Below are 121,896 nucleotides of genomic sequence, written 5' to 3'. Positions count from 1 at the left end.
TGCTCACTGACCGCACTCAGAGCTGGCGAAAGCAAGGACCAAATGGAAAAGTACAGAAAAGGAGATTGAATTTTTAACCAGCAAAATAAGACCTCTGTTCCTGTATCATGTTAGCATTAAATGCAGAACACATGAGTAATGAAATACATTGTTGAAGAAATGTGTGCTATTTGAGATGTGGAAAGACAGTTTGAAAGCTGCTGATTGTTTTATGGAAGACCATGTTCTGCACCTCCTCCTCCTCGCACCGCTTGAGCTGCAGTCATTGTTGTAGCCAGCCTTCCTCTCACTCTTCAGCTGCTCTCCCATTCATAGATTCCTTTTGACTGCAGTCTCATATTTTCATTTAAATGCTGATGGGCTCGAGGATCAGTGTAAATTGCAAATGCAAACTTTTTCCATTTTTTTCTTATCGCTCTTTAAAAAAAACAAAAAAACAAACTTGTGTGTTTATGGAGGAGTGCAATTTGCAGACGCTGTTGTTTGCTGCGAGAATTGTCCTTCACACCCATGGATTTCCATGAATTTAAACAAGGTTTGAATTTGCAATGACCAGCATTAAATTAAACCATATTAATTCAGATGTCATATAAAAGCACTGCCCAGAAAAACCCAGAGTGCCATACATGCAGAAACTGTCAGTTAAACATGCGTGCCGGGCTGGCTGTGGGATGCTGTCAGAAAAGGTGCGTGACCCCCACCGCTGTACAATCAAACCTGTACAGCTGGCAGATTGGACCTGTAATTACACAGACAATTTTCTGAGGCATAGCTGTTCCAGAATCATAAATAATCTTATTGGTTGCTATACTTCAGTGGGCAGCGACAAAAGTGATGTTTGCACAGTGTGAGCTTCTTAAATTGAGGTTAAGAAGGTATCGTCATTAGATAAAACGCAGCACTTGCTGTTTGTTAAAGCTGATTAAAACAACCTGTTTGTCATACTGAAACAAGAAACCTTAAAGGGTGCTCTGTAAACCCAAAGTTACTGTTGCATGAAGTTCACACAGGACCTAAAAACAGCAGCAGCAGCATATATCTATTAAATCCATAATGATCAAACTACAGAGAAATGCACTTACTCCAGTGCAACTCAATAATGTAGACATCACTTATCCACACCACAGACACAGACAGCCTTCAGAACTACAAAAGATATGGTTCTGTAAGTGAATTTAACTATTTCTAACTATTATTTTACAATATAGACGCTAGACCTTTATGTCTAAAAATGCCCTTTTGAGTAAGGTAAGGAAGTTCGAATTATTGTTTTTTTTTAAGGTCAAAGTATAGAGATATCTATGTAATTTTGGTGTGTGTCAACACTGTATATATATATATATATATATATATATATATATATAGTTATATCTCATATAACTAGTGATGTAGTAATATTATCAGTTGATCGCCTAGTGGCCAATCATGTGTAAATGATGCTTTCTGGTTTTAGTTTTCGATCAGAAAGGAATTAGATATGAAAACAAGCTCTACAGGACATCTACAGTTAGTAACTACTACAAAGCAGCCTTACCTTGCCTTGCCAGGCTTGATTTTCACAAGATGAGATTCTGCAAATCATGTGAGATTGAAGCTGTTCGTTTGAATGTGCAAATATTTGTACAGACACATAAAAATATGCATATAAATGCAAACTCTGTTTTTTGACTTTGTTCTTTGAAGAGGTAAGGATAAGCACAACAGGATGGATGGATGCATGTGATAAAAAAAGACGATTGGTCTTTTTAGATCGTTTCCAAGTACACGTAGCAGACACTTGGTTTTTACTGCAATTCACAAGTCAAGTTTTGCAGGTCTACTAGCGACTTGTCTTTGCATTGCACTCTTGATGATTAATCTCCTCAGGCTGACTTTTTTTTGCCTCGAGCAAGGCCTGTAATCCTGAAGAAGCTATGAAGGAAAGAACAGGGTTTCAGAGATGGAGCTTTTCCATCTACCATCCAGCAATCATCATGGGGAATGTGAGGTGTTTGGACAGCGAGCTGAGAAAGACCAAAAGAAACACACTGAGTATAGTTTGATGTGTAGTTTTTGTGAGATATTTCCACACTCACACATCCTAGACCACAATATGAAATTTCAAAGCTTTTTAGGTGCAATAGTATGTTGATGGTATAAAAAAGGCAGATCTGTTACATCTGTTGTCTTGGGTTTGCTTGAGTGTTTTGTGAAACATGCCAGGCCTTAGAATACACTTTCTTTATGAACTTTATAGATTGTGAAATGAGTTCTAAAATCTGGAAATTAGTTACAATTTTGCACTTTTAAGTCACCACCAGAGATGGGCAGTAACGCGTTACGCGTTACTGTAATCCGATTACTTTTTTCAGGTAACGAGTAAAGTAAGGGATTACTATTGCAAAAACGGTAATTAGATTACCGTTACTTTCCCGTAGGAACGCTGCGTTACTGCGTTACTAAAACCGTGATTTTTGGCGAGAATGTCTCATGACAGTGACGTAAGCGAGTGCGACGTTCGTGACAACAGCTGTGTGCAGATCAACAATGGATCATATGAGTGCGGGAGAGAGTATGAGCGTGCAGCGTTTAAAGCGTGGAAGTACTGACCTTACTTTGAGTTAGATTCCATCAAAAGTGACAAAAACATTAGTGTCCGTTGTGCGTGGGAAGAAAACTTCCTTTTACAGCGAAAAAAACCCCTAAACTTCCAACAAGCACTGAGTGCGCTACGACTTAATGGGAAACTCACAGAGAAACTCGCGGATTCTTCAACTGACCGCGGCACACCTGCACCAGGGTAAACCTCCGCCTGCCCAACTCCTGCTTTACAGGTGAAAATAGAGCAACAGGACCGCTAGTCTTTGACTTTATTTATTTTCTGCTGTGTTTTACTTGCATCTATTTGAAAGACTGAGTGTAAACACAAAAAATATTTTATTTTATGTGCTGGAATGTGCAGAAAATAGGTTTAAATATTAAATTAATTTATTCAAGTCAGAGAATGTTGCATATAATAAAATTTTTGCTTGATGCATAAAATTAAAAGATTAAAACTAATAAAACAAGTTAAAAAAAAGAGACTTTTCCATTTGATTACATTTTGTATGATGGATTATGTAGAAAAAGTAGAATTGGGCTGAAAGATCTATCGCTTTATCACCTATTAAGGTTGTAAATCGTGTTTTTAAAAAGTAACTAAGTAACTAAGTAATTAATTACTTTTGAAAATAAGTAATCAGTAAAGTAACGGGATTACTTTTTTAGGGAAGTAATCGGTAATTAGTTACTGATTACTTTTTTCAAGTAACTTGACCAACACTGGTCACCACTAATGAACTTCAAAGCTACTGCGTGTTCCACGTAAAACATTCATTAAATCAGGCTACAGTAGTTGTCACACACATTTAGTGTGATCCTGCTGAAACTTAATGTTGGTGATACTGAGGATATGCAACCCTGGTGTAATTTATTTTTGCCTAACATTAGCATTTTACTTTTTTTTCACTCCAGTGCCACAAATGATAAAAGTGGCTTAACTTTGTGAAGATGTGTAATTACACACACACACACACACACACACACACACACACACACACACACACACACACACACACATATATATATAGTGATACATGGAGAAAGAGAGCGAGAGCAGAAGACACAAACCCGAGCCTGCTGCCGTACAGTACATGGTCGCCTGCTCAACCACTGAGCTAAACCAGTGCACAGATTTGTCAAATTTGTGAAGCACAGACGAAACAGAGGTATCTCTCCAAGAACAATGTTGCATGTTTAGAAAAATATGGATGGTTTATTTGACCCTACTTTGACAAGCATTATATTCCATTTCCATGATGTTCAAGTCTTCTGAAGTCAATGAAACACAGTCTACATCCAAATATGAACAGTGGTATATCATTTGTCAACAACACATTCATTCACTTTTCGTCCTACAAACAGTTTTTGCAAAGACACACACAGTATAGTATTAATTTATCCGGTCAAATACTCGGTTAAGTGGGCTTCTATTCTGAACTCACGAAACAGTAATGGTTTATAGTTGTTTTTTAAGAATCTATTGAAAACAGACAGTCTAATATAAAGTCCATCCAGTACAGACTTGTCCATAATACTGCTTCTAGAATAGCTTATTTACAATCGTCTACTGGAAGCAAAAGAGGAAACAAAAAAGAAAAAGAAGAGAAAAAACGCCATTGCTTTAAGAACAAAACAAGCTAGCCATTAATATTAAAATTCAAAATTAATAATCAAAAACAGAACATAATGTTTTTTTCATTGATTGTGCTTTGTAACCCACAAAACCACTTCATTTTTCGAAATAGAACACCTATCAGAGGCACCAAATAGGAGTGCTGATAACATCCAGTTCAATTTCTCTCATTGAGATTCTCTACAACTATGAGTAGGACAGGGCATACAAATGGTTCCTTTTTTTCATTTATTTATATATTTATAAAGTTATTACAGGTTCATTCTCTCAGTTCATCACCTGTGGTGGTGTTATGTCGCACAACAGAAGTCACGTAGGAATCGGTTCGTGTGTTTAACCATGCAAAGCCCTTTAAGATTTGCCAGAAAAGGTCACAGAATAGATTTGTTGGACAAAAGGGGGCTGATAAAGGCATAAACAAACACAAATGGTGCTTTCCCACTAAAACATACACAGAATGGTGCCAAAGCCTGTGGATGAATAGGATAGGCAAGACAGTGACAATAATAGTAGGCAAGTTAGCAGGATAATACTACACCTTCCCCATCCATAACCTCCTCTGGCTTCAGATCTGGCTGGGCCTGTGTATGCAATGTACAGTGTAGCTCGTTTTCCCGGTCTCTCACAGTAAGTAAGTGGAAGTTCTTGGTCCTGGAATCTCTAATTTGGCAGAAGCCTTGGTCAAAGAAAGCAAAATTGCCACCATCCTACTCTAAAAGGAGGCCAATATACCACCGTTTGTCAATCAGACCCAGCCCCTGGCATTCAGCAGTGAGTATTCCTGAACATTTACACAGTCACCTCAGTCTTGCTGCCTGTGCGGTAGTGCTGTGGCTGTTGTTGCTGCTGCTGGTGGTGCTGTGGGATGTAGTGGAGTTGTTCCACAGTGTGAGTCCGTCTCGAGGCAAATGCCTGCCTCTTATTTGCTGTCTGGTTCATGGCTAAGGTGTTGGAGTGCCCACTCCCGCCTGCTCCCTGTACCCCACTTCCGCTGCCTCCACCACCGCTGTTGTTAGAGGCACTGGGATGGGAGTGCATTTTGGTCATCTTGTAGCGATCCATTAGAGGCGTAGTTGGAATGAACACGTCTGTGTGTGAGATGGCCCGTGATATTGACTTGTCACTGCCATAAAACCCGCCAGAGATACTGCTGACCATGCCGCGCTTCAGCGACCTCATCAGCTTATCTGGCGAGAGCAGAGGATCCTGGGACAGGAGGCGGTCTTGTGAGTATAGACGTTCTTGTGAATAGAGGCGATCTTGGGAGTAGTGGCGGTCTTTTGAATAAAGATGTTCCTGTGACAGGAGTCTGTCCTTGGAGTACATACGGTCCTTGGAGTAGAGGCGATCTTGGGAGGTGTGGCGGTCCTGTGGAAGAAGACGCTCCTGGGATCGAAGACGTTCAGCAGATAGGAGCTGTTCATCGGACAGGATCCTACCTCCGTACAGGGAAACACCGTTAGAAGACATGGTATAATCTTGCTGGGGGGCTCTTTGAGGGGACAGGACACGATCTTGGGACATAGCCCTCTGGACACGACGGGGCCTCTGCCTCTGCTGAGACTGCTGCTGTGAGGACTGTGACTGCGGAGGGGCCTGGGAGATGGAGGACTGTGGGGGCTGGCTCTGCTGTTGTTCCCGGTGCTATCGAGCAAAAGACGGATGAGGTGAGTTTATTCATAAACTCAGGGGTAAGATGCTCTGCTGCCGACTACTTCAGAATAACTTCTAACATTTAAATCTGGAAACTTGTGCTCTTGCATCATAGATACATAAAACTTGATAGTACATGACCTTGTTTTGAAGCGTGCACTATTGAACAGAACACTTCTGTACCCACCTGTTCTTGACTCATTTTGAGAACATGAAGGGGAAGAGTGCTTCTTGCTGCCAGGTCGGGCAGGTGGCGCTTACGAGTGTAGTAGTCTTCGACTTCTTTATCTGCTGCAGAGGACACAGTGGGAAAAAAAAGACACGAAGTGAAGAGGCAATTCAAGGAGCGAAAGAAAGAGAAAACACGGGTAGGTACAGAATGCTAGGGGAGAAATCGTGTAACGTGGAATTGGAGAACACGGCACACAATGCAGAGAATAGTGTTGGGAGACCCATCGTATTTCACCTTTCCAAGCTCATAGAGGGGAATAGAAAATAGAGGCAGAGTATCACAGTCAGACCACATTACATGCTAGGCACATAACATCCACATATCCAGACTTGATCAGGGATGCTGCAGGCAGTTCTGGCTGTGGGGGATAACTTTTCAAAGGTCATTTGAAAGTCTATAAACAAAAAACATCATATACAGACATGGAGGGAACCACGCAGGCACCTCACATATATGCATGCTGGAAATCTAATAGGATTATTACACAATCACATCAACACTGAAGCTGGGAGTGTTTCATATAAACTCGAGTGGGGGTTTTCTTTCGTATACCTGTGTGCAACCAACAAAAACCTCCAAACCAAACAATGAATATAACATGCATTTAAAAGCAGATCAAAAAGACGAGAATACATTTGCAAAGACGAAGTGTAGGAGTGAATGTAGCATTAAATTCATGCCACACGACAAAAACACATGCACAGAGATCTGTATCGACCAAATAAATACATAAAAAACACACACGCACACACAAAGTGATGCACATTTACAAAAACTTGACATCTGGTCATAAAGACAGTAGCATAAACCATTCAAAAATGGAAACATTTATAAGTCTGTGAATGAGCGTTTAACCCGCACAACAAGAGACAGGTGAATGCCACTGCCATTGATGGTGGAAAGGTATAATGAGAACAGATCTCTCCACCTTATTGAGAATTCGTAGATGGCTTTTCGGTGCGAGTCTGTCTTTTTCAATAATGGTACAGCAGTGTTCACACCACCTGTCCAAATTACTCTCATCCAAATCCCCTTCAGCGCCGAGTCACGGGTGCTTGCTGCAAATCGATTCATTATGAGAGATAATAAAACAAGATGTTCCTTTCTCAAGCATAATAGTCTTCAAGATTTGGGCAGCGCATTGCAAACTCATCAACCATATTACCAGAGTGAATGAATAACTCATGATATATAGTGTCCTGCACTGCAATGGGCTAAGTGCTTTTTTTCTCTTCAGTTTGATACCAATTTGCATTAATAAGCAGTACCATTCTTCTTTTATTATCTCAACAATGAAAACTCCGCTCGATGTTCCCTCCAGCGCAATCCGGCATGATCTATCATTGTGCAGACACTAGTTGAGCAACAAAAAGAAACAGCAGAGCCTTTTGGCTATTTGCTGCAGCAAATAATTTGCTTTTGAAGCAAAAAGAAAGTTGGGAAGACTGAAGGAAGGACACCGCCAAGGGATATTTTTCCATTTCAGAACTGTCTCTTTGGTGGGGTCCTATCTCTGACAATTGAATTCATTTGGTTTTGTTTTACGGTCCATCAAAAGCTATTATGTTAATTCTCACAAGCATTCTTCAAATAAATTGTGGTTGTTTTTATTTCTCCAAAACAACTGAGAACCAGTAAATACTACTGCAAACTTGTTTTACCATTTAGTTTCAAATGGTGCCTGGCAGCTCTAAGTGGGAGCCAGTGCAGAGCGACCCCTGACGGGATGAGTTGTAGATGTCCATCTTTCATTTTGACTTGAGCCAGCTGCGAAGCAGGACGCTCATGATGAAACTACACAAGCCGTAACAGATATTTGTATTTCACTTAGAGAATAGCATGAGACGAGAGCTCATTATGCTGTAGAAATTCACCAAAGAAACGCTAAATTAATACCGAGCCAGGCCAGACGCAAGAAGCCGCTGATATATGTGTGATTCAAGAGAAATCATGGCTGCGGCGAGGGAAGCAGGGAATACCAATGAATCAGAGTTTTTTTTGAGGTGATTAGGCTGCTTTTTTGACAGCTCAGAGTTGAGAAGGGGATACTTTCTGGCTTTAATTCATAGTGCCCTCCATCCACTTAGATCTTTAATCAACGGCGAGCTGCAAAAAGTCCAAAACAACATATACGGGTACTTTTTTCTACAGTTTAATGTCCCGAGTTACAGCAGGTGAGCCATTGTTACATCTGAAATACTTCAGAGCCCTTCAGAAAGTCCCAGCCTGGAGTCAGGAAAGCACACTTAATGCAGTGTTTTTATCATGCAGGGCTTTAGGATCAGGGCAGGGCGCCTATTCTTGCATTATTGCAGTGAACTTGGACCTACTGAGTTTCTTCAAGGACGAGAACCGGTTGAGGTCGGCTTTGACGGCCGCCTCGTAGGAGGGTGGCAGGTGTGACAGGCTCTGGAAGGAGCGTGAGAAAGACAGGTCGTAGGGCTCCGTCTGCGAGGTCAGGATGCCACTTATCCGATTGTTTTCTGGAGACACATACATACATATACAGACACAGAAGAGGGAAAAAGGGGGGGAAATGGGCAGGCTGACGTCTCCTACGCCACCCCCCCCAAAAAGGAGACCCCAGGGAACAATCACAGAAAGACCACCTGCTGTGAAGAAAAAAGAGTGAGCTGGCAGACAGGCTGGAGTTTCAGCTGTACAAATATTTGCTGGAGGCAGAGGTCCTTTGAAATAATCTCCAAATTAATCTCGTCAGTATAAAATAATAATTCCAACCAAGGGAGCCACTGAGTATATGGAAGCCCTGCTCCTCTTCTGGGAGTTTGGGGGTTGTAGTGACCTAAGAAAAAAATCTATATTTGTACAAATACACATGAACTCACACATGAGTACATATAAAATATGTTTTGAATAGCTGGTTTTATAAACCAGATAGAGTCAGCAGCTTACATTTCATACTTTGTATCTCTGAGGTGTGAGTCTTTACTAACTCTAACTCTAGACAATCAGAATATGTAGTTTTTGTTTTGATTAAGTTGTTCTCCTGTGTCTTAGCAATCAGGGAGCAAAGAAAATAATCATTCTAAGTGACATGAACTTTCTTTCCTAATAGTCTATTGTGCCTTTCTCCAAACTATAAGGGTAGGGCAGAGTTAGAGTTATCCCTTATGGTGACTAACCTCAGAGGGTTAAAGAAAGAAACTTCTGAAGGAAGGTACATGTGAAAGGGTTGGAGAATGACTGAGATAGATTTTGAGAACAATCACACTTTATGTTGCTGAAATAGAAAACCCAGTCCACTCGTACTAAAGTGGAGTGAGAGAGTTACGTATCCTGTTGATATTTCAGTAAACTAGACTATTAAAGATAGTCATGGCTATAAAACATTTCTTATTTGATAACCCTTAACATTAAAGCCAAACGGGTTGTGTAGGTTCCCCTATGCCAAAGCTACTCTAACCCTTCTAGACACGACACCCTAGGTCCTTTGGTATTAAGCACCAAGATATTAGGACCAGATTCTTTTAGTCATACAAGTTGCAAGGTGGAGCGTCAAATCAATTAGACTTGTTTTTCCAGCACATCCCACACATGCTCAGTTAAATCAGATGGGAATCTGGAGGCTGAAGGACACCTTGATCTCTTTGTTACATTCCTTAAACTATCACTCCAAAATTGTTGTATTCTGGAACCACATATTATCCTGCTAGAAGATACTTTCTGCCTAATAAAGCCTACTACCTTTTGACAGGTGCTGTTATTACAAATGATGGAACTGAACTGACCTGATTTTAATGTTGTAACTTAGTTGAAATACTTCTATCACTTTGGTTGTAGGCTTTCTATGGTTTGTACCATAGCTCTAAAGTTCTAAGTCTTATTGTCTTAATCATCCCTCTGTCCTTTAAAGTTCAGCAATAGTTTGCTGAGGAAAAAAGTTGAATATCTGCCTTTAAGAAACTGTTGCATATTTTAAAACTCCAACTTGTTGGTGCCAGTGATGGGGGAGTATAGGCGGACACATCAGCCACTCAGTGAGTGTTTGGTGTGGGACTGACTTGACAGGCGATGCGGTGGTTTGACGGGAGGAAACAGTGGTCCAAACAAGGAAAGGCAAGGAAAAAATAGACAACACACCAAACAACAGATGTGTGCTGGAGAGTGACCCTGCTTGTGACAGTGCTGTGATGTGAACTGGGACAGGGACGGGAGCAATGCCTGGCTGCCTGTTGTTGGTGTGATGTGAGATGATGCCAGGAAGACGAGGAAGGTGGGGGTGGGGGACTGGACCCAAGCCTTCTTTTCTTCTCACTCTACTCCTTCTCTTTATCTCTCTTTTTCACACATGTACACACACAAACATCCGCAGTCTGTCCCATTCCACTTCCCTCACTCTGTCAATCTTATCTGTCTTACCATGCTGCCACCCACTTTCCTTTGCTCCTTAATTCTTTCTTGTCCATTCAGTATTCCCTTCTCTCTCATTTTCTTTCCCACTCCTGCTCTATCTAGCTTTCCCCTGCAAGCTCCGAGTCTGTCACGCAGTGCAGAGCAGCGGGCATGGGTGTGACTCCACACTAGCCTCCAAACGACAGATAAGAATAGTGTTTTTAGTAACTGCTGCAGGATGGAGAGATGGAAGAGAAAGAGAACAAGAGATGGGGATAAGAGAATCAAAAAGAAACAAGAGACTGAAATGCTCAGTTGTGGTCACAAGCTTACGTGCATTCATTATGGACATGAACGGCAATAATTTGGTTTTTTTTTAAAATAAATTCTTTGAACTGTTCCTTTTAGGGGTGAAATGATTGTGCATGACTGTACATCCATAATGACTTATTTTGGATTGTCTCTAAAGCACACAGAGTCAAAGTTATCCATACAGGCCCAAAAGTGTACATACAGCTCATTTAAATTGACACTAACGTCACTAAAGATGTAGATGGTAAATGGCCTGGTTCTTATATAGCACTGCACACAACTACATTCACCCATTCTATCCAACATTCACACTCTGATGGACGCATCAGAGACCAACTTCGGGTTATCTGGCATGCAGACTGGGCAGATGGGGACTGAACCACCAACCTTCCAATTAGTAGGTGACCTGCTCTACTACCTGATCTACACAATCGTTCCACCCGGGGAAAAAATTGATTAAAGAAATAAAAGCTCATGACATTAATGCCTATGATGAGCGTATGTAAACTCATGACCACGACTGTAAGAAGGAACGAGAGTAAAGTAGCAGGGACGGCAGCATGGCTGAGTGACTGCAGGGGGTCCTGGGAGCTGCGGGGGGGGGAGATCGAAGTGAAAAATTTGTGAGTGGGTTGTCTTCCACAGCTGCATTACTAAGTGGGGAATCAACTCAGACTGTGGCATGCTGTTAGCTATCTCATTAGCAGACATACTTTATGTTTAAACACAGTAAAGCCACACAGATGTGGCTCCAAGACTTAAATAGTTAAAAAAAAATCAGCAGAAGATTTTACTTCATAACTTCATAACTATTGTGATATAGTTTTGAAAAACAATAATTATGAGTTGTATCGGTCAAATCTATAGCTATAACTATCTGTAACTTTGATTGTTGTGTTGTTTTTTTCTGGCAAATTAAACCTAAACCCAAAGGCGCTGACTATGTAACATAACCTTTGGTCATAGTAATGACATGAATGACATGACAGTTGATAAGAGCAGCAGTCTTTCAGAATTAAATAACAGTATGGTGTTATGTTCACACAGATGCAGAATTTTAGATGCAGAATTAGTAGGTATCAGTACGTTTACTGACAGTGGCACTAATACTGCTCTGAAAATCAACTCAGGGGATGCAAATGTCCAAGTAGAACATTCTGAACCCTAAACTTAAAGGATACCCTGAGTCACAACGACAAATGCTCATCATTGATGAGAACCACGGGTGACCACGAGAAACTCGTCTCATGGAAGACAGAACATAATTTTGCAACATAAAATAAGCTTAATTGGATACATCAATGAAATGGAAGAAGATAACAACTGATATAAGAGCCTGTCACACAAAGCATTTACATAATTTCGAACAGAATTACACACAAAGTACCAGTCCTCTTACGTGTAACACACATATGTGAGTGTCCCAGTGAAGCTGGGCTCTCAGTAAATTGGCTGCTTGTCAGTAAAAGCCATTCTTATAAAAACCAGCATTCAAAATTGTTGATTTGGTTTTGGTCTTTCTGATGGATTTTTTTGACAGTACGAAAAATACTGCATAAATATAACATAAATAATTTTCTACTGTAACTCATCAGCTTGTGTCCCTGATTCCTGTTGGCCCACATGACCAACAACAAACTGTGCTGTCAAAGCAAAGATCAAACAGAAACTCTTGCTTGAATCAGGTCTGAAAATACACTGGTTTAAGTTAGAGAAAGGAGGAAACAAAGGTAAGAGTCGTGGTATGTACACAAATGTGTGCTGGAATGCAGTGACTGAATATTCACACTAAATTAAACATATGTATGCATGACTTACCACGTCTCAATGATCGGTGAGCTACCGAAACCCAAATGAAAAACAAATATTTCAGAAACATGTTGATGGTAAGAGAAACAGAACCTATTCCTGAAAGACCTTCTGCATATTCAGCACAGCCAGTACAGAAAATCTCCCCTCAAAATTATTCTAATGAAAACAGCTTTTAAGTCCAGAGGCATGCTATGTACACTTGTGTGTATGATTGTGCATTTTCTGCTCTGATATGGAGCAGTATCTCCTGGTTGTTTCAGTCAAGGGCCGCTGGGGGGGTTGTGGCTGTGGGTTTTTATCTGGAAAATACACTGTGTGCCAAAACTTGAAGGATTTCTGGCAGCTTGTGATCAAAGTGTCTGTGTTAGATGTGTTGAAATGGATTTTTCATGTTTTCCATAGATCTCCAAGGCATTTGTTCCCAGTATGCAGTTTTCTTATCTATGCGTGTGATTCTGTGTGAGTCTGTGGATGTATGTGTGTGGACTACACGGTCAGTTGTGTCCATAAAGAAGGAATGAGTCTGTCTGCAGAATTTAGCTATGGCTCCAAAGTGCCTCAACGATAGCAGGTTTTTAATGTTTGTGGTTGAAACAAACAGTATAAAAATCACACGGTGAGATCAGGGCAATGTAATAAATGTACAAGGCAGGGAATATTCAGCTCAATGCCGCTTTTTCTTTTATCTTTGCTATCTTTCCTCTTTCCTCTCTTACACGACTGCTCAACTGGCAGACTGTGACCACGGGCCGCCTCAGCTCCCTCAAAGGAACAGCTGATTAACTTGAGTAATAAAAGCTGATTCACGGTACTGCTCCTCTCAGGCACCGTGAAGTTATGGTGATAACTTTAGTTTTTTAGGACAACAGTGGAGAACATTGTCGTGGGATGGGATGACCTTGACAGAGCATTACGTTGTTTTCACTTTAAAGAAAGAGAGACAGATGGCCGACAACTACTGTCTCTTGTCTCTCAAAGAAAAAAAGTGCCCCCATTTCAAAAATTAAAAATGAAGAAATTGAAAATTAGATCAGTTCAATGAATTTACCCCATTAAACATGTTAAGAGCTGCATTCTAGACTTCCAAACATTTGAAACATTGAACTGACCAGGGAATTTACTTGCATAAGACCCTTTCCCTCTAGTTTTCCTTACCATTCTTAGGTGTGCGTGTGGGGCTACCTAGAGCCACATGGTTATAGTTGGGCTGATGGGTACCTGCAATGACAAAAGCAATGAAAGATCTGTTCAATGTTCACGAGGAATGCTCTGTATGTTCTAAAACACAGACTTCAAGCAGTGTGAGGGTGATAATTAAAGAGATAATTCACTGAAGAAGCTGGAAATGTTGTCTTCTAGTGGCACTTGGAGATATGCTTTTTATATAATTCACAAAATATAGATCTATGTAGAAAACATTGTGCATTTTTAATGGACTTTTATAGTTTAAATAAGACACGATGCCGCAGTTACTTTCCACACTTGCGTGTAAACCTATTCACTGAGTGAAATATCCCTTTAATTTCCTCAAATTAAGAAAAGACATGAGAGAATGTGTGATGAGTAAATCTAAATGGAGTCCCCTGTAAGCTTGACATTAGCCTGCAAAATATGTTTACACCAGACATATTTTGGAAAGTAGGCTAAAACAGACGAAAGGAAAAAAACAGAAATATGGCATACAACATCCTGTCCTGGAAAAGTCAAGAGCAATTACTGTATTTTTTGTAAAGTGTATTATTTAAGAATAAAGACGCGCATTTATGCATTCATCATTACAAAAGATCCATGAACTGCAGTGCTGCAGGTGCATTTGAACACAGGAAACCACCAGTACAACTACAAATGAACAGAGAAAGACATTCTGGTTTAAAATTATATGACCAGTACACAAAAATACACAGTGAACCTACCAAGAGAGGTTTTGCACCAACATTTTTACATAAGCAATGACCAAGCAACTCATTAGAAATGAAAGTTATATTGAACTCACATAAAACAGATTTTTTAAAACAGATTTCTTTTAACCTCAGACAAAAGTAGTTAGCAAAAAAACCAAAACAAAGCCAAACCTTCAGAGCAAATTTCAAGGTCTGCAGCCTGTTTACACTGAGCAATTTTTACCTGTTCGTGATGAAGTCTGACTATCATGAGAGAAATTAAGTGAAATCGGTCATTGGTCATCACTTACCAAAACAATTTGTTTTACACTGAAGCCAACCAAGAAATCCCAGAAACTTAGGGGCAGTGTTTGTCAGCTGACTTGAAACCATTGTCATACTTTTATTTACAAAAAATAAAACAACAACAACAAAAAACAGTTGTGGAAAAGAAAACAAAATCCAAACTCAGAAAGAAAAACTATGGAAGAAACACAAAAAATGTTATGACTCATACAAAGAAGGAGCTGATAGTGTTCCCCTGCTTTGGTACATAGTTTTTCATATTTAAATCTAAGACGGTGAAGTTATTGTACATTTTTGTGCCACCAGCTAACTTGCTAACATTGAATGGTATCAGCTTACAGGTCGGCTAGCGACACTGTTATGAACAAATAGTGAAGGATTTAGATTCCTCGGTGATGGGAGCTGTGAAGTGCAGTGACCTTCAGAGATACCACATCAGTAGCGTTCTGAACTGTACTGTCAGCAAAACATTACCAGAGCACACAATTACACAAGGTGACAAATATGTTTCATGTTGTTTGCTTAGCTAATTTAGCTAATTAGGCTAGCATAAGCTTTGCCCTGGTTGCTTCCCAAATCGTGTTCTTGTTAATCTGAATTTTTTAGCATGCATATTATACAGTTGTGTGTTATCTGACACGGTCAAAAATCAAGCCCAGTGTTTGTCCAGACAGGTCATGACTTCAAGCTCAGCCAGAATCCCAGCAGACTAGCTTATGGCTCCAGTCCGTTTTTTTCACTGATGTTCTGTGCTGTAGGCCTTACTGCTGCCATCTCTATCTCTGGCTTTCCACATATGTGCATGGAAAGGCAGTAATTTTTCAGGATGAGTATGCATCAGAGTGATTAATACGTTTCTTATGGATAATGTTTGTACAATATATTTGGGATGTGTTTTTGAACTTGTAGTCTTTGGAATGGACTCTGCAAACTTAACATGCACTGGTCCTCATCTCTGGCCATTATCCCTTTTTTTTCTGTCTCTGCAAGGAAGCTCTAATCAGTAGTAACAGTCAAACGTGTTATCATTTGAGTAAGCAGAGCCTTTTTAAATTTCATCTCAGAGGATAAACAACAGTTGGCCCCAATCACCTATCCATCCTGCTGTGCTGGAGTGTTTGTGGGATGACAGGGAATGTGATGCAGTGGTATGGTGCTCGCCTTGGCACCGCACCGTGGAAGTGCTTTAGTTGAAAGATGGGACCTTTACTGAGCCCATTGTACTGAGAAAGTTGATGAATGACAGCTATTCTCAGCAGCGTGGGTTTGTGTGTTTGTATGAGAGGGGAAGGCAGCAATAGATGGAGACCCCAGTGTAGAGTGTTGCCATTGCAACACGTTCATTTGCTGTCTGCTGCTGTGCCTGTTTAAAAATGCATTAGAGCCAACTGCTGAAACATCCATTTACATCTGTCACAGAAGTGAAGAAGGAGAGTGAGGCCCGACGCTCTCACATCATGGGTTTCAATATTTGCTCGAGCTATAGAGATAGATGAGATGTGTCTTCTGTGTGTTCCTCCACTGGCTTTTTCTTTTTTCTTATCAGTGCTTAACAGTGACTCACAGAAAAGATTATTCAAGGGGATAAATTCACAGACTTCAGAAACTGCTTCTTTGGAACATATTAAATGAACAGCTTAGTAATATAAAGCCATGTATAAAAAGCTATGTCTTTTTAGTTACTATATTATCTGTATCTGTCACAACAGATCTTTCGTTTTTACTTGTCCCTGGTAGCACTATCGTTCATTATTAATGATCTATTATATCACAATAATGCTGCTTATTTTACTAATGCATCAAATCAATGTGTTCTTCACTTTTATCTATGGTCTATGACCATGCGATGGGGTGTATTGCTGGTGGACCAAAGAAGATGTTCAGATTACTGTCATCCTCATTTCTAAAGTCTTCTCCTATCTATGTTAGAATTCAGGAGAAGACCCCTAAAATGAAACCCCTCCTGATCAGGAATACGCCTGCCAAAAAGAGAGATTTCTTCATTTGTTGGTGTGATTAAACAGGTGTACTCACACTAGGCTCATTTGAATCCCAAAGTCCAATTCCTTTGACTAGTGTGTTACTTTGACTAATTGCTGAGCACTGTGTCCGGGCATGCTTAAGTGTAGTGTGACTGTGTCACCACTTACAAATGAAACCACAAAACACATAAACTAGGGAAGCTAATTTTACTGTGAAAAAGCACTTATCAAAAGCTTCTCTGTGCATGAAAGTGAAAGAGAGTGAGAGGATATGACTTGCTGAGACAAACTGAAGTGCGTTCAGGTCATTAAATGACAACAACAAGGCAACTATTTTGTGCGCTGCAGGTGGCACACCAAGAGAGCTTGAACTAGTTTAGCTTACAAAATAATTATTATTATGACGTATACTACTGAATTATTTCACCTAAAATCAGTGTTTGAGAAACTTGCATCAGATTTATTGTTGATTGATGCAATTGATGTATTTATTTGCCAATTAGGCAGTGAGACGCTTCTATTATGGTGTCTGGATGAATACCTAGAGAAAATAAAGTATCAATACTACTGATACAAAGGCTTGTTTTGAGTAGTGATGCCAGGAATGACTGGATCACTACAACCAAGACTTTCTGTCTCTGCTAAAGCTCACTGCATCTACTTTAGCTTATTAGTATAAACAATTCATGAAATAAACATTTTTGGTATGTCACTGAATAGTAGAGCGACTTATGAATGAATGTGCATGTGATTATGCTAATCGTATTAAAGGTGACTAGTAAAACAAAATGTGGTTGACAAACTGGTAATTACATAGCCCTTTCACTACTCTACCTGAGCATTCAAAGTAGCGTGCAAGCCACATTCACACACTTTATTCTATGCCTCAAGCACTTCCTCAAAATCACACATGGACACATTGAGGGTTAGACACTTTAGCATGCAGACTGGGGGGAGGCAGGGATTCTGATTAGCAGGCGACCTGCTCTACTTCTAGCCAAGACATCCTGTGTCTGGGAAAACCCTCAGTAATGGTGATAATTTAAGAGAAACAGCCTTTTAATGACACATACAGGGTACATAATAGCAGATTAACTTCTTTTAATTATTAAAAACTGCTAATGACTATGGCCCAGGTATCAGTTGGTTCTGGCGTGGAAAAAACTGCTATGATTTCACTTGATCTTAATTCCTATACTGCAGAGTAGACACAGGATGCCTTATCATAGCGTGCACAGAGTGCATGCATTTAAATCAAACATGGTTAAAACTGGTCCATTTCAATCTAACAAAGAAAGCAACAACCCCGCCCTATCCCCACCCCCAGGAAAAAAACCAAAAACCAACGTGCAGTATTATGTTAATGAGTCACAAAGTGAATGACTCATCTCTGCAAACAAACTTTTTCTGTAATGAGCTACAGCAGGTGACAAGTAAACATCTGTCCTCTGTGCAGAACATACAATAATTTATTTTCTTCATTCAATTCAATTCAGCTCAGTTCTATTTTATTTATAATGTATTTATATAGCGCCAAATCACAACAATAGTTACCTCAAGGCGCTTTATATTGTAAGGTGAACTCTTGCAGTATGTATGAAGGGAAGTAGAGAAAAATTAATTAGAGTGTAGAATACACACTCTAATATTAGTTACTCCAGTAACACATGAACATCATATAGTTTCAGTTAATTCATATTCATGACTGATTTATATGTTCTGGCTTGTCTTCCACCCTGTGTCTTTTGTCCTGTCTCCCCCCCCCCTCAGCCCCAACTGGTCGCGGCAGATGGCTGCTCCCCATGAACCTGGTTCTGCCGGAGGTTTCTTCCTGTTAAAAGGGAGTTCTTCCTTCCCACTGTCATCAAATGCTAAAAGGGGGTTGTGTGATTGTTGGGGTTTTCTCTATATTAGTGTAGGGTCTTTACCTTACAATATAAAGCACCTTAAGGCATTTGTTGTGATTTGATGCTGTATAAAATGAAACTGAATTCAATTAAATTGAATGTTTTTACTTTTAGAACTGAAATAATATTTTCATTCTTTACTGATAAACACAACACTAACAGTAAGTATTTATTGTATATTTAAAAATCCAAATGGTATTTAAGCCAATTCCACAACATAGATTATACTTTTTTAAGTCATTATTTTGGACAGTATGATATCTTTTACCAAGCCTGGTAAAAGATATGTTGCAGTTCAACATGTTTTCAGAATAAGGCTGCCATTTCCACAAAATCCTAGAAGATTAAAAAACATCTGATTTGAAGATAAGAAACATGTTTTCAGTTGAAAAGTAGTTAATTGAGGATAATTGTGGAGAGGTCATCACCAACCATGTAAACTGCATGCAGTTCACGTGTTGTTGCGCATGAAATGTGTAGTTTCAGTACACGCTACCCAGCAAGTTTTTAAAAAGTGACAAACTTCAAGAAAAATGGACCGTGCTGATAGGGGAACTCATCATTGAAGGATATTATGTGTCTCTACTGTAAAAATTTGAAAGCAACAGAACCCAGAAACAGAGCATAACTTTGTGAAGTTTTGTCTCAATCTGGTGATTTCCATTCAAAGTCTGGTTTGAGGGGTCCACAGAGAGAGCCAAAGCTGAATGACGGGCTGAGAAGCAGGAGAAGACTAGCTCATTAAGAGCCTGGAGAGCAACGTTCACTGATCCCAAAGTAATCAGGGGACCAATTAACCACATTGAAGACAGAGTCCCAGCACAGTTAGCACCCCCAAACTCTCAGGGCCATGAGTCTGCTTATCAGCTCGGAACACCCAAATGCACCATCATCCTCCTGGGCTCCCGGAGCTGACATGGCAAAAAAAGAAAAAGAAAAAAACTCTCTTGGTACTACTTTAAAGCACCCCAGGAAACCTATTTTTCAGTGGTTCAGTAAGCTTAGTGTGGAGGGTGAGATCTCCTGAATGTTCCGCCATCCTTTACTTATTGCCTTCATCTGCTTTAATTGGCATATTAAAATAGATTCAAAGCCAGTGCTGCTGTCTAATCATACAGTGGGTTGATTATCTGTGATTGACGTACTCTCCAGATTGTTAGGTTAAACAGGATCCCTATCTAAATTGCTAAATGGCCGATTTGCTGTCAGTATGTTGATGACGGAGCTGTGTGTTTGTCAGATGGTGTCAGTCAGATTTAATGGTTAAATCAAGCATATACACCCATAGCTGTGATCAATGGGCTGCAGAGACTAATCTTAAACACCTTTTTTGGATACAGTCACCCTCAAGTCCGCAAGAACATTACTCACATTAAATTTCCCTTTACTGACACGGTAAGTGATCTCTGGAGAATACCTCCTTGGCAAGTTTGCATAATAGCATCCAGATGGCGTGCAAGTGACTCAGTATTCTGACATTTGGCGTGGCATTTTGTTTCACATCACACTTCCAAGCATTGCATCCACATACAACACATAAGGGAGGTAAGAGAAGGCATGCTGAGAAACTCAGAAAATACCTTGAACCCCTTGGCAAGGTTAAATAAGCATTTGTAGTCACATACTCTGAGGTATCATAGAAACTATCAGAACATTCATTTCTAAGGATTTGCGTTCTGTCCAACTACTGAAAAGCCAGCCACTGAATATCCAGTGAATAGGGATATGTGTATTTGGCCACAATCTCTAGTGAAGCAAATGACAGAGAAGAGAGTGGTGAGTGATGAGAGACTGAAAGGGGAGAAAAATAACAAACATATGACCAAGGTCACCAAGCTCTAGACACCAGCTGCCTAATGTTAGCACCATGCACATACAAAATCATTTTGAGCCACATACAAGCATCATGTACTGTACACAAACATAACAGAGTGACAGTGATATATGAATAAATTAGCAAAGGTTGACTTTTCTATTCCAGATCAGTATTCCCTGGGGATTCACTTTAGAAAGGACAGTTTCACATTTAATAATTAATAAAATACGTTCAGCACAAATACAGTGTGCCCTTCGTGTAGCTAGGGTGAAAGTGAGGCTGAAGACGTACAGTAGCTGAATAGCGGAAGCTCCAAATTTCATGAAAGAGGCTGGATTTCATTTCCAGTCAAAGCTGTAGTTAACCCCAACCCCATATCTGGGTAAGGAAAAACAAATGTTAATAAATGGTGTGAACACAAACATATTTGATGCTTCAGGCATGCCCCGCGTCCAGTTTAAATGAGATGTCGCATTGTTTGTGCTCAAGAGTTGAGAAACACTAAGCTTTTCAAGTCGCTTACAGTTCTTACTGTGTTTATTGAAATGGTTGAGCGCTGCTGCAGGCTAATGAAATCAAATAATGCTTGAGTAGCTTACTGTTCAAGGTGATTTTTTTTCTATGCTAACATAGATGCTATGCTATGCTAACAGCTAATCAAAAGTTGTGTTAGCTTGCCATGTAATTTGCTATGACGAACATACCCAAACATACCCATTTAGCCTGTTTTTGAAGATTCTCACCCGCCCTCTGCTCCAGCTGTGTCCCTGTGTATTTCTAGCCCTCTCTTCCTATTTTTCACATTATCCGTTCACCCTCATGTGTCTACCAGTTTTCCTATCTTACATCATTTTTTCGATTTCCTCGCATCTCTGTTGGATTAGTTTTCTCCTCAGCTAGATTTGTACAGCATGTTTTGATTTATCCTCTTTTTTTTAGTTTGGCAAATAGATTTTTTTGTCATCCTGAGATTTTGTCCAACATTTGGATCCATTTCTCACCATATGTATGTTCAGAAATCAAATCCAGATAAATTACAGTTAATACCCAGTGAAATATTCATTAATCCTACAAGACTTTAACCATAGCTTATGATGCCACGATTCCAAAGTTTTCCAAACCTTAACTCTAATGGAGTTCTGAATTGAGGAATCATTTTGCTCATCCAGTATTCTAGCCTGCCAGTAAGGGCTGTGCATACTGCCTGTCTCATTAGCATGAAACTTGAGCTGTTGCCCTTACAAGAATGCATTATTTAAAATCTGCTGAGGAATGGGAGATTTCATAGTAACACATCAGATGCTCTTCACTACCATTAACCAAATGAGGGAAGAGACTGTATTTTCAAAAAAAAAAAAAAATGCTTGCTATCACTCCACTGGTGAACGTGCATCAATCAGCCACAACATTAACACCTGTCTAAGATTGCACAGGTTCCCCTCACTGCATCAAAACATCTCCTATCCACCAAGTCCTGGACAGGTGGGACTCTTCGGTCCTCTTAGTTAGGGTGGGGACTCAGTGGAATAGGTTTGTTCTGGGGCAAACAGCAAATCCTTAGATGGAATGTAGCGCTGGAACTTTTAAGGCATGGTGAACTTTTTTCAGGTAATTTCTAAAGTAATTTTGCTTTGTGGTTGGTTGGCAGTAATGTTTAGATGTGTAGTCCTTGGGAAAGTAGTACACAATGTACAAAAATACTTTGATCCTAGCAGAATGTTGAATTGTAATAAGATCAGTGTTGGGGAGTAACATAATAAGCATGACAATATATTAGGTAATCCAAAGTATTCAGAATATGTTACTCACATTAAGTAAATTAACAGAATACATTACAAACGACATTTTGGGGCATGTATTCTGTAATCTGTAGTGGAATACATTTTAAAAGTAACCTTTCCAACACTGAATGAGATAATCACTGCTGTTTAATTCACCTGTTCGTAGTTTTAATGCTGCAGGTTTGAGAAACTGAGAACTCATCTGCAGCTTTTTGGTGGTGCAATACCTTACAGAAAGCTGGCTTATACAAACGTGTACCATCAAAAGACAACTTTAGCTTGTATAACACAGAGAAGATATTTACTTTTTTTGTTGTGTTCTTCTTACAAAACAAAACATATCCCTTTAGATTGTTTGTATGATTTTTAAGTGTATTTGCTAGTTTGGTGTCTTTGGAAAAAACAAAGCATGAGCTGATTATCATAGAAATCCTGGTGGTCAAAGACAGACTTCAAGACACTGGTGTTAAAGCTGCTCATGCACAACTTAATGGAACCCCAAAGGCCTAGTATTTCTGAACAACAAGGAGGAGGAGGGAGGAAAGCAAGCACAGTGAGACAGAAATACAGTGAGCAAAGGATAAAGTGAGACACAAAGTAGATAAGAGAAGGAGAAAGTATGAAAAAGGAGGACGTGCTGGGGTGCTGGGATGAAAAGTAAATGGCCCAGTGACCACAAGGCATCCCTCCACCTCTTCCCTCTGACTCCAAAGCACCCACCCTAGTTCTATTAGAAAGCCATCTTCAGCTTTCTGCTCCACTCTCCTCACGACACCCCTCTTTAAAACCAGCAGCCCTGCCATCCCATTAGCCTTAGCTAGAGCAGCTACCAGCATTATAAAAGGCCCAGAGGAGATGGAGGTGGTGACAGTGGGGTTACACTGTGCATGCGTGTATCTATGCACCAGAATCTGTGCAGAATGAGTGTGACAGATATGCAGTATATGTCCCATTGGCTCAGCTGACAGCCCAGTGGCACCAACATGTCCCTTCCCTTCCTCTCGCAGCAAAGGTAGACGAAAGGAAAGCCGCCATGGGCTTGACATTTACCAACTGACAAAGACTGTTCACATTTAATCGCTAAATGTTAACTGCCATAATAGCCCTACTTCACTCAGTAAGTAAGGGACAAAGCTTCAGGCCCCACCTCCTCTCTGATTTCACTGGAAGAGCAGGAGGCTTAACTCTGACCCAATTGCAATCCTAGTGATAATGCTTATAAGTTATATTTATAGCACTTTTACCCCATCTAATTTTAGCCCTCAGTGCTCATTCTTAACTGAGTGGCTCTTATCTGTCAAACACAATTTTAAGCGACAAAAGGCTTAGACTAAATATTTGACTTTAAGGCCATAACAAAAACAATGAGAACAGAAATTTCAGCAGATAGGAAAAAGACTTTGTACAGCATTACTTTGCAGTATCAGCAAAACACATTTCAAATTAAAGAAAGCGCAGGGAACTTGTTTGCTAATAAAACTCTGTAATAAATACTCAACTATAACATCACATTGACATCATGTTAATTAATATGACGGGATTTCCTTTGGAGAAAATTATGACCATCCTAAATGTAGCTGTTTTAATTCTCGTGCCTGACAACAGCGTGGTGTTATGTACTGGCAGAAAGAGCGGCGATGATGAACAGTATATGCAAAGGCAATGGAAACAAGACTGAAAATAATGAGCTAACGGCATACGGGTTGATAATTCAGCACCGAAGTTTGCCATTAACAAATCCAACAGCTCTCACACAACCAAGGTTTTCTGAAACCTTGTTGCTGTCTTTTTCAGCCACTTGAGACTAAACTCTAGAATTCATATCATAGATATATTTGATATGCTATGGCCTTGCAAAGATATGACAAACATATTCACACACAGTTCTGTAATTTCTCAGTCAAACTTCACTATGTTAGATCTTTATATGAATTTTAATCTTAGACTATGAAAACCTGAGTTAATACAAAATACAGTTTTTAAATGATGATTTCATTTATCAAAGGAAACAACCATCCAGACCCACCCGGCCCTGTGTGGATAAGTATTTTCTAATTGTACCATCATGTAATTCAACAGCATTTCATAAGAAGAACATCATGCCAATAGTCAAACATTGTGGTGGTATTGTGAGGGTCTGTTGGTGCTTCATTGCTTCAGGACCTCGACAACTTGCTGTAATTTAGGGAACCATGAATTCTGCTTTCTACCGGAAAATTCTGAAGGAGAAAGTCGGCTGAGCGCACTTGGGTTATGCAGCAGAACAATGATTTGACAAACACCAGTAAATCCACCTCTGAATGGCTCACTCTTTATTTGACTGTTCACTATGCCACTGTGTTCACCAGCTAGCAGGTGTGGAATATATTGTTAACTTTACTTTGTACATATAGCTACTTTCTGATGACTTTAGACTATGAAAGAATCTTATTCCACAAGTAGGAAAGCAGTAGCCATACAGCCTATATTAGTCAGTCATAAACAACACAGGACACCAATTATATATCCTTCTTAGGGTGTGAGACAAATGATTTTTACATTTAAGTGGGAAACTGGATTCCCGGAATCTCTAAAATCTGTTTTGTTTTTTTTCAATGGCCTGAAATACCAAAGAAAGGATTTGCCACACATTAGTGAAAGGAGAACAGAGGGAGAAGCAGGTAATGACTAAAATAAAGTGCAGCTCTACACAGCTAGTAAAAACGATTGAATTACAGGTCAGTTTCACAAAACAAGTTCTAAACAAAACCATGTAGTAACACACTATCTTTTTCTCATCCGTATGCTGTACTTGTCACTGGCTTTAAAAATCAGATGAAAGGTTTGGATCGTATTTTAAATTATTTTATTGATTTTTCACAGCAGCGAGTTCGATTACATACATTAATGAAAATTTTAAAAATTACAGTAACTGGAGCGGTTTCCTGTCTGTATACTTTTAGTATTACAGACACAGTGTATTGCTACATGGCCAAGGTTGCGGACTGATCTCTACCTCATGTCTGTTAATGAGTGTTTTGAATTGTTGGAAGCTAATAGCTGCACAGAAATACTCAGATTTTATTATGCATTCATAGATAAATACATTAACAAAGAGGGTTGCTACTATGTTCTTCCAAGTGCAGTAAAATCCAAATACAACACAGACTGTGTCTATCCACAGCGCCAGTAAGTATCGCTCTTTATCTCATAACTCACAATCACCCCCAAGACACCAAAGGCCAAGCAGTTACTTGACAATTCACTGCCTCTGCTGCTTGACAAATGTGCCATGATAGTCTCAGCAGGGAAGGGGAAGGGCAAGAGGTTGAGATGGACTTCATACCCAGTTCATTTTGAAATGTGATAGACACTGAACCCACTGTGGACTGTGACCCCAAGTGTTAAAAGGCAATAAGGCATCCGTTTTATTGAAGTGGTGTGTCATGATGTTCCTACAAAGCTTGCGTGGTTACACTCGGTTCTCTCGCCACAAAGCCACAGTGGCTCCCTGGGTTTAAAGATAATCTTTCTTGAAAATCAAACAGTGTAACAATATGCCGTTTTCATCGCTTGGCGCACTGTAGGAATAATACCTCAGCAGAAAAGAATCAGTTTCTTCTGCTTCACAGTTGATCGACATACCAACCGACTCCTTTTGCAGGCTGTTGAAAAGCAGACTTCCTTTGGGAGGAGGCGGAGGGCGAAGAAGAGGTAGAGGAGGAAGAGGAGGGTCCGTATATCGTAAGCAAGAATAAGGACAGATTTATCTGATGTCTTCTTAAAATTAAAAAAGTAACATCATCAAAACTGCCTTTATCCATGCCTTCATAGACCAGCCCTCCTCTCCACTGAGACGGACAGAATCGAAGAGCACGTACACCATAGAGGTTAGGACATTCAATTCAGTAAAGAGGACAACACATAGAAAGTGAAACATTTCAAAACATACAGTCCAAAGGGCAGGAATTAGAACACAAGCATGAAACAAGACCAGTTGGGTTTTAATGCACAGCACAATTTAAAAAAAAAAAAGTCATATAATGTGGGCCAGCTTCAACAAACATCAGGAGGTACAGAATATTCTTGTTTACAAAAAGTCTGTCCTAGTTTGGTTAGCTTTTAAAAATATATATTTTTAAATAAGTAGGCTGAAACTTTTTTAGTGCAAATCTCCTCTTAACAGTGTTTTCTTATAGGCAAGCCCACATTACCACACCAGTGACCTAAACAGAACTAGATAGGGGTGTTACGGTACATACATATAGCCTGTTACAGGGCATTGGGTTCAGTTTGCCTTTAAATTAGCGTAAGACTAATTAAGTCTATATTTTAATGCAAAGGAAACTTGTTATCTCAAGTTAGATGGTCCCATCTGCAGAGCTTTAACAGATCGCCACTTTTGTCCAACAACATACTAATGTATGTATTAGCCCCTGGATGTATAAGAGGCACCACCCGGCTATCATTCAAAATGACAAAAACTGGACACAGACTAGTGCACCACATTCACTGAGTCTACCAAATACGTGGAACTAAAGCTTGGATGAAGAAAGGTAGAGCTAGGGTAAAAAAAAAAACCACACCGCCCCTTTTCAGTTCTCAGGTTTTACATATCAGGACAACCTAAAACATTATCTGGTCCTACTCATTAATCTGATTAGGTTTATTAGCTTGTTTCCAAACAATCTGTCCACGAATCCAAAGTTCTGTAATGGAGTGATGATGAAATGGACATCCAGGGAAAATGCATCCCAAAATAAAATTGACCAGTTTGCAGAGGAATTACAAAAACTTACATCCTGGATCTATAAACTTCAGTAAGCACGTTAAAGTTCAGGACAATACAATTAGAAAAAAACTGAACAAGTATGACATGTTTTGGAAAGGTTGCCAGTAATTAGCCACTTCTCTTTAAAAGAAACATCATTGCATGACATACCAACTATCTAACACGGTGGCGGATCTTGGGATACAGACTCAGTACTGTGTACCAACTTATTCTGGAGTTAAATGTCTCACAGGTAACATAAGGTAATGAAACAGGACAATGATCCCAAGCATACTGGCAAATCTATTTAAAAAATGGGAAAAAAATAATAATCAAGGCACTGCAATGGCCCAGTCAGTCCAGATCTCAGCTTATTTGAAATGCTGTGGCATGACCTTGACATGAGAGCTGTGTATAAACAAATCTCTGCAAACCTCAATGAAGAGACTGACAAAGCCTTAAAGGAAATGATTAATTTAAGTTATTCCTAATAAAAATGATTCTACAAGCTACTGAATCATTGGGCGCACTTAGTTTTTCCCTCAGTGCTTCTACATTTTGCTTTTATATTTCTTAAATAATGACTTGATATATTTTTTTGTTCATCTCTCATTTTTTGTGATGTCCTGATATGTAAAACCTTGGAATTGAAAAAAAGAGGTATATTTTTCTTTTAACCATGACTTGACAATTCTAATGTGCAATTAACTATTTTAGGATTTTAGAGTCCAGTTAGCGGCTGCATGACAACCAAAATGTGTTGGAGGCAACCTTACAGACATGACTGGAGGCATGCTTTAAGGAAAAACCACCAGTGATCACAGCTGATTCAAAAGTGCCAGTTATTTGGTTGTTTCGTATTATAGCTTTGGACAAAACCAGGTTGGCTATTTCCTCATAAATCTGTTTTTTCTGCTGCTTCAGGCTTGGAAAAATATTCTTTGCAGAAGGGTGACATAGCATGTTTGTCTTTATTATGCACAACTTCAACTTGTTTTAACATTGCATAGACTTTTAACCATACTAATTATTTTTGTGTACCGTTTCACCCCTAAAAATAGCACACAAATGAACCAGACTACACATGTGCACTTGTCACATAGACAGAAAAGCTAAATGTCAAGTAGGAGGTTATATACTGAGTATACAAATAGAGATCAATGGGAAGGCACTTCACTACAATTAACACTGCAGGTATAAGCTGCCTCCAAACACGCAGGAAGTTGATATTATCTTATATTATCTGTATAAATCTTTAACAGGTTCATAAAGCAAATGTAAAATAAGTGGCTAGAGGCAGCTTTAACCTTTAACAAAGAATAGCCATCCCTACCATGGTGACTCTGGGAGCGGACCGGCCAATGTTTTTCTCCTAGAAAACAGAACCAAGTGATTAGATTCTGCCACTTGGATGGTTATAGAACATGATCACACTGAATAACTGGCAGTTATTGTTTTTGCATGTGGTTAAATTTACAATAGTCTTGTTCAGAGGTGAAAACAACCATTTTGCTGTTATTCTACATGCCAAAATTCAGCCTCACTGAAGCGTAGTAGCTTCACTCATGACAAACATGTCTTTTATAGTGGTTACAGGCAAAATGTTACCAAAAGTGAGGTCATTTTTTGTGCACCGATACTGATTGTTTATTAAAGGTTAATATTTTTCTTCCCATCTGCTAGTGTCTGATTCTACCTGACACCATGACACAAAGCATCAAGTCACCTCTCTCCCCACTCCAAAATTCAGACACACATTGCATTCCTCTTAATATAGGGGAGAGACAGAGAGGGTTTCAAGATGAAGAGAGAATTGGGGTAAAAGGGGAGACAAAGAGGCTAATGAGTAGAAAGGAAGAGATGCAAAAGTCACTGTTGTTCCGCACACCCTAACACCGCAGGGCTCCAGCCATGCAGCACTTTGATCCATCATCATCGATTTAACATCAGCTTCTCATCGTGGTTGCCTCTCACACAACAACACGCAGCTACAAGGATATTTTCCCCAGCTCTGTGTCTACATGGTGTGCATGCCAGTTCTGACCTTAAACCCAACGACTCTATAATACATTCATGACAAAAGGTGGGGGTGTTATTTTACTGCGGATATACTGATGAGCATGAATTGCAGATTTAAGTGTAGTTATACATATACATTAAGTGGTTTATGTGAAATCCCCTGTGAGAGAAATCTGCAAACACTACACCTCAGTAATGAAATGCTAAAGTACACATACCCAACAGAGTGAAGACACATGGACACACTAGTGTGCTCACTGTAGTGTATAGCTTACTGGGTCTTTCCTGTCTCCCTTTTATATTGTAAAGAACCACCCATAGCAGAGAAATCAGATCATTTTATCTGACGCTTTATATAGTAAAACTACATAAAATATGATTTAGAACTAAGCTAGTAATAGGTATTTTAACTGTGGACACACTATTGCTCCAAAAACAAGCTCCTGTAACAACATAGTGAGAGCAACAAAGCTCATGGTTACCAGCGGCTGCCAAAATGCGATCTGGCTACACCATTAAATATGTTATATTCAATTTAATGGTGGGAGTGAAAGAAAAAAAAGCATAATGTATGCCAAAGCTTTCCTTTTTTATTTCAATTTTCAAAGTGAAGAACTGCATGCAGCTGCAGGCGGTGGACCGAAAAACTGTGTGTTTGCTCAGCTACGAATAAACAGACGTACAGACAGCGGTTTAGTGTGTCATTTTAATAGTTAATTAATTATTTGTTACTATCATAGTAGTAGTAAATTCATATATTGATTGTATCATTTTATTGATTTTGAGCTGATTCTATATCTAAACAAAGTGCTTTAACTTTTTTGACTTATTAAGCTGAAATAGAAACAACATACAGCAGCTTGGAATTGCCTGCAGCTGAAAAAATAATGAGCTCATATCTTCCAAAAATACGAGGAAAAAACTAACTAATTAGAGCAAACATCTGTCATAAATATTTGGTGGAGAGGTAGGGCAATACACTAACAAATATTAAGACGGGTTGTATTGAAAGAAAAGCTGAGTCATGTATCTTTTTCATTTGAATCTTTTGACATATATATTTGAATGTGCTCATTATGATATCAGTAGCTGAGCTGCTGTAAAGTGTTATTGATGAGTAGTTCATGATAACCTCTTCATCAGATTAGCTATGGTCACTTTGACCTCACGAGGTTGTGACCTTACAGGAGCAGTAAGACCACTGAAATCAAACCCTTGCTGTACCCTCTCAAGCAGTATGGGTGAAGACTCTTACAAGATGACCTTGAGTTTTATTCACATCAATAAATAATAAATGACTTGATAAATCTATAAGACATGTGATGCAAGGCTGACGTATTGATGGTTGCAGAGTGTTTCCCCCAGAGAACACGCTCAATGCACCTGATTGATGCCCTATGCTTGGTGAGGGGGATAATGAGGAGGATGTGGATGTATTCCTGCAGCATGGGAGCGTTGGGGACCTGCAGTGAAATCTATGCTCAGTTTAAAGCCTAGTAAAATGTGTAGCTTCCATAAACCTTCAGCTTTAGTAGCCACAGAATATATTTTCTTTTCTTTATTGGAGGTAATGCAGGCAATTCATCTCTTTGTGACCCTGCTGTAAGAGCTGCAAAAGACCAGCCCTATTTGTGGTTTCTCATGCCAGCCTGAGGGTTGATGCACATTTTTTAGAAGCAAATTGTGACAAGAAACCTTGATACCTGAGCATTAGTTACTGTTCTCCTGAGTCAGCATTATGCAGTGTATTTTATGATGTGTGCAGTGTTTTAGTCAACAGAAACTCATATTGTTGAAGACTGCTACAGGAAGATTCAGCATTTCCCTTCAGCGTTGCACAAGCAAACAACTGTCTCATTTCACAGTGTTGCCATGTAAAGCAGTCAGTTATTTTGCATTTTCTTAAATACAGAGAAACCAGATAAATTAAAGGTTTCAAACAGTCCGTTAAGAAATTAGATAAATCAAAAGCTGGGTTACAAATATAAAAGCTCAACAGTATACGACATTAGATGTGCTCCTTACATGGAATAAGATGGTTACACATACATACATTTATTGATGCTGGCTGTGGAAGCTGTAGAGAGAAGTGGGTGCACAGGGGAGACCTCCTTTCCTAGGAAAATCTCCTTGCCAGCACACCCACCATCAGAAGTGAACAATGTTTGCTCAAATTTTCAGCCCAAGATTGTTCTACAGGGCCGCAGCTGCATTTCCAGCAACCTATGCCCCTGTAGGCCCTGACATATCAGCAGGACTACCTGAAATCAATGATGTGGAGTCGGCCTGCTCAAATGTCAGCCCCAAACGTGGCATGTGTTCATAACAGAGGTGGGACCAAGTCATTGTTTTGCAAGTCTCAAGTAAGTCTCAAGTCTTTATCCTCAAGTCTCAAGTCAAGTCTCAAGTAATGTCAGGCAAGTCAGAGTCGAGTCTCAAGTCACTGGTGTAAAAGTCCGAGTCAAGTCACAAGTCTGAAACTTTGAATTTCAAGTCCTTTCGAGTCTTTAAAAAAAAAAAACGAAAAAATAATGTTGCAGTTATGCTAAATGTAAATATTAGACCATGTAATTTTTAAATCTGTGTTTTTCTCAACACATGACAAAATAGTGAACTTAGAAAATATACACAAATTGTGAAATTGCACCTCTTTAAAATGCAGCTCAATTAAACCTAGCTCCAAGAATAATTTTCACCGACAGTTCTGAGATAAGCTGCATGTTATTCTTGGATGCGGTTGTAGGACCGGTGTTGCACAACACCGGCTTTAAAATCGCATGACAAAAATATCATACACATTAAAAAAAAACTGTATCACCAACGTAGCCTGGACAACATTTGCTAGTTAGATGAAGTCAGCTCACAAATTGTCGTCATAAATACACATTCCTTAACCGTTTATTAATAGGACCTTTGAGCTCAAGGGTAATTAATTAGTAGTGGAAATAATTTCTGGTAGCATCACAGAAATGTAGCAGTGACAACAATATTGTATGCTGTAATCGTACTGGGCAATTAGTGATACAAAAAACCTGTTTTATCCTGTGAATAAAAGTATATGTTCTTGTCAATGTACCATAATAACAGAAGCGAAACGCAATATTGTGTCAGGACAATTCACTATTTATGCACAATAAATAAAGGAGCATAGCGCGACAATTTCTGTTCAGCGCCAGACTTGCTTGTAACCTATATCACTAATTATGTTATGAAAATGACGTATTAACTACTAAAAAACACTGACCTTCGTGTAAATGCTTGGAGCAGACTAACCTGTGAGCTGGAGTGTTCTGGGACGTTATATTTGATCTTTGAATGGCTGCAATCCAGGCCATCCGTCGCGTCTTTGTTACTTCGGAAACATGGCTTGAACAATTTCTCTTCAACGACGTAATCCGATAACAACCGATCTCTTTACCCGTCGGCTTCCCGTGGCTGTCATGCGACCGGCTATTGCAGTTAATAATACAACAGCTTCTTGACATTTTTGTGTTTCTTTTTATCGCTGTATAACTGATTTTAATTGAAAGCCTGCGTGCGCTAGTACCGCTTGCCACGAGTTCCCAGAATCCTTTGCGGTTCTACCCGTGAATGACGTCACATTTTCAATCTCTATATAATATGCATGTTAAATTTTATATTTGGGGTAAAATATCAAGTCTTTTCAAGTAAACCGGTTCAAGTCCAATTCAAGTCCCAAGTCATTGGTGTAAAAGTCCAAGTCAAGTCACAAGTCTTAGAACATTTTTTCAAGTCAAGTCTAAAGTCATAAAATTAATGACTCGAGTCTGACTCGAGTCCAAGTCATGTGACTCGAGTCCACACCTCTGGTTCATAATAAACACAGACCCAAGGTGAGGGAAAAAGTATGAGCCAATAAAATGGGCAAAACTTGGCCCCCTGATATTTACTGAGAAGTTCATAATTCACAAATCTGTTTCCATCCAGCAATCAATGCTGTAAACATCACTGATAGTAATGAGCATTAACGAGCAACATGATGGGAATACTGACTTCAGGGGCTGCTGCCATACTGTGATGCATGTTGCAATAAAACTAAATGTTTTTTTATGACTACAAATTCCTCGCGTACTCTTGTATTTCATATTGACGCAAAAAGTAGCATATGTTGGCCTAAAATCACATTAGCCATGTTTGCTGATAGTGGAGATGCAGCCTGGGAGCTGAACACACAGTCAAACAAAATGATTATTAATTCATCACAACAAATGGATCATTGTAATGAGCTAACTCGAAACCTTCAGCGTAACATGCAGAGCAGCTGTTGGGATGCCTCACTGGTTTACTGAGATGGAAGGAGCCTCCAATCACTTCAAGATCATTTAAAGCAAGCTACATATTTCCATAGTTCAGTCATAGGACTTGTCTTTAAAATGAATTACTTAATACAGCAGAAGAATGCAGTTAGAATTTGGGGCATATGATACCCTGTAAATAGAAATTCTTGTAGGGTCACATGATTAGCGGTCATGTGACTGCAAACTCTGCAATGCAGCATGGTCCATATACAGCTTGGTATTTGTTTTGGTTAAAAATCAAGTGTGTCTATCTTTTGTCTGTAAATAAAATGGTTTAATTTCAAAAATGTGCATTTTGTTTCTTCCCCACTTCCCCTGTTGTTGATTTCTTTCAATCAGCACCTCACTGAGTGATGCGCGCTCAGTTTGTTGCTTCGCTAATCTCAGCACATTAGCATGTTAACAAATCAAATTCCCTGAAGGAGTGAATCTCTGTACCTGTGGCAAAACACTGGGTGTAATATTATGTAGCGTACTGAATGTGTGATTTGTTTCACACCCCCAGACCCACACCCAATATACATCCACACACACACACACCGCCGCTCCCCTGCTGGATTGCTATCAGTCCCTGAGAAAGCTGCTTACATAACTACACTTCTAGCATCATCCCACGTCAGCCTCCATATCAGATGATAGCATCTTAAATGGCTATTTGACAATGTTGCATCTCAGTAGCAGTTTATGAAGACATGGCCACATATGAGTGTTTGTGTAAGGACAAGGGCGTGTAAGTGGTATAAAATAAGATGGTGTGTAATGAAAAGAAATAAACAGGGAGATTACTGAGATTGTTACACGGAGAAGGCTGAAGCCATTCGGCCAACTACAGTCCCGATTCATTTGTGTAGCAGCAGCTCATGCAGTTATTTAAGCCGTATTCATAGAGACTTGAAAATAACAATGTTAAATATTCATGCTTAACTGGTTCAGGGGTTGGGATTGTAAAGCATGAAAGCTGATCGTGACATGATTAACAAAAGCAGAGTACAAAGTTGTCAAGAGTTTACCCGTCTTCATGCAGGGGAAGAAAAAAAATCTTCATTAACTCTTCATCTCATACAGCTATCCCCCAAGCTCAGAAAGAGTGGGGTGAGCAAGCAAGGGAAAGATTAAGAGAGGGAGAGTGAGAGTAGAGATTCGATAAAGAAGAGTCTTATTTCAGTGCTTCACACAGTGCTGGATGATCAAAGTAGAAAATGCTGTTTTAATTCCAAGGATCATATCTCATCTCCTGTCCACAAGCTCATTTTGGAGAACTATGCTGTAGGACAGAGGGAAAGAGAAGTAGCAGAAGCACAGGAGGCATCCAGCCAGATTACTACAGTATACTTTTTAGCACTGCTATATAACTAAAATTGCTTGACCTGTGACGGATGGTTTAAATAGTACTGTGTTTCCCAGCATTGTCTTTCTATAAATTCTTCACCTACTTGATCCACATGAGACATCTTCTGTGTTTAACATTGATAGATAGATATTTTTTAAAGAATGGCATTGAAGGTATTTAATGAACTGACAATCAGCAGGGAAACTAAGCATATAAGCAGCACTCTGACTTCAGATATCCTCAAGACCAAAACTCATTAAAGTTGCCGTAGTCTTGGCTGGCTTAAACTAAATGGCCTACTTGCATGCACACCTCCAGTACACTCCTATCTAAATACACAATTTAAATTCAATTCAGTTTTTATCAGGCCAAATGCCAACAACAATCACCTCAAGGCATTCATATTGTAGGTAAAGACCCTACAATACAACAATGTCAAATCTTAAAATCGTGAAAAACCACATCCACTAAAAATGGATGAATAAAGAAGTTTTTTAGCTTCTGGGCTTTCTTCCACATCATGATTCTACTGCTCATTAATGTCATTACTTCATTGCTTAATCCTAAAATTCATTTGAGTTTACGTTTAATAATAATTAGTGTGTGATTTCTTATGTTATTAAGAAAAAAAGTGATTACAGTGATCTCTCAGGGATCTTTGGCCACTAAATAGTAATAAGTTAAGGTAAGAAATTCCAGCAAGGTGTTCAGAAATGTTACATTCAGAAATTGGTTGAACGTGGGTGAAAAAATAACTGGTCTACATAACTGCACATGTGCACATATGCAAGTCAAGAATATAATGTTTCTAAAATAGCTGTCAAACAATACAGACGTGTTAAAACCAAGTCTGGGTTTGAGAAGTGAACTCAGTGTGGAAATACCTTCTTTCTAATGATCAGCATGAGAGAACTCTTCTGGTTACAATACAATTTCCTTCTGCATAGAAATTGTGGGCTTGTTTCAAGTCATAATGAATACATACATATTTATATATGATTCGATAAAAGTTGTCTTATGAGTGAAAACATTCAGATGCTGTGTCTAATCACTCTGTTCTTCCATTGCTGGAAAAAAGCAGTAAGAACTGGTATACAAATATATCTACGCTTACAATGGCTAATGCCAAATGTCTCTGAGTATACAAGTAGAACTGAGTGCAGTGGATTAGTTTAGGTAGTATTTAATGCCCTCTTTTAACTGGTGCTCCAGCTTTAGCAGTTGATGCTTTCTTTACATCAAAATAAAAAAAATTACAATAAAATTCAAAGTAAAGATGAATTGCCACCAGATGACACCTGATGTCAGGCTCCACAGCAGTCACCTGTACTGAAGTGCGACCACTGTGAAAAACCCTTCCCACTTCTAGACAGCGAGCAGACACCTGCACACACTGTGCACCCTGTCCATACTTCTCCAGTTCCCCATTCAACAGCACAATCAGCCTCAGCAGGGTCTCCGGTCTCCAGTCAATACAGACAGTTAATTCTAAACTCATTAACAATGGAGCCATAACAATGGTGCACACAAAAGCAGAAGGTGTGGGTGGATCGTCTTTACACAAGAGGAAAAAAAGAAAAAGCTGGGTTTTTCATAATCAACTGTCAGTCATTTGCTAAGATAAAGGCTTCTTTAAGACTGCATAAGGGACGGAAGCCTACTGTTGCAATTCAATTACCATTTTGCTGGAGTTTTATAAAAGAAACATAAGGATGCGGTATCATGGCTATGACGGGTTTACTTCATGAATAGAAATGTGTTTCTGCAGAAGAAAAGAGGAGAGACTAGAATTAAAGCTTTGACACATTCATTGAAAGTTGTGCTTTTTCCATCTCCTTTGGCCTCCTGGTTGAATGAGGAATGAAATATCAAAAAAAGATTTGTATGCGTATTAATGAGCCTTCTCTGTATGAGTGGAGACCTTCAGAGCCCCGTTGCTTGGCTTTTGATCATTTCTGACCATTTATCAATCATTTTTCACCATTTGCGCCATTAAAATTTCAGAGGCTCATCACATTCCTGGATGTGACAGAAAATGTGTCCTGCTTCAAAATCAGCCTGAAGCACAAAAGCAGACAGCACTTGACATGGTTTGCACAATTGGCTCCAGGCAAAGGGTGTGAGTGAGACAAATTTGAATATTGATTAAGGCTCTTTAATCCACCTAGGGACCTATTGGTATGTCAATCATTCTCCCAAATCTAGTAAAGCGTAGCAGTCTCAAGAGCAAAACAGTGGCCCAAGGACTCTGTTCTTTTCTGTTGTGTTTTAATTGCTGTTGGCACGGCATGCCGTGACTCATGGTAATGATTTAATGAAGTCATTGAGATTTAGTGAGCAGCCACAGGCTACAGAGCTCCAGCTGAGAATAGTGCACCGTTCAGCATGGCTTTATTAACATGTAAGAAAGATGCCACTGGTCACATCAGTTGTACCGATCACAGCAATTGTGATTCATTTGGTGGCGAGCGAGGAAAAGCTACACAAAAGGTTTTTATAGGACAGTATTTAGGATTCTTAGTATTTCATGTTTCTCACTGGGAAGTAAAACCTTGTCTCTTTTGCAGATTTTTGTTTTCAGTTCACACACAGTCTGCACCGCCTATAGAAAGTACGCATTCCCATCTATACTAGATGTGGCTTTTTGCTTTTTGACTCTCCCTAGGGTACTCAAAGCGCTCTATACAACATTCAACTGATCACTTTTCTTCTAATTTTTTTTTTATAGCTTCCTAATTCATGCTTCAATGGACGCATCAGAGAGCAACTTGGGGTTTGTATCTTGCCCAAGGATACTTGCCATGCAAACTGGTGGAGCCAGGGCTTGAACCACTAACGTTCCAATCAGTAGATCACCTGCTCTACCTCCTGAGCTACAGCCACCCCACCCCCTTTTTATCCACACTAGTGTAGTGATGGCATAATGAACCTTTCTGCTGGTTGCATAGGATACATTTGAGCATGTAGTAATTCTCTGATTAACTAATTTGCGCCACCTACAAGTCAAGATAGAGAAGTTGGAAGAGCAATCATCGATTAATAATAGTATCCCAATAACTTTGGGAATTTCTGAACTAATTTTCAATTTGTTGTTTCTATTGAAATACTGAAAAAAATCTATTTTCTAACTTTTTGTGGAAATTCTACTTCAGGCAGTCAGGGGTGGTGCCCTGATCTTTTACGCAGAGTAATCATTAGGTTAAACACAGAGAACATGCTGTAATGGAATCACATCATATTATATACACCAGATTTTTATATAGAAGATAAATATGCTTACTTAGTGGGGACTCACAAATATATTAAAAGGCATCAAACAGGTAAGTGTGCGTTGGTCCCGTCGTTTAAGAGCCCCTTATTGAGTAGTCATGGGCCATACCAACCCTATTTTCCATGGCTGGATTAATAAAGACACATAAATACACATTAAACTATTCAAAACAGCCACGGTGGTAGCTTCAAGAGCAGTTTAAATGGACTGGTACTTGCATAGGGCTTTTTTGCTGCAACTGGGCTCTCAAAACACCAAAACCTTATTTTGGTTCATAAATTACAAAGTGAACATAATGTGTTTTTTTAAATGCGACTCAAAACTAGTAATTGAACAAAGCTTACTGAGGTAACGGAGCAAAAGAGCAGTTTTCCTACTACTACAATAGTAGTCATCTCCTGCAGGAAAATTACAAAGAACACAGATTTCAGCATAAGCTTCATTTTTCAGACCAAGAAAAGTTTTTCAACTACTTGGTTCTGCTATTCTTTCCACAAATTCCACTGAATTTCAGCCCTGTTCTGCAAACTCCGCCAACTCAAGTTCAAGATGCCATAATGAAATGCATTGGAAAAGCAGACTTGAATCAAAAGGACCCTTCCTTTTACATTCTTATTAGATTTATGTTATAGGAAGTGCCATGTTATGGGTTATTAAGCAGTTGAAGTGCAGCCTCCTCTAGATGACAACATGGCTATAGAACCAGCAGTCTGGTTTGACTTTGATCAACTCAAAAACACTTGTCTTGTTTGAAATCTTAAAAGAAAATACATTTCCAAGTATACATGCATTCAATAAAAGCCACCTAAATCATTTAAAAGTCACCGAGAAGCCCTGATGCCATTTTAATCAGTCATTAAGAAATGGAGAGAGCTTGGCACAGTTGCAAATTTGAGTAAGCAAGCGAGAAGGGGACTTGTAAGGAAGGACGCCAAGAAACAATAACTCTGAAAGAGCTTCAAGCTGTATCATTCAGAGTGAAGGGACTGTGCAGACAACAGCAGCTGAACCTTGTCCTTCACCAGAATCTGTGGTGTGGCAGAGTGCCAAAAAGAAAGCGCTCAAACTAAACCACGTGACGCGTCAGCTACAGTTTGTCAGATGACACACAGGAGACACAGCTGGAAGACCCGTTCATGCTCTGATGAGACTAAAGATTTACTTGACCATGATGGCAACTTCCTAACAGACGTATTGCATTTTTAGGCACTACGCACTTTAGTTATTATTTTATTACCCAAGTGTATCATGTAATAAAATTCAGCAAAGAAACCTTTTTGAAGGGGATAACTGAGCATGTTTACCTAGAATGAAAGAAAAGATTGTACTGGACCACACTTTGTTTAAAAAAGAATCATCTCTTAACATCATGTCATGAAATGCTTTCGTTTGTACAACACTTAATTTTCATTATAATTGATTTCAGTTCAAAAGAGTTTTTTTTTCTATTTCTAATGAGCAGTAAAACTTGAAAGATTCTAGATTCCAGCTAATCCTGAAAACAGGAGACTCATCCTGCAGCGAAACATGGGTAGAGAGTAAAGCAAGAGCAGGGATTTGAGGAATGGCATTCATATATTATTTCAAATTTCAAATTTGTCAGGTAATTGGTTAAAGTATCTGCCAGGCGATCAGTATTCTACACAAGCAGCTGGGGTAACAAAAGTCTCAGTTGGAGGCAGGGGAAATGTCTGACAGAGCCTTCCTCCCATCTAATTAAGTAATAACCCTCACTCAGAGAAAACCAGAATAAGCCGCGAGGAAAATCTATAGAATTCATTTCCAGAGATGCAGCAGTAATTTGTTGCAAAATGATAAATATTGCATTTGTTAGATGCCCAAAACATAAATCATGAGACTCTATTATGGTGTGAAAGGCCAGGTTTGACATTCTTGGTCATGGCACATTAGAATAGAATAGAATAGAATAGAATAGAATAGAATAGAATTCAACTTTATTGTCATTACACATGCACAGGTACAGGGCAACGAAATGCAGTTTGCATCCATCCAGAAGTGCTTTAGTGATATAGATATATTACAATATATATTAGCAATAATATAGATATGTGAGTATATTACAGAAATGGGTCTATTATGGTATGTTATAATGTACACGGTATGAAGTATGTTGTGAATATTCTATAAGTATGTACAGGCTGTAGTGAGTACAAGCTATGTACAGGATATGAACAGGATATAAATATGAAAAACTATACAGAATATGAAATAAATAACTTTACAGAATCTGGGATATACAGCTATACAGAAATGGGAACTATGCAAGTTGTAAACAGTTGTAGGATTAAAGATTATCGAATGTACAGAATGATTATTTACACAGAGCTATACAGTAGTGCAGTTAAGATAAGTGAGGGTGTAGATAGTTTCTACAGAGGCTATATAAAGTGCTAGTGGTTGTGAGTGGTGGTTCAGTCCATGTTATTATTGTGTTTGAGGGTACAGTTGTCCATTGTGGGTGTGTGTATGTTCAGTCCATGAGTTTAACGTGGGTCAGATGTCAGGAGGCAGAGTTCAGGAGTCTGACAGCTGTGGGGAAGAAGCTGTTCCGGTACCTGGTGGTCTTAGTCCGGAGGCTCCTGTGGCGCCTCCCAGAGGGCAGGAGGGTGAAGAGTCCATGTGATGGGTGACTGGGGTCTTTGATGATTTTCCCAGCCCTTTTCAGACACCGCTTCCTGTAGATGTCTTTTATGGCAGGAAGTGGTGCTCCGGCGATGCGCTGGGCAGTTTTCACGACCCTCTGCAACGCCTTCCGGTCCGAGGCAGAGCAGTTCCCGTACCAGACTGTTATACAGTTGGTCAGGATGCTCTCGATGGTGCAGCGATAGAAGTTCACCAGGATGTCTGAGGACAGGTGGTTCTTCCTCAGAGTCCTCAAGAAGAAGAGGCGCTGGTGAGCCTTCTTGACCAGCTTGGAGCAGTTGGTCGTCCAGGTGAGATCCTCGGAGATGTGGACTCCCAGGAACTTGAAGCTGCTCACACGCTCCACAGCCGTCCCCTTAATGTGGATGGGTGGATGTGGGTCAGCATTCCTCCTGTAGTCCACGATGAGCTCCTTGGTCTTCTCGGTGTTAAGCAGCAGGTTGTTTCTGTCGCACCACTCAGCCAGACGATCCACCTCCTCCCTGTAGGCGGCCTCATCGTTGTCACTGATGAGGCCAATCACCGTGGTGTCATCTGCAATTAGCACTCATTGAAAGAAAATCTGCCTGTGTGGATTTCCTCTTCCTTGATGTCTCCGTCCGGTCTTCCCCGTGCTGTAGTAAATGTAGCAGCCCCTTTGCCAATTTTTGCATTCTCCATAATGGTTGGGGGAGGGGACGATCCCCACTGTGTGAAATTACGTCTGCACAGTCAAAATGACAACAAAACCAGCTTCAAATATGGCAGATGGGGAAAGACAACCAGCGAGTCTCTCCTGCTACCTCTTCATAGCGCAAGCCATCAACAAATCTGGGAAGCTGAGAACGCCTTGCTTGTTGCTTTTGTTTGCATGAAACATCAAACTCTCTGACAAATAGCTATTTGATGGTGTGCGAGCGAGCCATTTCTTTCTTCTGCCACTATTACTCTGCTGATATCGTGCGGGGAAACAAATTGAAAGATGAGTGAAGTGGAAAATGACTGTTGGTATATAACCAGTGAATCGTTGTAATTATGCACCACAGCTAAGCATGAAATGTTTACCCAGGGAGATGTTTGGAAAATGCGCAACATGTACATGTCAATATATGAAATACAATTGGTCTTTATGGGTGTGTTTAATGATCACATTCTGCAGCTCTAGAGCCACCACTCCTCCTCTGCCTTTAACAAAGCTTCATATTTCATGTTGGCATGCGTTTCAGTCAAATGAGAGTGAGTCAGGTTGATAGATCAGGCGTCTGCAGAGATGATGCATTTCTTCTGTGATTGCTTTCATAGCCATTACTCACAGCATAGGGTGATTAGTAGGCTGGCAGCTGACACCTCTGCTTGCGCGTGCATGAAGGAGCTATCTCATAGGAGGGTCCTGTTACCTCTGCCACAACACTGATCTTTGGGCACAATCAATGGGCTAAAATAATGGATTAGGCACAATCCTATCAATCAGCCTGTCAGGGTGGAGGAAGTCATGAAGGACAAAGAGCAGCCGAGCTATTTATGTAAAAGGCAACAGGACTTTCTGAAATATCACTCAAACGTTGTCTCCCCGAAGTCATCGTGTTACCATTCATAGGTATTTTGGGAGGAACGTACTGTATCGGTGCTGACCTTTGTTTGCCTCTGCACACAGTGAGAGAAACAGCAACAGTCACAGAGCGTCGCCCTTTAACTGAGGTAACTCAGTCTTTGGCCGATCAATATTTTCTCACAGTCAGGTTTGAACAAGCATGTATAATGTTTACATTAATGAGAAAGCAAATTACATTGCCCAGTCCTAAATCCTATTGCAGAATCAATGTTTAACTCATCATCTATTAACATCAACTATCAACTGACACACAAATAGATGAGGTCAATATTGTCCTGATGTTACTAAAAGACAGTTTCCCATATAAAGGCAGCAAGCGGCCCCATTCAAAGTATTCTGATTCTGATTCTGATTCAAATCTATGAAACAAAATGCGTTAATGCACACAGATTTGATTTTGAAGTCAATAGATGGTTACATTTTAACAAGCGAAGAGCAGGAGGCTTATGAACTGCAACACACTGCATTAAAAGAGGGTTGTGGGCTGGGATTGGCTTTATAAATGTGATATAAGGAAGGGCTTTTCCAGGATATTTTAAAATGGGAGAGTAAAGACAGAATATTTCTGTTCTGAATATTCTTGTTTAATCAAAAATTCAAATCAGAAATATCAGAGACCATATATCACATATAATGCTAGATTTAGATATAATAGATATAATGCTAAATTTTTCAAATATCAGAAACATTGATTTGATATAAACACAGGGTGACTGGTTTCTTTAATGTAATGTAACTTATAATAATCATTTATTTCCTTTATTTGTAGATTAATAGATATGTCGTTTTAGTTGTAGCATTCTAGATCATCATTTATGTTTAGAAGCACCACTGAACGACGCAGGAAATCATTCCTGCCTGTGGCCATCTGTACAACTCATCCATTTAACACACTGTATACTGCAATAGCTACACACTTTTTGCAAGTGTTCTTCCTTTTTCAGCTATTTATTAATAAGTGACCTTTATGTATATATATGCTTGTATATATTGTGCTATTCTTAGTTAGTGTATTGTCTATCTTCGTTAATGGTTGTTTATAATGGAGCACTGTAACAAAAAAGAATTTCCCCTAGGGATCAATAAAGTATTCTGATTCTGATGTACACTTGTGCAAATAGTTACAATTTTGATTGTATTTTTGGGTTTGAAAAAGGATTTTACAGAGTGCGAAACACAATATTTATTCCCAGGCCAGCTGAGAGATATAATCTCTCCAGCGTGTCCTGGGTCTGCCCCGGGGCCTCCTCCCGGTGGGACATGCCTGGAACACCTCACCCAGGAGGCGCCCAGGGGGCATCCTTGTCAGATGCCCGAACCACCTCAGCTGGCTCCTTTCGATGTGGAGCAGCAGCTGCTCTACTCTGAGTCCCTCCTGGATGGCTGAACCTCTCACCCTATCTCTAAGGGAGAGGCCACTACCCACAGCTCGTGGCCATAGGTGAGGGTAGGGACGTAGATCGACCGGTAAATTGAGAGCTTCGCTTTTACACTCAGCTCCCTCTTCACCACGACGCACCGGTGCAGCGTCTGCATTACTGCAGCTGCAGCCCCAATCCGTCTGTCGATCTCCGGCTCCCTTCTCCCATCACTCGCGAACAAGACCCCGAGATACTTGAACTCCTCCACTTGGGGCAGGAACTCATCCCCGACCCGGAGTGGGCACTCCACCCTTTTCCGGCTAAGAACCATGGCCTCAGATTTGGAGGTGCTGATCCTCATTCCCGCTGCTTCACACTCGGCTGCGAACCGTTCCAGTGCGAGCTGGAGGCCCTCACCCGATGAAGCCAACAGAACCTCATCATCCGCAAAAATCAGAGATGAGATTCTGAGGCCACCAAAGCGAAAGCCCTCCGCCACTTGGCTGCGCCTAGAAATCCTGTCCATAAAAATTATGAACAGAACCGGAGACAAAGGGCAGCCCTGGCGGAGCCCATCACCCACCGGGAACGAGTCCGACTTATTGCCGGCAATGCGAACCAAGCTCTTGCAACGGTTGTATAGAGATCGAATGGCCCGTAGCAATGGGCCAGACACCCCATACTCCCGCAACACCTCCCACAGGACACCCCGAGGGACACGGTCGAATGCCTTCTCCAAGTCCACAAAACACATGTAGACTGGTTGGGCAAACACCCATGCACCCTCAAGTATCCGTAACCGTGAGAAGGAATTTCTTAAATGTAACAGAATAAATGTCCGTGTGAACATGTGATTGTGTAAAAATGTCAGTTCGATTAGAAAAAGGTTATTACAATTTTTTGTTGTAAGTTTGTTGAAACATAAACACTCCAGTTATGAATATTACTAAGTTAATTAGTAGGTTAATAGTGATGCTGGTCTAACATTCAAATTGAACTGGAGCTGCAGATGCCATAAAACATTTATTGTTTTATTTTCTCTTTTTTTTATATAATCTAATCATAAGTATGATAAAAAGAAAGTTTCAACATTTTAACCTCTTCACGTACAACAGGTCAGATTTAGGGGATCCTAAAACCTCCCATAACTCTAAACATGTTCCCAACAACCAGGTGGGTATTAAGAACTTAAGCAGTTTTTTGGGCGGTACAGTGTCCTACAACTTATTTTACAAAGCTTTAGTAAATGAGAATAAATTGTTTTTTGCTGTTTAAAAACATTTGATAATGGTACCTTTTGGATGATTGTACATGTGATTAATTGTCTAATTACGTTTTGTCGGTACAAACTAATGCATTTTTGTTACTTCTCTAACCCAATATTATGGTCAATTTCAGTTATAATCAATTTAACCTTAGTGATGCCCTATTCATTGGGGGAGTTGCATCAAAGATCACTTACTCTTTTTTAAAGATCCCTTAGACCTACTATAATGCTAAATAAATCAAGCTAAATAAAGGCATGAAATTAGATCATTTTTACTAGGTGAACTGGGGAAAATGGCATTCCCTCCGTCTCTCTTCTGGGTTTATAGCATTAGATGAGATCATTAGTGAGCTGCTACATCCTCAGAAGTAGGCTCTGCACTTGGTTGGTCTCTTGTCTCAAATCGTTTGACCAAAACCACCAGTTTAAATATGAATATGTTTTAAGTGACCCTAATTGCACACAGATTGCTATCAGATGCAATTTGGTAGCACAGGAGTGCATCTGAGCGGCTCCAGGCCAATAATTAAAATCAAGGTACATAACATCAGCACACTGTCACCAGAGTCTGCAGAACCTGTTATAATGAAGGGCTAATGAGCTAGCTAGAGGACTTGGGTCAATGAGTCACCAGTACTGTAGATGTCCTCCTCTCAAACACTGTTCTTTACTATATTTCCCACAGGGCATTGTGGCAGCTGCATGACTGATTCCTCCTGGTTTAATTTAATATCTTCATGCTTCCCTAGATTGCTGTATCTGCCAGATAGACCACAGTGGTCAGGAGAGAGATGGAGGAAAAAACCAGTGAGAAGTCAGGTGGAGTCTGGGCCAAAATCTGGTCCAGCTGCGTTTTCAGAAGACAGAACTGGAATGCCTGAATTCCCTCTGCTGCTACCACAGGTTTGAGTGCTTTAACTTCCAGTGAGCAAATATTGACTTACTCTGTTGTAAACATTTAATCTTCACAGTGGATACTGTGGACCACATACTAATTGCAAAGATTAACTAATTAATATTTGAAGTGATTAATAATGTAACAAGTCCTGTTTTCCAAAGCTCACCTTGCGCCACAAAAGAAGTGGATCCCAATTATTCAGTTCTCCCTCGCACAAAATAAAGCCACTGGGTGAGATGAGGCGGCATGTGATTCTTGCCAGGGAATGAAGACAGACATGTTTATTACCTCTCCCTAGATGGAGTGCAAAATAGTTCTGAGCTGTTTAGAAAGAAATTGATGCAATATTGATGGTGGTGGTCAGACTATCAGACAATGCTCCGAGTAGGCCGATCAATGCCACATCAAGGGAATAGAGACAGTTTAGTACAGGGAGCACAATTGAACTGGAGGCAGATCTGGTTGGAGATGTTGTGTTGTAGCCCGCTGTGTACAGTTTCTGTCCATTCTAAATCACACCGTGTATTACTGGGGGAACAAAAACAGCCCCTGCAATGACACGATTGCTTCTTTATATCCAACACAGGTACAGTTATTTATGTCGGCAATTTTTATTTTATTTTTTTATTTTATTTATTTAGGACAGTGCATGTTAATGAACATAAACAATAAATTACATGTAAACATGCCAGATTATAGCCAAGGGCTAATTTCCATATGTTGTCCATAAAACATTAAAAAATAGACATGACATGACACTGACATGGTGTCAGTGTCATGTTGTGCTGTGTTTAGGCCTGTTTTACCTACAATTAGCTGACTCTTATAATTAAAAGAGTGGGCAAACATACACATACTTTGGTAGCAGAGTGTCTGCGGCATGGATATAAGAAGAGTTTTTACACTAACACCTCGGGTGCTTCGCTGTCAGCCTTTGCAGTTCATTGCCTCTGGCTGCAGGAGTCAACTCTCTCTGCAGGGTCCTTTTATGTTTTTCCCATTATCAACTGACTCAGAGAAAACACTGACAGGAAATTGCTTGGGTATAAGACATACACGCTAGTCTTTTATTTCAAGTTTGAGTTATTAAGTGTAAAGGAGAATTTCCATTAGATGATTCAGCTGTAAATACAGAAATAAGATTGAAGTGTCTTTAAGTGATTGGACCTCTGTGATATCCCAGCAGTACTTAATATTATTTTATTTTATTTGACAATTGAATGAGTCATTATTGGTTAGATTAAATCCTGTATATATCTACAGCCTAACACTTTGTTTCTTTTTTAATACTCGTTAAATATTGTCTGTAGAAATAACGATATAATAAAACATGGATGTAACATGAGGGTTGGAAAAATGAAGCTTATCCAGAGTGATTTAAACTTGAATTCTAAAGGCTACCAGATGGTGATAGCTGTGGTTGCAAAAAGATGGTCCTATAGAAGTCTATGGGAAAATGGCTTTCTCACTTGACCTCAATTTAGTAAGTCTTGCTCTTAAAATGTTTTACAATGGCAAATGGTGGTGGTATGCTCGCTGGCTTATGACTTAATCCAGCGAGTAAGTGGTTTCGCGGTCAGACTGAAGCGTGAAGATGGTGACCAAGAAACCATGATGGATTCGTTTGTTTTTTTTATTTATCACCAGTCTATATTTAGGTTGTGCAGACACATGGCTACTAACAATATGACATTAGCTTGCTTGCCATCGTGGATTATGTGGCAGTTATAGTAACAATGTATCAAGTGAATACGGTCCTAATCAAACAGTCCTAGAGTCAGGGTCACAACCTTTGACAACCACCAGTCATGAGGGAAAAATTTGTTTTGCCGGATGTTGATGGCAGTCATGTAAATCCCAGTCATGCTGGCCTACAAACCAGTCAGCAACCCTGCCAATATCCTGTTGCTAGGGGAAAAAGTGCATTTTCCAATGGAAGTGGCAGACTGGTCTACGCACACTATCCAGCTACTCTCTGAGGCAAAGTGGAAATGGAGAAGGTTTGCCTTCTAAGTAAAGTTGTGCCTCAACACTGCAGCCAACATGTTGTAAAAGGTGCAACTTTTACTTTCTTTTTTGCTCAGCAATAGTAGTTTATGGCACACACATAATGTCTTAGAGAAAAATGACTTTTATTGGTTGTTTCATATAATGTTCTGTAAACCCTGTTGTTCTTGTGGCAGCCTCTATTTTATAGCTTCATCCATGGACTAGCCATGATGTTGTATTCCCAGCAGTGTTGGTCAAGTTACTTGAAAAAAGTAATCAGTAACTAATTACTGATTACTCCCCCCAAAAAGTAATCCCGTTACTTTACTGATTACTTATTTTCAAAAGTAATTAATTACTTAGTTACTTAGTTACTTAGTTACTTTTTAAAAACACGATTTACAACCTGAAGAGGTGATAAAGTGATAGATCTTTCAGCCCAATTCTACTTTTTCTGCATAATCATCATACAAAATGTAATCAAATGGAAAAGTCTCTTTTTTTAACTTGTTTTTATCAGTTTTAATCTTTTAACTTTATGCATCAAGCAAAACATTTAATTATATGCAACATTCTCTGACTTGAATAAATTAGTTTAACATTTAAACCTATTTTCTACACATTCCAGCACATAAAATAAAATATTTTTTGTGTTTTCACTCACTCTTTCAAACAGATGCAAGTAAAACACAGCAGAAAATAAATAAAGTCAAAGACTCAGCGGTCCTTTTGCTCTATTTTCACCTGTAAAGCAGGAGCAGGGTAGGCGGAGGGTTACCCTGGTGTAGGTGTGCTGCGGTCAGTTGAAGAATCCGCGCGAGTGTCTCTGTGAGTTTCCCATCACGTCGTAGCTACTCGGTGCTTGCTCGGAAGTTTAGGGGTTTTTTTCGCTGTAAAAAGAAGTTTTCTTCCCACGCACGATGGACGCTAATGTTTTTGTCACTTTTTATGGAATCAAACTCAAAGTAAGGTCAGTACTTCCACGCTTTAAACGCTGCACGCTCATACTCTCTCCCGCACTCGATATATTATCCATTGTTGATCTGCACACAGCTGCTGTCACCAACGTCGCACTTGTTACGTCACTGTCATGAGACATTCTCGCAAAAAAAAAAATCACGGTTTTAGTAACGCAGTAACGCAGCGTTCCTACGGGAAAGTAACGGTAATCTAATTACCGATTTTGCAATAGTAATCCCTTTACTCGTTACTTGAAAAAAGTAATCAGATTACAGTAACGCGTTACAAGTAACGCGTTACTGCCCATCTCTGATTCCCAGTATGGATTTTTGAAACATCGGTCTTTCCTTTACCACAGTCAGCATTCCTCTGGGGATTCTGAGTTGTGTGCAAAATAAAAAAGACCAGCCAGTATACCGTATCTCCAAAGGCAGACAGAAGGAGAGAGCGAAAGTATCGACACTCTTCTGTTTTATGCCAGCATATGGATGTTTCAATTCTGCCATATGTGCCTGAGGGGGATTCTCCCTTGAGCTGGCTCTTTCTCTTTCTTCTGCCCCTCCGTGGGGATCTATGGCCCCCTCCAACACTGCTTCTGTCATCCAAAGCATGCTAGCTGGGAGCTTTTTCTCTCCTGCGTCCTCCCCTGGCTTCTGTCACCAACCGCTGTCTGAGTGTCTCAGTTGAGTCCCTATCTCCCGACAGCCAGCTCTGCAGTGCACTGTGCCAAATGTGAGGTAATTAAGACACAGAAAACTCCTCCACTCAGTTGGGAAGAGGATTGAAAAGCTCATATCTGTCAGAAGCGGCAGCATGCGGCTAATTTTGCCTGATTTGAAAGCGCTCCAAGGGTGCACCAATTACTATGTGCATATAGTATAGGCAGTGACATGTGATTCACGTTTGGGGATGGGCATAGAAAAGTAATGAACACCACCAACAGGCTATAGTTAGCCTTTTGTTAAATATCAGATGGAAGATTACAAATTTTATATTAACCATCAGAACGTAGCCATCCATAATTTTTACACTGAATTTCTATCAGTCACCATATTGCCCACTTTAAATAATATTTCTTTTCTAGCATCTTTTCCAAACAGTCTTTTATCTCTGAGATTGAACATTGTGTCGTAAAATTGGATGAACTGTGTGTCACAGATATAAATCTTGCTGCTTTGGACTTGTCTGTAGTGAGTCATTTAGCCTGCCGTAATTAGACATAATATAAGTAACAACATGGAGACAACTTTGCCATAATAAACATGTCCTTTCTGCAATAACAACAACAAAAAGTCATGCTTTATATCGACACTATTTTAAAAGTTATAGACTATTGTACTATTTTATTATTTCGTGCACATAAGCTGAAATCAGCTGATTGCAACAAGTGTGAGGAAAAGAAGCCAGCTTTGATATTTGTTTTCTTAATAACATTATTTATGGCCAGCTAAGAATCACCAGTTGACCTAATAAGCATATCTTTAAACTATGGGAGAAAAACCCGGGAGCCAGAGAAAACCCATACAGGCTCAAGTCGAACATACAAACTCCAAATAGTTTATCATTTCTATTTGAAAAAAGAATAAAGAAGAAGTGGCAGTAGGCTAATAACCTATATTTGCCAAATTAAGATTGATTGATTATTGATTTTATTGTTTTTATTTTATTAAGTTATTATTGTTCAAATAAAATAAAATACTGGTTAGGGCCAATGCAGACTCAGTGTAGGCCGTGTAGCAATAATGGCAGAGAATCCAGCTTGGATCCAGAGAGAAGGATTTACTCTCAGTTCCTTTTGGATTTTTTTTAGTAGATGGCAAAACAATGGAAAGTTGATTGACTGAATAGATACAGAATAAGCCTTATATACTGGCTAGTAATAAAAGTGTCCCGCGCTGCTGGTTGCTCATGGTGTGATTTTTTCTCATGTCATGTTGAGTAAAAGATAACCGCAGAACTCCCTTAGAATGAATGTCCTTATTTTCATATCTTAACTCTTGAGTGATATTTTATTTTCTAATGTGTAAATATGTAAAGTTGGCATTTAAATAAATGTACATATAGAAGTAGGTCTGTTTTTCTTTTATCCCCTGTAGCTGTGAATGGTTCATATCCGTGTGTAGGGTTTTTGAACAAATATTAAATTGTGACTTTTACCCTGACATAGTACAGACTTTATTAATAAGAAAATATTTTAAAGTAAATGTAGTTAAAATATGAATCACACACATATTTTTGACAGACAATTTTTAAATGTACGCTGCACAGTTCAAATGTACGGATTTTTATCCTGTTCAGCAATTCGTCTTTTTTGTCTTGGTTTATAGTTTGCCAAATTTTGACAGCATAAACATTTAATGTGAGTTCAGTGACTATTTAATCCACTGGTTTTCATTGTCGTAATTAAGGAATGTGAAAGTAATAATACTACTAATAATAGACTGGTTTCATAACTGGAGGCAAGGTTCAGCTATATGGATATTGTGTCTGAAAATTAATGGAAACTAATGGTTTTGACTCCTTTCTGTAAACCATTTGACAATCATAAGATACCAACAGATTTTTAACACTCAAAAATGAAATAAATGTTTTAGGTACCCGAAGCAGCATTTGTAAACTTAAAAAAAAAATCAATTTTGTTCCATTTCTTGTTACCCTTTACTTAATATTTTCTCCTCAAAGTGCCACTGATGAGATCTAACGCAGTGTTTAATGTCACTGAATACACTTAATTTACATACAAATGAAGTGAATTTGAAATCATTTAAATACAGTACATACATAATCACTGTTGCCATCATTAAGCAAAAGTGAGGTTTGAAAATCTTTTTTCTTTCTCAGTTCACAAATCAACATTAGAAATTATAGTGTGAATAAGTGTGAACACGAGTATACGCACTGGGTTGTTGGCCCTATTCAAAAACACTGAACTGTCCCAAATATTTTACAATGGAAATGAAGCCCTATGCTAGAGCCATTTGAACTGAACAAGTAGAGGGCAGTGTTATCACCAAATGTGCCATGAAACTGATTTTTGTAACAACCTGACCTGGGTAGATGTAGCTCAAAGGTGCACGGGGTTAAAATTCGTTCAGTATTTGGAAACAAATTATTTAAAGCATATATCAGTGAAATCATTACAGAACATTGAAACTGCGGTGTGGTTAATGTCCAGCACTTTTTACATACCGTAACCCAAATCATAAAAAGAAGAACTGTAATTCCAAAATGAATACAGTCAACATAGGTGATAATCCTAACCCTGTTCCATGAATGCCAAGACCTGAGAGAACAGTTTAGTTGCACCCCGCCTCTCACCCTATGGATTGCTGGATGGACAAAAATCCGTGTTATGGCCCTTGCCATAATTTGAATCCCAGTGGCTGTTTTTTTGTTCTATGCTCTGTGTCTTTAAGAGTCTCTGCAGGTCGTTCCTGATTGGAGAGCTGGCAGCTGCTGATTGGCTTCCTGATCAAGTGGCTATTTTGAAAAAACCTCTCCAGCAGTTGTCCCCAGGCAGCAACTGACAGCAGCAACAAACCCGACCTTGGCCTCCAAACCCTCTGTGATTCTTGTGCATGTTTTCCCGAGGACTGTTGAGCTTTGTAACTAGGTTACTTATCACGTGTAAGTAGGAGGTGAAGCTGAAGGGGTGAGCTGCCTTATTATTTTGTTTTCTCAGTTATACTTTAAATCCAGTTTAGTTTTAAGTATATGGCTTTAATGGACCCTAGATGCGTCACCAATGACCTAATGTAGAGTGGTATTCTAACCCTAATCTTATACTTTGGAGAAAGGGAAAACAAGCTTATGTTGGAAAACTGTGAAAAGATGTGTGCTAAATGAATGCTCGAATGATTGTCTCTGTTCCCTGAATGAGATGTGAAAAAACAATTTAAAACTGGTACTGTTAGGATTGGGATCGACACCAGTGATGAGTTAGGCCTCATGGGTTCAGCTAGATTTTAAACATCAACAAACGACAACTGCAATCATTTTGCAAAATGTTTAGCAGTCACATACATGATGTGTAGTACGTTGGCTGTGTCATGGAAAGCTGCTGATTTGTCTCCCTAATGTCTCACTGAATTTGTCAGTTAATAGCACTTTCAGATAATACCACGTTTGCGTCATGCACAGACCTGTTCCAAGTGATTCATAATGAAGCCGTGTGAGTGACTCCCCCTCCTGTGTTTTCACACCCATATCATATTCCCTCCATGCCTCACCCAGTGGGGGGTTAACAGGATGACTCGATATATGTGAAAACACCTTCCACCATCTGAAACTCTGCCTTCCCCAACCCTTAACAGCCCACAGGGAAACTTCATTATGTATCGCTACTGAAGGGGCCTTTCAATTATAATATCTCAGCCTCCGTGTCTATTACCCCACAGTCTGTACTGACAAATTGATAGATATTGCCTCTATCTGTGATAATTCATTCGCCCACCATGTGATAAGTTCACAGAACCAGGAACAGCAACAAGGTAGAGGCAATTTGCAGGTCTGGTCGGAGAGGGCTGAGAGTACCATGTTGTAATGTGCAGCGGGGGAATGGAGTCAGTGACAGCTAAGACATGTAGACTTTGCTGCACGTTCTCTCTTCAACCAACAACTCGTGGAGTAGCTTTTTCACTCCAACAGAGTACCTCTCAGCATGTCAAGTCTCTCACATCTTGTGATTTTTTTCAGATTGCAGCCTAATACCGAGCCTGACAGGGTGTTGATCTCTCGTCCCTCCAGCTTGCGTGTACAACAGTGTGAAATAGATGCCCAGGAAAACACCGCCTACTTTATGCAGAGACAGAGAGACTTGGTTTGTTGTTAAATATATTGCAGAGATAATAAAACAATTACGTATAAAAGTGTGGTTGAGCCCAGATCAGGAAATGTATTATCCCTCTGTCCGAATTCACTGGGAACAATAAGGTGACTGTGTCGTAGTGGTTTATCATCTGTGACTATTAGCAAATTGTGAAGGCGCTCAGTAAACAATCGCCCTCTGCAAATTGATAATCATTACTGATTATCTCAACAACAGGAGTCATTTATCAGCTTTTACACCAAGAGTGGGACCACTGTTTGTTTGTGTGTTTGAGTGTGTCAATGTGAAAACATTAGTATGTTTGTTTTTGTATTTAATGTGACCATCCTGAAATGATCACCTTTTTACCTTTTTTTCATATTTATTCATCAGTTATTCGTTTTTTACAGTGATCTCAGCTTTGAGCTCCACAGCTCCTTTTTATCACATAACAAATATATCTGAGGTTAGAAAATCTCAAGTTAGATTACTGCAGGATGCCCCAAATCATCAGTGGGATGACTTCAGCTCATTGAAAATGCAGCAGATTCCTTACCCCAGTATTTAAGGGGCTCTTCATTGGCTTTATAGCCTTTGGTGTTTTATTTCATTATACATTTTTTGTTTATCTGAACACATACGTGTGTGTGTGTGTGTGTGTGTGTGTGTGTGTGTGTGTGTGTGTGTGTGTGTGTGTGTGTGTGTGTGTGTGTATATCTACATATATATTCGTATCTGTAAATGAAAATATATGTAGTGTGTATATATTGTTTTTTGTTTTATATGTCTGAAACAAATAAAGATACAATACAATAGTTTGACTCCCCCATTTCTACAACCCAGTCAGACCTCTCAGACCTTTTCATTTTTTCCTCTAGATCTAAAATTTATATGGATTTAAAAGATCTGATTCTAGATCTTTTAATTGTTCCTAGAATCAGGTCTCAGGCTGCTCTCAGTTACTGTTGTCCTGGTCTTTGGAACAAGCTGTCTTGCTGATTTGGGGTCAATTACATCTGTACGTATACTCAAAAACAGACTCAAAACCCTTATATTCAGACAGGCCTGAGCTTAAGAGGTGTTTGTTTGTTTTTTAATTTTGTTTTGTTGTTTGTTTTTTGGTTCTGTTTAGCTGTTTTCACTGCCTTAAGGCACTGCAAACCTGCGCAGGTTTTTATAGTGAATGAAATGTGCTATATAAATGAAAATGTCATTGTTAATGAGGGAAACAAAAACAAGCTAGTCCACTCATGGCAAATATTATTCTAGTGACTTAAGGCCGGGGTCCATTATGTAACATTTATGATATATATATATATGACCATTGGACTATATATGTCCCAACAGACTAGCCACAAACTTGTCTTCGGAGTTCTCTTGGAATAACAGAGCAAATTAGCAGCAAACTCAAAACGTGTTCACTTTTGCATTTTCAATTTTTCATCTGCAAGAAATAGATTTGGAGAAGGATACCATCTCAGAGCTGATAAATTTTAATTTGATCCCTCCCGTGCATTATTATTTGCACAATGCAACTGGCAGCCATAGCCTGTGTGCTCTGAATCTACATTCAAATTCTGCACAGAATACAAATTTTCCCCTCTCCTATACAACAAAAGGCAGTCGTTCCATTTGTTTTCCCCTCACAATAGCTTCTGGATAATAGTAATGAGGGGTTGAGGGGCGGTGGATGGAGAAAGAAGTGACCAAGTTATCTGCTTCTCCCAGTCTCTACTCTGCCTCTTCGTTATGAATAATAGATTACAGATGAGCGCAAGAGATTGCCTTGTAAGGAGGTGGGATATAAAGCTGCTCGAGGTCAGCACAGAGGAGGCAAGATCAGTCTTTTACCAGGTTTATCTAAAATACTTGAGAAAGTATCCTTAAAATGCCCTTAGCATCACTATTTATAACTGCTGTTTTCTCACTCAGTGCAACTCTTTAAAGGACATGACTGTGCACAGTGATATGGTTTTCAATACGATAAACAGCTTGAGCCAGTGCCATTGTTGCCAAAATCTTTGGTAACCCAGGCTGTGCTCAGCTCCTGTTCCAGCTTAGCTGCTCTTATGTTTGGTATTTTGAATCTTCAGCTGGTGTAAAAAGAGCAACAGCAGATAAACAGTTTAAAGGTATTTAGAGACAACAAGCATTAACACAACTGCCGCTGTGTAAGTTAATAAATAAAGTCCAGACTTAAAGGCATCCTAAATAGGAAGTGTTGCTATACAAAGGCTGTTAGATTCAAAAGCCCATAACTGTCCTTTGAACAGTGGATTAACAGCTCTCAGATCTGCACCCATGTCTCTAATGAGAGAGGGTGTTCACTGCTCACGTTCATTCATAAATTAAAAATTTATGAATTAAAAACCATTGTTTCTGCTGTGAAATAGAAGAACAAAAAGCGCCCAGTGTAGAGAAACTTGAAATTCAAAGACCGGGACCAGACCCAAAACACAAACCGGCCGCTGATTACAGATTCACAAGGGAGGCAAAACGGTCCACGGGGTGAGAAATTTGGGCCAAAGTTCACAAGTTTATTTCATTTCAGAGAAGGCCACCGCATTTTTAGCATATCCTATCGGAGAGGGGGGCAAAGGTGGTTAGGCAGGAGGCAAAGGTTGGATTTAGAGTTGCTAAATGTTCTTCTGATGATGGAACCGCTCCCAGAGACAGAACTGGAACAAGAACAGAACTTCAATCCCATACTCTGTTTGTTCTCCACTTTTAAAGATGATAAATGCTCCCTTGCAAAAAGAAATTAATGCTGCACTCAATTTGGTTCTGAACAACTGAAGCGGGATTTAATATATCACACGGTTTCATTAAACATAAATAAAAGTCCTGAGTTTGCTAAATAAACTGAAGCAGCAGAAGCAATTTGCAGATGTGATGCATCCAGACTCATCAGGCAGCACACCCTCTGCTTTATTTGTGTGCAGGACCATGTTGATCAAAGATGATGAATAACAAATCTAAAAGAGGGAAATTAGCATGAAAATGTCCTTGCATTTTAACTGATGCATAAAATATCTGCACTTACTTTAATGAGTGGCGATAAAAGTTGCCGTGCTGTGCAGTGGGCAGCATCTTGATTGATGCTCCACATTTAAAGTACACTGTGCTCGGGCAAACATCACCGCAGCCTTGTCAGTCCATTGTCCTCCAGCTACCTGCCTGCAAGTATTCTCTATCACTTCTCCTGCCAGTTACCTGCCAAACAGCTCCTCTCAAAGTACTTTTTTAGCTTGCTCCCTCGGTTAATACTCAGATATTCTGTCTGCGCTACAATTCTTGCATATTCCCCTCTCCTGTCTTTTCAGAGATAAAAGCGTTCTTTCTCTTCCCCTCCAGCATACCTCACTGCCAGACAAATAGCTCCACTTGTTTCAAAGTGACCACAACAGAAGGACAATGATAAGAGAGCTGTCTCCCAACTGTCATTTCCTCTGTCTGCCCCCACATCTCACATCACTGTAATTGACTGCAGTGTATCTAGAAGTGCTATTGTTCCTCGGGATACCCAAGAGTCTTGTCAGGAATTGTAGGGTGGCTTGTCATTCACTGACCTCGACATATTTGTTCTCTGCTGGTATTTTGGAAAATGCTACAAGGTGTTTGTCACATGTGTTAAAATTTCAAAAACCAGAGACAGTTGCTAAATCAGTCCTCAGCTAAAGGACAGTGAGGATTACTTCAGTGTTGTATAAATTCATGAGTTAATTGTGGGAAAGAGAAGCTGCCATTAAATCTCTGCAGCTGAGGAGAAACTATAGAGATCTTCAGGACACAACAATACAAATGTCAAATAATAACCACTCAATTCAATTCAATTTATAGTGTCAGTTCAGAGCTGCAAGCCACTTTATATTGTGAGCGTTCAATATTAGAAACATCTGACAATCACAGATGAACAAGAAGTTGATAATGATGAGGAAGGAGACCTTTTTTTAAAGGAAAACACCTTATTTAAAAAAAGGTCAGCCATGTGCAATGACTGGTTGAGATGACGACAAAGAAGAAGAAAAGACAGAAGAAAGGCAGATGAAGAAATAACACAGACTACAGGGCAGAGTAGACAAAAGTAATGATGTGTAATAGTGACTTAGAAACACATGGGAAGTGAAAAAGAAGCGAGTAAAAGAGAAGTGCTCAGTGCTTCATCTGTAGTACCTCATGAGGTACTGCGTCTTGTGAAGCGTCCCACCACCATACCTTGTTTATGCTGTTGCGACATAATGTAGGGGTGACAACAGACCACCTGATCCAACTATACAACCTTTATCAAAAGGTCTACTGAAGCCAACAACTAACAACTAACATTGATTGTCATCCTACATTTGCAATGTTCTACTGGGAAACCTTTGATCCTGGCAAAAATTGTTGCAGTAGAGACACAAGCTGCCGTGGAGATAACATTCCCCAATGGCTGTACACTCCCAGAGTAGAAAAATGCATCCAAATAAACCCAGCAAAACTACTCATAGACAGTTCAAAGAACAAAGGAGCGAGAGACAGGATTCATTGCTAGTGACACCACAGGACATCACAGAGATTGACTGACAATCCTTCAATGGGTATGGAGCCACGGGGATCCTGAAAATACAAAGGAAGTGATATTAATGTTGTGGTTGATCACTGTAGCCGTGTACCTCAGCAAAACTGATCATCTCTTCATGGTGTGGTTGGGAGTGTTGAGAAAGATAATTTAACTTATTCAGCAGCACTTTTAATGTTACAATGACCATGCAATTTGATGTCAGTTAAGTGCAAGACTGGACTGTATGAATTTGTTCACAGTTATCCAAATATTTAAACTTCCATCTACGCTCCGTTTGGAACAAATACAAACACTGATTTCTGCCAAACACAGAACTGTCAGAACTAATTCTAACAGACTATAAACTGGCCCAAAATATGGTGAAATGCATAGCAAGTCACTTTTTTTCATTTTCTTTTACAGACACAGTTGTTCACCTCTATCCTTCTCCTCCTGGGCTCCCCTACATATTCAGTGGAAGAACTTTAAGAGATGGGACAAGTCCAATCACTCTGTAATGTATCTGAAAGGAACCTGCTAATGAGCACCACAGCCCCAGCCTTGCCCTCCACAGGACCTTATTAACACTTCTTTAATGGTTATTCCGTGATTTGCTTAGCCAGCAGGTCATCCATGCCACCTCCCCAGAACCTGACCATCATTTTGAATGTGCAGGATACTTTGTAGTGCTGTCAATCAAAAAATCTGCCACAGAGCCAGGATGGATTTCCACCTAAGGCTGATTTGGGAGGTAGAGATTGCTCCCTAAAGTGGGACCTGGTTCCAAAGTGTTTTAACCTGAACTGATAATAACAAACGGAAGGAAAAGTCGCTGTAGGGAAAGTAACCAGCAGAACCACGAAGAACACTTCTTAAATCTAGAAATAATGCATGTATTCCTTATAAGACCATGTTTAGATGCCACATCATATACTATAAAATGATTTTTTTAATAGCTGTGAAGGCCTACAGAAGCTTGTCTTCTTTAGCATCTTGCACTTTAAACAGCTAATCATCAGAGATGTAAGCAACACAAGAGACCTTATATATTTCGCTTAAGCTGCTATTTTAAAGATGTGAAGAAACACAACACTAAAACTGTCTTGTTTTTTCGAAAACAAGCCAATGTAATTCTCATGAAAGCTATTCAAACAATGACAACAGGAACTACGAACAGTTTATAGTTATTCTTCCTACCTAACTCCATTACTTATTCAAATTTTGAAGTCATATTTGAAGATATCATAAAGATTTCTTCAGTTTGTCAAATGACAAAGTGAAAAATGTCACTTATTGTGATGAATCTACAGAAAATTATCAGCAGACTCTCTTGTCAGTTTACAGTACGTCTTTACTGTTTTGTTTCACTCTCACGCTTGGCATACTGCCATTTTCTGTCACAGCAGGCAGCTGATTTCTCAGATAAAGCTCTCAAAAGTCAGTATACAATACTTGACAGACACAATTACAGGCTATCTGGATAACATAGTTGAGCATTTAGCAGCTCACAATGAATTGGTTGAACGGTAAATGGAAATAGGCCTATAGTTGTTGAGATTTGGAGTTCAGACCAGTTTTTTTTTTGCAGTAGCATCTCACTTACTAGTGTAATTGTGTGAGACTGTAACGTAAGTGGTGTTTATTTTATTCTTTAACACGATTTGAAGGGTTTTTGATCAGTGAAAGGACCTTGCAGTAAACACTCACAGCTTTTCAAGGAAATTTAGTCAGTTTTTTCAGTCATACTGAGTCTCTCCCTCACTAGACAAAACAACAAACATAAAATCAGAACAATTTTTCAAACATGTGTTCACTGAGATTGTTTTGATGAATAATTGACCTACAATAAATAGTTCTGGTGGTCAGGTCAGGTTGTTATACAAATGACTTCTTACTAAGATAAATAATAAATTACAATATACGTGAATAAATGAAAGAAAAAGGTAAAAGGTAAAAAAAAAGAAGAAAGAGAAAATACTCCAATACTGCTGATACACAAATGGCCTGTGGGAGTCTTTGTGGAGTTACTTAAGCTAATTGCTCATTATACAGCATGTTACAACTTCCAGTGTAAGCTATTAAACAGTGAAAAAAATTCACACGACAGAGCAGGCCATTAAGGTGCTGGTTACATGCATGAAATTGGGGAGTTCTCAATTTATAATCCATGTTGTTGAGTGTCAGATGTAACCATAAAACCCAACTCAAACAGCCACATTTAGGCAATCAATGCACATTACACCTTATCAGCCAGAAAGCCATCTTTGACTTGCTGTGTAGCCCCTGATCTTCATTGTGTAAAGATACTACTGCCACAGAAAACTGTTTATCATCAGTTTTCAAGTTCTGCACTGTCTGCTGTAGCTGTCCTGTCTTGCTTCTCCCACGCTCCACTCCAGCTTCCCAGTAGTAGCTCAGCTTTCAATTCTCTTTGTGCGTTTGTTTTTAACAAAATTGCAGAAATGGAGCCAAAAAAAACTGACAGTGTTTACTCTGCTTCCATTGTGAAAAACATTTCCAACTTTCAAAAAGTGTTTTTTTTTTTCCCAGGAGAGTAATAATAAAGAGGTATAAACTGCGTCTGGTTCCCGTCTGTACTCTGGCTACGACATGCGACCAGCAGGAAACGCCTTTCACCGTGTAAGTTCACCTTACAGTCCAGATGTTTCACAAGGCTAATTAGAAGTCGGTAGAAGCTGCAGGGTGGTTAGCATTTCGATTGCTCGCTCATTCTGTTACATTGTTTGAATCCCACTAGCCACCTTTGTTATGTAATCTCTTTTTTATATAAGGTCATTATAATACTGTTAAGAAGAAATTCTGCATTATATAACCTTACAGCTCCAGTGTTAGTTTGGCAACCTCCTAGATCCACTCACATTGATGTAGATTAGTCTAAAGAGGGCAAAAGTGCTTATTTAGTGACCTCGTCCAGGATTAGGGGTTCCTCTGGCTGTGGTTGAACAGGCAACCCATACTCTGCCCTAGGCCACTTCTTGTCTGCTGTACTGTCTTGTCATGAAAATACTCAAACACATTACAGTTAAATATTTAAATAAAAAGGATTAGGGACTTTGCGGAATCCGCAAGCTGTCGTGACGTCGTCTGAAGGGGGGCTGAAGACTGAACTGAGTAACTAAGAACACTAAGTGTTGTATCTCATCTTCCATGTCTAGCCTGACGATCCGTGGCCACCATGTGAATCAGTTTATCTCTGGATTTGTTTTCCCTTGCACACTTTAAACAACAGCAAACGCTTTCACGGGTGGATGTTTTCATCTTCGGTCTTATCAGCCTGGAGTGGTGATTACGCAGACTGGAAATGATGATGCCTGTAGGCTTGTTTTGTTTTTGTTTTTGTGTTGCATCTGATTCATTCAGAGGAACAAGAGATGACTGTGTCACAATCAGAGGGGAGTGCTGAAATGCAGGGAGGGGCTTGTCATACCCTGCCATCAAGTTCTTCACAAAAAGGTAAACAAAAAAAAAGAACACATCAGAGGCAAACAGCTGTTAGTACATAACAGGAGAAACAAATGACTGGTGTTTGCTCTGCTAGTCCTTTCCCTTGATAGTCCCTACAGTCCCTCGGCACGATGCCGTTGTATAGTACAACTCGAGTTGAATGCCAATTAGTGATGCCTGGACTTGTTAATATATTGAAATTGCGTTGTAAATAAAAAGTTAACTTCCCCATCTAATTCTGCTGCTGCATCATCACATGCAGCATTCAAAACTTGTATTCATACAGTAAAAACACTAATTGCCTGCCATGAAAACCAATTTGCCTTCCTCCACAGGGCAGAATTAAAAGTTGGGCTTAGCAAGGTAATGAAGTATGACACGCTAAGTCAAGGATGGAGGCTTTGTCTGAAGTAATCACTTCTCCGGATGCCGTGACTTGGCCGTATTTCATATCAACAAGAGTGACATATGGAAAAATAATTAAAATGGACACATTCGAGTTGTTGCCTGCAACAACAGCTGGCAAGCTGCATTTTTAATACACCATTAAATTTGCATGCTAGCTGTCAATCCAGTCTCCTGTCTGAGGCAGAAAATTCTAATCAATCAAGGTGTTAGAAGTGTAATCTAACTACATCAGTGGCGTGGATTTTGAGCTTTTCTCTTTAACCACACTCGCGCACAGAGGAAATATGTGCTAACAATGTGACAGTGATTTACAGTGCTGAATTTGATTCAGTGACAGTGAGTGAATAGAAAAGTACACTGCAGTTCTCTCATGACAAAAGCAATTAATATAAGTTTGCAATGGCACTGAAGTCAGTCTGTGAAAGCTACGAGTGGTGATGTGGTGTAGCGCTGCCAGCAAACGAGAAGAAGCACCGCCTTGGTCTTATCCTTCTTCTAAGATTATGCTTCCAAAGAACTTTTATACAATTACTGGTGACTCTGACGCTTCAAACTGAGTTCTGCAGTTTTTACACCCAAGGCAGAGGTAACAGTGCGGTTCTATCTGACAGCAGCACACACACACGCACACACACACAACAGATCTTTGAGAATCTTTATTGGTTTGGCTCAGTTTGACAGAAGCCTCAACCTCCCTGCCTCCTTAATTTTGGACAAGAGGACAAGAAAAAACACAAGTGCAAAAGAATGTGTCAGGCAGTGCATCGATCTGGACAGATGGCTGAGGGGACAGAAGCAAGGTAAGCAGCTGTGCATGCTAAATGAAGGGATAAAAAATTGACAACCAAGTAACAACAAAAAGATAATAAAAATGCTTTACTAAATGATATTTTTGCAAGAAAGACACATAAGCCTAATGTTTTTGTCATTTAGTCTTTCCCACATAAAATAAAAGAATGAATAAAATATTAATTTCTGCCATACCATAAATCAAAGCCACTTTGGTAGCCAGTATTTTGTATTTGCTTTGCATCAACTTGAGGCATTGAGCAAAGGGAATTCATGCAGGGAACAGATGGCCACCCACCCTCACAGTAGACCTGGCTCCATACACCACCACAAGGCTTTGAATGGAGTTGTGAAATTGAAAGAAATGAAATATTTTTACACAAAAAGCTTGCATCTGCTGGTGGTTTGACTGCTGGGACAAAATAATGCAGCTCTTTTTTTCTATCAGTGGAGATGTGAATGGGCTCTAAGATGGTGTGAAGTAGACTACAGTATAAAGAAGCTGTGACATATGTGAATTGAATCAAAATATGCATTATCCATGGCACACCTGCTGATAAATTTATCCAGCCAAGCTCCAACATTAAAAGGTCGAGGTCTGTAATTGCTATCAAATATTTTTTATAAATTCAATTAATTCATTTTCTTTGAATTTTATTTTTCAGCCAAACTATTGCATGTATATATATATCTGTGTGTGTGTGTGTGTGTGTGTGTGTGTGTGTGTGTGTGTGTGTGTGTGTGTGTGTGTGTGTGTGTTGACAAATTTGACTGCATTGCCAGACACTAAAACCAAACACTAATACTGTTTTATGCATTTATTGATGTATTTACAGGTCCAGGTTTTTTTTCTAGTTATTATTTTAATTGACTTTTAATTTTAGTTCTGTTTAGTTCAGTCCTGGTAACTACAAATGTCGTGATATGGTCCATCCTATTTTTTTTTACACGAAAAATAACTTTTTTGTGTGTCAGAAGAAAAAGTCCAAAATGTGTAACGTTGTCATGGCCACATGAGTATGTATTATTGGAGTTAATACATACTGGAAGCATGTATTGGAATTATGTGCAGTAATTCAGCATTAGGGCAGCACAGTGGCATGGTGGTTAGCACTGTTGCCTTATAGCAAGAAGATTTGGAGTTCAATTTCTGTGTGGTAAATAGTCTGGTTCTTATATTAGCGCTTTTCTACTCTTCTGAGCACTCAAAGCGCTTTACACAACTTGTGCATTCGCACAAGCACATTGTTCTAAGTGCTTTCTAAGTGACATTCACACTCCGATGGATGCATCGGAGAGCAATTTGGGGTTAATATCTTGCCCAAGGATATTTGGCATGCAGACTAGGGGAAGCCAGGAATCGAACCATCAACCTTCCGATCAGTAGATGACCTGCTCTACCGCCTGAGCTCCACCCCATGGAGTTTGCATGTTCTGCCCTGTGTTTTTGTGGGTTCTCTTTGTACTCTGCTTCCTCCCACAGTCCAAAGACATGCATTTAGTGGGTTAGGATAATTGGTAACTCTAAATTGTTCAAAGGTATGAATGTGAGTGTTGTCTGTCTCTATGTGTTAGCCCTGCAACATACTGGGGACCTGTCCAGGGTGTAGCCTGAATCTCAAAGCTGGCATAAGCTCCAGCTACCCCATGACCCCGAAGAGGATAAGCAGAAGAGAATGGATGGATTTATCATCATCATCATAGTTTATTTATATAGCACTTTAAAAACACACAAGGCTGACCAAAGTGCTGAACAATAGAAATATAAGAGATACAATAAGAATAATAAATACGATAAAATAATAAACATAGCAAAAACAATAAAATATAAGTAAATACAAGTCATTTAACCACTGAGTCAAAAGCCAGTGAATAAAAATGTGTTTTCAATCTGGATTTAAAAACCAGCACTGATGTCGATTGCCTAATGTGAAGAGGAAGATTATTCCAAAGCTTTGGAGCCATGATAGAGAGCGCTCCTTCTCCTCTAAGTTTCAGCCGTGATTTGGGGACTGAGAGCAACAGCTGCTCAGCTGACCGGAGCAAACGAGTGGGGACATAGGGCTTCAGCAAATCAGACAAATATGCAGGTGCTAGACCATTTAAGGATTTAAAAACCAATAAAAGAACTTTAAAATGAATCCTAAATTCAATTGGAAGCCAGTGCAGGGAGGCCAGAACCGGAGTAATGTGCTCAAATTTCCTTCTACCAGATAAAAACCGCAGCATTCTGCACTAGTTGCAGGCGTGTCAGAGTGCCCAGTCCAACCCCTATTGAAAGGGAGTTGCAATAATCCAAGCGTGAGGTTATAAAAGCATGGATAACAGTCTCCAAATCAAGGTTTAACCTTCGACAGACATCTGAGTTTGTCGAAGTTGAGTTGAGTTGAGGATTTAAATGAAAATAGTATTTGTACAATTCTAATGAACTTGAAAGTCAATAAAACCTAAAGAATTATGGATTTGATCAGGTGGTCCGGTAATGAAATTGACACCCTTCTCTTCTCAACGAGAAGCTTGGGCTTGGGAGAGCCCGATTGTCCTTCAGAGACATTTGCTGCCGGATACTCAATGTGTTTTCGTGGTGTTTCATTGCTTCTTGTCCTAAAGGATCATGTAAAAAATACCAGTCCCAGCTATTTTGACAAGGTTCCCAGCACCACTGGATAATATGCAACCCCAAACAATGATTTCTAAAGAAATGAGGGGGTGGCTCAGTATTGTTTAAATGTAAAATGATGCAGAAAACTGACTTGGTGACTCCACTGGGATGAAGAAAACAACAGATGTGTGTGGAGAACTAAAAACCTTCCCCAAAACAGAAGCGTCATATCTCTTTATGTTCACTGTTGTAGGTGTGATTAAAGGTCTTTTAAAATAGTGTCTGCTTCTACAGGGGTTTAATTGCACCATACAGGAACATTTGGTTTATTCAGTTCAATTCAATTCATTTTTAATGATATGGTGTCAAATCACAATGGCAGTTGTCTTAAGGTGCTTTATATTGTAAGGTTAAGATAACTATATAACACCTATGAGCAAGTGCTTTGGCGACAGTGGGAAGGAAGAACTCCCTTTTAACAGGAAGCAACTTGTAGCAGAACCAGGCTCAAGGATGGGTGGCCATCTGTCATGACTGGTTTGGGGTGAGAGCAGGAAGGCAGGACAAAGACGCGCTGCGGAAGAGAGCCAGAGATTGATAGCAGATTATTATTGACAGAAAGGAATGAACCAAAGTTTTAATTTACATTTCCTTTTAAGGATTAGGTTAGAAAAATTGTGAAGAGGTGCCTTCTCCAGACACTCATGTGGATTTTGCTAGTATTTTACATTTTCTGGTGTTTTAACAAAATGAAACGTAATAATATGTAAAACAATAGAGACACAAGGTTGTAAAATCAAATCTAGATAAAAACACATCTTAAAATGTATTCTTAGTTGCAGTTTGTCACCACAACTACTCACTAGTCAGTCAAAGGTTGTGCATGAACATTCTCAACCGTTGACTTTCATCCACTTTCATGGTGAGTGTTCACATTGCTTGGTGGTAGGGAACCTGTTTCCAAACTGTCATGATCCATAATCGTACATTGATGATAACCCAGCCCTGACCTCACCTGTCCTCCCCAAGGAATTCTGTCCCAATGAGCTCAACTCATTTGATATACAACTCTTTAACAAAGGTGGCTCAAGTCAAGTGGTTGCTAACTGGTTGTATTCTAGCCATATTTTGATATAAAGCCAAAGTTTTTGACTTTCTGCCATTTTAAAGTTAAATGACTATCCTGCAGTAATTGTTCACAAGTTGTGAGTGATTTCTGTGTATGTGTATTGAGATTTTCACAAATTTACTGCAGTTAATTGAACCTTTTTGTGACAAATAGTTTGCATGTAATTGCCAATTTTACCACTTAGTCCATTTCAACATCTTTTCTAACCTTAACCAGAGGTCTTCTGTTGCCAACCCAAGCACAAACATGACCACCCCCTAATCCAGGTTGTCAAATATGACCACTCAAGTTCCTGATCTCTATGTAAAGCTTGCTAAAAGCACTTTCAGAAATGTGGGTGATTCCTATCTGAAGTAGAATCTCAATCGTACTCAAAAGGGTGATTTATACTCTCTGAGTATAAATGTAAGCTCCCCCTTTTTCATGCTCAGAGCTGATCTCATTTGACACATAGTTGTTTTGTATCATGCTACACAGATGTGAAACATCCAGCTGCTCTGACGCCCAGAAACCCAGTCCTGACTTCACCTGTCCTCCCCAAGGACTGCATTACAACAGCACACACACCTATACACACAAACACACACAACTTGCCATCTAATTACCAACCAAACATACCTTCTGCCTGTGTAATTAAGTGCTATAACAGATGCTATGCTAATCCGAGCCAGAGGACTACATCATGACTTCTAAACTTCGTTGTCAACCTGGCAAAAAAACCCATATATAACAGAAGAAGACAACATCTGTTTCAAATTCATGTGGCAAACAGACTTTTTCCACTGACTGACCTGTGAATATGTATTTGCATTCTCTCATTTTTCCAGCTTTGTTACTCTTGGCCTAGAGCAAACAAAGCTGTGCAAACCTCTTCCAAAAAAAAACGTAATGAAGGTCGATATGATTTAACTTCAGCTGTTTACTTGATGTTAACCTTAACGTGGCTCACATCAGCCCACGTTTACTGTTTGGACATTTTAGAATCCATCCACAGATTTTGGATAAATCCAAAGCTGGTTAAAGAGAGGGAGAAAGTGACTTTCTGACAATTGTAAATCACTGGGCTGGAAATATTAACACATGTTGTCAGAAACTCCGACTTTGATGTAAAGTAGGTAGAAGAAATTTAGTTTATTTTGCCCGTCAAGGAGAAAACTAAGAAGCAGCTGAATCCATTCTGCTTTAGTGGATTTGTAGAGGACTTGTTAAAACACCATGAAAGAGTGTGGGATCCCTAATTAAACGGTTTGTTTGCCTCTGCTGTCCTGAAGTGTACATTGCTAAAGATAATACAGAGCAGTAACAACATCTGAACCAAACTTCACACCACCATTTCAATGATTTCAGGATTCACTCCACAGTAATACCTGCCTCTGGGCACGAGCATGGCCAAACAGAGATGTTGGAAAGAAGAATACTGTTAAAAAGAACTGGGGCTCTGCAAAAAGCTTCACATATTTGTTTGTGAGAAATTTAAGCATCAGAACGTCTTTCTAAGATTCCAAATTCTCAGTCTGTCACATTTTATTTGTTTGTGCTGTGGAGGAATCAAAGGCTACAGTTTGCAAGAAAACACGGCTTTAACTGCACAGATGCTGAATGCTAAACCATCCCCCTTGCTGCTGTTATGACAAGTGCAGGGATGCGGGAGTGATATTGTGATATTTGTACAGGGAGGAAAATCTGCTTAAAAGAATCAGGATTCACAAAACTTCATTACTCATCTCTGGTAGAGAAGCGCTGGGTGGGGGGTGGAGGGGCTACAGAGCATATCAGAAGGGTTTTTTATTATTTTTTTTATTATTTCGAGCTGCACATGAATGCCATTGTGAAACAAACCCCCTCTGGGGATGAAAACAAATGAAGCAGAGAGCAAAGAGGAAAACGGCTAATTTCATGTAAACATAAATGCGATGGTTCCTCATTAGAAGTAAGAGTGGGAGGAAAACTTGCAGGCTCCTGCAGTCTTGTGCACTTGGAAACAAAGTCATGATGTTTGTTGAAAGAGAATCCGTTCCTGCTGGTAGAAAAGCCACACATATACAGTTACACATACACACAAACAATCACGCACACACAAATACATGTCTACCGAGCAACACATAAATCTGAACTGGTATTTATTAAAGCAACAGCAGGTCATCAGCTGCCGTAATTATGATGATGAGCAGGAAATCAGCAGGTTTTGATAGCAAAGAGGAAGCGTGGAAATACATCAAAGTACACCACAGAGGAAGCAAATTATATTTAAATCGAGTCGATTTTTTACAAAGGCAGTCATTTACCATGAAACGGTACAAGCATTCAATTAAACATTTGAAAGCAGGGTCAGGTAAAGGATGTCATCTTGCAACCACTGCAAGGTTGCACCAACACACACACAGCCACCAACACACACAGGCACACACTGAGTCTGATTTGTTGGAGCTAAAATGGATGGGAATAAACCACAAGAGCTTAGTCAATGTGGCTGCATACTAATCAGTGTGTTACCCATGGGAAAACTCTACCCCCGCCCTACTAATAGGTGCATGTGGGTTGAGAATGCATACACAAAGTCACCTTCTCCACCCCATGTCGCCCATCACCGGAGCTATGTTTATGCTTGCTTGTATTTGATTGCAAAATGTATTCATGGGGACTGGATAGGGAAATTGAATCTGGAAATATTTTACCTCTGTCCAGTGTCTCGTAGTTGATCATCGGTGATGTGAGTGGAACAGTGAGCAGGACTTTAAGCATTCAGCAGGTATAAAGTGTGGTGTTTGCACAAAAAGAATTTAAACTTCTAAGTAAGAAAAAGAGAAGGAAACGAGGACAGAAAAACTACTTTACCTTTCTGATGGCCTCGTCCCAGTGTCACAAAACCAGAAGAGATAAAGTTGTGAAGGTCAGCGCCTCCACTGCTTCTGACGCTCTCTTTTCCGTAGTGGAGACCTGATCACATACAGAGACACACAGAGGCAAGCATGTAGAGCCACAACACAGAAACATTATAACACAGCAGTTGGGGAGACCTGAATGCACAGTGTTAGTGTTCTGAATCCTGAATATGAACGTTTAAATTTTGTGTAACCAGTAGGTAACTTGTGTCTGAGATACTGAGGGCGTGCTGTCCAAGATGTGTACTTGCATTTACGCAGCATTTTCCCAGTCTCACTGACCGCTTAAAGCACTACAAGTGGCATTTTTAATCATACATCACATTATTCTATGCACTTCAAACACTTTATACCTCACGTCCATGGCCTATTAACCAGTTAACATATATGACCTTGGGACAGAGGAAATAAGATCAACTGAAAAAAACCCATGCAGGTCTAGCAATAACATTACAAACTCCACACAAAACAACTCCAGCTAGGGTTCAAACCAGGAACCTTCTTGTGTGAGGCAACAGTACTAACCACCATGCCAATCAATAAAGAAGGGAGCTTTATCCCACCAAAATATCCTGTTATGCAGAAGTGACTAAATACACCCATTTTCCCTGATTAATAAGAAGGCATAATATTGCAGTAATTTTTAAACGTCATAAGGGAATGATGTCAAACATAAGCATCTGACTCACAATGAGATGTTAAGCTAAAAATTAACAAGCTTTATTTAAATATGCTTAAATTTGGATATTGTTGGAGGCACACTTGCTTTTCCTGCAGCAACTCAAAAATTTTAAAATTCAAAGAGACAAGGGGAAAACTGTGTGTTACAGTCAACAATTGGTGGTCAACATGAGTTTTTTGCCATATCCACACTGTGTTTAGACTGTTTAAGTCTGGACAGTTAAGGTTAAGAAAAAAGCAACATGAAACACAATGGCGACATTGAGCCAGAGGGACAAAAATGCTAAACCATGTGCAATGGAAGACAACGTGGGAAATAATCTGCTAGCACTTCCAGGGAAGGCAACTGTAAAAGTAAAGTATAAAGTATAATCGAACCTTTGCAATAATGTTGACCATCCCGTTGAAGCCTTACCCTTTCTGAAAGTAGCATATTCAATCACTTGTGGGACTATAACAAATTAATATTTTCATTTTTTACTCACTTGTTATTTTAGTTTAGTTTAGTTTATTTTAGATTATTTTGTAATCGGAAGGTTGCCGGTTCGAGACCCGGCTCGGACAGTCTCGGTCGTTGTGTCCTTGGGCAAGACACTTCACCCGTTGCCTACTGGTGGTGGTCAGAGGGCCCGCTGGTGCCAGTGTCTGGCAGCCTCGCCTCTGTCAGTGCGCCCCAGGGTGGCTGTGGCTACAATGTAGCTTGCCATCACCAGTGTGTGAATGTGTGCGTGAATGGGTGGATGACTGGATATGTAAAGCGCTTTGGGGTCCTTAGGGACTAGTAAAGCGCTATATAAAGACAGGCCATTTACCATAGTAAATAAGCTGGTACTTATGTAGTGCTTTTCTACTCTGTTCATGCACTCAAAGCGCTGTCTATGAGCTTCATTCATCTATTTACACAGATTCATACAAATGCTTTTATTTAACATTCACAAACTAAATTCAGGGTTCAGTCACACTCCAATGTCGTGTACAAAGCTCTCCGATTATTAAATGACTCGTTTTACCTCCTGAGCTGCAGCCACTTGATATGAAATGTTAGAAATTAACTATAAAAGCTACCTGCTTTCTCCCAGAACTCATATTCAAATGTCAAAAGGTGGCGCCCATTACAAGTGAATCTGACAGTTAGGACAAAGATTTAATTTATTAGTTTGACTCAGTGTTTGGTGACAGGATAGAATACTTTACGGTTATTGAAAATGCACAATCAGACTAATGGCAGAGATTGGACATTTAGATTATTGCTTTTACTGTGTTGGCATGTAATTGTCCGTGTCATTGTAACTCTTTTATATCACTGAAAAGCACAAATATCACAGATGTTTTCATTTTCTTTGTGACACTGACGCAGTAAAATGTAACATTTACACAAAAAATGACATATAGAAATGTATAGAAATTACAAAGCTCAAAAAGTTATGTATCAGTTTTTAATGGAAACTAAATATAGAACCACTTTAATACTGATATTAATACTTGGAATATAATATATATACTAACGTATAAAATCAACAATGTTTCACTTTAAAAGAACATTTGCAGGGCAGCTAAATTGTGTTTGAGTGTTTCTATCAAATTTCTTATTTGCCTCAGATGTGTTTTGTTTGTTTTTTTTGTGCCAAATATAAAATTTTCCCATGGTGTCATTACCCCTCAGACATGGATTGAGGGGAAGTGGCTGAAATGTGAACAGCAGCTGCAAACACAGTGCTGTGATATTCAAAAAAAAAGGAAGAAGAAGAAACAAAGCAATATGTTTCCACCACCCACATACTAGTGCACTTTGAACTCAATCACACCTCTCCCTGTGCTGCCTTCATGCTGCAGATAGAATATCTACAAGGGTTATTTTACGCATTCAGTCATACCAGCATGCATGTATATATATCACATGCAGAATTGCTAGTGCTGCTGCACTATTGTCTTCTTTTGTCATATTTGTCATTGGTAGGTAACTCCACAGGCCATTGTAACGACCCTGGAAAAACCATTCAAAAGTGATCAGAATCCACCTTTTTTCCCCTCCCGCTTTCTCTCCCACTGCTCACTACTGAGAGATAGCATGAAGAGTCTGCAGAGAGAACGTTGCACATTATTAATTTATCCTCCTTGATACAAAGAAAATCGTGACTTTCACCTCAATGATGTACTATGGAAATGAACAGCCGCTGGAGCCAATGCACGCTGAGGATTCATATGGTAATATTTTTTTTAATCTGACCTCTTCACTGCACACCTACACCTCTGAAATTGGAAAAATGTGAATAATAAGATAATTATATTATGAACAAAGCCTGATGTGGTGCAGCTTGGCAGACATTGGAGAGACTATCTGAATCCAAGGTCGATTAAGGTCCAACACAGCCAGGCAAAAGTAATTTGATTCAATTCAATTCAGTTAAGTTTAATTTTTCGAACATCAATTCACAACAACGGTCACATAGAGATGCTTTATACTGTAATTTAAAGAACCTACAATATTAGAAAGAAACAGAAACAATCACATGACCCCCTTTGAGCGAGCACTTGGTGACAGTGAGAAGGAAAAACTCTCTTTTAAGAGGAAGAAAGCTCTGAAAGAAACAGGCTCAGGGAGCGGCAGCCATCTGCAGAGAACTGTTGGGGGTGAGGGGAAGAGACCAGTCGGGACAAAAGACAGATTACGAGAGAGAGAGTTCAATTCTAACCTATGATTAAATGCAGTAGTAGTGTATAAACACCAGTTAAAAGGAATGAGCAGCCAAGCAGCCTGAGCTTATTGCAGCATAACTAAAGACTGGTTCAGGGTCAACTGATTCTCCCTAACTATGAGCTTTATCAAACAGGAAAGCTTTATGCCTAATCTTAAAAGCAGAGGCAGTGTCTATTTCCCAAATCCAAACTAAAGGCTGATTCCATGATGCGGCTTGATAATACAAGATATTATATGTGAGGAGAAGGATTTTAAATTCAACTCTGAGCTGAACAAGGAGTTGATGAGGAGAAACTAATATGGGAGGAATGTGGTGTCTCTTTCCAGTCCCAGTTAGTACTCTTGCTGCGGAGCTCTGGATCAACTGAAAGCTTTTTGGGAAGCTTTTAGAGCAAACTGATAAAAATGAATTATTATAGCCTTGAAGTTATAATTGCATGAATCAGTGTCTGAGACAAGATGTTTCTAATTTTAGCAAGAATGCACAAATGAATCAGAGTGATCCTATATATTTGTTTGATGTGCTCACTGAAGGACATTTCCTGGTCACAAATGACTCCAATATTTCTCACATTATTACTGAAGGACAAGGTAATGCCACCTAAAGTAAATATCTGGTTGGATACCATGTTTCTAAATGTCCTAAATGTTTCAGGCCAAGTATACTAACTTAAAAAATGCCTGTAGTTTAACTAGGTGATTTGTACCATGAGACTTCATGGATAAATAAAACTGGGTTTCCCCTGCATAGCAATGAAAATGTGTGCAGTCCTTTCTAATAAAATTCCCTAAAGGAAACATGTACAATGTAAAAAGTATTGGTCCCAGCACAGTCCTCTGTGGAACTCCATGACTAACTTTTGTGTCTGAGGAAAACTCCCCATTTACATACACAAATTAGACTCTGTCAGATTGATATGATTCAAAGCACTGGGCTGAGATCGAACAGGAACAATACAGAGGTGAGGCCACTGTCAGACGCCAGTCACTCATGCTGTTTCTGTGACATGATGTACTCTAACTCCTGACTGAAACGCTTTCCAATAAAACAACATTCCTTTGTAAATGATCAGTTAACTGTTTGACAAAGATTTTTTTTAAATGATAGGAAGGTTGGAAACTGTTTTTTTATGGCTGGATTGAGTAAGGGCCTTAAAAGCGTGTGGTTCACAGCCTGTTAATAAAGATGGATTAATCATATTTAAAATTAAATCATTCATAAATGGTGAAACTTTTTTTTAACAATCTTGTAAGGATGGAGTATTGATGTTTTAAAGGAAGACATTATTGAAGTTAACTCTGAAAAATTGATTGGAGAGAAAGACTCTAAGTTCCTCTGCTTAATGACACATCTGTGGGATAGCTGTGAATATTTTTTTTCTCTATTGGTTAAAATATGTAAAGAAATTCATAAAGTCCTTGCTAATTTAGGTCAAAAAGGAATAATTGGCTCAAGAGAGCTCTGACTCCGTCAGCGTGGCTACAGTGCAGAAAAGAAACCTGGGGTTGTTTTCCTTGATCGTACCAAATAGTAAACGTTCTAGCTTTATGGAAGACTCTTATTGTGGTACAGTTTTGGATTTTTGATTTTTTTTCTACCCAAATTAAGATCTTTAATGCAATTTTCTCTCCAAATGATGTTATCTACTTTAAGGCACAGATTTATCAGTTACGCAAGGTACCAACCTCTGTCACCAGTATCGATCTCTGATTTGTTGCCTTCTTTTTTGGAGCAGCCAAAGTATCTGGGGTTGTAACCTGAGTATGATTAAAGGCATGGCTGGGCTTATTTATATTTTCTCTAATAAAAAATTAAATGAGGTGTTAAGGCTGGGGGTGGCTGTAGCTCTGGAGGTAGAGGTTCGATCCCTGGCTCCTCCAGTTTGCTTGCCAAGTATCCTTGGGCAAGATACGAACCCCAAGTTGCTCTCCGATGCATCCATCAGAGTATGAATGTTCATTAGGAAGCACTAAAACAGATAACACCTGATTTTTGGCTTCTCTGATAAGGGTGGACAAAGTTCAGAGTGGCTTTCAAATGATTCATAACTCTGTCCAGGTCTTTGGTTGATTAATAAGTAAAATAAGTAAAAGATTGCTGCCACTCCTCTCCTTGGCCTCTGACAGTATGACTTGTGGGTGCTAATTTATTTAAACTAACATATTCACATTGTTGTAACAAGGTTTCCTATGGAAAAGAAAATCATCATTCTGATCAATTATTTATTGATTTATAAATAGTGATTTATAAGAAAGAGAGCTAATATTTAATATTGCACATTCATTTACTTTTAAGTGTACTTAATGGTATTTGATCAATCCTCTGTGAATTTTAAGTCTGCTTCCTAAATTAAACCGTAATACCATTTATATGCTGGTTTTAGAGAATGATCAGAACTATATGTGTCATTTTGATAAAGCCATTTGACTGTAGCTCAGTGTCACATATCTCATTCTTTTTCAGTTTCTCTGTTATATAAGCTGAAACCTCTAAAGGAAACATTTTCAGTGATACCTTGGAAAATACATGCCCCTGCCCTCTCATGAAACTAATTGTGCAGTGCAGTCCTAAGTTCTAACCCACTCTGGGCTGTCTTAAACCACAACAGCTGCGGGATATAGTTGGATTCCTGCCTCTGCACCTGAAACACACTTACTGTATCCACATACACACATATGTCTGGCACTCGGGGTGCCAGAAGTCCAGCTGTATAATAAGGGGCAATAATGAGATCTAGGGCAGGAAACAATTAGGTGGAGTCTCTCAGTTGCTCAGGTTAAACACAGGTGCACTCAAGAGAAAGCTTCTAATAAACATGTTGATGCAGTCAGCACAGAAATGTTGTTTTTAACATGGGGCCTGATGATTATCTGGCCAATGGGGAGCCAGTGAGGTCACAGCGGAGATGTTATTGCTGCACACTTCAAGGATTAATTGGAAAGAAACAGCAAGAAGAGGAAGCAGATGTTTGTTACATGTGTGTAATAGTGGTTGAGGCGGGATGCCTCACTGAATATAATTATAAAAGTGCCTATTTGCAAATAATTAGAGTAATTAATTCACTGTTTTGTTGTTTAGGCAAAATTTGGGGTTTATGTGGAAAGAAGGTGCTACACAGAGAACGCTTTTAAAAATATGTATCTGAAGATCACGTCATAACCGCCAAACAGCCGAAAATGTTGTTGTATCATCACGACCTCTAATTGTCCACAGCAGCTGACCTTTAAGCTCGAGAGTCATCGCATAAAAGGAACTGACAGCTCACATCCCTTCAGTGCTGCATACAGTGCAGATATATAAATACCAGCTCAAGGCTTTTCAGCTGCTACGAGAACCCTAACATGCGGCGATTCAATGAACTCAACACCATAAATTATAATCCAATCTTTAATTCAACTCATTACAAGTTTATTGTTGTAGTTCACCCATTCTACTTTTGAAAACTGGGCCTGACCACTCAAGACGTTGCTCATTAGGAGATGGAGGATTCTTTCATTCTCTTCTGCATTTAACAGGGAGACAAACATAAGATCTCTCAAAGATCTGATCTCTCTTTCAGTAAGAGTACTACCAATCCCTGCAAGTGTTCTAAGTGAAGTGAATGCTTTTAAAACACTGTGATATTAGGGAATTCTAGTTGGCCTGCCTATAAGGAACAAATGCGCTTGACTAGTATTTTTTGGTTTCTGTACCTGAAAACTTTACTTCATCATTCTCTGCATTAGGAAACTGTCAGACAGTAAACCAAGCAACACTTTAAAAACCCTCCGAAAAACAGGCAACTCTTTGCCTGTGGTTTGTGGTGAATAAATCAGCTTCATCTGAAGAGAGCTGTGGGCCAAACTGCATTACTCAGAGAGGCGGTTATTGTTTACTTTAACCGACGGCAAACTCCTGCAAAGGTATCTGCTCCTCCCTTTCAAGGCCGGCTCCTTGTTGTGGCTCCGGGGTGCTCTGTGTTTACACCCCGACCTAAAAGAGGATCTGAGCCACACAACAATGCAGAGTGGATTCGAATAAAAATAGAAGCACTTGCGCTGGTATCATATTATGCTGTCTGTACTGTTTTTGCTGTAGGCCGCTCTTTTTTTTTATTTAAAAAAAATGCAGGGATGTTTTGCAATGCACCAAGGGTACCATGTTGCCACACAAGATCTGTGATGTGAAAAAATAAATCAGCGTGTATTTTTAGAAAAGGGCTGAAATAAAGGATTTTAAAATATGTTGGGGAGGACATCTCTGCAGCTAAGAGAGACCGGACATGTTTAAATGCAAAGATCAAAGAAGATATGGCTGTTATACCCACTTTAGACATAAGTTGACAGGATCCTCTTGGGCCCCTTAGCCTTTTACTTCATGAGGTCTGTCCACCTGATATAAAAGTGTCTCAGAAAGCCTCTGGATGTGAAGTGCCAGCAGCAACAGTTCCACCCGAGAACCCTCTCCTTAAGAGGCCTGCCTTGCCATTCTGTGCCAAATGCCCATTTAGGCGTACATGAATATGCATTTTCTATGTGAGCGAGTGGACTCCCTCTCTGTTCTCTCAATTTATATGCACACATTAACGACACTTGTGCCCGCACTGTCACTGCCTTTCATGTCCAACCCCATCAGGACGGCTGAGGTCCCTGATGTGGAGGGGGTGGGTTTTTCTATTCTATCTAGGATAGACTGAGCAGAGCTGGCGCAAGTTGTATTCTCTTTGCAGTGACTCTCTGCAAGCAGGCAAAACACAGGCGACAGAGCAATATAAAGATAAAGTGATGCCCGAGCTCATGTGAGGAAAAAAACATGCAAGTGTGCACTGAAGGCAGGCTGACATGTGCAGCTTTGCATCTGCCCTCTCTCCCTCTCTGTGCATGGGCCGGCAAGTGACCATTAAGGATAGACCAATTCATTCACTAAGCTGAGGAGACATTAAGTGAATGAATGCAGACTGCAGCTGCAACAAGCACTGTACTGCAAGAAAAATGCCCCCCCCCCCCCCCCCCCCAAAGTGTGTGATAGATGTGAAAGTGACAGAAAGAGGCCAAGTTTACATGACACTCAAGCAGCTGCAAACCCAAATAAAGCTGAGAATATGCACAATCTATTATTTAAAGATGAGGATGCAGAGAGACTGTTGCTGTCTTGTCACACAACTCAGCCATAACAACTTCATGTACTGTGTTAGGTTCTGTGCTGCTTACATCTACAGCTCAGAAAATGAACATTTTAGCTATAATATTCTCTTTGCTCACATTTTCTGAAGGTCGTTATGACTCTCTCATCGATTAATATAAATATGTTGTTATATGATTGGTTTCTAATTAAAACATTTCAAAAAGAGTGGAAAAATAGGCATGGATTAAGATTTAATCGAGGGATAGGTGGGGGTGGCATCTTAGGGGATAGCATCAGGCAGTTTATTTCCTACATTCTGGACTACATTTGTGCACCAGTTTATATACAGGGAGTGCAAAATTATTAGGCAAGTTGTATTTTTGAGGAATAATTTTATTATTGAACAACAACCATGTTCTCAATGAACCCAAAAAACTCATTAATATCAAAGCTGAATGTTTTTGGAAGTAGTTTTTAGTTTTAGCTATTTTAGGGGGATATCTGTGTGTGCAGGTGACTATTACTGTGCATAATTATTAGGCAACTTAACAAAAAACAAATATATACCCATTTCAATGATTTATTTTTACCAGTGAAACCAATATAACATCTCCACATTCACAAATATACATTTCTGACATTCAAAAACAAAACAAAAACAAATCAGTGACCAATATAGCCACCTTTCTTTGCAAGGACACTCAAAAGCCTGCCATCCATGGATTCTGTCAGTGTTTTGATCTGTTCACCATCAACATTGCGTGCAGCAGCAACCACAGCCTCCCAGACACTGTTCAGAGAGGTGTACTGTTTTCCCTCCTTGTAAATCTCACATCAGATGATGGACCACAGGTTCTCAATGGGGTTCAGATCAGGTGAACAAGGATGTCATGTCATTAGTTTTTCTTCTTTTATACCCTTTCTTGCCAGCCACGCTGTGGAGTACTTGGACGCGTGTGATGGAGCATTGTCCTGCATGAAAATCATGTTTTTCTTGAAGGATGCAGACTTCTTCCTGTACCACTGCTTGAAGAAGGTGTCTTCCAGAAACTGGCAGTAGGACTGGGAGTTGAGCTTGACTCCATCCTCAACCCGAAAAGGCCCCACAAGCTCATCTTTGATGATACCAGCCCAAACCAGTACTCCACCTCCACCTTGCTGGCGTCTGAGTCGGACTGGAGCTCTCTGCCCTTTACCAATCCAGCCACGGGCCCATCCATCTGGCCCATCAAGACTCACTCTCATTTCATCAGTCCATAAAACCTTAGAAAAACCAGTCTTGAGATATTTCTTGGCCCAGTCTTGACGTTTCAGCTTGTGTGTCTTGTTCAGTGGTGGTCGTCTTTCAGCCTTTCTTACCTTGGCCATGTCTCTGAGTATTGCACACCTTGTGCTTTTGGGCACTCCAGTGATGTTGCAGCTCTGAAATACGGCCAAACTGGTGGCAAGTGGCATCTTGGCAGCTGCACGCTTGACTTTTCTCAGTTCATGGGCAGTTATTTTGCGCCTTGGTTTTTCCACACGCTTCTTGCGACCCTGTTGACTATTTTGAATGAAACGCTTGATTGTTCGATGATCACGCTTCAGAAGCTTTGCAATTTTGAGACTGCTGCATCCCTCTGCAAGATATCTCACTATTTTTGACTTTTCTGAGCCTGTCAAGTCCTTCTTTTGACCCATTTTGCCAAAGGAAAGGAAGTTGCCTAATAATTATGCACACCTGATATAGGGTGCGGATGTCAATAGACCACACCCCTTCTCATTACAGAGATGCACATCATTAATATGCTTAATTGGTAGTAGGCTTTCGAGCCTATACAGCTTGGAGTAAGACAACATGCATGAAGAGGATGATGTGGACAAAATACTCATTTGCCTAATAATTCTGCACTCCCTGTATTTTCTGCACTAGTTTCCACTTTAATATATACTGCAATATAATGTACTGAGACTCTTTGGCACTGTAGTGCTTTCAATTAAATTTTCATGACGTTTTTTACATTCAACACTATAACTTCCACATCTACACTTACATGTTCTCCTACTGTACAATGAGCTGACAATATTGGCTGCCATCAGGCTGCTTTTGTGCCTTTTCTCAGGTGAAGTAACCTGCGTAATCGTCCATGTATGTATGAGAATTCATTTATTTGCCCTGGATTTGGGGGCTCAGATGTGTTTTAGTATGATACACATATTTATGGAACTGACTGAAAGTGAGAACAGCCAACATTATCTCAAGGTCAGTTAGCAAACTAGCAACCATATTTCCAAAGGTAAAAAACAGTGGCTCACAATATCCTTTCACTTCTGATTTCTCCAACCTGCTCATTTTCTCACAGCATCCGAGCTGTGAAGCTGCTGGCAGAGATCAAAACACTTTGTCTCAAAACTTTGTCCACTAATCTGAGGTTCAATCTCCAGCTCTCACAGTCCACAAGTCAAAGTAGCCTCGGAAAAGGTACTACACAGCAAATTGTCCGATGCCTGCATTGGAGTATTTGAATGACAGATAGCCCTCAAAGTCCGAAAATGCTTTGAGTGCTCATTCAGAGTATCAAAGTGATATATATACCCTGTCCAACTATAGTTTGGATATAATAAGAATTTCTATACAGCAAGATGATTTCTAAACAGAGATAACTGCTTGTTTGTCATTTATCACAGTGTGAAAGCATCCAAGCAAACACTTTGACTCTGAGTAACTGTTAGCTGATTGTCTTTTATTGAGGCCTTGGATGACAACATGACAGTTCAGCCTTCCCACGTGTTGCTCAAATGTCATTCTTAGACTTTTTTTTAGCTAAGGGAAGTTTGCGTATGAGAATTATTTTATATTGTTCTGTTATTTTAAAAATGAAACTAAATTTTCTTGCTGAACTCATGAAAAGTTAAGCTGTCATATACTGACGTATGTAAAGACAGTTTCTTCTGGCTTTTAATTTTAGTTTAGTTTATATAACTTGCAGGAAATCCCCCAGCCGGACTTAAAAATTAAAAAACACAATTTGTAGTTACTTACCAGTGTCAACCACCTGAGCTTTAAATTAGGGGTATATGTATAGCAAGGGGAAGTTTCTTCTCTGACAGTAAATACATAGATAAATTAATAGATCATGCCACAGAAAACGTTACACAGCAGTAAAGTCTGCCGTGCTTTCAGAGCTACATCACCTTTAATTTTCTACTCCGTATCTCTGCATTTGCTCATCCTGCATAGAGGCTTAACATCTTTCTGTTTTTCTTTCCATCTCAGCAACTCCATTGTAATATCTCATTATTTTCCATCTGTGTCCCTCTCCCCAAGTGGCTTTGTATCTCTCCATCTGATAACACCTGCTTTGTCTGTGAACCTGCCAGTGCTGCCTGGATTCTGTGTCCGTTTTTCAGGCCATATTAATGACTCACACTCCTGTCTGTTCTTGCAATTGCAAGGTTAAATGACTCCGTGTGTGTGCTGACTGAGTGAGAGGTCATCACTTCCAGCCTATCAGAATCTGCTGGGCAGGTCTACCTTTGCTAGTCTGTGATTATCTGTCCTTTAGTCTCGCTGTTGCTCTCTCTTCTCTTTTGCTCAAATCAGATGATTACAGGATGTTACCACGGAAGATTAAAATGCTGAAAGGGTCAGTACAGTGGCTGCGATTTGAATGGTATTGCAGAATTTTACACACAAATAATGATGATATGCTGCAAATGCATTGCACAAAAATGCTCTCAAAGACACAGGCACAGGGTTCAGCTGCTGAAATGTCCCTTCAGCCATAAACATAAGCTTTAGAGCTTCGAGTATAGAGAGGAGAGCAAGAAGAGCTCTTACCATGGTTGGATTTGGAGGTGTGAACAGGGGTGTAGTGGTTCTTGGATGAGGTTCTGACTGGTGTGTTGTCTTTGGGTGAGCCATTCATGGCTGCAAAATTCTCACAGTCGTATTGTGATATAGGGATGGGCCCCTGCTGCCTCAGGATGTCTGCAAGGGCCCTAAAAACAGACAAGCACACAGCAAACAAGTGTGAACATTACACCAAAAAGGAGGCTTTTCCTCTTTGTACAGGTTGTCTCTGTGCATGCATCTGAACACAGTTAAAAACCAGACGTGGATTGTTGAAACAGTGTTGCGCTATTATGGGTAATTCAGGGCTGCTCCATTTCTTGTTCTTCTGTCTCTCTCTCTCTTTTCTTTTTTTTCTTTTTTTAACACGTCTGGGAACATGACGAATGTTCATTTGCAAGAGAAACAGCGTTGGATGTGTGAGTATCTCAGCTAATTGGGTTGAATTTGAATGTTTTTCAGACCGCACCAGGTGCATGTGGAAGGATGAAGCCCTCGAGGGGGGTGAAAGAGGGAGAGAAGCAATCATGATGAAAGAAAGTAAAAAAAATGTTTGTTTGCTTTTTTTCTGACATCATACTTAGAAAAAATGGGGGGAAATCTAATTACTTTGAAGGCGCCGCAGCATCTCAAAGCTTTTGTACGACAAATATATTGGTGGTTTAACCTTTGCCTTTAAATTAATATCTTAGCTTCACTTTACCTCCCCCCTCTCCCCACCTCAGCGATTCATCCCTTTCCCACCCTGCCCTCCTTTGTGACCCTTATGGAATGTGGTGGTGCCAGTGGTGCATGCGTGTCACACAGCCTTGATACAGCCAAAACATTAATGCAAACATCATCTATTATTCACAGACTTAAGATTGCTCAAGACTGTGAATAATGCATTCAGTAATAATAAAAAAACAATTCAATGTTGAAGATCTTATGTGTCAGCATTTGTTCGCGTTGGTCTGCCCGTGTTTGATGGGGCCAGTATGAGGAGATGGGATGCAGTTGCGCCATCTCTGCTAAGCATCCTCATCCACCTCCTCACCTGAACACATCAGACAGCCATGTGCTGATGTGTAGAGGCTGAAGAGAGGGCTGTCAAGTATGATTCTTGACAGCTGGCTGGTTGCCTCCTGAGCCCAGTATGCAGACTAGTGTTAGACTCCAGCACTAGTTACAATTACTTTTTCTTTTTTTAATTCTGCAATATGAACTAAAAAACATAAAATATAAACGTTGGCCATTAGTCCTTCTCACTCCCACTCATAGCAGATGCACGCACTTGTTTCAGGAGCACCAGCCTACCACAATCAGTATCAGTATGATAACACTCTTTCAACTTCTCTCTATAATTATTTTAGGCTTTGGTTTTTCTGGGATTTAACATCTGCTGCAGATCGAACACAATTTGATCTGAGAAGTGCTGCCTTTTAGATAACAGTCTGTTCATTCATTCCAGCGCTTTACCAGCCTCATTTTCACTTCGTTAGCGCTGATGGAGAGGAAGAAAACAAGTTGCTTGCTTGAAAAATATCGCATTTGACAGCACTTTGGGCCTGTTTCTTTGACCTTTAGCCCCTGCCTGTAAATGGACTCTACATCTCTGTGCATATTATGGTCTGTCCAGTTATACATATGCATGAAGTGCAAAAGGCAGACTTTTAATATGCAGCTTTGTTTCTTGATTAAAGGGAGCATGTTAAGCAGAATTATTACAGTCTTCCTCCCACTCACCTGTGTATATTCATTTCTTGAGGCGGCTCTGTGGCTTTGTCATATGCAACTTTGGCCGACACTCCCAACACTATGATGAAGGCTATGATCCCACAGGTGATGTAGACCGCCGTGTTGGTCTGATCCATGGAGAGATAGGGATCATTGGTCGGGATGGGGGACGGAGTGGCCGTCTCCAACCAGCCCGGCGTTACGTAGTTCGTGCACGCAGTCTGATCAAGTCGGTCTTTCTTATACTCGCAGCAAAAGCGCAGGAAGCACGTCCCGCAGCAGTACCGGTGATCTGTGTTGTTGCACTCGAACGCACTGTCAAACTGCCCGCTTACATCGAAGTAGCCCTTGCAGGACTCGTGTTTCCTGACGGGCGACGGTTTTGGAGTCTTCTGCGGGACGACCGTGGGGATAGCGGTGGCTTTCGGAGCCTTCCTGGTCGCCTGCTTGGGTTTTTTACCGCCCGTTGCGGCGCTCAAGACGCACAGGGGGTCCAGGTAGATCAGCAGCAATAAAAGGTACCTTATCCCCATGATAATGTGAAGAAGTCTTCCAGTGTTATGTGCTTGCACAGACACTTCAACTCTGGTTAAACGCTCAAAGGTTCAGTCTCGTGCAAGTCTTCCCCTATTCGGTCAGTGTCCTGTGCAGCCGTCATGCTGAATGCAACTCTGTGCGGACTGTTGTCAAGGGCATTCTCTGCAGTTATTATGCAATGGACACACTAAAGCCCATTGCGAGCCTTCGCCGAGTGTAGACAGGAGAGCACAACCATATCTTGACCGGGCTCAGGAACTGACAGCCGCCCGGGCTCTGCGCGTTCTCCCCGCCTCTGCTGAGCTGTTGCGGCGCGTCGCTATCCGAGGTGCTGATATCTGGAGCCCACAGTCAGCTCCGTTAAGAGTCAAAGTTAGGCTGGGGGAACAAATAAAACAAATGAGCTCATTAGGTATTATCCTCACGTCAGAAGCGCGTCATTAATTCATTTTTCTACCCGTATAAATATCCCGACACATTTGAGCCATGAATTTGAGTTCGTTCGTGCAGTTTGCGCGACACCTCGAACTTGATAACATTCCACCCACACATCACAGGATCGTCCAAATGAATCTGGTGTGTTATCTTTATGTTAAGCATCACACCCGAGCATTGCAGTACTAAACTAAACGTGGCGCCAAGAGCATTCCAGTCATTAATTTCAAAGAGGATTCAAAGTAAGTTGACGACTTTTATTTTTCTCGATATATTCACGGTATTTTAATTCGGAGTGGGAGTATGAAAAGCCAGCCTACCTCTGTTAGGATACCCACTGGGGAGTTGCTCTGTGTCTGGGTCTCTGAAAGTCTCTCTCCCTATCTCTCTACTTCTCCTCTCCTCTCCTCCTTCTTGGTTTTCTCCCTCCCTCTTGTCTTACATCACTTCGGTGCTGGCGTCAGAACTCAGCCATGTATCGGTAAATTGCACCCCCGTCTTCTTCTTTTTTCTCCTTCTCCTCCTCCAAGCAAGCCTGGTTATTGGCATTAACACTTCTAAATTAAATGGCTGCACAGACCTCTTGTTCGCTGGCGGTATCCGGCAGCATCCTTCACTCTCCGCATGGGTTGCATGCTTATTCGTGCTTGCAGTCTTCTGCGCAATTTCCTGACCTTTCTGTGCGGCTGGCTGTTATCATTTTGTGGCTTAATGTCTGTAAACACGCATTGTTTTCAGGAGGAATCAACACTAAGCTGTGCTCCCGATCACAGTTAACACACTCATTATTCCAGATTAAGTCATTCACGTTGGCACTGTAGCCAAGCCATGGTACCTGGGGGATTGTGGAAAACTGATAGGGCTAAATTACCAGTCAAGTGTGTGTTCAGCACTGTTGCACTGAAATGCACACTTCCACAAACAGATCTCCCTTTTTCTTTTTTAAACGGCGGTCAGGAATGCAAACCGCCCATGCTTTTATTTCCAAATAAACCCCTTCACTAATTAACACACATTCAGCTATAGAAATCGGCAGGTACAGAGCCGGGTTATAATGAAGAGCTGCATACATCGCTCCTAGCGCTTGAAAGCAGAGTTATACTACACATCATATTCGCACCCAACACTTTCTCGCCTTCTGATGACAAACTGCCAGGGGTGTCTTGACAGCAACAGCTTCAGAAAGGTGTGGAAGCTGCGGGGTGAGAGTGGGACCTTAAATCGCAGTTATCCTCCATAGCTGGAAGCGCACAGCAACGTGAGGAGAATTCAGCGTGTTGTTAATGACGAGTATTTCTGGTATAGGCAGCGGGCTGTAATGATGTGAGACAAAGGAGCACTAGTAAAGATCAGACAAGAGAGAATGTTGTGAGAACTTGAAGAGAGAGAAAGAAGAAGAATCGACTAGAAGTGTTTTATTATTTGCAAACCTCATTTGATTACACGTTTATTAAAGTTATAGCTAAGTGCGATTATGTTTGTGGCTTTTATTGCATTTTCAGAAATCCACTCTCCCACACAACATAATTCACAGTGGAAAGACTGAGCAAAGACTTTGGTGGAAAGACTTTGTATGAAGCTACTAACCTTATAGACCTAAATAAGTACACTTTTCTCCCCCCCCCCCCTTACTTTAACTCCCCGAGTTCTGAAATCCCAATCAGTGAAGACCTACTCTAAGTGTTTCAGAGACAAGCAAAAAGAGAATGTTTTAGTATTTTGTCTTCCAGTTGCCAGTGCATGGAATAACAATTTAAGAAAAAGAGTTGTGTTGAGTTGATGAAATCGAAGCGTTTTGGTGAACTACTTTGGAGATTAAAGAAGCCCACTTAAGAATCTTATTTCAGAGTAATTATTTTTGTTTGTACATCTAATACACTCTGTAGGTGGAATTCAGCAAATATGATGGGGAAGTCTCAGAGTTATTAGAAGAGTGAGACATAGCACTCAAAGAATTCAGAGTAGAAATCTATGGGAAATTTCTAGCAAAGGTAGTAATGACCGTATAAATTCCATGGGGCAAAAGGCCATTTAAAACCTAATTTTAGAGCAGTTCACAAACCTTTTAAGCTGCTTTTATCGGATTTGATAGAACTTGATTCTATACATGCAGCTTCCTGGTAAGTACTGAAATTAAAGATAATTTAAGTAATGGTGGAAAATAAGTGCCTGGAAGTGTTTCAAGAAGTAGAAAATGGGAAGTAGAAAATTATGCATAATTATACTGTATCATGTTGAGTCGTTTGGGGTTCTATTTCTCTCAAGCTCTGTTATTTATGGCTGTGTAAAGTAATGAAACTACAGTTAAACACTGCTTTTGTGTGATTAAGAAGAAATTGACTGAAAATTAAGTGATATTGGCTGAATAACTATAGTATTTAAAATGCTTAAATTCTAAAACCACAGGAATTTTCAAGAATGCCATACTTTTAAAGCAGTTTGTATTAGGATTTTCATGTTGAGGATAAATGCAGAGTGGTAATAGATACTCAACAGAGACCGCTGACGTATGTAGGCTTGGAAACTATTTAGGGTCAGCTGTGTAAATGCCCAGTACTAAAATAAATGCATGAGTTAGCTAACTCATGTTTTCTACTGAATATAAATATTTATTTTAATATTTTCTAGTTTATTCAAGTTTTACAATATCCTATTTTAATTTCTTCAGAACTTTAAATATGGATTTTTTTTATTCAAAAAATGTGTTCTAAATATAAAAGACACAATAGTAGTTAAATACATTTGCAAATAGCTGTTTCCCATATGTGTATAAGGTCAAAGAAAAAAAACACTTAAACAGCATGGTGATAATTTGTCCAATGTTATGTCACAACTGGTTTTACTGCTCTAAAGTGACCAAAAAACCCTGTCTTAAATAAAGGCAAACCACTTTTATGCTCCCATGAAAGATTCAAGAACCTGAAATTCCACTCATGCAGCCATTATTTACAGTCCAACAAGCCTGAACTTCCAAATCATTACAAAACTGGGCATGATTTTTGAATGTGCTGGAAATGAAAAGTTACTCAAAAGGCCTTTGAAGTCACGTTGCTGCATTTTATATCTAAATTTTATAGGCCAGGGACAATTGACTACGGTGGAACTCACCATGCTTAAATCAGGGTCAAAATTAAATCAATTATGTATTTATATGTGAAACACTTTGCTTATGAACCATAAAGAATTATCTAAACAAATTACTTAGTATGTCATAAAAGAAAAAAAAGTGGGCTTTATGTATAATTGGGAAATTTTCTGGAGAAAACCTGGACTTGCATCCATGTTGTTGCAGCAATCTACCTCTTCAGCTTCAGCTTTAATTCATTTGAAAGCCTGATGCTTAGTCTTGTCCAGCTGGAAAACTCAAAAACCAGGTTTATTTGTTAACTATCATCCACCCTGGCCTTACTCAGAGTTTCTGTCTGATTTCTCAAACTTTTTATCTGATTTAGTGCTCAGCGCAGATCAAATAATTGTTGTGAGTGATTTTAACATCCATGTAGATGCTAAAAATAACAAGATCAACACATCATTAAGTCTATTATTAAACTCACCCGGCCTCTCTCAAAATGTAAAACAAAAATGTTGTTCTGATGTACAGGATAGATGCCTGAAAGTGCATAAGAATGAACTAAACATAATATCTCCCTGTTGATTTAGATCATGCAAGTGTGGAGCCAGTCAGTGATAACAATAACTTCATCCTCCAGGAACTGTCTGGTTCTATGGAAAATGCCAGTTGGGCTCCACGGTGCCAGACGGTGAGCACTGGGCCCATCGGGTCCTCAAATATCAGTAGCAAAATGGACCTGTAAAAGCATTCTTGTTTTGGTGTTTGTCTCATTGTTGCCCCTGTGGCATCCCTGTTTTTTATTTAACTGACACCAAAGCAGCTGAAACCGATTAACAACCCCTCTGCTACTTAACTGACCAGATCAGTATCACAGAAGTTTCACTTACTTGATGCCATACTCTGATTAAAAAGTGTCCCCCAATTATTTTTTCGAGCAATGCATATCTGACAAATTTAACGCTTACAACTTTTACCACATCATAAGCTTTAATCATGTAAAATTAGCTGAAAGTGAAATGAATAAAAGTATTATTATTCAATGTGTTTTAACTTCTTTCTTTCACATTGTGTATTAATTGTTCGAGAAATTTTCTGTGGATAAATCAATAATTTATACATTTATTGTAAAACATTTTAGGCCTTGAACAGTGTTTCTATGTTTACATGTAAATTTCAAAAAGACATGGGTCTACACACAACACAAATAGCTTTTTCCCACTAGTACTCAGCTTAACTTGACACTACTCAACTGGACTCTACTCGGTTTCTGTTGTTTTCCATTACAATTGAGTACGTCCTAATGTGTCGTCATAGCAACATGCCCGAAAGTCTCATGACGTCATGTGTATGCAGCACAAACGCAACACAACACAGGACGCCGCTGAGGCCATAATATACATGCTGCTTGGTGTATCACGGGGTTGTTTGTTGCGTTGCCATTTCTCTCATTGTCAGGTTTCAAAAATGGCTAAATTAATTTTCATGAATGAGTCGCTCTCATGACTCACCAACTGACTCCACTGACTTGCCAATCAGTGGATCACCTGTGATTGCTTAGGCCCCCTGAAGTACCTGGTACCAGGTATTACCACCTAATGGAAAACCTTAAAAATCGAGTCGGGATGAGCTGAGCCGAGCCGAGTAGGTACTAGTGGGCTCTCACAGTCCTGTGAGAAACAGTATGAATAAGGAAAAATATTCATTGCATTTTTGGCAACTTTTTGTTAACAACAATGTTAATTTTAGACAAAAAAAGAGTTTCTTCCATAACATTTTGAAATTATGGCAAGTATTGATCATGTTGATAAAGGTCTCAGAAACTCATGTATCAAATATGATACAAAGGACATTATAGGATTAATCCCAGATACAGATACTGCAGCTGAAAAGAGAAAAAACCTGGCGCACCAGTTGTGGATGAATCAAAAGTAAAAAGTAGTCAACAACAAATATATCATTTACCTTCATAAAAGTAATGTTTAAAAGAAAAAAGGAAGAAAAGAGAACGGGAGACAGTAGCTGTTTCAGGGAGTCGCTGAACCTTTATTAACATAACATATATTTTCCAACCATTTTTTTAAAACCCTTTTAATCCTCATCACTTTAAATAAATCCAGTTCTAATCCTAATTATCAGACTATGTAATTTAAAAAATGCTTTTCTCTGTAGTGTCCAAATTTAGGATTAGGATCACTGATGATTACTGAGAGTTTTACTTGAGTCTTTCTTAGGGTTACGTCACAGTAAGAATGTTTTCTTTAAAAATAGGGGTAGGGTTTCAGGGCTAGGGTTATTCATCAATACCCGAGACCTCAGAGGGTTAAGAGAGTCTACAATTCTTGATTCTGAACTATGATATCACAAGGAAACTGACTATAAAGTTGCATTAATCCATATCTTTCAGCACTCCCCACCAGAAATGCACAGGAACTGCAAGATCAGATATCATCGCTGCAGATGGAAGTCATCTGACCACCACCTTGCTGTTCTATGACATTTTTTATGAAGCACACAAACCCGCTTACGACTTCTGCATAAGCTGAGAGCAGAAGACTTTTCCTGACTGTGTCACTTCCAGTGCTGTCATCTTTCCGTTTCCTCCCCTCCCTGCTTGTCCTCCAGAGGAAATACTGTAGGAAGGTGGAATGCCAGTTCTCATTAGAAAAGGGATTTCAAAAACTCCCTGACAGAAACAGCATGGGGGGAAAAATGCTTTGCATAAGCATATTTTTTCCACTATCACCAGTGGTGTGACTGGCAGCAGGTTAGGGTACCAAAAGATCCTAATTTAAAGTCTAAGCCTCTCCTATAAAACTTACAGTACTGTATCTCCTGAATAGATTAGCACATCAGGCTGACGTTGATAGACTGAGTCAGGAGGTAGATTTGCCCCTCAGGAGAGAAATAGAAAGACTTTTTGAATAGAAGTTTTCTTTTTTTTAATTTAGGACATATCAAATATTTCACTCAGTATAGGTTTAGCACACTGAGTGACATGCAGTGAAGAGAGAGAGACTGTGATGATATTTGTGTCTGAATCTCAAACCAACAATGCTGCTGATTGGGAGGCTGAGAAGCAGTTGCTTGGTAACCACGTTTTACGATGCCATCCATACTTGTGATGAAAAATTTAAAACTACTCAATACTGAACTATTCTCTGGGACTTTGACATAAGATATAGATGGTGCTTTGAAACATATGGATTAGGACACCAAGCTGAGCATCAAAGAAAAATACACAGTGGTGCAAAACATACAAATACACAGTAGGAGTTCAGAGTGTACTCTGTTTCCATGAGTCGCAATTCATATTGCTGTATCCCCAAACGCACAAATGCATATTCGGAGGGTAGTGTTTTAACCTAAACCTTGTACTTTCTGTGTGCTGTGGTTTGTGACCAAGTGGGATGATGTTCCATTAATGTTTCAGATCCATTTCTGTTCCTGCAATAAACATGATTGAAGATGCATCTTGCATAAGGCTGCATTTGGCATCATTACTACATCCCATTACTGGTGGTGTCATAACTGTATTAATGTTTGATTTGGTTTTGGTGGCATATGTTTTTTACAGGTTTGTTGTCATGGTCGTTGTAATTATTCTTTTGGATTTCCTGCATGTTGAAGGTTTTCCTTTTTTCATTTGCCTCCTGTCTTTCCCCAGTTTGCATCTCATATTTTTCTCTGTGTTTATTCTTGGTCTCTTTCCCAGTTTACCACAGTCTTTATTTTGAAGGTTTATGCCTCATCTGCGTTTTATTGCTTTTTATTCACTAACACTTGTTAGTGAATAATTGAGTTTACCTATTCCTTACTAACCTTCTCTACCTTGTGTATATCTAACTTTTGTCTACTCCAGGAGCCCTTGTCAGGTCCTTGTCATCTTTTTTTGCAGTTTTCGTATTTTTCCAGTTGTTTCTATGCCATGTGCTCTTAGATTTTGAATGTCTCAGACTTCAGATCATAATGTGAACACCAAGGAGAGACATTACTACTGGTAATTCCTATGTTATATGTTTTAACTGGCTTCCTAATATTAACCATGGGTTTTAGGGATGTGCACAACTAAAAGGGTCAGCTGAATGACATCTAAAATCATGTCTGTTTTGTTGTTAAATTGAAATACAGTTCCATTCATAACCATCTCATCAAACCAGTTTGTGATAACATTCCAATACATAAGTGTAATATGCTAGGAAGGATGATTGTTGGTGCTAGGACTAGTGTCAGCAACACTCAGAAAACAAATATTAGAATCATGAGGAGTTACATATTCCAAAGAACCTAAAATAGGATTTTTCTAAATGATGAATGTGAATAACTTCTTAAAATCACTCTTAAATATATATATACAACATATGTGTGGACAATGTTTAAATTTTGAAAAAGGAGACTAAAGTGGGCTTCAGGGTGGGCCTGCCTTGTGATTTACAAGTTGCTACCAAATTAGTGCAGTGTTGGCCAGTTTCTAAGTATAGTCCACCTCACAAAAATGCTCAGCTTCAGACTTCACTACACTTTACTAATGTCACAATGGCTTCATCCATGTTTTATACACAGTCTGGGTTCTTGTCCTTAAGGTAATAACACCATCATATGTTTTAGATACATATGACCACTACTGGCGGCCTAACTTTAAAACATGTGTAGCTCAGAACAGTTTGCATAAAGCACCAATGGGGTCATTTTCTTGGAGAGTACAGTCTTACATCCCAAGCATGAATATATGCTGGTCCCATCAAGTTTATTTTAACCTCCTAGGACCTGGTGTCCACATATGTGGACATCACATTTTGGGTTATTTAGACCAAAATACTCAATTTTGCTCTACAAGGGCCTGATATCCACTTACGAGGACATTATACTGCTACTGTTCTATCGAAGTTTTAAACAAATATCCTCATATGTGGCTCTCATTTTTCTTTGTAACAACAATCAGGTAAAAAAAATCTGGTTATTCTTTGTTTTTACATTCATTGGGTCCCAATCAGCCCAAATATCAAAGAGAAATTAAAAATGCATGCCGTGGAAGAGTTCGGGTCTTAGGAGGTTAAACCTTTCTTAAGCACTTTGTGTTGTAAAAGGTGTTATATAAATAAACTTTACTCATTACTAAAGTTCAGTTTAATTTAATTCTATTTATCTACCAGCTATATACTGTATAATAAACACCATACAATTTTAAAGCAAAAATCCACTACAGGCAACTGCAAGTGACAAATAAAGGCTCATTCATCATCATCATCATCATCGTGCAACAATCACACAATCATCCACAAGCAAGCTCTTGGTGACACTAAGGAGGTGGAACTCCCTTTCAACAGAAAGAAACCTCTGGCAGAACCAGGCCCAGGAAGGAAAAGCCATCTACCATGACTGCCTGTGACGTGTAGGGAAAGAGAAGACAAGAAAGGAAAGCATAGACACAAGAACAAAAAACACAAAGAAGAGTGATAAGACAAAATCTAATGAAATGTAGTATAGTGAGGAAGGCACACTTAATGCATCATGGGAACTGCCACAGCAGCCTTAGTCTAAAGGACCCAAATGCATTCTCACAGGCAGGCACATGTAAACAAAAAGCAAACCTTTAATTAGGCTGCTGTCAGATTTACCAAGAGTTACCAAGTCCATGACATGAAGAGGCAAACTAAAGCCCCAGTACTTCATAAACTGGCAAAGAACACGAGGATGACAACAGCGAGACGAGACTGAAGGCAAGACTGCACTACTAAAACACAAAAACAGTGATTAGGGAATTGACCACTGGTGGGTAATCAGAGGCAGGTGAAGATAATCAAAGACATTGACACATGAGGCAGAAAGTAGAGCTAAACACAAGACACTAGAGAAAAGTAACTACAATAATCAAAGGGAAAAATACAGACACAAAAATGAACTTAATAAGGGAGCTGATGAGACAGGAAACACCCGAGAGAATAAAATGAACTCCAATAGAAACTAGAAGTAAAAACCAAAGTGTCAGCATACATGAAATTCAGGGAATGAACAATAATTAAAGAGAACATTTTAAATACAGAATATCAAGTACAATAAACTGCACACCCTGTGGAAAACCCAGGGATTATTACAGTAGTAGTATAATCCTATAATGCCCTTTGTATCATATTTGATACGTGAGTTTTTGAGACCTCTATCTCACCAACATGATTAATACTTGCCATAATTTCTGGACAAAACTCTTTTTTTTTTTTGTCTAAAATTAACACTGTTGTTAAAAAAAAAGTTGCCAAAAACGCTTTATGTATCAAATGCGATACAGAAATATATAATAAACATCGCCCAGTCTATAAACTTTATCAAAAGGGAAAGTTTGAAGTCTAATTTTAAACATTGACAGGGTGCATATTGGACAGGGTGCTGCTTAATTAATATTAAATGTTGGAATATTCCTTAAAACTGTTACAGACAGGGTCTTTAGTTATTGTGCAGCTCCATTGTTTAATATACTTGACTCATGTGTCTGTTAGTGTTGCGTTAAACAATTATAATGAAGTAAAAGTACAAATTCAGGGTTTTGTTAAAATCTGTTAAGAATCAACAGCATCTCTGTTTGTGTAGTCATAATGGTGAGTTAGAAATTTTCACAGTGACCAGCCGAGCGGAATAAAGACTGATTTTTTGAGTGCCTTGGTTTTCTCGCTTTCTTTTTCTTGTGTAATTTTAAGCTTGCAATCATGACTAGCCATGCAGAATAAAGGCTTCGGATACATTTGTTTCAAGTGCCATGGCTTTCTCTTTTTTTCCCACATGGCTGCCAAGAGACCTTTTTGACACTGAAAAGCAATGAACTTTACCATCACTTGAGTCAGGGAAAAAATAAGCCTTTTATTTGCTTGTGAAATGACCTGATCGGTGTCATGACCACACTATGCATTACCTGAATGTGGAAGAAACAGAGAGATGGGCTGAAGGAGTAGAATTATACAATCCAAGACTTTGCTGTTACAGCACTGACAAACCAGTGAAGCGCGGCCCTGTATGAGCAGGACACCATTGTTCTTGACTCCTCTTTCTCTCTCTCCAGGGGCCAATCCTTTATACATGCCATGTTCTTCTGCCATTACCATGACCCAATTTCTTTTGAAAACCGTGTTTCCCAAATTGCAGAAAGAGCCGGTGCTGGGACAGGAGCTTTCAAGAGAAACTGTCCCCTTGAGTTTAACTATGCGTGCTGCTGAGTCTTACTCCAGAAAGTGCTTTGTTAGGAATTTCTGATAATGCTTCATTTTTTGCCCACAGGGCTACAAGTTTGAGCCATCGGCTTTAAGCTGGTGGAGTGTGGCGCAAACTAAAACCCAGACAGATTCTCTAATATGGAAACAGAACACTTCCCAACAAGATGGTGTTTCTAATGTCGTGTATGGCTGCTTTATCCTCACATGACGTCAGCAAAAATAGAAATACATGTTCTGTATGGTGTGCTAATGCCAAGTAAAATTAAGTGAATACATGCACCACTTTTGGGAGTGATGAAACACTTTAACCCTGTCAGTATTTTTCTTAGCTTTCAGCTGTTTGCTAGCTGTCTCATGAAGATGAATACTGTGGCAGCTCTAGAGTAATGGCACTTGCCAGCATGCTGTCATCACTTCCCATAACTGTCTTGTTAGTCTAAAATCCTGTCCCCGCACCAGCGCTGGCACGCCATAATATCTCACTAATTTACAGCCAGACTTACAAGTGAATGAGCCCGTTTGATGTTCAGTGTTGGCTTTTGATCACGGCTGTATATTCAGAGCTCTCAGTGGTTGGGGTTATAAATGATTATTACTGAAGTGCCGCTTTGTAGAATGTAATGAATGGGAGTTGATGGTGTAGTGGAAGTGCCTGGGGATTGGTAGCCCATATAGGAATTGGAAGAGTTCTTTCAAAGTGCAGTCAATTACAGAATATAATAATCATCTGCTGTCGTCATCAGGGAATCTTGGGATATTCCAACTGTATGCTGTAAAACACTGTAAAAAGAAACTGCAAAGTGAAATTGTTGATTTCAATTTCATGACATTATCATGAATCAAAGATATACATTTGGACAACAGAGTGAAGCAGGGATGGATTTAGAGTGGGGTGTGCAAATAGCTAGCTCTTTAGAGCTCAATTAATGGATATTTTTGTGTAAACAATGGTTCAAATAACAGTATGCAATGTGGTTACTCACTCACTCGTGCAGTTTTTACTAGCTTGCTGCTCATTATTTGCTTTTTATAGCGTAGAATTTAAAGGTTTTGATTTGGTCCCTGAACTCGTATGACTATTTCTAATTTAATAAATTTACTGTATAGTACCTGGCAAGTACCAAATAGAAAATAGTTAGCAAAAATTAATGAAAAAGTGAACCACTGAAATGCAAAATTGGCAGAGGATGTCAGTTAATGCATCATTGAAGTTTTATAATACTCACACTTGTGGTCACTGATTCTAATGGTCACTGCACATCAAAGAATTCCATAACAAATCACTTGAGTATTGACCACTAGGAGGAACAAATACTCTTTGAGTTTGTGTTTTGTGTTAACTCTATCAAAAATGTACGGAAGAGAATTAGAGCCACTGAAAAAAAAACGTTTTGTACTACAATGCCTTTTTTTTATCCTGCTAGATGAGGAACACTTAACAAGTATGATTCTTTTAAAAAACAAGAGACACAGTCAGTGTTGAGGAGTAACGGAATACATGTACCGCCGTTACGTATTTAAAGTGCAAAATACGAGTAATTGTATTCTGTTACAGTTACCGTTTAAAAAGGTGGTATTCAGAATACAGTTACTTTGTTGATATAAAGGGATTACATGGCGGTCTTTTCCTGTTTCATATGCTAGGCTATGCCCTCTCTATTTTTGGTAATTCCACGCCGGTGGAAATGCAAACAAAACACGCATTAAGAGGCTCAAATGCCTGTGTCTCAATCTCGGGTCTCATAATGCCGTGAAGAAATATTTTTAAAAATTATTTAATATGAAGGCAATAGGCAGAGCGTTACAGGCTTCGCCCTAGAGAATGTAGCCTGATGGGCAGTGTAGTCGTGCTGCAGGGAGAATGGACTGCCATACCCGTTATGTGTCTGTGAACGCGAGGAGGGAGAAAAAGGAGAGTGTAAATGTACGAATTGTCATCGAGCAGAAACGGGAGCTGGAAGCATGTAAATATAATAATAACCACTGCAGCCAAGAAGAGTGCCTGACGAGCCCAGTTGTAAGTAAGCTATTAAGACTCAACTGTACGCTGTGTTCGTGTTTTCCTCCGAAACAATAAGTTTCGTTGGAGCAGCCTTTCAACGCCTCTCTCTGTCTCTCGCTAGCAAAGTTGACCCAGGCAACAAAGTAAAGCTAGTTTTCAGCTACAAGCCCGTATTAGCCAGAGGTCCCTTTACTACGATTCGGAGTCTCGGACATGTTTTATATATGCACGGAATAGTTTTCTATACGAGATCACTTCAAAAAGTGCAGCCTTACCTAATGTCCACCCTACAGTTACTCATTTTATATTAACATTTAAAAATTTAGTTGGTATTGGTAGTAACCTTCAGTAAAAGTAATAATTCACATTCATGTAGTTGTAAAAAAGCACGATAATATATTAAGTAATCCAAAGTATTCTGAATACGTTACTCTCATTGAGTAACGTAACGGAATACGTTACAAAATACATTTTGGGGCATGTATTCTGTAATCTGTAGTGGAATACATTTTAAAAGTAACCTTCCCAACACTGGACACAGTAGAGACAAGGGTGCGACAAACTAGCAAGAGTCCTTATATTTGGAATGAAAAGTGTGTATGTAGGTGTGTGTGTGAGTACGGTGTGTGCATGCATAACTTTGTTTCTGTGCACCTGCACGTAGTGTTATTATAGAATGGCAAGCCAAGAGGCCAATAAACTAAAATGAGTCTTACAGGTACTGTTACTGCAGTCGTTGTCGTCTCCATCACAAGTGTGTGTGTGTGTGTGTGTGTGTGTGTGTGTGTGTGTGTGTGTGTGTGTGTGTGTGTGTGTGTGTGTGTGTGCGGGTTGGGTGGGGGGGTGATTACATATTTGAGTCTTAGTTTTTGTTCTGTGCTCCTTAAGTAAAATTCATTTGACTTTCAGTGTGTTCTGGGAATCCAAAGCAACATCCCAAGAAGGTACCAGGAAGTCGCATACCAGAATGTTGTACTCTAAAAGTTACGGGAAACGCACTGAGGCCCTGCAAATCATGTCAATGCGTCCCAGAGGATGACTTTTCCAGATGCCTCTGTTTTCCTCTTCACTGATGCATTACGGCATTTGTGGGTGTGCGTTTGTGTGTATCATAGCTTGTGCATGGATGTGTAGAAGTGGGTCACAGGTGCCAATATAAGGGTATTTTTGCAAAGCAGGGTCTTTCCATGAGCAGGGAGCATCAACCTTGTCCCCTGCTTGTCCTCATCCAGCCCAGCTTCAAAATACATGTCCTCTCCTATGGAAGCAAGAGGAAGACAGTGGCAATAGCAAAGCATAAATTTTCCAAATAGGCTGTAATATTAATGCACGTCCTTCCCTCTATCTTTTAGGTATCCCTGTATTTCTCTTTGATATCTGCTTTGTCTCCTCAGACCAAGCAAAGCTTGTTTCCTAGGTTGGCCTTATCTTTGTTGTTGAGGAAAATTTAATTTAGTCTTGTATTTCCAATTTCTGCATAGACTATGGTCTGAAAATATTTGCAGAATATTCTGCTTCTGTGTTTTATTCAAACATACTTCTGTTAATGATAAACCACAAGGTTTCTGTGTGTATGTGAAGATTTAATTATATTAGGATACCAAATACAACTAACGAGTGTCTGTGAAGGTTCTCAGTCATCCATGACTACAACTAACGAGCACCTCACCCTGTGCACCCTGTGTCTTTCTTCACTCTGGCTTTCTTTTATTTTTTCACCTAATTACACAAGCATCCACATGAAAAGCAAGTTAAATAACTTACTTCTGTTGGCTCGTTCCCCATTTTTCCTTTTCCCTACCACTAGTTATAGGCTTACATAATCAAATAGCTTCAGTGAGACATATGCTTATGAAAGGTTCAAAGAGGTGAGCGTTCACAAAATTGAGATAGCACCTCACACATTATTTATCGAGCCTGACACTTTCACATCAGAACAGTAAGTGACGGTCAACATTATCAGTGTAGTTTTCCAGCTCATTACCTGGAGTTCCTTCAAACACTGCACCTCTTCTGGGAGAGATTTTTATGTTATGTAGTGGATCTCCCAGGCTACGGAGAAAAAAAACATCATATGAATTCAGCAACATTGTGGACATGATAGCCAATGCTGCTATAAACTGTTCAGACTACTCCCATCAGGAAGGAGGTTCTGCAGCATCCGGTCCCGTACCAGCAGACTGAGAGACAGCTTCTTCCACCAGGCCATCAGACTGCTGAACACGTCATAGACACCTCAGCTTCACTACTGGAACTTTAACATTATGCACTCCATACTGTACAGTAATGCCACTGTTTTGCACATGTCTCAACTCTGTATATTTTTATATATTTTATTTATTGTTTACTCTATTTAATTTGTAAAATATGTGTACACACACACACACACACCCACACGTAGAAAAATATTTAGTATACACATCCAGAAATGCATATACTATTATATATTGTACATATATTTATTAGTTTCAGATGTAGCCATTCTTGTATTTTGCTTGTTTACATTATTGTATTTTGCACAACTCTGTTGCTTGTGAAGCTCGCACACAAGAATTTCACTCACATGTGCTGTACCAATGTACCTGCACATGTGATGTGACAATAAAAGTGATTTGATTTGATTTGCTAGCAACGATCTTCATGTTATTGTTTGTAGGATCCTAATGAGTATTCTAGGTGTCACTGCCGGGATGGCTGATGTGTTTGTGGTGTGGACCCAAAAGCAGACATGGAAGAGAAAACTAAGTATAACAAAAGGCAAGCCGTTTGTTTTGGCGGAAAAACTCAAAACAAGGCAAAGTGAAACTGGGGGAAAAACTAAACTAACCTGAACTGGGACAAACTATAACTAAACATGGAAACTATGATGTGAAACCGACTGTTTCAGGCTCAGAAGAGTTAAAGTCAGCTAAGACTGTTTGTTTTAAGACTGATTGCTTGTCAGTCATAAAGGAGACATAGAAGAAACAAACTAGACTAAAAGTCAACTAAGAAACTAATAATAGTACTAGAACTTAACATTATCTCAATATATAATAAGCAATGAAAATACAAAACTGAAAAATGCTGGATCACAGATCCAGCCCCCTGACACTGGGCTCTCTATTTCTCATAGAAAATTGTTTCATTTGACCCTATGTTTTTTAAGTTTTAATCTTTGCCTTTGAGTTCAATCAAAAAAGATATGGTCCGCAGCATGCAGACCTGCAAATTGCCAATATTTAATTTAATGTTATGACCAGCTAAACCAGAGGGAAGTGGACCCAAGTGCAAGACCCAGACAAGAACAGGCAAAAGAGTGGAACTGAGTAGAACATTCTTTATTAACACACAGACATGATTTGGTTTAAGTACATGCAAGAGATCCAGCAATGTTTTGAACAGGCTTTAGCTACATTACATTAAAATAGATGGTAACATTTTTAGCCATAGACAGGCTCCCACACAGCACAATGGTGGCCTTACTAATTTTCTAATCTTCACATTTTTGCAGTGCCTTTTATTTCTGAACACTATGCCAAACACACAACTAAATTCAAAAGGCCTGATGCTAATGCCACTTTGCTGACTAAATATCTAATTAAGCTAGTCAGCTAAGCTAACAGTTGTCTGTACTCTTTTTCTTTCAGAAAATAAAACAGGTCAAAACAATTAGACGTAATTTCTGACGTCAACAAGGGAAGATGGATGTTTCTAATGTCTATGCTAATCCATGAAGGTACCAATAATGAGCCACTAAACTTACGTTAAGGTAGAAAAAAGATGGGAAAAAAATAAGAGAGAAAACAGAAACAGAGCGACAGTGAGATCAAAGTTTGTACCCATGAGTGATGCAGGGAAACAGCCTCTTCTGCTTGGATGGCCACATCAAACACAGCCACAGCTGTGCTGAGTTGGCTTTGTATTACTGTAAGCGTGGATGTGCATGGATTGGATGCATGCATGCATGCATTATTGTTTACATGGATATATACTTTTGTATAATTAAACTTTTTGAACTGTATAATACAGTATATTTGTGAATTGTGTGAAAGGTGTGTGTATGTTTTCTTTCTGTGTGTGGATAACAAACAGTAGCTTCTCTGCAGATACTATAGTCAGTGAGTTCCTGAGTGTGACCTTCACTATGGGTCCATGTAAGAATGGCGTCTGCTTTCTGACACTGCCTCTCTCTCTCTTTCCTAGGGTCTTTCCAGCACGGGGTCCGCTGCATGGCTCTGTCTTCTCCATTTGGATCAGTTTTGCGTGTTCTCTGGGGCGAGATCCACTGCGCGCATGTCTTCGGTGATTGCGTCCATCCACCGCTTCTTTGGTCTTCCTCGCGGTCGGCCACCGAGACCAGGGACCCGAGGTATTTGAATTGGGTGGTCTTCTTTAACTCCTGGCCGTCGATCTGGATCGATCCCGGAGTCTGATGGCCACATTCTAGATACTCCATCTTGTTGGCGTTCAGGCGCATTCCACTTTCTTCCAGCCAGTCCTACTATTCTTGCGACTGCTCTTAGATGGGCAGGCAGTCTGGGTCTGCAAGTGCCATATCATCTGCGTAAAGGAGTCTCCAGGGTATTGGTGATTGTAGGTCAGTCGTCACTGTGTCCATGCAGAGGATGAACAGCAGGGGTGACAGGGCTGAGCCTTGGTGGACGCCGAGGCTCAGCCCTGTCACCCCTGCTGGCAGGCAGTGTCACTGAAATGATGGGTTGGGCTGAACAGTGTAACCACTATGACTATGCATTGAATGTGCAGATGAACAACAACATTAAATACCATCTGCTCAATATTGTTTAGGTACCCTTGCTCTGTCAGCAGTCTAGAGATAACGAGTGGTTTAACTTGGAGAATTTCAAATGCAAATTGATAAATGCTAAATGTGTGTATTTGTTGTCCTAAAAGTGTGCATTTTGTAAGTTTTACTTGTTATGATTATTCATGTTTGGAGTCTTGGGGAACTAAAGCAGGTACATGAAATTCACCTTCTATTTATTTGAATATTTACACATGTGGTTTTCTTGCTGTGACATGTCCAAAAAAAACACTCACTGAAAAGGTATATGTTTATAAGCTGCTAAATAATTTATACCCGGAAAAAGAAAAGACGATCATGCTACTTTAACCCCTAGGTGTCATGATATCAACTGAAAACTGATTATTTCTACACATTAAAAACAATAACAATTAATATCCTGAAAACCATGTGTATACAGTAAAACACATCTGCTAAATATTGCATCATACAGAGGCTGTGGATAATTCATCATGATGAAATATTAACAGCTGCTTATATACGTAAAATGTTCAAAAATAACCCAGGAGCCTAGAATACATTGTGATTCAACGCCTGGAAGAACACTGCAAACAGAGGTTCTTAGACTTGTGAGGAGTCCTGACAAAGATAGTATTATTTTGTTGTTGTTTTGGGGATTTTTTCTTTTCAAATACCTGCCAGACAAAGTCCCTCTTCTCTAGACCTAGCATGTTACAAAGATGAAGGACAGAGAAATGGCTCACTCATTCCAAATATCACCCACCTCACCAACACAGCAGTGACATTAGACCTACTAGCCACTGACCATTGCTGTTGTGTGTTGCATTCTTCTTTTTCTTCTTCTTCCAGTATTGTTCCAATTCAATTCAATTCAATTCTATTGATATAGCGCCAAATCACAACAAAAGTCGCCTCAAGGCGCTTCATAGATACAGAGAAAAACCCAACAATCATATGACCCCCTATGAGCAAGCACTTTGGCGACAGTGGGAAGGAAAAACTCCCTTTTAACAGGAAGAAACCTCCGGCAGAACCAGGCTCAGGGAGGGGCGGGGCCATCTGCTGCGACCGGTTGGGGTGAGAGAAGGAAGACAGGATAAAAGACATGCTGTGGAAGAGAGACAGAGGTTAATAACAGATATGATTCAATGCAGAGAGGTCTATCAACACATAGTGAGTGAGAAAGGTGACTGGAAAGGAAGAACTCAATGCATCATGGGAATCCCCCGGCAGCCTACGTCTATTGCAGCATAACTAAGGGAGGATTCAGGGTCACCTGGTCCAGCCCTAACTATATGCTTTAGCAAAAAGGAAAGTTTTAAGCCTAATCTTGAAAGTAGAGATAGTGTCTGTCTCCCGAATCCAAACTGGAAGCTGGTTCCACAGAAGAGGGGCCTGAAAACTGAAGGCTCTGCCTCCCATTCTACTTTTAAATACTCTAGGAACAACAAGTAGGCCTGCAGAGCGAGAGCGAAGTGCTCTAATAGGGTGATATGGTACTACAAGTCATTAAGATAAGATGGGGCCTGATTATTTAAGACCTTGCATGTGAGGAGCAGGATTTTGAATTCAATTCTGGATTTAACAGGAAGCCAATGAAGGGAAGCCAAAACAGGAGAAACATGCTCTCTCTTTCTAGTCCCTGTCAGGACTCTTGCTGCAGCATTTTGGATCAGCTGAAGGCTTTTCAGTGAGTTTTTTGGACATCCTGATAATAATGAATTGCAGTCGTCCAGCCTGGAAGTAATAAATGCATGAACTAGTTTTTCAGCGTCACTCTGAGACAGGATATTTCTAATTTTAGAGATGTTGCGCAAATGGAAGAAAGCAGTCTTACATATTTGTTTAATATGTGCGTTGAAGGACATGTCCTGGTCAAAAATGACTCCAAGGTTCCTCACAGTGTTACTGGAGGCCAAGGTAATGCCATCCAGAGTAAGAATCTGGTTAGATACCATATTTCTAGGCTTTTCAGGGCCGAGTACAATAACCTCAGTTTGATCTGAATTAAGAAGCAGAAAGTTAGCGGCCACCCAGGTCTTTATGTCTTTAAGACATTCCTGCAGTTTAACTAATTGGTGTGTGTTATCTGGCTTCATGGATATATAGAGCTGGGTGTCATCTGCATAGCAGTGAAAATTTATGCTATGTCTTCTAATGATACTGCCTAAGGGAAACATGTATAGTGTAAACAGAACTGGTCCTAGCACTGAACCCTGTGGAACTCCATAATTAATCTCAGTGTCTGAAGAGGACTCTCCATTTACATGTTCCATCTTCATCCTTGGTGTGGCTGTTGTTCTCCTGCTGTTACCTTGCAAGTGAGAGTACACCTTGGATAGTTCAGTGGCTACATGTGTCTAAAATCAAGCACCTAGCCATGCACACTTATTCTACAACCATTTGTAAAAGAATGGGTGGTTCTCAGGAGCAGTGAATTCCAGCATGGTACTGTGAAAGGATGCCACTAGTGAAACAAAAATCAGTGGTCATTACAATTTGCATATTAATAATCAAGAAACTGATCTCACAGCCCATTGTTCACCAGTGGTGTTAGTTTCAGTCATTATGCAGATGTACTCTTTATAAGGTTGGGGAAACCTGCTGACACTGAAGAAGTCACTTTGGATAAGTGACAAAATGTTTCTCCCAATGAACAGAATCAACTTTTTGGGATTTCCTTACCTGGATGATTGAGCATGCATCAAGACATTAATTGAACCAATTAAATTAATCAAAATCCTTTTTCTTGAATTTCCAGTTTTCATTATGTAATGTCTTTAATTCATCAACAGCAGGTCATTTATCCAGAAAAACATGCTTCCGATAAACAGTTCTGTCAGTGAATGTTTTCAAACATTCATTCCCGCTCTGAAGTTGATACCCTATCCTTCTAGAGTCACACGAGGTGCGTTGGTTCTCAGCTTTATTTCAGATGCTGGCACACTGCTCCCAGTTTGCTCCGAGGACCACTCCAACATGAGTGATCTCACACTTGAGATGGGATGCAATCTGTCTTTTCCCAGGGCTCTTTGTCTAATACTACTAATTAGAGAAAGAGAGAAAAGGGTCAGTCCTCTCTGTGTGTTCTTTGTATACACCCCCCCTCCTCTCTCTACTCCTCTCACTCTACCAATTACTGTCTTCTGCCCTCAGCTGAATGTCTCTATCCAGCTTATGCAGTGAGCTAAACATAAAATGGCTTCAGTAAACACTCAGGAGACCGCGTGCCATTCTTCGGAGCTTTACTGATCCTTATTTTCCTTTTTTGTAAAACTGTAATAACAGAAACAGAATACAGTGTATTCACTCTCCATACAAATACACAAAGATTACATTAAATATTGTTGACTTATGTAAACAGTCACTACACAATCAAGAGATACAGAGATGGTAAGAGATACAGCTAACACCACATGCTGGTATGCTTCATGTTAGCAGGCTAAACAAAGGGCTAACAGCTAGCTTGTGGTAGTAATGTAACAAACTCGCTAAACACACAAGAAGCTCATTACTTTGCTGAACAAGGTACTAATAAGTGGGAACAATAAACCGTTTTGCCACACTTACAGATTATGCCTTTTCAAGGGCGTCAGATGCAGGAATTTACAGAGACACAGCCAAATGGACCTTCCCTGTCGAGCGCTGGGAGAAAACCACTGCTTGCGCTCTAACATGGTGCTACCCTGTCAACCCACTAGATGGCAGGCTTTGCCCAGACAAGATCAGGAATAAACATATTTTCTGACATGTTGCAACAGTTAATTACAGAACGAATGATTATGACCCGCCATATAACAAACTTATAAAAAACATGCCTTAGAAATAACAGGAGGGACAGAATACTCCCCGCCTGACGTCTGCAGGACGTCACACCAACTAAAGCTGAATCCCACTATTACAAAGGATATTAAGAGTCTTTCAGACTTAGCTCTTAGGTACCAACAAGACGACTTCACTGATGGGTCTCAGGTACACTCTACATTCGCCACTGCGGATGATCTTGACTTCAATCTTCCTTACTCTGCCATCTTGACTGGGGAAGGTCTTTGTGACTAGCCCTAGTGGCCAGTCAATCCTGTTTTCTTGTCCCTCTTTGAGCAGGACCACATCTCCAATTTGTAGATTGGGCTTTGATGCCCTCCACTTGCGACGACCCTGTAGTCCGCTGAGGTACTCTCTCCTCCATCGTCCCCAGAAGATGTTGGCTAGGTACTGTACACGTCTCCATTGCGCTCTAAACAGGTCCTGATCGTGGAACTGACCTGGTGGTACTGGGGGCGCACCAACCTTTTGTGTGAGTAGCATGGCAGGAGTGAGAATCTCAGGATGCTCTGAGTCAGCAGAAACTGTGGTAAGTGGCCTTGAGTTGACTATTGCAGTGACCTCCGACATGAATGTCACTAACACCTCATGTGTGAGCTTTGCATTTCCGTGCTGCAGCAGCATTACGTCAAGGATCCGCCGACTGACGCCAATCATGCGCTCCCAAGATCCAGCCATGTGCGATGCATGTGGAGGGTTAAATTGCCACTCACAGCTTCTGTCTCCAAGATACTTGTTGATTTTGTCGTTATGACAACCCTTCTTGTCAATTTGGAGTTCTCTGCAAGCACTCACAAAGTTTGTGCCGCAGTCGGATCTGAGTAGTTTAACAGCACCTCGCATGGCAACGAAACGGCGCAGAGCATTAATGAAAGATGAAGTGTCCATTGCTTCTATCACTTCGATATGTATGGCACGAGTGCTCATACACGTAAAGATCACTGCCCATCTCTTGGCCTCTGCTTGACCTCCTCGTGTCTTTCTGACTGTAACAGGCCACGGACCAAAAACATCTAGGCCCACACACGTGAAAGGAGGGTCTGTACACATTCTGTCTTCTGGTAGATCTGACATGATCTGCTCTTGTTGCTTGCCCCTTAATCTGCGGCATATGACACAGTTGAAGATGACACTACTGACGGCTCTTTTCCCACCCACAATCCAAAAACCTGCAGCTCTGATTGCACCTTCGGTGAAGTGTCTGCCCTGATGACATACTTGTGCGTGAAAGTGTCTGATTATGAGCTGGGTTATGTGGTGTTTACTGGGAATGAGCATGGGGTGTGTCTCATCTGTTGACAGTTGAGCTCTTGCGAGCCGGCCACCGACCCTAAGGACTGCATCAGCGTCTATGTAAGGACTCAGCTTGCTAAGTGGACTTTGTGTGCGAATGGACTCACTCTGCTCCATGCGCTTGATGTCATCCGCATACACCTCTTTTTGAACTGCACGAATGATAGTAACCTTGGCCTGCTGGAGCTGTTCTTCTGTAGCATAGTTGTTGCACTTGTGCCATCCACGACATGTGCTCTCTGTTTCACCTTTAAACGACTCGGCAATGTGCAGCAGTCTGGCAATAGTTTTTAGCAGACGACTCCAATTTGAGAATCTCTCGAACCTTGTGGTCCCGAGCTCTTTTTTTGACAGAAAGGTGGCACAGGATACGATATCTGGGCGCAGCTCAGTGTCGTTTTCAGGGCAAACAAGGTCAAAAGGTTCTTTCTGTATTTGTCGTTGGCCTGAATCTGTAAGGAAGGCAGGTCCGCTAAGCCATGTAGAGTGAGACAGATGCTCAGCGGGCAGTGCTCGTGTGGCATGGTCAGCTGGGTTTAGCTGTGTGGGTACGTAATGCCATTGGTGGGTCTGGGTAGAACGCCTAATGCGCTCCACACGGTTATGCACATACACATAAAAGCGTCTTTTTTCATTGAAAATATATCCAAGGACCACCTTCGAGTCGGTGTAGAAGTTCACCTCATCGATAGTAGTGTGAAGCTCCTGCTGGACCATTTCCGCCACTTCTACAGCCAGCACAGCAGCACAAAGTTCCAGTCTTGGAATTGTGATGTCTGGTTTTGGAGCCAGCCTGGCCTTTCCAAGAAGAAACCCAACTTCACTGAGCCCATTGCCTGCTGTGAGTTTCAGGTAAGCGACGGCTCCAACCGCTTTTGTGGATGCATCACAAAAAACATGCATTTCTTTTCTCTGAGATTCAGATAGTGAGATGGATGTATACATGCGGGAGATCTTGAGCTGTTGTAAGTGCTTTAGGGAATCTTTCCATTGTTGCCACTTGTCCTGTTTCTCCCTCGGCAGCGGTGCATCCCATTCGCTAATGTCCATAGAGATCTCTCTCAGAATGGAGCGGCCTTCGATGCTGACTGGCACAGCGAAGCCGAGTGGGTCATACAAACTGTTGATGACTGACAATACACCACGTTTGGTGAAAGGCCTGTCATTGATTTCAACTTGAAATGACAATTGGTCTGTCGACAGGTCCCAGCCTAACCCAAGGCTGCGTTGCATGAGTGGGGCGTGTTGTCCACGTTGGAGTTCCTGCGGGCCTGTGGCTAGATCTTCACTTGGGAAGGCACTGACGACTACAGGGCTGTTGGATGAGATCTTGTGAAGGCGGATGTTAGACTGAGCCAGCATCCTTTGTGTTCTGTGAAGGACGTCAATCGCCTGGGTCTCAGAGGGAAATGACTTTAGCCCATCATCTACATAAAAATGGCGCTCAATAAATTCCCTTACATCACTGCCATATTCTTTCTCTCCTTCCACAGCAGTCTTCTTGAGTCCATAGATGGCAACTGAGGGGGACGGGCAATTCCCAAAAACATGGACTGTCATGTGAAACTCGTCCACTTCTCCATCGAGGTCGTGATCGCGGAACCACAGGAAACGCAGATAATCACGATGGTCCTCTCTGACCGTGAAGTTGTGAAACATCTGCTCCACGTCAGCCATCACAGCATGTGGGTCACCTCGGAATCTGAGAAGCACGCCCACAAGGCTGTTATTGAGATCTGGGCCTTTACACAGTACTTGATTCAGAGACACATTTTCGAACTGGGCGCTTGAATCGAAGACTATTCTGATTTTTGCTGGCTTTTGGGGGTGGTAAACACCAAAGTGTGGGAGATACCAGCATTCTTGGTGGGGTTTGAGAGGGGGTGCCCTTTCTGCATGACCTTTGTCGAAGATCCTTTTCATAAACTCCACATAATGATCTTTCATCTCCGTCTTTCTCTTTAATGTCTTCCGTAGGGACATGAGGCGGTTGAGAGCCTGCTCTCTGTTGTTGGGTAAGCGACGTCGGGGATGACGAAAGGGCAGGGGGGCGACCCAGTTATTTGCATCATCTTTAGCAAACTCTTTGTGCATAATGTTCAGAAACGTCTTATCTTCTGCAGAGAGTGCCATTTTGTCATCATCAGTAGTTTGTTGAAAGATGTGTTTGCCCAGTTCATCTTTGACCTGTGTGCTCTCAAAAAGGGGGCATTCTTCTGTGATCTTCACTTTTGTGTAGATTCTGTTGCCACAGGGAGAGAGAAAACTGGGGCGGCCATTATCCAGTATGTTAGTCTTGTAGGAGTTCAATGTGGGTCTGTGAGCTCCCGAGAGGCAAACATCCCCAACAATTACCCATCCAAGATCAAGCTTTTGGACATAAGGTGCTTCATTGGGCCCATTTGCCTGGCGTCGAACCTTGTGAGCCTGAATTACATCACGGCCTAAGAGGAGGAGAATATCTGCCTCTGGATCAAGAGGGGGTATTTGTGCAGCTATGTGAGCTAGGTGATGATGAGCAGCTGCAGCTTCTGGGGTGGGTATCTCACTCCTGTTGTCAGGAATCTGATTACACTCTGTCAGTGTTGGTAGTGGTATGGACACTTTTCCGTCCACACCCTCAATGACAAAGCCGTGAGCTCTACGGCCTGTTTTGTTCGTTGTGCCAGAGCATGTTTTCATTGTGTATGGAAAGGCTTCACCATGTACATTAAACATGTCAAAAAAGGGAGAACGAGCCAGTGACACATTACTTTGGTCGTCTAAAATTGCGTACATTTTCGTTTTCATTTGAGGGGCTGTGCTGTGATATACTTTCACCATGCAAATTTTAGAACAAGACCGTCCTTGTTGTCCCTGTCCACATACCTCAGTGCAGTTAGATGTAGTCACTGTGGAGCTCGGGATGTCTGGCTCCCCGCCGTGTGCCTCTGGTGTAGAATCAAAGCTCCCACTTCTCCAAGGGGGTGGCCCGGCATGCATGGCGGAGATGTGGGTATCGCTTTTGCACTCCAGACAACGAATATCAGCTTTACAGTCTTTGGCCCTGTGTTCTGTTGATGAGAGACACTTGTAACAGATCGAAAGCCCTTTGAGCAGACTTTTCCGCTCATCCAGTGTTTTCATCCTAAACCCTCTACATTTTGCAAGTGAATGGGGCTTCATGTGTACTGGACACCGTTTGTCGGGATCAAGAGAGTGAGTGTTAGATTTGTTGCTGGGTGTGCCAACCTGTGTTTTGTTTGCTGTTAGCGGGGCTCTAAAATGTGATTGTCTCACCAGTGGCCTTTCTATCCTCATGTGCCCAGTGCTGTAATTTTGTAGGATAAAGCTGGGGTCAGTTTTCATTTCAGCATTGCTATTTACGAACTGGACAAAGTAGGAGAAAGGCGGATAGTGCACTCTGTGTTCTTTCTTATACTTGGACCCCTGTTTGATCCATGACTCTTGCAGGGTATGTGGGAGTTTTTCCACAATTGGGTTTATGCCTCTTGGAGTGTCAAGAAAGCTGAGGCCTGGCAGATATCCTTCGTTTTTTGCTGCTTCAAGTTCCAGGAGGAGATCTGCAAGTTCCTGTAGAAGGTGATTGTCTCTCGGAGTAACTCTGGGAAAGCTCTCTAGGCGTTTGAACAGAGAAGCTTCAATAACTTCTGATGAGCCATAAATCCTGTCTAGCCTTTGCCATAAACGCTGAAGACCTGTTTCTGGATTGTTAACATGGACAGCCCTGATTCTCAGAGCATGCTGGAGAGACTCCCCACTAAGCCACTTAGTGAGCAGATCGAGTTCTTCACTGCACTTTAGGTTTAAATCTTCAGTGGCATTGTGAAACGTAGATCTCCATGCTAGATAAGTCTCTGGCTTGTTATCAAACACTGTCAGTCCTGCTGTCAGTAGGTCACGACGCGAGAGGAGGGCAGCGAGGTCTGATACATCTGCTTGTCGTTGTGGTTTGGCTGCTCCAACATAGTTGGACCAATGGGGAGGTGGAAGTTTGGGCTGCCAAACAGGTGGAGAACTGGGGGGGTACCCACGCGCAGCTGCTGCTGATATGTCCGGCCCTGTAGTGTGGGTGTTGTCTAAGTCACATTTTTGCTCTCTACTGTGTTTTGACTCACCTTCCATATTAGTGTTATTGTGGAAGTGGGTATCTACATACTCTTGAGTGCGGCTGACAGCCGCAGCTATTGTGGCAGGAATGTCTGGTGGCTTCACAGACTCTGCTTGGTCCAGAACTGCAGCCTCTAGGACCCTTGCAGCTGCAAGTGCTGCTTCTGCTTCTCCCTCCTGCTTCAGAGCATTTAGCGCTGCCTCCATCCGGGCCTTTTCGACCTCCATGTCTATTTGGCGTTTGGCATATTCTGCTCTTGCTCGAGCAGCTTCGGCTTCAGCTCGTGCTTTTTTCTGACATGTTGCAACAGTTAATTACAGAACGAATGATTATGACCCGCCATATAACAAACTTATAAAAAACATGCCTTAGAAATAACAGGAGGGACAGAATATACTGGATTAGAAGGCATACTACCGGGAGTCACTTAGAAACCCAGGCCCACATGTGCTGTCATTAACAATATAAGGATAATGGTGACTGTAACACAGCCTTGAAGAGCCCTTTGGTTTGTGACCAAAGTTGGCCATTAGCTGATTACTGCAGTTAATGCAGAACAACAAGAAAATCAAGGCCTTTACTCTTATGTACTCCTACAACAGAGATATCAGCACAAGAAACAGAGAAACAGAATATACAAACTTCACCGGAGTGTGTGAATAGCTTTAATGTGTACACTTTACAGAGGAGAAGACACATTTTACTTTCAGCGATTCAAGCAATCGGTTTCTTAATTACTTTTTAAAGAAAGCAATCCATTACATTGAGCATGTTAAGTGAGTCAGTGAGACAGCAGAGAGGACAGTTATTACTGTGTGAAGTTTTCACATTATTTTGTGCTGGGTTAATGACAAGTGAGCTACTTCACATGTTTAAGAAGTACCTGCAAGAAGTTTTGGAACACCAGTAGGGAGACCAGTATGGAGCAAAACCATTCTCATATTGGCACCAAATGTTTATGATATGATCATAAATGTAAACTAAGGTTTACAAATGTGTAGACTTATTTGTCTTTAAGTGTTTGAGAGTTCACAAATGCTTGCTCCAATCCACACACATAAATGGAACTGCAACATACATAAAGCTATTTTCAGAAAAATTGTATAAACAACAATGACCAATAAGAACAGATCGTGTAATGTGCATGTGGGATTTGGAGACATATCTCATACTGTTAGATCCAGAAATGTAAGCTGCATTTAAGTGCTGATGGAATATCAAGACAGATGGGATTCCTGTGTATTCCTGTTTTTCTAAATAAGAAGAAACATAAGCACAAACAAGCTCTTCAACGTTCAACAAGAATACAGGTGCTGCTTCACAGTAGCCTGTGAAGGTTAATATCTAGTTTCAATAGGCTTCTGCTACATGGTGGATGTTTGTCTTAAATCCATTTAAGTAGTTTAACATTATGATTACTTAATTTCCAACTTCTTAGACAAGTCCAGTGTTTCGAACTTGGGTATAAAAATGAGAAATTAGTTCGTCATTTCTCTAATAATTAGAGAATAGCTTTTGATAGTTTTCTAAATTCCTTTCTCTAAAGCTGTTGCTGATCGTGTGGAGAAGGAAATGTCACATATATACACTCACTACACAACAGTGTTTGAGTGATTACTAAAAAATATATTTGACATTACTTCTTGCTTTTAACAAGTAATGTGCAATAAGACTAAGTGCAATACTCTTTTCTGACAAACTTGTATTTTTACTCAGTTTTATATAGAATTTGTATTCTATTTTTATCCTATTGTATATAGTATTTTATTTTATTCTATTCTATTCTGTACAGTTGTGTACAGTATATTATCCGTATTGTATTCTAATTTTTGCTATATAACTTTTGCACTGTCCACTTCCTGCTGTGACAAAACAAATTTCCCACATGTGGGAGTAATAATGGTTCTCTTATCTTATCTTATCTTATCTTATATGTTATTTTTACATATTTAATTGAAGAAAGTAACTTCTTACTGTCATGAGCCAGAAGGCCAGTGGACAAAAGACTCAATGGACAAAACAAGACATGAGAGTTACACTACTTGTTTCATTCTTTATTCTGCACAATAGCCTGACATGAATTCTCATATAATTGATCATAGTTTCCAACCCTAACTTAGAGAAACACAATTGACTTTTTTTTGGATTTCAAAAAAAATGTGAATAGTTTACTTTGGCATGCAGACTGGAGGAGCCAGGGATAAAGCCACTGAACAACTGATTGCTACGTATACGGTACCCCTCCTCTTTCTCCTGAGCCAAAAGAATCATAATGCTGTGCAATGAGGTGAATTCGGTACACTCAGAAGTATACGTACAGTAGGCTTCACATCTGGACAATATATCCAACAAGGTAATTGCAAATTTTCTTTTTGGTAAAGCAACAAGTATTTAAAGAGTCAGTACTCTCAGTAGGCAATACTGTAATCTAAAAAATTACCTTTTCATGTCAGTAATTTTGTAATGCAAGAAGTTACTTTCAAAAGTAACATTCCCCAACTCTGAGCTCTCTTGGAAGTGCAGTGAAACCTAAACAGCCAAATGAATCATCCAGATGGTCTATAAGATATTGCATACATAGCAGAATATAATTTGGCTTTGCTTCCGTATTTTTTTCCACTGTTTGCTCTCTACACATAATTTTTAGACATGTAAAAGAATGGGCATCTCAATCAAGAGGGTGTTTTCCAGCCAAAAAAACCCTCTGCCAAAATGTGCCATCTGTTCCTACTCTGGGGCAGAGGTAGCAGTATATTAAAGCAGCTCCAGCAACTTTTGCTTGGTGTCAGGAGAAGTTGCTTCCAGCCAACTGATCATTCAAATATCCTTGAGACCGTAACGTTAACCTTCTCTGCAGGAAATAAATGGACTTCATTTGCTTTAGATTAGCACTCTCACTGCTGTGATGTGTAAAACACCTACAGGTAACAGATGGCTGAAAATCGTCATGGTCTGATAGATGCAAAAGTGTGAAATGGGAGCTGAAGCGTGACTTTCCTGTACAATCAACTGGGAGATGAGAAGGAGATTCTATATGATCTAATCTCATCTGCTGTTTACGTAAAGGTTTCTCATTCCTGAACCTGAGAACATGCTGAGATGACAGGAGTATTTCCCTCAGGGATGATCACAACCATTTAGACACAAGATAGCATGAATCAAGATTTCCCAAAGCTTTCCCCAGTGGTCCATTTGGACACTCGTGAGTAAAAGCACGATGACTCAGGAATGGGGCAATTTTCACAAAGAAGGCTCTCAGCTTGGTACTTCAGCAGAAAGATGAGTTGATTTTTTTGCCTCTGACCTTTTAATGTTGTTTGCCTTCTGCTTTTGCAACCAAAAAAACCTTAGAAACCTACAAAATGAATCCCAACTTTTACCCTGAATGTGCTCTGAGCTTAAATTACAGCAAATTAAGCCTCTTTTGTAGGGGAAAAGCTTATCCCTGCAAAAGCCACCCCACCCCTTCTGCTTGTTAGACAGCCTGAGACTTAACAGTGTTTAATTGATTAAACTATGAATGCCTTCGAAGACTCAGTTCCACCAAGTGATGCAGTGTACAGACACCGAATGGATGGCAGGCAACAGCAGAGAGCCCAAACTCTCTGAAATGACTCACAGGGGCAAGAGAATATGGTGTTGATTATATAATTGTGTGCATGCCTACTCCAGAAAGTCTCATTGACTCTAGCTTTTATACAGCACTCCTATCGTCAAAGGCGCATTTATGTTCCCACAATATGTGTATGTGTGCATATGATTTGTGTGTCTTGCTAACAACCTTCTTCGCATCAAACTTTTGTATTTGTCTGCTTTCATTTGATCTACCAACACTGTTGTGTTTATTTGTGCTCCATGCTGCCAGAGGAGGCTTGTTAGTCAGGATTGTTTATTGCCCTTAGAGGCCCAGCTTTGTCGTTGCCTTCCTCGACAGCTCATCAGCCAGTGAGTGGCTTCACAATAAATTGACCTAAATTATGCATGGCTTTCTTAGGCCAGTGCATCAAGACATCAAGGGGTCCCTTTACAACACAAGATTTAGTTTAGTTCACACGCAACCAGCCATGCCCATGAAGTAACTGTCAAAACTTGTTTTCAAACTCACCCTGTAAAACTTGCTTAAATCCTCAGGTTTGCCCGTTTTTCCTGCTTCTGACACATTAGCTTTGAGGACACATGTTCATGTGCTCCGTAATATATCTCACACACTAACAGGTGCCACAGGGAAGACATGCTCAGTGCTATTCAATGGTCATAATGTAATATAAATGCTGTTAAACAGAGAAATAACTTTTTGACACAGGTTTTCCAAACATCCTAGTTTTAGTTTGGATGCTTACATTATTTAACTTTGCACACAGACACAAACTTATTTTACAAAAGCCAAAAACTATTGGGGTCAAACTTATTGGCCCCCCTGATGCTAATGTTCAATTGTAGATCCTTGTTTCCAGATAATAGCCTGTAGTTCTTTGATATATTTTTCAACATGCCACACACATCTCTTGAGCAAGTCCAGCCCAATCTTCAAACACTTACTGACCTCCTCCATACATATTGATAATGATTTGAACTAAAAATTTCAAATTTGAATCGATTACTGCATAAGACCTTCTTCCCCTGATACGTAATGCCTCCATGGCTCCTGCAGGCTAGACTCTCAGTCAGAGTGGATTTCCCTGTGATTAGTAATGTTTTGTATGTACAGGAATTAGCATTAGAGATGGTCTGAGGAGCCGAGGTGGGGGCAGGAGATACTTTAAATACTTCCTTAATGTTTGAATAAGCTAGGTCCAATGTGTTCTCTAGGTGGAGGTGACTCAAGACTTTTGCACAGTACTCGATAGATCGATCGATCGATAGATAGATCGATAGCTTTGACAAAAGCTTATTATCAAACCTGACTTGATTTTTTTCTGTCAAGTGTTAATTTTTGTTTTGTGGAGAGGGATTTTGTCACCTTATTAACCAATGAAAGATCTTGATACTATAATGGACTTATATAATGCCTCCAATGCCCAGGTTAACTAATTATATTGACTGGAGCAGCTGTATTTTAATTGAGTGACTTAATAATAGAGGGGAACACATATAAAAACATGCATTTGTGCTTTATATCTGTAATTCATTTAAATCATTTTGTATTTAGTTGGTGTTACAGCCTGGGGTGGGTGTAGCTTAGGTGGTGGAGAAGGGCCTCTGCTAATTGGAAGGTTGGTGGTTCAATCCCTGACTTTCCAGTCTGGATGCCAAATGTCTTTATGTAAGATTTTAACCCCACATTGCTCTCCAATCCATTGCTTGAAATGTGAATCTCAGAAAGTACTTACATAGAAAAAAGTGCTTGAGGTGAGTTGTGTGCTTTGAAGTGGTGAGTGCTCAGATAGAGTAGTTAAGTACTATATAACAACCAGTCCATTTAAATGTACATTGTACTGTAAAATATCTGAGTAGTGTCTTTTTAGAGTACTTCGCTGATCTATGCCTCTGTGGGGGTTCTCTCTGAGGTCTTTGTTGGAGTAAACTCTTACAGACACATACAGTAGATAGTTGACTAGGACAATCAGGCTAGAAGGGTCAAGGTTATGATACTTTACGATAGAAGTACAAAATCACAACATGATTACAGGGGTGGATGTTGAAATCATGCCAGTGTAGAGAATCTTTATAGGGATTAGCAAACAGTGCTTAAAAAAGAATGTAGATAATTAGTTTCAACCATGGCATTTGCCAATTGTTATTTATACAGTTTCCAACAAGCTTGATCAACAGACGAAAAGTCACAATAATCCATTTGAATAGACACCAGTTAGTTTGCGAACTCCCCTTGGCAGTTGGTCTCCTGGTTTGCATCTCTAAAATGTAACAGAAAAAGTCCATCCATCCATCCACCCATCCATTGTCTTCCACTTATGCTTGTCAGGGTTGCAGTGGGGGCTTGAGCCTATCCCAGCTACCAGTAAAAGTAATTTCTCAAAACAAAAGAAAAAAGCAGGAAGCACACATCAAGGCACACATTTATCCAGTGTGTTTGTAACTCTATTAGATAAAGTGTGTTCAGGTGTGTATGTCTAGTTTTGTGCTTATCATATGTATCCATTTCACTCTGCGTGGTATAAGAAAACCAGCTCTACTACCATAAGCAATAGAATAACAATATGAATAAAAATATTAATAAGAAATAGTACGCAATTAGACTATAGTACGTATGTTCCTGTAGCTTTCACCAGTACTGACCCTCTCGAGTTTATGTTGGTTAAGAAAATATGAAAGCATGCAGTCTGCCCTCAGTTGATTCTCTATGTTGGATAGATTTTACATTCAGCATGTGTCTAGTGGTATTTTCACCACCTTGGAGCCAAAACAAAATAAACCAGAGGAATCAAACTATCTTTTTACTTCTGTAGGCATCATTCATAATGTATGTCCCAGTGAAGGTAACCTTTAACAGTTCGACTTAAGGACCACAGGTTAGTGTGCAGAATTAAGCAAAGAGACCAGTGGTGCTGCAATTGCCTGCTACACAGAGTCAACTGAATTAGCGTTGCACACAAAAACTAGCAGATTAGTTATCATGAACGTTTGTAAATTGATTGGTATCCATGGTTTCCACAGGATCTACAGGCCTAATGACTTTTGAAATGGGATATTGTGAATGATGAATAGCAGACAGTAAAAAGTAACATTGCTGTACAATGTATTTGTATTTTTCAGTTTACAAACATTTCATCACTTATTATTTTCCTTAGTTGTTGTTTTTTGTTTTTTCAGTTATTTTGTCTCACTGTTATACTCGAGGCCACTTTCATCACATGATAAATAGCGATTTTCTGCTTATTATTAATTGTAAGGTCCAAAGGTGAATAAGACTTCTTTCTTGTTACTCTTACTTTACTGACTGATTCCAGTGTAATGTTTTCTGCTGTTCCTGTTTGCTTTAATAAAATCAGTATCCTCAATGGCAAGTGGGCTTTAGAATGGACTTTGTTGAATGCACAGCAGTAAATAGCCAAACTTAGCCTCTCAGGTATTTTTCTTAAAAGAAGTAGTCACTACAGTATTAGTCAACAGTCAAAATATTCACTTCCACGTCCAACTTGCACTCCGTTGAATCCTGCAATGATAATGTTTGTGTGGATGTTAAAGTGTTGTGATCATTGTTGATTGTTGATAAAGTTGAGTTGTTGATCTTCTTCTGTGTGGTGATGTGTGTTTGTTTGATGTTATTGAGCTGTGAGTATATCAAGATTTGAAACAATCTTGGTGATTTGGGGGTGTATTTAGGCAGTTTATGTAAGTATGGAATGGAATTAAAGGAGAAAATCTCCCACATCGAGCCTCAAAATCACATTTCCTCTCCTCAGTCAGATATTAACCCAACATCTGACAACAAACAAAGTTTCTCTTGCTTAAGTACCAGAGTTTCAAGTACTGCATCTGCTCAAAGAAAGCATGAAGCTGAGGTGGTTTTTCCTACTGCTCAACAAAAACTGCTTAAGAATAAACATGCTTTAGAAGAGCAGCTGTGGAGGAAAAATGAACAGATGGAAATGGAAGCACACATCACTGTTATTACACCTGAAATTAAGGTTTTGTGAGGATCACAGGAGATGAGTAGAAGTGACTTTTCTAAGATTTCTGATGCTATGGAGTCATATTTTGCAAAAGGACAACTGGAAAGAAAAAGGATTAAATATAAAAGCAGGTTGTTTTGTGACACGATTTTTTTATACTTATGGACAATATCTTGGTCAAGGCCTTAACAATGTAGAAAAGCCTATCAAAGCTACAGAAAGCTACAGAAACTGCTTTAAGCAGTTATGAGCACAGAAATGTAAAAAAAAAAGCCAAAATGAAATAACTGCATTGTTAATCCAGTAGCAGTGTTTATCTTTTGTGCCTATGCAGGAAATCCCAGTGTTTGATGCTATCAAACATTCATTAAATCCTTTGAACACAGCATTGAAGAGAAGAACAAAAAAGTTTCTATTAAAGTAGCATTTTGGCAATGAACCTGAAATTGCTACAACTTATATGGGGAAGGTTGTCTCACGGTTTCACAGTTTCTGAAGATATGATTGCTTCAAATTCTTCAGAAGGCATCGAGCTTAAAGAGGTGCTCAAGCTGGAAAAGGGGCCACTGTTGCACCAGGGGCACAGAATATAACAACCAAAAGCTGAGAGCTGGTTAGCAACCGTGTTCAATTATCACCAGATTCCACTATTATAGTGAGTGTGTGGATGTGTATGACAAAATGCCAACAAATCAGTGCTGGATCAGTGAAGATCCAACAGTTAAAGTTGTGCAAGCTCATCCTGCATTCAACATTGCAAGGAGGCAGCTACACTGTATAGGTTAAGTATGCTACAGTTGCTCGGAATCACTTATAAAGGTGTGGCCAAAGACTTTGTTTCATCAGAGGACACCATGGCTTATAGTAAAAAAGATAAGAAATGTTTGAGACATGTTCCTCACATTTTTCTCCCCTTTTTGTCTGTAACGACAAAATTATCTATGCACATTGAACTATGTTGACTGGTCAACAGAGATATCTTACAGTTTGAAGTTTGTAGGAGTTACCTTTTAGTTGTAGTTTTATACTGTAGTCTTGGGGTCAATATTTTACGGCAACAAATGATTTCTTATTTATTCCTTCCACTGCTCTCAACCTTATACAGAGTTTTGCTGTCTGTTCTTTGGGGGTTTGGAGTATATGGAGGATTTTACAGTTTTATCAGTGCTGTTTTTTCCTCTTCAATATGTACAGATGTTCTTCATGTCTTCTGTCTAAGGAACTTGGAATGAAAAGCCTCTGGACTTCTTTAACATTCTTGAAGACGTTTCACCTCTCATCCAAGCAGCTTCTTCAGTTCTAAGAGCCCTATGGGAGTGTCCCCAAGAGGGTCATGGACCCCCATTGATCCTCTACCTAATCACACAAGCCAAGGTGTGAAAACGGGTGCAACCTAGCCCCGCCCTATCATGTGATTTACTGAGGTCAAATGGTGGGCATTAAGGTGTCTGGGAATCGCAAGGACCCAGGACCGGGCCAGCAAAGGGAGAATGGTGGTGTTGATCCAACACAGCTGATTAAAATGGTTAAATTACCTCCTCAACATGTCTTGAAGTTCTCCTGAGGCCTGGTAATGTACTAATCATGTGATTCAGTAGTGTTGACTCAGGGTGAGATCTAAAAGCTGCAAGACAAGAGCCCTTGAGGCCTGGAGTTCCCCATCCCACCTATAGGGTCCTTACCTTATGATATAAAGGCTCTTGAGGCAACTGTTGTTGTGATTTGGCACTACATAAATAAAACTGAATTGAATAGATTTGAATTTAACATTAAACTTCTGGAAAAGCCTTTCCAAAGCCTCAAACCTCAAAAGTCTTGAAAGATTATAGACTACACTTAAAAGCCAGGTCCATACCAGGAAAGTACCAACTAAAATGAACTCTGCCACTGTTTTTGAAAAAATGGGTAAATATTATTTCAGAAGCTAGTTGATGGCTACTAAAAGCATTTGATAAAGGTATAAATTGCTAACTGACATTTAATCAAATATAAGTGGTGGTGGTGTATGTATAATTTTAAAGCTTTTGTCCACATGTGAGTTAGTGAAAATCCAAAATAAATACGTACTTGTGCATCAAATAATGTATAATAAATTTACCCTAAGATCAAAGAACACTTCAAAGAAATCACCAAAAGTCAAAACTTTCAATGACATTCATCCTCTTGATGAGTATATAAAAACTTTTGACTACAACTGTACCTCTGTCAACGCCCACCACCTTGGTCAGGGGCAATGTGGTCAGAAAATGTGCCAAAAAGCTGTGACATTCACTGGTTTTAATCATCTTGATAGATGATTAAAATGGTGACAGTACCCTTTTCAAACCAAAAAGATTCCATTTTCACTAAGGCATAACTTTTTTAATAGTTTCTAATCTGCACTTCAATTCAGTTGATGGGTGGTCACAAATGTCCATAATTTTCTAGTAGTCTTAGGTGCCATATGAAATTGAATTACCATATCTTCAACAAGCCCAACAGTCTTTAAGTAAAGGAGGTAAATATTACAAAGTTTGAAGAAATGGCAGTGCCATAGATTTTAGAATGATGAAATGTAAGAGTAACTGCTCTGCCTTGCTGATGAAAATGGTCCATAGACAAATACAGTTCCATTTCAATGATACACTAAAGACAGAAAGTTGTTTCCCTTTTTTGAGAGCAGAGCAGATTCAGTGGAGCAGATGAGAACTGAGTTGGTAGAAAGAGGAGTTCGATTCCACTAAGAGAAAGGTAGCTGTTCAGATTTAGGGGCAAGAATTTGCTGCACGCATCGTTTGCTTCTTTAATTTAAGAATCCTAACAGGAAGAGTGGTGCTGTATGGCTGAGTGATTCCATCCCTCATTATAACATGGCTGCTTGTCTCAGTCCATAGGTTCAGTGCTATTACTTCCACTGTTGCAACACAGGTTATTAGAAAGCCCTACAACTTATTCACAACAAGAATGTTGTTGGGGAATGGCTTCTACTTTTATCATCAGAAAAGTTAGACAAGGATAGAGTCTTTGTATATGTCAATGTAGAAATGCGCTCCCCTGATATTAGCCTGACACTGTTAAAGTCTGTGTGTAGGATGTACAAGGTGCTACACTGCCACGTAAATCATCTTAGACTGTCATCCTACAAACAGCTCACTCTATCATCTTAAATCATTTCATGCTTTTCCTCTCAGTCTCAATTTCTACACACACTTGTAAAGAATTTCCCTCCTGCTCCCACCTCCTGACAACTGAGTATAGTGAAGCTGCTGTATTTTATCATATATTATTGGTTGGGCTTGCTTGTCTCATTCCTGATTCCTCTTGCTTTTCAATCACTCTGCTCAGGGATGCAGTCCAAGCTTAGGCCCTTGCCAGAGGAAGATAATGCACCCACATAATGCATCCAGACAGTCTATTATACTGATGGCTCGCACGATGATGCCAGTGAGATTCCTGACTCATTTCAGGCTTTTATAACACTCCATTTGTACTGTAGGCTCACTACAATGAAAAAAGTAAAAGGAACTACCTGTGTTTTGCTTCCAGGCTGTTAGCTTTTCAACTGTTTGTTACTGCTTGTTTTCATCAGCCTCTGAGAACAGTGATGAAACTACCAACTCAACAGTCCTGCAGCTGACAGACAATCCAGATATTAGCACCACTTCCTTTCACTCAGTCAGTTGTCGCCCTTGTCTTTTTTTTTTTCGCTTATTTTAATTACTTTCCTACCCAAATGCTCAGTGTCAGGTGTCCTTTCGAAGCATATTTAGGTCCAGAAAAGAGA

The 121,896-nt window shown here is 39.9% G+C and overlaps 1 protein-coding gene across 1 annotated transcript; it reads right to left on the bottom strand.

The window, feature by feature from the left end:
- Positions 1-3,837: 3,837 nt before the first annotated feature.
- On the bottom strand, positions 3,838-84,656 carry LOC308390388 (shisa family member 6). The gene is made up of 9 exons (XM_080872335.1): positions 84,612-84,656; positions 83,329-84,234; positions 81,592-81,752; positions 69,242-69,343; positions 13,731-13,793; positions 12,582-12,602; positions 8,429-8,581; positions 6,054-6,157; positions 3,838-5,857 (listed from the first exon to the last, which is right to left on the bottom strand). Exons 2-9 carry the CDS (start codon positions 83,850-83,852, stop codon positions 5,003-5,005), a joined length of 1,983 nt encoding a protein of 660 aa, XP_080728461.1. The 5' UTR covers positions 83,853-84,234; positions 84,612-84,656; the 3' UTR covers positions 3,838-5,002.
- Positions 84,657-121,896: the final 37,240 nt, after the last annotated feature.

Source organism: Rhamphochromis sp. 'chilingali', assembly GCF_963969265.1.
Source record: "Rhamphochromis sp. 'chilingali' genome assembly, chromosome: 22".
NCBI lineage: Eukaryota > Metazoa > Chordata > Actinopteri > Cichliformes > Cichlidae > Rhamphochromis > Rhamphochromis sp. 'chilingali'.
Note: the sequence above shows the minus strand (reverse complement) of the source record. Positions and strands in the feature narration are given on the sequence as shown.

Coding starts and splice junctions, on each gene's coding strand:
- LOC308390388 (XM_080872335.1), bottom strand. CDS start 83,852: ATGGGGATAAGGTACCTTTTATTGCTGCTGATCTACCTGGACCCCCTG. Junction 13,794..69,241: donor GGGACGAGGCCATCAGAAAG/GTAAAGTAGTTT, acceptor TTGTCATTGCAG/GTACCCATCAGCCCAACTAT. Junction 5,858..6,053: donor TCAAAATGAGTCAAGAACAG/GTGGGTACAGAA, acceptor TTTGCTCGATAG/CACCGGGAACAACAGCAGAG.